General features: G+C 42.6%; 1 protein-coding gene across 2 annotated transcripts; it reads left to right on the top strand.

Annotated features, from left to right (window-relative positions):
• Positions 1 to 34,065: 34,065 nt before the first annotated feature.
• On the top strand, positions 34,066 to 140,899 carry KCNJ6 (potassium inwardly rectifying channel subfamily J member 6). Of its 2 annotated transcripts, XM_079974931.1 has the most exons (4): positions 34,066 to 35,277; positions 77,853 to 77,915; positions 120,386 to 121,303; positions 140,059 to 140,899. In XM_079974931.1, the coding sequence occupies exons 2-4, from the start codon at positions 77,891 to 77,893 to the stop codon at positions 140,382 to 140,384; spliced, it is 1,269 nt and encodes a 422-aa protein (XP_079831057.1). In that variant the 5' UTR covers positions 34,066 to 35,277; positions 77,853 to 77,890; the 3' UTR covers positions 140,385 to 140,899. The 2 variants fall into 2 exon arrangements, with proteins under 2 accessions (XP_079831057.1, XP_079831058.1); XM_079974932.1 differs by lacking the exon at positions 77,853 to 77,915.
• The last annotated feature ends 3,280 nt before the right edge of the window (positions 140,900 to 144,179 follow it).

The raw sequence follows: 144,179 nt of genomic DNA, 5'->3' as shown, positions 1-144,179 counted from the left end.
ACATGCGCCGCCTGGATTCCCTGCGTGACAGTTTCCGGCGGGGGGTGGGGGTCCTTAAAGGCTGTTCTGATACCTCCACACTGCTCTCACTGGAAGTATCCCAGAGCCTCCCCTCCGACTCCCTTTCCTTTGGAGCTCCCGCACTCCCCCTACTGGTTCCCTCTTCTGCTGAAGAAGGGTCTCTCCTATTCTCCTGAAGCCTTCTCACCACCTGTCTTTCCGATGGCAGTTCCCTGACATCCACCTCCCCCCCAGGGCCCCCTTCACCCCCCCCCGCCTCTTCTCTTACTGGCGGCGAGGACGGAAATCCCTGGAAGGAACTCCCCTCATCCTCCGAGGATTCAAACACTTCTAACCACGGCCTTCTGCCTCTTTCCCCCTCTCCTTCGTCGGAATCTGTTTCCACCTCCACTCCAGACTCTGGGAACCCTTCAAACTCCCCTTCCTCATCTGTAGTCCCGAAGTGTTCCCTCCTAAATCTTGCCACTGGTTGTGGTTTCCTTGGGAAACGCCGATGAAACGTTTCTATTAAAATCTCGTCTTTGACTTCCTCTGCCGGTACCCATGTGTTTTCTGACTCTTCCTCCCCCTCCCATTCTACCAAGTATTCCACCTGATTCCCCTTCCACCTGGAATCAATGATCCCTGCCACATCCATGTTGCGTTCTCTCTCTTCTATGACGGGTGTCCGGGTGACCTCCCTCTCATGTTCCCCCCACTCACATCCCTCTCTGTATGGCGACAGTAATGACCTGTGAAATACTGGGTGCAATTTCATGTGACTGGGCAATCGGAGTTTGAATGCTACTGGGTTGACCTGCTGTATGACCTCAAAGGGTCCCAACCGTTTGGGTCTCAATTTCTTACACCCTCCCTTGAACGGCAGTCCTTGGGTGGATAGCCACACCCGGTTACCCACCCTTATGGTTTCGCCTTCCCTCCTATTTCTGTCTGCTTGCTTCTTATATTCTTCTTTGGCCTTCTCTAAGTTGAGTTGGAGCTGACGGTGGATCGCTTCCATCTCTTCAACAAAATGTTCCGCTGCAGGTACACTCCACCTTCCCCCGCCCTCTCCTGGAAACGCCCGAGGATGACACCCATAATTGGCTAGAAAGGGACTCATCCCTGTGGACACGTTCTCCGCGTTGTTGTAGGCAAATTCTGCCAGAGGTAACCAGTCTACCCAATCAGTTTCTCTGTCCTTTACATAACACCTCAGATATTGTTGCAAAACCCCGTTTGCCCTTTCTGCTTGCCCATTTGTTTCTGGGTGCCTGGCGGTGGAAAAACTTACCTCCACATGCAACATGCTCATTAGTTTCCTCCAGAACCTAGAAGTAAATTGTTTTCCTCTGTCGCTCAAAACCCTCAAGGGGGCGCCATGCAACCTAAAAATGTGCTCCACAAACAACCTTGCGGTTTCTTCCGCTGTCACTGCATGTGAACAAGCTATAAAGTGGCACATCTTAGTTAGTAGATCTACCACCACCATGACCGCGGTTTTCCCTTTGGATCTCGGTAGATCGGTCATGAAGTCTATGGATACCATCTCCCATGGCCTTTCTGGGGTGGGTAAGGGTTCTAATAACCCTGCTGGCGCCAACCTCTCTCCCTTTGCTCTTTGGCACCTGTCGCATCCCCTGACATACTCCCGCACGTCTTCCCGCACCTTGGGCCACCAAAACTCCCTGGTAACCAACCACATGGTCTTGTGCTGCCCGAAGTGCCCCGCCGTGGGGCTGTCATGCAACTGTTTAAGCACCCGCCCTCTTAGTTCCCCACCTGGTATGTAGAGCGCCCCTTTGTAATATAGTTTTCCGTTCTTTTCCTCAAACCCCCCTGCGTTCTCACCTGTCTCCCTGAGTTCCCTAAGTTTCTCTTGGGCATATTCATCGTTTTCAATACCCTCTACCAGTTCTCTTTGCCCCACCAATGCCGCCCCACAAACCCAGTGGTCCTCTGAGATGATATGTCTTTCTTCCGCCCCTCCTTCCCCCTCCAAGTACTCAGGTTTTCTGGAGAGAGCGTCCGCCCTGACATTCTCAGCCCCTGGCACGTAGCGAATTTCAAAATTGAACTTGGAGAACTCTTGCGCCCATCTTACTTGTCTCTGGTTCAATACTCGGGCTGTTCTCCAGTATTCTAGATTTTTGTGGTCTGTCCGCACTTGAACCTTGTGTTGCGCCCCAATCAACAGGTGTCTCCATCTCTTGAACGCTTCGTGGACAGCGAGTAATTCTCTGTCGTACACTGTATAATTCCTCTCAGACTTGTTCAATTTCCTCGAGAAGAAAGCACACGGCCTCCATTCCGACGTATTCGCTCCTGGCTGCAGGAGCACGGCGCCCACCGCTCTGTCAGACGCGTCGGTCTCCACCCTCATCGGCTGCTGCAGATCCACGTGTAAGAGTTGTTCTTCCGAAGCAAACGCCCTCTTTAAACTTTCGAAAGCTCGCTGCGCTTCTTCCGTCCAGACAAATTTCTTCTTACTGCTGAGACAATCCGTGATGGGGGCTGTTAAATGGGCGAAGTTCTTGATGAACTTCCGATAGAAGTTTCCGAACCCCAAAAACCTCTGCACATCTTTCTTAGTTTTCGGTGGCCTCCATTCCAGCACCGCTTGCACCTTGCTAGGATCCATGGCCAGCCCCTTGTCCGACAACCGGTACCCAAGGAATTCCACCTCCCTGGTGTGAAACTGACACTTCTCCAGTTTCACCCACAGCTGGTTTTCTTGCAGTTTGCTCAGTACTTCTCGTACATCTCGCACATGCTGCTCTTCATCCTCTGAGTACACCAGTACATCGTCCAAGAACGCAGCGCAGTTCTTGTACAGCAATGGCCCTAGTACGTGATTCATGAATGATTGAAATACTGCGGAACCCGCCTGGAGGCCGAAAGGCATAACGCAGTACTCAAATGCCCCCAAGGGGGTGAACATAGTGGTTTTCCACTCATCTCCCTTTCTCATACGTATCAGGTTATACGCCCCCCTCAGGTCCAGCTTGGTAAAAATCTTCCCTTTTCTCACCCGGGTCAGAATGTCATCGATTCTGGGCATAGGGAAGGTCACGGGTTCGGACACTGCGTTTAGGGCCCTGAAATCCACAATTAATCTCGGTTTGTCTGAGTTTTTTTTGTCTACAAAGAACACTGGGCTACCCCCCACCGCTCGTGACTCCCTGATGAACCCACGCTTGAGGTTTTTGTCAATAAACTCCCTTAGCTCCTGCATCTCTCTGTCAGACATTGCATACACCTTGCCCACTGGCAATTGCGCTCCCGGAAGTAAGTTGATTTGGCAGTCAAAGGGTCTGTGCGGGGGTAGTTTATCTGCTTCCCTTTCGCTGAAGACGTCGGCAAAATCTGCATATTGTCGTGGTACCCTACCTTGATCCATTGCTTCTATCTTTGCTAACGTGGCCTGAGTGCCTACTTGGCCCCCTTTTTCTGTGCAGTGTCCCATACAATGTGCTGACCCAAAGGAAACCACTCTCTGATGCCATCCCACAAGCGGATCATGCAGCGCTAGCCAGCTCATCCCCAAAATGATGGGCGCTCCTCCCAACGTGGCTATATTAAACGCTATCCGTTCCGTGTGTCTTGCCACCCTCATTGTCATGGGGACAGTCTGCTGGTCTACTTCTCCCCCCAACAGCGCCCTCCCATCAATCGTGGTCACCTGCAGGGGATTTTTTAAAGGAATGGTCTGTATCTGATGGGCGGCTGCAAACTCCTTACTCATAAAGTTGCAGGAGCTGCCTGAGTCTAATAGCGCCTTCACTTTTAGTGGGTGTCCATTTGCCAGCTCCAGCAATACCTCTATTACAAGAGCTGGTCTTGGGGGTTCTGGCGTGGGCACATTTACTGTTCCTTGGCCTGGCTGCTGTGCCCCGTCGGTGGCAGCCAGGCGTTGGCTTTTACTTGCTCCTTAGCTCCTTCTCCCTCCTCCCCAACAGCTCCCGCCATTCCTTGCCATTCCTTTCTTTGCGGGCAAACTCTGGCAAAATGACCTGGCTGTTGGCAGAGAAAACATTTCTTGGCGCCTTTTCCCTCCTTCTTCCGCCCTTCACTGGGGTTTGAAATTGCGCGCGCGCGCGCTGTTCCGATTTCCATCGGCTCTGCTGGCAGAGAAGGCTGCTCTGGCATCTCTGGAATGCGGAAATCCCTCCAACGCTCCCCTTTCCCTTCCCGCTTCTCCAAGGCTCTGGCCTCCTGGCGTGATCCTATGGCCAGCGCTGATTTAGTCAGATGGTCCATAGACTCCGCCCTGGGCCCCCGGGAAAGTTCGTCTTTCACTGCCGAAGATAGTCCTTCTTCGAACAGCATTTGTATCGGTTCCGCTGACAAATCCCATCCTAATTTATGGATCAACATGGTGAACTCAGTCCAGTACTCACGGACAGATCGGTTCCCTTGTTTACACGCCATTAACTGCCTGCGCGCCACTCCCTGCTCAATCTCGCTGGAAAACATCAGATCCATGGCGCGAAAAAACTTCCTTGTGTCCCTTAGGGCTTCATTATTGGCTGCCATTAGTGGCCTCACCCAATCTTTGGCCCCGCCTTCGAGATGCCCAATCACATAAGCAACCCTCGAATCCTCATCAGGAAAATCATCAAACTGCAGATTGAGGGCATATTGCATCTCTGTCCTGAAGGCTTGATAATTCCTGGGATTACCCCCAAACTTCTGCACCAGTCCTGGCACTTTCCTCGAGAGCTGGGCGGCTTTCCCCTTTTCTGCATCATGAGCCCTCCTCTCCTCCAGCCTCGCCGTTTGCAGAGCTAACTGTACCTCCAACATCCTGTACCTTTCTTCCAGGCTAGGACCGGCTGCAGCTGCTCCCCCATCTCCGGCTCCGGCTGGGTTGCTCATGATGCCTCTCTTTGCACAAGCTGCTTTCAGGGACTGTCAGATTGCTGTGGTGGGATAATGAGCTGCTTGTGCGTTGAAGCTGGATCCCTCAGAGCTCACTCAGTGTAGTGAAACCCTGCCTTGAGCGGAGCCCTTTAGCATGGCTCCGTCAGTCGCTGGTAGAATCTGACAGTGGGCGTTTGCGGAAACGTTTCCAACATAAAAGCTGTTTCACGGACATGCGCCGCCTGGATTCCCTGCGTGACAGTTTCCGGCGGGGGGTGGGGGTCCTTAAAGGCTGTTCTGATACCTCCACACTGCTCTCACTGGAAGTATCCCAGAGCCTCCCCTCCGACTCCCTTTCCTTTGGAGCTCCCGCACTCCCCCTACTGGTTCCCTCTTCTGCTGAAGAAGGGTCTCTCCTATTCTCCTGAAGCCTTCTCACCACCTGTCTTTCCGATGGCAGTTCCCTGACACTGACAGTCAAACTCTACACTAGCATATACATTTTTGTAGACATTACTTGGCTGAAGAACTGCAAATTTCAAAGTATGGCTGTGTTTTGATGCACATCTTGTTTCTGAAAGTGTGAATTGTGTAAACTTGCCTCTAAATGTGAACTGAACTGCTCCCCCATCCCTCATGTGGGTCAGCTATGCCCACATTGGCCCTGCCCACCACTGGCAAGCAGCCTTCCTGGAGAGTTGGCCAAGAGAGAATCAGACCCTTAGACCAATAATATTTCCAACACCTCCTTTAAATGCTACAGCAGATGTTTACATTGTCCCTTTTTAGGATTAATAATTCTCTGATATGTTGTTCTCTTGAGCCAAAGCTTAAACATGAGTTTTGATTGATAGGGAGGAAGGAATCTATACAAGCCAAACCCTCTTAAGTTCCAAAATAAATTTTCCAGTTTTTATATTTTATAAAATAATAGAAACCTTGTGTAGGGTAAGCAGTGATCAATTATGGAGGAGAGACAACTAACAATCAATCAATCTTTAGAATCACGAATGCTTACACAATACTTCTTTATAACACTGGACTAAGGCAGTTAGCACAAACAATTAATTAACAGCTATAAATAATTAGAGAACAGAGAAACAGATGAACCTGACACCTTTTAATTACTTGACAAAAGTATTGTCAAGATTATTCATTACTAATTGGATAGCAGTCAGTCTCTATAGGAGAAAGTGTTTTAATAGATCCTTTTCGCCTGCTCCATGTCCATTGTTCTTATTTCTGACGTTCCGCCTCTCTTGCTCTGTTTTCTTCTCATCACCTTCTCTCACACATTGACAAGGGTCGACAAATTTGGGCTGCCCTTGGTCACCAGAGCTATCTCCCACCCTCAAGAGGCACACTCTTGTTCCCGAGTTCACAATGTCTCTCCCAACACAGTGTGAATTCAGAGATAGTCCCCTACTAAGCTTGAAGCTGAGGAGAGGGGGGCATAGAATTCCCCATAATGCAACACAAAATTCTCTTCTTCCCTATAGTGCAGGTGTGTGAAAGCTTTGGCCCTACATATGTTGCTGAACTACATTTCATGTCAGCCCCAGTAAGCCAACAGTCACACATGATGGAACTTGTAGTCCAGCAACATCCATAGGGGGGAAGGATTCCCCATACCTGCTATAGTGAATCAGATCTCATCTCTGCCATCACCTATGCTGGTTCGGCTTCAGCAAGGCTTATTCTTCTATATGCTTAGTTACTTTATCATTCTTCCACCCACACCTGGCTCTCCTTCCTAAGCCCCACGCCCTGACAGCCCCAGATCACTCTGGGCTTCACAACCCAACTTGACCAATACCTGGATTTCACTTGAATCAGCCCTACTAAAAAACTAGATTTAATGCTATCTGTTGAGAATGTATATATTGTAGAGCTCCACATGTGTGCTCTGAACATTGTAACTCTTCAGGATATATTTGTATGGCTCAGAATATTCAGTTGGAATGTGACTCATACTTATAATGACAGCTTTTCCTGTTCTGCTGCTCTGTAATATGAGTGTCAGATATCCATTCCAGACTAATAATTGTAGTCTTGCAGCAAGACATAAAAGAAGACAGTGACTTGTGTCTGTGTATCCAAACAAGATTGTGTAGTCAGCAAATCCCTATTCTGCAACCTAAGGCTTGAATCCCATGCACTAAGTAACTGTTGGGAATTTGATATAAGATACACATGCAATAGAAGTTGGATCTTGCTTGCAGTACCAGTCATCACACACAAGCAGAAGTTGTACAAGTAATAGGCTCAGCAAACTGTTGTTGTAGAAGTAATAGGCTCAGCAAACAGCTCTGGATGGAGCTTGTAGGCTTTTCAGATACAGATCTATACACATGTATGCAGATACAAAGTCTCCCTCCTTATTGCTCTAACAGACACCTGCTAACCAAGACACAACACTGAACAACTGAACTAGCTGACATATATTAATCACAAATATAGTCAGGGCTCTGAGCCATTACTACAGCAACTGGCTCCTTTGACCTTGTACCTGTGATTACCTTGTCCATGGGATGATTTATGCTTATGAAGGAAAACAACCCCTTCCTATGTCCAGCTACTCCAACAGTAACTCATTCCATTAGTGCAAGGATTGGTGCCTCAGCACCCCATGTGCCCCCTAAATCTGCACACACACACACACACACACACAGACACACACACACACACACACACACACCTCTCCATCATCCCGACCAGCAAGCCATTGTCCCAGCACAGGGACACATTCCAAGCCAATAACAACCTGTGAAGGGAAAGGGAGGAAGTGGCCTCAAGAGAAGGTGTGGCCTAGAGAGAGTCCTAAGACTTGGAGGAATGCATGGCCTGTGTCGGGCCTGATATTCCACACCCCTTCTTGCCCTTGAAGTTTCAGTCTAAGCTCTGGGTCCTCACAGTCATGGCCTGCAAAGTCTAACTTAATACACAGCAGTAGAAAAGAAACAGATGGCAGAACACTCAATAACTGTGGTGCACTGAGATGAACTGAGTAGTGGCATTATTGTGCCAAGATAAAAACTTTATAATATCCAGTTATACTTTGTTCTATTTAGATGCAAGGCCAATGTGAAATAAATCCACTTCTCATTAAGGATGACACTGGTGCATAATTTTCTGAATAATATACCCAGGAAAGAAGTACAACTTCATTTATTAAGATCATTGTTGTAATGTTGCCTGAGCCAAACCAGGTTAGTTTCCGCCAGAGAAAAGAATTTAGCAGCACATAAAGCCTGTTTAGTGGTAATTGAGAACCTTGATTTATTCTGAACTATGGCTCCTGTTCAAAATAAGAAGAAATGGCCAAAAGGCATTGTATGATTGCATGATTATTATTCTTACCATGATAAACATCCACCTTTCAATGCAGAAAAATTCTTATTCGTGTTCTTTGGCCTAAGAGAGGACTTCAAATGAATGCACAAACTTTTTGAAGATATACTGCTGACAGTTTCCTTAAGGTAACTATGGATCTATCCTTTGGCATTATTTCCTTATCACACAGCATATGGAGGCAATGTTAATTGCCTCCCCCATGTGAAAAAATTAATAATAATCCTATATATCACTGACAGGCTAGCTTTCTACAAGCCTGGAGTTTTGGACAAGGAGAAGCAGTCAAGCTTCCAGTGCTGTAGCTGCGATCAGAAGTAGTCTGGTGCTAGAAGTGACATACCACATAATAACCCTCTATTTGTATCTTGGATCTTATATTGTGTATTCTAAACTAGGCTTCTACCAGTACAAAATTATATATGCACACTGCCCATTGTATACTTCTTTTGTGCGTGTAACTTCAGATGTGTTGTAGTCATTGACAAGCACATTAGAAGATGTGTTTTAGTGAGAACAAGATCTTCTATCTCTTTCTACTACTCTCTTGTATCATTTATCACTAAAAGAGATAAAGAACCAGTATGGTTCCTCATCCCACCCAACCTAGACCTTTAGCAGGAAGAAGAGGAAGAGGAAGGAGAAGAATGCTAAAAGTTCCCTTTTTGGTACTCAAACTTAGCCAGAGGCTTACTTAGCATTAGATTAGTAGTTATAAGAAACTAGAAGCTTCAGTCTCAGAAGAGCAAACCATACATTGTTCACTGGCCGAAGACTGCCAGATAAATCATAAATCATAAGGCACATAAATGCTCATGTCACCCTGTTTGCTTATTTAAACCCATGTCACATTTACTGAATCAATAAATTATAATTAAACTATTGGCTATCAAGCACTAGTGCCTAGATTTTACGGTTATGTAGCATATCGGCAGCTACTGAATCCCTAAACTATATTCAGAGATGCTTCATACTTTGGGATGCCTTTAAATGATACGGTTCAGATGTCAGTTTGTCCATTGCTACTCTGGAGTTATGTAAACAAATGGTCCTTCTTGCACTGAGAGTTACCAGGATTGTCAAATGCAAGTGGTTGTTTATCCTGAAAGGCTATGGTCACGCTGTTCCCATTAAAATAACAACTTGTCGTAAGAAGACTACACACTTCCCAGGCAGTCGCTAACACCCTGTCAGCCATTCTATCTGCTGCTTCCAAAAATGGCTTATAACCAGGGAGAAAGAAATCAAATCTTAGTTATTAAGCCCCTTTTGGGAATGTATCCTGGTGACTTCTTTAATCAAAATATGCTCCACATCGGTGGAGAATAAAATCAAGAATGTGATCCACACTGGCAGGATGAAGTGTTGAGACACTGGTGAAAAAGCAGTTCCTTCCAAAGGATAGGCAGCATAAACCTTGCTACTCCTGAGTTGTGCAACTGAAATGAAAGCCTTCCGAGCGAGGTTTTTATCCTCATTCATGTCCCTGGTTATCACTTCATGCTTGAGATAATCTGTCCATGCAAAGTGTTTCCCCACATCTATGGATGATATTCAGAGTTTAGTTTAGTTTAGTTTAGTTTAGTTTAGTTTAGTTTAGTTTAGTTTAGTTTAGTTTAGTTTAGTTTAGTTTAGTTTAGTTTGGCAAGTGTATTCTGCCACATATAAGTCATGCAATAATAGTGGTGGATTTATACTGAACCATCCACACACCATTCCAGTTTATTAGCTGTCCTATGATGCTTCCACAACTTTATTGCATCCAGAGGTGCATTCTTGCACTCTGGTCAAACAAAAGCAGGACAAAAATAAATAAATAAACCAGGACATTGAAGGGATAATAGGTTACTATTATCTCATTACAAACTCATGCTGCTGCATGTGTCAGACAAACCAATGAATTGCACCCAGAATCTAGGAACTCCTGTTGAGTAAGATTGTGTTTCAGGTAACATGGAAGTTATGACTCTGATGTTGCATCTGTAGTTTCACACATTCAGGTCATCCCTTGAGGCTGTAATCATATATGTGTGAATTCACCCTCAGTACTTAAAGCACAACAGAGTGATGAGGGGAAAAGGTAGATCTTGCCAGATTTTGCAACTGAAAACAATTGACTCTTTGTCTTCCCACCCACCTATTCCCAGTCTCCAAAACGTGAATCAGGGACTTGTGTTCTTTGTACCATCAATCAACAATGCCAGCACTGATGTAACATTTTTTTTGTGATTTCATGTTTGTAGGAGTGGGAACAGAGTGTGGCATCTCCATTTTTAAGGTCTGCATCTGGGATTCAGGTTTCACTACCAACAGTTCTGAACCAACGGCAGGTTTATATAGTACCATAATGGGTACTAAACGAGAAGAAATATGCAAGCCAAGCCAGCGGTAATTAAATCAGGCATATAACATATACAACAGAACCTCACTAATCCCTTTTAATGGGTGGAGGATGAATTGCAAATGGCTTATCTTGTAAATTGCTGAATAAACGGTCAAGAAATAAGCAACTGTAATGCGACACATAATGTACTTTGCTCCTTTCTTGTGACAGCCGTTGTTTAGCTTTGCTATTTATGTCACTTATCTAGAAGACTATTCTAAAAAGCACAACATAGCACGTTTCCTTTTTAACTATGTTAAACGATAGACCTCTTGTTGCTATTATGTTTTGTTACATGTGGGAAAAAGTGGCCTGGAGGCCTCCTTAGGTGGTACCACAGGAGATGTTTGGCGCACGTGTGCGTCCCCACCCCACAAGCGTCCCATTAAAAGATGTGTAACAAGTTAGCCATGACTACATTGCCCCATTGTTTTCAATCCTAGCAATACTTATCCAGGTGTAATCCCAATTGAACACAGTGAGACTTACTTCCAAGTAAACACCACCAACCATAGGCATATTTCCTCAGAAGCAATCCCAGTATGTTAAGTGGTGATTGTACCCAAGCAAGTGATGCATAGAATTGCCACCTTAACCATAACTAACTTAAACTGGATTGGGGCTATCCAGTTCACTAGCTCTGAAAAGTTTCAAAACTAGAAAAACTGCTCTCTGCAGTTAATCTTATACTTACAGCACAGCAATAAGTATGAAGGTATTTAGCTGCCACTGTATTCATTTACCAACAGCTTTCATTACCTCACTTTAAGGTAAATGTGTTACAAATTGCTGTAATATTCTGCACCTCCCACACTGTAAACTGAGATACTCTGAAGACTTTGTTTGTTTTTCCACTTCCCACAGCCACATGTTGACCTCAATAAGTTAGCAAAGCAGTATAAAAGTTGGTAAATCATCACTGGCAAGAAAGCCATTATGTAATTAGTAATTTTTGACGGTTTGTGAGCAGCAGATGTTTAAACTCCTATGAATTTATCCATTGGCTAAGATTCTCACTTAAGTCTGGCTCTGAGCAAAGATCTTCATCTCAGCTATTTTACCACTTTGTGGGGATGTGGTGCAACATATCCTAAAGATCAAATTCAATTTCTAGGGAGAGAGGGGTTATTGCCTTTTAAATTCCAGGTAGCCAAGTATTTCCTCCATTTTTTTTAAAGGGCTTGACACTTCAGTTGGTGGGTTGGCAGGCCATAGCCATTTGCTGGTGTTCCCAGGACAGAATCCTCCTGGAAATTATACTAAGATATGATCCAGCATCATTATGATGTAAGGCATTATTAGAAGCAGGGAAGGGATGGCTTCTCCCACAGGACATATTAAGCTCAGGGCCATTTTGGGCCCCATATCATTCTCTCAAAAACCAGTTTGAGACACTCAGCTGAATTCAGAAAGCATGAACTGTGTAGGCACGGTGCAGACTGGCACTGCCTCCAATGTCATGCAGTTCTGCTTGAGCTTGGGGCTCGCAGGGGAGGGAGAAGCAAGGAAAGGTGGGGTATAAATGCAATAAAGAATAAGCAACAGGTCAGCTAGGTCAAGTCCAATCAGACAAACAGATCAGATCAGGCAAAACGTATCAAAGTAAGCCCATGCAAAAGGTCAAGGCAAGTATCTCTAAACAGATCAGGACCTTGGAGAGTTCCCTGTTGGCTAAGCATTGCTACATGTTGCCTCAGCCAAGAGCTAGGGCCACCTGAGGCCTTATGTAGGCTGGCAAGGCTTCTACTAAGGTTTTCTTGGGTCACCAATAGTTGCTGAGCTACAACCAGGCCTGTGCAGAGCTTGTCTGACACCAGGGATGGAAATCTCGTTCTTGGCATGACAGTGTAAATCCAGCAGGCCCCTGGCAGGGCCCCCCAGCTGGCTTAGCCCTCCAAGGCGTGGGGCAATTGTACCTGGGTGCGCCCCCACCCCGCACAGGCCTGACTACAACTCTCATCAATCCCAGCCAGTTTAGTCAATGGCCAGGGGTTACAGGAACTGTACTCCAGCAGCATCTGAAGAGCCAAGCTGAGTAACACTGGCCTATACTACCACATCAGCAAGGTCAAGAGGGAGGTCTTCTTCTCTGGGCAGCCCAGAACCTCTATAGACACTGCCCCAGTGAGAACACTTCAGTGCTACTATCACAGTGGTTTGACTTCATCCCCAGAGGCGCACTCCACCATCTCTCGAGACAGATGCCAACAACAATACTACAGTGGACTCCACTTCCTTGAAATGCCAACCGTGCTGACTTGAAAGGACCCTTCCCTGATTCCACAGGCACTGACTTCTGCAGTGGTAATTGATGGGGTTGATATTGAGGTTTGTGTATGAGGCAAGTGGCAGAGCTACATCTCCTGGCTAGGAGAGCCCAGGGGATAGTGCTAAGGAGCAGCCTGTATTTCCTTCTCATCTGTATCTTCCCCAGGGTAAGGTACAGTTGTGTGAGTTAGTGGTCACCACAAATGTCCCTGCCTGCTCCACCCCAGCTTTTCCCTGTTGATCTTTAATGGCTGAAGGGGATTTCTAAGTGTGATGACACAGGGTTGCTAATCGTAGTGAGGCTTTTAAGCTTCCAGCTGTATGCACTTAGAAGCCCCCTTCAGAGTTTCTTGTTCGGTGATGGAGGTGGCAGGCATGGGGGCAGTGGGGTCAGAGTGGCATGTGTGCCTCTTACACACTTTGTGCCCTCATGCATTTGACTGAATGAATGGGCAGGGCTTATTTCATCAGGAACAAGATGAGACCTGTCCTCAGTCCCCTTTCTAGCTGCCCCTTCTCCTGCTGGAATATAGGAACCTGCCTTATCTTGAGTCAGACCATTGGTCCATCTAGCTCAATAGTGCCTGCACTCGTTGGCAGTGGCTCTCCCAAGATTTCAGGGAAGGTTCTTCCCCAGCCCTACCTGAAGATGCTAAGAATTGAACATGGGACCCTTCTCCATACAAGGCAAGATGCTCTACCATTGAACTACAACTGCCACACACACACACACAATAATGGCTGCCTCCAGGATGCAAGCATGTTGCAAAGGGAGAGAGAAGCATGCCAGGATCCTGCCCTGGCTTGAGATGTATCTTTGCACTCTCCAGGCTCCACCTCCCACTCTGCTACCCGTGTCACCATGGCACCAGCATCTCTGCTCTGCTCCTCATGTTTCTGCTGGCTCTCAATTCCCACCCAAACATATGCTGTGACATTGAAAGATGTGGCAGACAGGACCAAAGAGCCAGCAGAAATGCAAGGAACAGGGGATGGGGAATAAAGAAAATATAAATATATATCACTGAAATGAGGAAAAAGCAACGTGCCTATTTAATCTAGTTTTAACCTTGTTAAAAGAGCAGAAAGATTTAACACTGAACACTGAGTCAGACAGCTGGGGGCAGCCAGTTTCTGCAGCTGCTGTTTTCCCTGTCTTGCTGCCTACACACAGATCTGAATTTTAGACATGTGAAACTTTCTGATTTTAATAGTCCAAGTAACAATACTTTGAAAGAAACAATAACCATTAAAAGAAAAACCCATCTTCCCACAGCAGGCTGCTCTTCCTGATTTGAACTTTGTTTACTTTTATTTGTTTGGGATCTCATTTTTGTTCTAGCTGACAAATGCGTAGCAGGGACAACCATATCTTTTGCTATGTCTTATGCATAAGCTTCATAAATGCTTACTAGAAAACACACAATTGTGTTGGTACCACTCCAGTCCCAGTTGGAGCTGGATGAGGGCTATGTTTTCAAGCTAATGAGGGTTGGCTTTCTAGAGATAAGCCATTATTTTTTCCAAATGTTTGGAACTCTGTTGTTTATTGCAGTGTGAAATTTTCAGCACTGGAAATCTAATTCATAAAACATCAGCTTTCCAGTAACTTTGTAAAATGTGCACAATATATGCTCAAAAAAGTACTCTGGTGTCATTTCATGAAAGTGGGGAGGTAAATGCTTCTGCATTGTGCAAGAAAACAAGTTTTTATGAGTTTCCTCTAGGATCTGCAGCCTTTACTTTCCTCACAAGTTTGTTGATAGCTCTTCTCAAATCTGTTTCTTGTATTACAAGGTCAGCCATCGTGCTGCTCTCCAACTACAACCGCCATCACCTCTGTCCATGGGCTAATGCTGCCTGAGGCTGATGGTAGTTGTAGTCAATGCCAACTGGCACACACCACATTGCTTAACTAGGGGCACCTCCAGACTGTCAATATTTTGCAAGAGCAATTCAAATATATGCTGGGAATTTTTGGTTTACACAATTAAAGTGGATTAAAGTGGTCTGTCATCCTAGCACAAGAAATCCACTTTAAAGTAGAAGCTTCTTGCCATTAGGAAAATGACGGGGAAATGCATTGAAAAGGTTGGAATGATTAATGGGAAGACACTGAAACACCTACAAGCAGATAAACGTAGGATGGGTGCTCATTGTCATATAACTGTCCTGCAAACAAATCAGAACAAGTCCTCAATAAAGAGCAAATATAATCTAACCTCCACAGAGTTGTGCAAGCAAACTGAGTGCTCAGCAAACAGGTCACCTGGAGGGGTCCTAAGTCAATCAAGCTTTCACACTATAGTCTCATTTTGGTTAATGTCACACCCTCCCCAAGAGGATGCTGGTTTCTCTTTGCAATGATAAGACAAGAGTGGTGGATTAACTGGAGAGCTTTCAGTTTCCTCCCAGCTTCACAGTGTGCAGATATCCACACCAAGCAAACATATGCTAAGTCATTTGTCAGTCTCATCCCACCCCCCATGGCTCATGCAGGCTGAACCTTTTTTTGCTTTTAAAAATACCACATGAACATTTAGGCATGTGTCCCTTCATACACCAGCAGAGTAATTTCAAGGTGGAAATGTTTTTAAAGTGCAAAACTGCTGCAGGGATTGGTGAGTTCACATCACAAGGACGTACCAACCAGTGTTGAATTGCCAAATTTTGCTTGAAACTTGCAGAGCTCATTGTGGCTGCATTGCTGAGATCCTGCACACATTACTCGTGTGAGTACTGGACTTCACTCCTAGCCCCACCCCAGACATTGGGCATTGACGCCTACGTTAGAGGCTACTTACTGGGACACCAGCACAATTAGGAAGCTGCTTTAAACTGAGTCAGGCTGTTGGTTCATCAAGCTCAGTATTGTCTACACTGGCAGCATCTCTCCTGGGTTTCAAGCAGAGCTCTCTCCCAGTTCTACCTGGAGATGTTGGGGATTGAAACTAGTACCTTCTGCTTGCAAGGCAGATGTTCTTCCACTGAGCTGTGGCCCTTCCCTATGGAGTTGCCTGCTTGTGTGCAGCCTACACTTGAACAGCTGTTTGCAGGTAGGACACAGGTGGCACTGTGAGTTAAACCACAGAGCCTAGGACTTGCCGATCAGAAGGTCGGCAGTTCGAATCCCCGTGATGGGGTGAGCGCCTGTTGCTCGGTCTCTGCTCCTGCCAACCTAGCAGTTCAAAAGCACGTCAAAGTGCAAGTAGTTAAATAGGTACCGCTCCGGTGGGAAGGTAAACAGCGTTTCCATGCACTGCTCTGGTTCGCCAGAAGCGGCTTAGTCATGCTGGCCACATGATCCGGAAGCTGTACACCGGCTCCCTCGGCCAATAAAGCGAGATAAGCGCTGCAACGCCAGAGTCGGTCATGACTGGACCTACAGGTCATGGGTCCCCTTTATCTTTATCTCAGAGAATTCTGATGGAAACAGGAGCAGAAATTGCCACTCTTAGTTTTTTAATCTGTGTCTGGAATGAAAATCAATCCAATGAATGCAATCAGTATTCACTGTTGATGTTGTTTACAGCCTGCAGACAATATGTACAGTGGTACCTCAGATTACATATGCTTCCGATTGACTCCGCTAACCCAGAAATAGTACCTCAGGTTTAGAACTTTGCTTCAGGATGAGAACAGAAATTGTGCTCCAGCGGCGCGGCAGCAGCAGGAGGCCCCATTAGCTAAAGTGGTGCTTCAGGTTAAGAACAGTTTCAGGTTAAGAACGGACCTCCGGAACGAATTAAGTACTTAACCTGAGGTACCACAGTAACTGATTACTCCCCACCACCACAATGCATTGTGTTTTCCTTTGAATGAATGGTGTGGGGTAGCATAATGATGAATGGCATCACCTTTGTCAGAAGCCAAACTGCAGCAGAATGGAAACAGCACTTCATGCAAAGAAACCGATTCCTTCTTACATCCCTTGCAGGAGTTTTATTTACAGGTGGCCACAGAAATGTGTGTATATCCAGAGGGGCCAGACAGTATGCTAAACACTAGGCGCAGCACCAGGAGTCTGGTCCTGCTAACCAGCACTAGCATGATGCCCCCTTATAACTTGTGAAGAGGGCTATTTCCCCCTTTTTTTGGGGGGGGAGATCCATGCTCTTGCCACTGTATGAGGAGAGAAGCCTTCCTTATATTGGGGCAGGGGAAGGGAAAGACTTGCATCTGGTTAGCCACTCCGTAAATCCTGTTATGGTTCTTAACCTTTAAAGCTGTTCTTATCTAATTTATTGTATTGGCTCTTTATCCCATTGACTTCTGTTACCGATATGTTATACACTCTCAAAGGGAGAGAGAGAGTGCCTTACTAGAAAAGAGGATGTTTTAAATGCTGGCTGAGGAATGAAAGTTAAATTTTTAATTCTGTGCTCTCTCGCTTTGGGTATTATTTTTATTGCTGCTGTAAAAAAAGTTCCCTTCTTTTTCCTGACTAGAGCATATGTCTAAACGTGCTTTACACTGTGCACATTTACAATCAGCAAAATGACATGTTTCCAAACAAGCATTTCTTTAATCACAGGCACATTTATGCTGAATATGGATTTCAAGACTTAGAAACCTTAGTGACCCCTTGCTCAAATGAATCCATGGTAGAGAGCCAGTGTGGTATAGTGGCCATGGTATTGGGAGACCAGGGGTTCAAATCCCCACTCCTCAATGAAGCTCAGTGGGTGACCTTGCACCAGTCCCTGCCTCTCAGTCTAACCTAGCACACAGGGTTGTGAGGATATGAATAGTGTTCTACTTCCACTGTTGAAGGCAGTAGGCCTCTGAATGCCATGTTCTGGGAATCACAAGTGAGGAGAGGGCTGGTGCACTCAGGTCCTGCTTGTGAGCTTCCCACAGGCATCTGGTTGGTCATAGTGAGAACAGGATGCTGGACTAGGTGGGCCATTGGCCTGATCCAGCAGGGCTCTTCTTATGTGGAGAGGGAAGCCCACAAAAACCACCTTGAGCTTCTTGGAGCAATGGTGGGATAGAAATGTATTAATTAATTAAGGGCAAATGAAAATTGTGGCCTTATTACAGTGGTACCTCGGGTTAAGTACTTAATTCGTTCCGGAGGTCTGTTCTTAAACTGAAACTGATCTTAACCTGAAGCACCACTTTAGCTAATGGGGCCTCCTGTTGCCGCCGCGCCACCGGAGCATGATTTCTGCTCTCATCCTGAAGCAAAGTTCTTAACCCGAGGTAATATTTCTGGGTTAGCGGAGTCTGTAACCTGAAGCGTATGTAACCTGGAGCGTATGTAACCCAAGGTACTACTGTATTGACATGTTTATAATGATGGTAGTCAGAACTCTACAGCTCTATAGGGAAAGGATGAAGCTTAAAAGCTAAAGGTCTTCAAGAAAATTCCCTTCTGCTGCTGGGGATCAATCTGAAACTGCCGGTCCTTTCTTGCAACAAGAAGAAAAACCAGCATATAGAGAAGTTTCTATTTCAAATAACCTTTTTTTTGTTTCAAATTACATTTCTAAAGCCAAAGTGGAATAAACTGTGTTACTGAAACGATCCATAAAGATCTTTGACAAAAGTGGAGCCAATAAACCCTCTATTTTTATGTAAACACACTCTGTGGTTCTGATTCTGCTGTCAATAATGCAGAAGACTTTCAGCGCAAGAGTAGCAGAGGGACCACTATAAATCTTTCCTTGTATGATAACAGGAATAAAGGATTAATATATGGGAGGAAAAGAAACAGCCTAATATCATTGTGTAATTTAATTGCTAGGGCTCTATTTACATGAAACACAGCCCTGGAAGCAATCAGATTTAATCAAGCTGAATCACGAGTGGCTCTCATTTTATATGCCAAAGGTAATTAACAGGGGAAATGATATATAGATTCATGCTTTCGGGGAATTCAAAATGTTCAAATATCAAGCTGAGCATTTAGCAGTTTAAATAGGTTTTCTAATCTTCTATTTCAGAACAGGGAATCACATATTTTCAGCCTAATTCAGTTGGAAACCTCATCCTTATGCAATACAATCAATAGCAATGAAATTCTGAGAACTACCTTACCTTCTTTGGACACATTTTGAGATATTATTTACATAAAAACAGAAATATAGATGAGATTTGTGGGATGGGTGCTTTGCAGAACCGCTTCATTTGAAAATATTCCCCATCAACCCTTTTTGTACATATTCACTGTGGTTGTTGTTTTTGTTTAAAAAAGAGAGTCAAAAAGAAATGAACTAAGAATAGCCTTCTCAGTGTTTTGTTCCCATTCTACAGTCTAATTAGTATAACCTTAGAAACAGAAGACCAACACTGATATGAATGCAAAACTCCTGTGGTAATCATTAGGATAAAATCTGGCACTGTCCCTAGCAGTCAGTCACAAACATTTAAAAACTGGTATATTGCTCTCCAATAGGGTGTGAAATGTCTCATACTCAAATCAAGTACAGCAAAATAAAGATGTCAAATAAATGACAATTTGTGTATGAAAGGCTGTGTCATTTGGGGTAATTGGAGCTGGCAAGCAATTCCCCTTGGTATATCCAGTTAACAAAAGGGAAAATAATTCAGTTTTCATTCACTATGTATATGACAGTAAATCCACAAAGACTGTGTGTTAACATTGCATATGAACATTTATTTATTTCCATCTACAATTTATTTCAAACGACCATTTCAGAAAATAAGAAATAGATTGCATACACATTCTAAGCAATTCAGCATTGTCATTGCGACTCAATATTTGTTATGTAACAATCTTGTATCTTCCATTTTAATGGAATCTAATAGCAGCAAGGGTAAAACAAATTTTTGCTGCAACTTGAAATTCATTATCTGATGGATATTGTCCCTGGGAGACTCTGCTGGGTGGGTTGTTGGTATCAACCAATCTTAGCAATGATGCAGTGTTGTGTGACCAGGAGTTTGCAGCCAAAGATCTCACTGATTATTCTCAGATAAATATGTGAATGCTAGCCTCCTTCCTTTAGCCCCTCGTGATGTGTACCTGTTCACTCAGGCCATTCTCTCTCCCTGTGATGGCCTCAGGCACTGACTCAAAGGACAAGCAAGCACCATATCCACTTCCCAGCCCATTTGTTGTTGTTTAGTCGTGTCCGACTCTTCATGACCCCATGGACCAGAGCACGCCAGGCACTCCTGTCTTCCACTGCCTCCCACAGTTTGGTCAAACTCATGCTGGTAGCTTCAAGATACCAGGGCTCTAATTTGGTAGGCTCCATGACTGCATTCATATGACAGCTTATTCCATTTCCCCAATGTTCCCCTGCCTGTTAATTTCTGCATTATATGTGAGTTTTCACATGACATAAAAGCCACTTCTGGAAATATAGTGCAAATTTAGAGCTCATTTCTGCGTTACTTGCTTCCAGAAACTTTCTGTTTGCAAATAACACAGAAATTAACACCCAATATGCTATATTCTGTTACATTTCTAGAAGAGATTTTTACATGACATGAAAGCTCATATATAATGGGAAATTAACTGTTAGGGAAACACTGGAGAAATGGAATAAACTGTCATGTGAATGCAGCCTGTCATTCTCGTCTACGTCCACAGTCACAAAAAGGCTTGCCGCTGGGCTGTAACATTTTACCTGTTCATTTGTTGAGTTATTTCCATTCATTAATTGCTTCCCATAAAATATCTCAAAGCAACTGCACAAAAAATGCATAAGCCCTAACAACAATTATACTATTTTATAAAAACAATTCTGACGATTTAAAGCACTAAAAATATTCATATGTAAAAACAATTAAAGGCAATTTTCTTTGTAAGAACAAATTCAAATCCAATATTGATATGCACTGGAATAAAGATCTCCACTTCAAAGGCTTGGTGAAGAAGAAAGGTCTTCAACAGACAACAAAAAAACCAACACAGACAAGTACCTTTCTGATAAGTATTTGGAGGGAGTTCCAAACGATGGATGCTATCAGGTTAAAGGCCAGATTCCTGTATGGTATTGAATTAACCTGTTGAGGAGATGGCATCTGCAGAACTTCTTCTGAAGAGCGCAGTGATCAGTTGGGTATTTAAGAGGTGAGACAATATTTTAGGTATTCTGTTCCCATTCAAAGAGGGCTGCCATTCAGTTATGGATGCTTAATGAAGCTTATTAGAGTTGTAGCCTTAATATTTTTGGTACCGTATGTTTGGGTTGTGCTGCTACATTCAACTCTCTACAAGCAGTTCCATTTTTAAAATGGAAGAGCCCAAGTCCATCCCAACAATTGCTTTCGTAATGGAGGCTGCCCCTCTGAATGAATTGCTTGCACATTGTTATCTGGGTAGCAATGAAGTTTGGAAACAGCTCAGGAAAAGATTGTTTCTGACTTGAAGCTCCCACCAAACCACAGATTGTAGGCACATTTGAAGTCTGTGAAGGAGGCCGAAGCCATAGCTGGAACAGACACAGCCTCTCCTTAAGAGATGGGGTGAAACGTCAGTGACTAAAAGTTCAACTGTACAGGAAAGGTCAAAGAAACAGATGAGAGCGAGTTAAGCAAAGCAATAAACCCAGCTAAAAAGGAAAGTTGCTTCCCAAATTACAGTTTGGAAGGCAAAGATACACTCTCAAGAGTTTTATGTGCCTAAAAACCATGGCAACCTCATGCCAGACCTGTGAAAGATCTGTCTATTATGTCTGTAAGACAAGACTCCAGAATTAACTCTACCTTTTCTCACAGGAGTAATTCTAGAGTGCATAGCAAAATCACTTATGCCAATTTTACACATGGGACACCAACACATACACATTTGCCCATTTGTTTCAATGCTCCTTTCAAAGAGCTTTGAAGGCACCACTGATCTACTGCTCAACGGTGCCAGAAACCTCCTTTTTGGCCCATGTATGATGTCATGGGCTGGGCAGGTGGGTGTGGCTTGTCCAAAATGGTCTAGAAGGTCAAATGGAGGATCCAGGTGGGCCTAATTCGGCCTGCCAGCTGGCGTTTCTCCAGCCCTGCCCTAGAAGATGAGGGAGATAGGACTGTATAGCTATGCAACCGTATTTACTCTGCTGCAGCAGAAACAGTAAGAGCCTTGTGGCACCTTAAAGACTAACAGACTTTATTATGGCATAAACCTTTCATGGCCTATAGCCTAGAGGCATGCATGAGCCCCAAGATTTGCCTTGTATTCATATCTGTATGGGGGCAGGAGGGCTTTAAATTCTCATCTGCTTCTGAGCTGCTCTTAGCAGTCTCCACTTCCATCTGTGTTCTATGTTCCAAGCCACTTTATGTTTAATGAAGTTCCGTGCTTCCCCATTCACTATAATGAGGAATCTTCAAACTACTATATATACAGTATTCTCCCTTTTGACCAAACTGGATAAACTTCTCAGGCACAGGAGTCCCTCCATAGTGGATGAAACCTGCCAGATTGCAGGCAAATAGGTCCTGGGGCTTTTTACAGGAAAAGAAAAAGGAATTCACTCTCCTACAATCCCTCATGGGGAGGGGGAGGGGAGGGGTTGTCTCTGTTATGTATTCAGTGGTCTGTGTTTGCATGAGCTTGAGTCTGGACTAAGGAATCTGAGCCTCTGTGTTCTGATTTGATACATGATATCCAATCACAGAATACTTCAGGCCCTTAAACTCTGAGTTATGATTCGCAGCTTGGAAGTTTAGACAGCCAATCACATTGACAGTGGGAGTGGCCCAGGTCTTCAGAAATGTATATAAGCAATTGCTTTGCCCCTGTTGTCCAGTTCTGTTAGTTCAGTAAAGGTTGTTGCTGTTATTACTGTGTCTTGTTTTGAAGGAACCCACCTACACTTCAGTCTCTTTCTTACCTTAGATAGATAATATTTAAGCCCTGGCTGGGTGTTGTGCAGCTCCCATCGGCCTTTCTTTCTGATGTTTGTTTGTTACAGGTCTCTTGCAGGCCTTACAACATGAGGCTGTCTAGAATGCTGCCCAATGACTTCTTAAGAGCTCTGGGCTTTGCTTTAATTTTGTTAAAGCAGAGCAATGTAGTCTTCTGAAAGCTTTTTAAGAAGCTTAAATGAAGCCTTTGACTTCATTTCAGTGCTTTAGCAAGAACGACAATGACAAATCCAGAGATCTTATGTGCATCACCAACATTTTGGACAGCCTCACTTCTTCCAAGGCCCACGGGCCTAAATAAACATAGATATATATGAGAAACAGAGTGGTGAGTTGCCCTGGGGCTTTGTGAAGCTCTGATCCATAGATGTTTATTGCCATCATATTTCAACTCGGAAAGGAGGGAGACTCCCTCCTCACCCAAATTCTCCTCTTTTAGTCCACATAGAGACCCAATGCACACATCTACTAAAGCCACTTCATTTGCTATATTTCGTGTGACCACAATCCATGAATATGATGAAAAGTCCATGGAAGCTTACTACAAGTCCTGTAATTTTCTGCTTCCCCCACCCAATGCTTAGCCTCATGCTGCACAGAAAAGCTCTGCAAAGCGCCCACTAAAGAACTGCAAATGAGAAAAACAACAAAAGCAGCTGCTCGCATCCTTCTGAGCGAATCGCATGATTGAAAAATCAATACGAGGATTGTCTTGGAGGTCTTCTTCATGATGTCTTGGAGGGCCACTCAGGTGCTTTTTGCAGGCCATCGCAAATGAATCAAGCAAACAGAAAACACAAACCTGAAAAGTTGAAAGCAAGCAAATGGGTTTTGAGAGAGATTGCATTCACCAGCAGCCTGTAGCAGACATATTGCAGCACTGTGTGGGCGGCTGCCTGGCTGGCTGCCTCTTTTGCTTTCCTGCCATCCCTCACACACAAGCTGTACAATTCAAAGTCCTTAATACAAGGTACTCATGCTGAGTGACAGAGATTGTTACAGACTTCAAGGAACCCGTACAGCTTCACTGGGCTGGTAGACAGTTTGTGTGTCTCTGTGCTGATTTGGCCTGCATTTTTATATAACCTCATTGATGAGGCTTCTGCTTTTTTTAATAATGGCTTTGCTCAAAGGAAGTAAAAATAGTACTTCATTTCCAGGAGAGAAAGGAACATTGCAATAAGGAAACATTATTTTTTGCAACACTATAGCTTTCTTATAGTTGGCAGTGGAAGACTAAAGTCTTCCCATTATTAGACATTTGCAGCATTACAGCTCCTCCTACTTAGGCTTTCACAGACACAGAAAGAATGGTATTATGACTAATTCAAAGGCAATGAACCGAAGAACGGCCCCTATTGGATCAGGCCAAGTTCTATCTAGTCTTCCATTCCATCTCTGATAGTGGCTGGCTCAGTGCTTCTGGACTCTTAGTGAAGTGTGTTTGGTGATGGTGGTCACTTCTTATTGTTTACTCTCAAGTATGTGATCAGGCAAATCTGCCCCATGAATACATTTGCCAAAAGCCCTGTGTTACCCTTTAAAGGAATGGGTGATAGAAAAGTCCAGTTCCTACCCTAACTTCTAACATGAAAAGCTATGAGATTTCAATTCATCCTTATTTTCCCATAGTAAAGCTGTCTTTGGATGTATCTCACATACAGTGAAATCTAATATTGTCCCTATGTGCGATGTTGGGCATAAGAAAGCCCACCTACAGGCTCAGCTCAGTTTACATTTAGCAGACTCTCATGCATGGCAAGGGAGGAAGTAGCAAAGGAGAAAGAAAATGCAGATTCCTCTCTCCAAGGTAGTACTTAACCCTTGTCTCACACAGTGGATTCTTCCCGCTCTCACCTGGGAGCTTTCCCAATCTCTCACCCTGGGAGGTCTTCCCTTCCCTGCCACTCACTCATGGTCCTTCACCAACCATCCACTACCTTCCTGTGTGTTTGTGTGTTGACCTACACACAGACTGCAGAGCCAGAGGACAGCTCTAGGAGTTCATGATTCTCAGGAGTGCCAGGGAAGGAGTCTAAAACACCAGAATGATCAGTTCTAATGCTTTATTTAAGAAGAGAAATAGACTTACAGCAGAAGCAGCCTGTTAGTTACCCTTGCCCTTACAGACATGGGATTTATGCTACAGCAAGTAGGCACCACAGCAAGGAGATGACTTGTCCCCACTCAGCTCAAAGTGCATACATTCTTTATAGAGTAAAGCAGTATACGTCACACTGCCTAACTAGATGGGGACACAGGTGGTCGATACCCCAAACATTACTGATGTTTCCGGCTTTCTGGGCTCAGAGTCCAGCATCTCAGATCCACAGATTAGGATATCAAAGCAAGGATAAACATAAACTAAAAGGTAAAGGTACCCCTGCCCGTACGGGCCAGTCTTGACAGACTCTGGGGTTGTGCGCCCATCTCACTTAAGAGGCCAGGGGCCAGCGCTGTCCGGAGACACTTCCGGGTCACGTGGCCAGCGTGACATCGCTGCTCTGGCCAGAGCCAGAGCCAGAGCCAGAGCCGCACACGGAAACGCCGTTTACCTTCCCGCTGGTAAGCGGTCCCTATTTATCTACTTGCACCCGTAGGTGCTTTCGAACTGCTAGGTTGGCAGGCAAAACATAAACTACTTCCACTTAATTGAAGGGCTATCTTGGGTGCCAATATGGCATATGCACAGTCACCAGAGCAGTTAACCTTGGGTTGCACACAGTGTGTAATCCTTGGACCCAAAAACAGTCCAAAGTAGGGGACACCGAAAGGAAATGAAAGGAAAGAAGAAAAATAAAAATAAAAAGGACTTCCAGTTTTCCACCTTTCCACTGTTATATAAAATAAATTACTTAAAATATTCACTCTAGAATGATATCCAACTGATCATTTTTGGCAGGATATATAGCAAGACAAGCCATACCTCATGTGGAGAGAGGCACCCAGAAGACAGCTTCAATACAATGGCGGTGGTGCATCAGAGGAGGAGGCAAGTAGCTCACCACCACCATTGGTGGGCCACTGTAGTTGCTTGACTGAACTGTACTTTTCACCTACAAATTAAAATGGGAAATTTAGCCTGCAATCCTAAGGGTACAACTTGAGAGCTGACTGCATCAAGATGTACAGGACTCACTTCAGAATGTGTGTGAGAGTGTGTGTGTGTTTCAGACTGGAATGTAGATCTATCAGGTGGGACTAAGCTTGCTCCCATGAATAATTTACGCCTCTTGAGTGGCTTTCACCATTATAATTATTTTTTTCGGGCACTCCCAGAAAAATGGTGTGGGATTCTTGTGCAAATAGGGTCTTGATCTACAAAAGCCTCTCTTCCGAAGTAGTGGAGAAGGGGGAGGAGAGATCCCCTTGAACTGAGGCTTACATTCTGAAGCACAATGAGCACACGAGTTATTTGGACAAGGAAGTGTGTGAACTGTTTGATGTGCTTCTTTTTCAGTAAGGCTAAATGAAAGCTTTCCATCACTGGAGCCATCAGTCTCTCCTCCTCTGGAACTCATCTGGAAGCAGAGAAGGCTGCTGATAGCTCTCGGTGATCTTTGACCATGCCCTTTGAGTCTGTGATACCTGTGGAAGGGAGAGTGAGATCATCCTATCCCTCTCAGCTATGGATGGGGAAGGAATTCGGTTCAGTTGACATTTTAAGGCAAATTTGCCCCAATGAATCCTTCCTGAAATGACACAAAATGCAGCCATCCTTCAAAAGGGGCACTTCTCCAAATTTGGAGTGCAGTTTGCTAGCCAAGTCGTGTGTACAAAAATTCATATGCTAGGAGAAAGCATGCATAAAAACACGTATCTTACTGAAAATAGCGTCCCAAAATGCATTATAGTAGGGGAAATTGCTGGCAAAAACATGCATATTATGCACAACTCAAGCTAAATTCAAGCTAAAATGGTGAATTTTCCTGAGGTGTTTATATGTGTGTGTGTGTGTGTGTCTGTGTGTGTGTGTGTGTGTAAATGTGGAGAACTGAACTTACTATTGTAAAAATGTGAAACAGGCTGCATAGGCAACCATACATTTAAAGCACATTGCTTTCCCTCTTCATTGTAGGAATTGTAGTTTATTAAGGGTGCTGGGAATTGTAGCTCTGTGAGGGGTAAGCTACAGTTCCCAGGGTTCTGTGGGGAAAGCAATGTGTTTTACGTGTGCTTTCAATGCCTCAAGTGGATGGAACCATGGAGAGAAACCCAAACTGACAGATTTGCCCACCCCTGCCCTCAAGACATATGCACGTTGTTAAAGGTTAGAGCAGATGAACCTGTTGTTTCTGAATTGATCTGGTGGCAAAAATAGATTAGGAAGAAGGAACTGGATAAAATTGCCATAAATCGTAAGGGGGATTTGGAGGTCTAAACTGAAACTCAGTTAGTGTAGTCGTGGCGGTATCCCTGCTATCGATTATCTTGCAATATACGGACAGTGTTTTTATTTGCAGCTGTTTGAGTTATATTTTAAGCCGATTGTATGGATTTGTCATGGCCTGTGGCAAGCACAATCCATTTATTGATGATGATTACCTGACTTTTGAATTAGCCCTCTCACCAGTCCCTTGGTGGTCTAACTGGGATGTTTAAACCCATTTTCCACTTGCCTGGAACATTTCATAAGGTTGGCTGGGAGCAAGCGCATCATGTGCCTTTTTACTGCATTGTGCATAGAAGAGAACTAATCAGCTCTGGCTGCCTCACAGCTGCTTTGGGATGCAGAACCTTTGGAGCTCACAGGCCAGTCTCATTCAGGAATGTTTCCAGGCTGGCTTTCCCTTTGCTTTGCTCAGGACTTATGGAGGGGAAAACAGCACAATGAAATTACTATAACAAGCAGCAGGAAGAGAGGACATGTAATGAAAGGGTCAGGAGTGAACATCCCCAGCTCCCTAGCTATGCCACCTGCACTGTGTGAGTGGCATGAAACAATGACTCCCCCCCCTTCCACCAGAGCAATTTGCCCATTAAAAAAAATTAAATCTAAATGCAATTCAGATTTTATGTGGGCTATTTGCTTTAATTGAAATGCCCACATGAAGCCTGAATGCCAAATGGCCCACATAAAACCTGAAAGGAACTGCTGCAAGTTTGCAGAGGGCTCCTCATTCAACACATGCCATACTTGTTGAGTTAGATCAGGAGGCAGCAAACTTTTTCAACAGGGGGCCGGTCCACTGTCCCTCAGACCTTGTGGGGGGCCGGACTATATGGGGAGGGGAATGAATGAATTCCTATGCCCCACAAATAACCCAGAGATTCACTTTAAATAAAAGCACACATTCTACTCATGTAAAAACACCAGGCAGGCCCAACAAATAAGCCAGAGATGTGTTTTAAATAAAAGGACACATTCTACCAATGTAAAAGCACGCTGATTCCCAGATCACCCACGGGCCAGATTTAGAAGGTGATTGGACCGAATCCGGCCCCCGGACCTTAGTTTGCCTACCCATGAGTTAAATGGTTGGGGTGTTTGCAAAGGGAACTGTAATGTGTTTTCTTAAGGTGCAATCACGTGCCTCTGTGTGCCTGTCCTGTTCATGAGTGTGTGGGCACATGGGTCTGTGAGGTGGCAACACCAACTGAGGTCATGTGGTCCCCAAATGGTTAGCCAAAGGTAAATGTGGCCCTAGGCCTGTGGAGTGGGAGGTTAGCCACCTCTGAGCTAGACAGTATATATAGCAGAAGTAATTTCAGGTTTTTTCATTTTTCCGGGGGGGGGGGTGGCGGTCATCCCTCACCCTAACCCCAAGGCTTCACCCTGTGTTCCTCCAATAAATTTAGAGGAAAAGGGGTGGCAGGAAAGGAACTAACTATAGGAGTCTCCAGCACCGCCCCCACCAAGAGTAGAATGCCCTACTCCAGGAGGGAGATAATTGGCACAGGAAGGAACAACTTTGTTGACTCAGCCCACATGATCTCCAATTCTAAGTTTACCAGGGAGTGGTAATATTGAGCTAAGGAGGCATTATCTAGCATGCTGGTCTGTGACATAATAACTAGCCCATAGTGACTAGTCAAGCCATTATGGGCTCTGGTGAAGTCTCTCCCTATAACAGAGAATACAGCAGGATGCAAGCTGATGGATTCCTTCTGGGTAAGTATTAGCTTATCCTACATAATGTTTCAGATATGTTTGTGCATGCTATTTCTTTTTGAATCAAAGTTGGGTTTTTTTTTTTAAATAAAACACTCAAAACATATCTTCTTACACCATCTATTATATACTTGGAGCCTCACCAAGAAAAGGAAATAAGTTTCCAAGTTTTATGTGGCAGCAGATTAGTGGAAGGGTGAAAGGTAGCTGCTTAAAAGCATAATTATCTGTTTTGACTGCTTTCTAATTGCTTAATTTGAGACACTGTTTATAATTCCTTTTATTATTGATTTCAGACCTCCTGGTGGTTAGAAAAAGAGGCTGTTTCGATAAGGTGTGCACTATCCGTCATTTCGCATGCATCTGATAACAATAAAAAAGTAGGTGGCAGCCCAATGGTCTGTGTGTTTATTTGCAAGCACATTGCAGTGAGTTTTACAGAGTTTACCACCGAGCTGGGGAAGTTGCCATTAAGACATGCAGTGCACCAAACAGCCATATTGAGGGCAAATCACCACCACCATCCGTGAGTATTAGTTGTTGTATTTTAATTGTATTCTTCTTTTCAATGTGGCAGGCAGGACCTAAGGCTTTGAGCCTCCGTGGTTAATATGCCACTGCATGATGAACCACAGAACAAGAAATGAAGTTGGGGGGTGTGAATGTCTGGGAGTCAATAAATTAAAGGTGAATAGATTTTAGGGGTCTAAATGGGAAATTGAATTGGGAAGGTTTGAGTGGAACCTGAATGTTGTGAGGGTTAAACTAGCAGAAAGTGGATAGCTATGGGAGATCTGGTGGGCTCTGAATGTTTTAGATAAAATTTATTGAAAAGAACTTTGTTGGTGGGTTGGGGAAAATATTTGGGAGCATCTAGATGGGCTTTGAATGGTCTGCTGTAAATTAATTGAAGGGGAATTGATTTTGGAGTTTGGAACTCAGATGCAGCATTAAACGTGCCCTCAGTTTATGATTTCGTTTCAAACAAGTAACCAGCAGATGCCTCTAGGACACTGACAATAATGGCATGAAGACACCTTGAATACCCCCCCCCCCCATTCAGTGATCTACTGCCCCTGATCATTGTTGGCAATATTTTGCTATCATGATGGTGAAGCCAGAGAGAGCCATAATGGGGATTTCAACTGAGAAGTTACAGTAAGAACGGGTAAGCTGAGAGAGAAACAATTAGATAGGGAGAGGCAGAATTAGTACTAAATAGTCTGTGACTTAGTGGACTTCAATATAGTTTATAGGGAGGGGGGATGCTGCAGTCAGGAATCCAGCTACAGAATAATGAACCAATGCAGCCTAAATGTGCACACTCTTTTGGCATTCACATCCTCTTTGTAACAATTGGACAAGATGAGATTTTTTATCATTCATTCTGGCTACAAATTATGATCGACAGGGTTATTTGCTCCCTCCCTCTCCCCCATATAGGTTAACGAGGTTGTAAATTAGGGAGACAACATAATCTGATTATCATATATCACAAAGCAGTCGCATGGCAGAGCAAAGCATAGTGGCAACATTTACAGCTGCCTTTCATGGGAGAGATGAGCCAAGCATCCAGAAAGCGGTGGAAATGGAGGCAGTAAAATCAAAGCAATTTGGCGTTTTCTGTTGAACGATGATAGCCATTGAACACTACAGCCCACAACCATCTCTTTACATATTGCCAATTCAAATTCATTATTGAACACAAGATCTAAGCCAAACACCTGCCATTTAAAATGAGATGACATGATGCAAGGAAAAGCAACACAAGGGCAGGGGGCTAATATAAAAGGAAAGTTTCATGGTGAAGTTCATATGTAAATATACGGGGAAAATATGAGGAAAGTTGTGTACTGGATTTAACAAAGGAGAGAGGGAAAACAAAGAAAGATTTATTCTAGACATCAGATAGATTTTTGCAGTTGAATTACAGCAATAACTACACAACCTTTGACACACAGAGAACCAGTGGGTTTCCCCTCTCCCCTATTATTCCATATATCCAAGTGTTGTTGTTGTTGTTGTTGTTTAGTCGTTTAGTCGTGTCCAACTCTTCGTGACCCCATGGACCAGAGAACGCCAGGCACTCCTGTCCTCCACTGCCCCCCGCAGCTTGGTCAGACTCATGCTGGTAACCTCAAAAACACTATCCAACCATCTCGTCCTCTGTCGCCCCCTTCTCCTTGTGCCCTCCATCTTTCCCAACATCAGGGTCTTCTCCAGGGAGTCTTCTCTTCTCATGAGGTGGCCAAAGTACTGGAGCCTCAGCTTCACAATCTGTCCTTCCAGTGAGCACTCAGGGCTGATTTCCTTCAGAATGGAGAGGTTTGATCTTCTTGCAGTCCATGGGACTCTCAAGAGTCTCCTCCAGCACCATAATTCAAAAGCATCAATTCTTCGGCGATCAGCCTTCTTTATGGTCCAGCTCTCACTTCCATACATCACTACTGGGAAAACCATATCTTTAACTATACGGACCTTTGTTGGCAAGGTGATGTCTCTACTATCTACAAGGTGATCTCTCCCCTTCATGGATCACTGCCTTGCCGTGGCGAAGGGGCTTGAAGAACTCAGAGAAGCTATGAACTATGCCGAGCAGGGCACCCAAGATGAACAGGTCATAGTGGAGAGTTTTGACCAAACGTGATCCACCTGGAGGAGGAACCGGCAAGCCACTCCAGTATCCCTGCCAAGAAAACTCCATGGACAAAGACAACAGGCATATCCAAGTGTAGCAGTCCTAAATGTAGATCCTGACAGCTGTTTAAAAATTGTGGATTTGTGATAGTTACATATCTTAATTAATGTCTGGAAGAATAAAGGCTGTAATGCAATTTATTGTTTGCTACATAAGTCATTCTGAGCAGCACCTCCATGGGATTCCTGACTTTAAACCTCTCAGCCTTGGAAGTCTAGCTGCCAAATACCACAGCAGCTGGAAAAGAAATACTGAAGAAAGGACAAGGGGAATTTCCCTCTGGTGTGACTCAAATAACAAAGCTTATTTAGCTAGTTTCCACCCACTGCTGTCTTTGTTCCCCTCCCGTTCTGGGTCTGCAGCATGCTCTGAAAATTTTCCAAACAGATGGTATCTCATCTCCATGAGGCATGAAATATTCTCCGCAATAGCAGAATTTGGCCCTTTAAATATCACATGTAAAAGTTGCTTGCCATTTTAATTCCTTGTCAATTCTGAAAGGGAACTAAACATGGCACTATTAGAGGTACTGATGAATGGCAGCATTAAAAAAACAACCAACTGTCACACTTTCTTTCAGTGCAGTGGAACACAAGTATTATTTGCAGTCAGAGAAGAATCTTCTTCAAAATCCCATGCTTTTCATCTGAGCAAAAATAAGGAACTTGTGGGTCAAGTCCCAAGGCTAATACAATGCTGTAAGATAATAAAGGCAGTGATCACTCTTCATTTATCATGAAAAGAGCAATTCAACATGTAATAGAGCATCTCAGCTAGTCTCTAAGGAGCGTCGGTGGAATATCAATCTTTGGTTGGATTATGTTCATGTTTTCCTATTAAAAAGTCCAGATTTGCTGTTGAAAATCTCCCCTTTGAATGCGCAAATCTCAGAGCCAGCTCACGCAGCCAAATAGTTGCTGCATGAAAATGTGGGAAGGTGGATCTGTACAGAGTTCAGTGCATGGTGAAATAAAGGTGTGAGCCACTTTGCAGCACACTTTTGTGAGTACGGCAGCCAATGGTGCAACAAATGTAAGTTGCGGCAAACAGTGTGTGTGTGTGTGTGTGTGTGTGTGTGTGTAACAAATTCACTGGACTCACATTTATGTTCTTAACATGCCAGTTGAGTCATGTGAATTGGCTGTTCATATTACTGATATCCAACTGAGATGCATTTTCCAAACACTCATTTTAACCATCCTTTCAATGTCAAATATTTTACCTAGGGACTGTGGTCATATAAACCAACATGCACCCTGACCTCCTGACTAACAGAAACTCTGCTTCACTATATTAGTAAAACCAGAGAAAAGCATCAGAAGCCTGCAGGCAACACTTTCCCAAGTGTCTTTTTTTTTTTTTTTTTTTTAGCCATTACTGTTTAGAAATTGCAGATCTGTTGTTCCCGAGCTGCGTGCCAGCACTACATGCTGGATGTAATGAAGGCCCAGAAACATCCCACATGGACTATAACATAGATCAAATCCAGGGTTCACTATACAGATTCATTCACATAAATACTAGACTAAGGCCAAGTTACTCAAATAGACTGCCATTCCTCCCCATTTTCCCACTAATAAAGTGCAGACCAAGACAGTGGTATTTGTCAGCTGCAAATATAATACACACTATCTTCAAGAAGCTTGGAGTTAATTACATGGAATCACAGGGCAGTTTCCCATCTAGAATTTGCCAGTATTAGAAATGTTCAGTTTTCACAAAAGGCTATTTTGGTCTTGTTTAAGCAATTGAGAACAATAAACAGGAATATGAAAGAGCAAGACTGGCAGTGGTCAAGTATGCAAACACACACACACACACACACACACAGAGAGAGAGAGAGAGAGAGAGAGAGAGAGATGCCTCCACGTTAAGAGCAAGATGCCAGCCTGCAATGGTCATCCATTGACCCCTGTAGAGCAACAGCTTTGGCTGAAGCAGTTGGCACACCATCAAGAATTGCCTTGCTGAATATAGTGAAGGTCTAGCTACGTCCAGAGTCAAGTGAAGCTTGCCCTATCAGTCTCAATGAGCATGAACCACCACTGGGCTTGCCTCTCTTCAACCAAGCTCAGACAGCCACCCTTTGGAAGCTGATGAGCATGATGGAGCTCACCAATCTTGTTTGTTGCTTGTCCCCACCCAGTATCTGGTGATCAGAAATGCACTGTCACCAGGGACATTGTGAGGGGGTGGCTCGGGGGTAGGCTGAGCCCCAGGTCTTTTGCACTGGCCCACAGATCTGCTGCCCCTTGCCCTAAACATTTCATCCTTTTTTAAAAAAATGCTTGCTGTGTAGTTAGGCCTACTGCAAAGTGCTGCACTAGTGAGACCCACCACCACCACCATATTAATTTGCCCAGAGGGAAATACATGTCATGGGCTTCCACTCCACATCTGTTAAGTTCCTACCAAGGTCACTAAACATGGGGCGGGCTCTATCTTCATCTGTACCACCCAGATTAGAATCCCAACAGCCGATATCATTAGGGAAAGGGCCATGGCCCAGGGGGTGGAGCACATGTCTTGCATGCCAAAGGCCGCAGGTTCAACACACAGCATCTTGAGGGAGATATCCCCTGTCTGAAACTCTGGAGAGCTGCTGGCAGCCAGAGGAAACAAAACTCAGCTAGAAGGACCGATAGTTTGACTCGGTATAAGGCAGCTTCCTGTGTTCCGGTATCATTTTTAAAATCTACACCACTTTGCCCTACAAAGTCTCATTACTATCTTCTCCCATTTATAGACAGAAGCTTTCTCTAAATACTTGCTTGTCGTTATTCAGTGTGGACCTTGTCAAGCAAAGCTTCACAATCCTACCACAGCGTGCAACTCGCCACAGCCACTGTGCTTAATGTCTCTCAATTTCTTTATCCTTGCCAAAAATGTTCCTATTTTCTTCGCCAAAAGGCATAATCCACAAAGCCTTTTTTAGAAAGAGAGAGAGGAAGGAAGGAAGGAAGGAAGGAAGGAAGGAAGGAAGGAAACACTATGAATTCCACATGTCCCCGCTCCTACTTCAAAGAATCTAGCGTCTGTTCTTCTTTGCCTCAGCTCAGGAAAAATAAAAACCTGTTCCAAGGAAACGGAACGGGTTGGTTGCACACGCAGTAAAGTTTCCATTTAGTCTCTTCCAAGCTGAAAAGGAAACAATCTCCCCTCTTTAAAAAAAAGTGGTCGTGGGGAGAACCTGCCATAGCTTGTACTTCGTCGGTTCTGCACTAGATGGCACTGCGCGAAGTTTTATCTGCTCTTGTTTTGTTCCAGCGACTGGAAACCCAGGCTGGGATCGAGCGGAATTCATTGAAGCTGCGGGCTTTCGTGACGTGTCCCTGAGCGCTCCATTACTTTGCTCGCTGCCAGCGCTTTATTGTTCTTGCTCCGCTCCGATCTTCTTCTTCCCCATCTTCCCTCGTGGTGCCCATCCGATGCCTTCGCCATCCCGCTGAACTCTGCCTGGGCGACCAGCGGGCGCCCGCTCAACTCCAGCCCTCTCGCCCGGCTGCGCTTGCGGAGGAAGCCCAAAGGGATCCAGAGGCAGGTGAGCAGCGCGCAGGATGGGCGCCGCGGAGAGCAGCGCGGGACCGCTGTAGACGCGGGACGCCTCGCCTGCCCTTCCCTTGGAGACGGGCATTGGCTCGAAATCGGCCTTCCATCCTCCAGTGAGCGACCAGCCGCCCCCAAAAAGCCACCCACCCGCGCCCACCCTGCTCGATCTCGGAGGGAGGAATCATGATCGAGTGAGCGAAGCTGTGCGCCGAACAGGTAGGGCAATGCAGCTTTCTTCCTTCTCGCCGTGCGCGAAGCCCTGGAGGGATCCAGCCCTCGCTCCTTCCCCCTCCGCCCTCGCCCACCCGAGCAGATCCCGTCCCAAAGTTGTGCTTTTGGGAGACGGAGGTGCCAACGGTACGGCGACAAAGCGACGGTCCGTTTCGCATCCTCTTCTTGGTTCGCCGGTGAAAACCTGGAAAGGCTTGGCGAGGTGATGGAGGGAGGCTTGAAACGCAGTCGGCCACTTCTTCCAGATCTGTTTCTCTCTCCCTTTGGGTCGGAACTCCGGATTTGTTGGTGGAGAAGGCTGTGGGGAAGGCGTGTGTGTGTTGAGTTGTTGAAGGAATCAATTGTTCTCCGATCCTGTTTACCAGAAAGAGAGGGAAGGGGCGGGTATCTTCGTTGGCTTGGTTTCTGTCCATGCAGCCAGATGTGCATCGGGAGGGGAGCAATAATTGGATAGTAAAAGTCACCCAGCCCCGAGATCCTTGAAAGTTGTGGCTCTCTTCTCCCTTCCCTGGCAAAAACCTCTTGGCTGAAATCAGACAAGTTACAAGGCTGTGGTGGATTTTTAAGAATAACCACATCTGGAGAACCTATTTGGACCTATTTGTTTGTTTACTAAGAACAAATGATTGCTAGTTTGTTTCATGAAGATAGGAAGACAAACCATGATCTAATTATGTAACTGAGCAGGGTACTTAATCCCACATTTCAAGCTCTGGGAGGCTGGTGTGGGAAACAGCAGAATGCTCCAAATAAAGACCTGCATGGCAACATTCAGGATATAAGGAGAGAATATTCCCACGAAGCTTGAACGGGAAAAGGCAGGGCTGAGAGTGCCAGCTGAAACCCGTGGCAGGATTCTGCCTGATTTCACTGGCGCTGGATGGCATCCTAAATTTGCATCATAGCAGAGCAATGGTTACAATAGAGTGGGGGGGTGTCATTAAAAGAACAAGGCATCTGTGGCACTGTGACGCAATGTCACACAGTCATGCAGTGGCACCCATTTCCCTCCTGGATCTTTTGAGGAGCAAGAGAGTTCTGTGATGTGCAAAGCAGCAAGCGAAAGAAGTCTTTAGGCTAATGAGGTGATGCCTAATTTGTCTTGCTCGAAGGAACAGAGCTCACTATCACCATGGCGACCCAGGGAATATTAACTTCAATTCCATAGAACATGTGGGGTGGGGGGTATCTTTCCCAGTTGTAAGTGGGGGGCGGGGTGGGATAATGAAAGGCTTGCCGCCACTGATTTAGTAGAGAAAGTTTGTGGCTTTGGGATGATGTCTTGCAGCAAGATCAAGTTGCCCTCTCTTAAGCATAGGATGCATAGACCATGCATCAGCACCATGGACAGTGCAACATGGAAAAGCCACTCCATTCAGCCCTATGAGCGTGGTGTTGCTTCTTGAAACTTTCCCAACTCTCTTTGGTCAGTTTAAAAGTTTGCATTCTAGTGAAAGGTGTGAAGTGGAGGAAGAGAGAGGCTTATTGTACATATTACAGCATGCAAGTCCCTTTTGCGGGGGTGGGGGTGGGAATTAATCTGCTTTGTGCATAGCAGTGGTGCAGCATCAGAAGAGTTCTTGGGAATGAAGATCAGCTCCAGTAGCTGGAAAGTGGAAACAATCAAGCAATTTTAAAAAGTGATAGGAAGAGAAATGGAGTTGTTTTTCCCATGCTGGTTTATCTCTTGAACTTTTCAGGGCCCAAGATAATAGTGAAGAAATAGTTTTGCGGCATGTACTGTGCAGACATAGCGCAGTCTGCATAAAAAGCACAGCTCTGCCCCAGCCTGGAAGATGAAAAGGGTATGTGCGCACCACTTAGTTAAGTTCATGAACGCCCAGAACTGCAAAACTTACATTTTGCTTTTATTTGGTAGTTGTATAGCAATGCCACTAATTGGATGGTGCTAAAATTACAGATCCACAGGGCTAGGAGGGACTCTAATATATTCTATTCTTAAATCATTGCATCTGGGATGGGACAGAAACTCTCTGTCCAATAGACCTCACATCAAAGTCTCTAGCATTTATATTACACTCTCCCACAGGTAGCAATCTTGAACCGTCAAAAGTGTGCTATAGATGAATTCCTAAAGAAAAAGGATCACACACACACACGCGCGCACACACACACACGCACACACACACACACATATATATATATATATATGAAGTGTGAAGCACTAATTAAGGCTTGCAAAGAGCCTATGTATGGTTTCCCAAGTGTGAAAATGGAACAGAATCATAGAATCTTAGAGTTGGAAGGGACCCAAGGGTCATCTAGTCCAGCCCCCTGCAATGCAGGAATCTCAGCTAAAACATACAGATGGCAATCCAACCTCTGCTTAAAAACCTCCAAGGAAGGAGAGTCCACCACCTCTCGTGGGAGTCTGTTCCACGGCTGAACAGCTCTTACTGGTTTTTCCAAATGCTTAGTCAGAATCTCCTTTCTTGTAACTTGAAGCCATTGCCTTGAGTCCTACCCTCCAGAGCAGGAGAAAACAAGCATGCTCCCTCCTCCATGTGACAGCCCTTAAGATCTTTGAAGATGGCTATCATAGCTCATCTTTTCCAGACTCACACACAGATCAGAGACACATTGGTGCTATGCTGGCAGATTGGCTTAATGGCACCAAGAATGCAGGCTCAGCCTGAGAGGGAAGATGGGAAAACACACAAGGAGAATTTTTTTTAAAAAACACATAAATGTTTCCAGGATCCTGTACCCACTGGTAAGGGACAGGGCTGGCAATGGAGCCCAACCTGCCACCCACATCCAGAGAAAGCGAATGACTCCTGCACACTTTTGCCTGTGACATAAGGGTGAAGTGAGTAAAACATGGGAGACTTCTGTAGCAGTTAGGCATGGCAGCCCGTGTTCCCCCTTCCCTTGCTTTTGCAGTTGTTGGAGTGGAATTTGGTATTATGTGTTTGTGTGTGGAGGAAGTCAAGAGCAAGGTACCTTTTAGAGATCTAGGCATAGATGTGTTAGCAACAGGCTCAAGTTACCATGCATCTAATGAGGCTAGCCTGCTTTGCGCAGAGTGCTCCCTTTGTGTGCAAGGTGCCCTTTCTCCATAGTTTCTTATCCCCAGAGTTCCCTTTGTGAACCCTTAAGCATGTGCAGCATTGGGCCAGAGAGAGATAATCCCAGACACAGCATCCTATCACCTCAGTTATTGTCTCCCTGTGTGGGGTTTATAGACTGATGGTAGTGTGATTGGGTTCTGAGTTACATCATAACCTGTGCTTTGTCACTGTGACATGTGTGGAGCCATCACTGATGTGGGGTTAGCTATATTCTCAAAGAAAAGAATCTCACCTCATTGAAATCAATGGGAGGAGTTGCACTGTCCATGAGTCAAAGAGGTAGAGAGGATGCAGCATAAATGTGCTCCTGCTGTGTGCTGCCACCCATGCACCACCCACAATGCTACCCTGTTTAGCCATTTGACCAGCATGACCTGTCATGGCAGTTGCATATCAGATGTTCCTCCAACATTGCTGTGTCCCTGTCAAATACTTTAGCCCCCTCATTCAAGGATTTGTCAGTACAGAATTGTGCCCTGAAGATATTCAAAATGAAACCATCATTTCAGTGGAATAGCCCTTGCTAAGTTGGTGTCCTCCAGACAGTGGCAGACCTTGGGGTCTCAAATTTCAGTGGTGCCCCCTGCCACTTGTGCCCTATTCTAAATCATAGTTGCCATGTCCCCTGCAGCACCCCAAGGCTCCTCACCCAGGGTGACCAAACCGGTCACGCTCTCCTTAATCCACCTCTGCTCCAGATTGGGGCTGATGGGCATTGTAGTCCCACAAATCTGGAGGGCAATAGATTGGCAAAAGCTGCAATAGTATTTTATAGAAATGGAGAAGGTGGGTGGAATGGTAGGCATGTTTGGGGGATTGCAGCTACAGTCTGCAAAGCAATCTCATTCCAGCACCACAGAAATCTAAAGAAATCTATGGCCACACCTACTCCAGACTTGGCATCTTACAGATAAACTAAAAGGCCTTCTGGCACAGATTAAAAACTGAACATCAAACAATTGTCAAATGACATATGCAATTGGATCAAAGATTACAGCCATAATCCTCCGTACACTGAATTTGGAGTAACTTCCAAGTAACTCTGCCCTGGGTCACTCAACAAAACTGTTTGGTTGGTGACTGCTCTCAAGTGGTTACAAGAAGCAGGAGATGGTAGGCAAATAAATGCTCTTCCTGTGTTTCCGAAGCTCTAGTGCGTAGTCTGTTCTGCATACTATTTGAGAGCCTCCCTAAAATACAGCCGTGTACATAAATATCATTTCACATTGACATTGCTAGTTCTATTTCTGTTTCTTGCTACCATTATTTCTCTCTATTGTTAGACATACAAGACAATCAAGAACAGAAAGGAAAACAAGAAAATAATAGTGTTCATTTAGGAAAGAAATCTTTCGATGAGTCATTTTGATTCTGTTCTCTGTGCAAATGCATGTGCGTGTTTTGTTTTGTTTTTTACATTTCACAAACACACTGTCTTTTAGTACTTTACGTAGTCTTCAACAGACAACAAGCAGTAAATACACATTTTTTGTGGAGGGGGAAATAAACGGAAGATTTATATACCTGGAGAAAAAATTTAAATATGTATTTGTAATCAAATGTCTTATTTTTATAGGTCATTAAGTTATCTCACCCTGTAACTCAGTGAAAATAATCTAAGGGGCAGGGAGGGAGAAAGAGATGGGGGGGGGAATCAACCAGGAACTACACATGTCCTTGTCACTCTGAAGTCTGTAGAAAATAATGAATTTTGTAGAATATTGCAAGTAGAAACTCCAGATTCTATGACTAGATTATAGTGTGTATATTAGTTACACATAATGCTGACAACAGAATATACATTTTTTCAGATATGGAATTTGGAAGAAATGGTGAGGATTAAGGTGATAGGAGGAAACCGGATTTAAAATGCATTTGGGCAGCAGAATCATAAGGAAGAATTACTGCATCTTCTCACTGTCCGCAAGTGCTTGTCTATCTGTGACTGCTGACCAGCTTTTCCCAATGAACTCTGGTTTTTCTGTGACACCTTATGCAATAGCAGAATGATCGAGCCCGGAGGGATGTTGCTTATGCCCCGTCAGTTCTTCATCCCACACTCTGCCGAGACCAAAGAATGCAAGTCAACGTTTTGATTTGACTAAAATCAGTGTCACACAACAGTCCTGATCATCCTCAGAAACAAGCACAATCAACTAGGTCGGTGGGGTGATGAAATGCTCACATCGCACACAAACAGCACATACCTCAATGCAGTGTAATGTCAGGATTCCTGGGGGGGGGGTCTCCATTTGTGCCCCACTCTTCCTCAAAAAGACCGAGTAGCTTGCACATGGTTCCCTGGTGGTCTCACATCCAGGCAGTTGCCAAGCCAGGTATGTTCATGCTGTCCAGCACACTTGTGTAAATCCAGTATTCAGTTCCTTACAGCAATATAAATTTCTGTTTCAGCATAGCAGGTATAACCAGTGCTTTTTTCTGGGGGGACGCAGGGATACGCATACCCCTAAACATTTTGTGGATCTAAGTCTCATTGAGGGGCAGTATTTCAATATGAATAGGAAAATGAGAATATCCCTAAACATACATATATATATATATATATATATGTATGTATGTATGTATGTATTGGGGGGGGGGGAAGCACTGGGTATAACAAGGGAAGGAGCAGAGGTCAGCAAAGCATTTAACCACACCAGATCCATACATTGCTTTGGAAGGGAAAATTGGCGAAAACTTAGTTTTGGGGGGTGAGGGGTTAAGGATTCATCTTCTAACACTGTCACGGGTACTAAATCTCTGCTGTCCCTCCACATAAACTAGGTTGTTCCCTGCAAGAAATAAAGAACCAACAGATAATAGCCCCTTAGGCAGATTCTGGGGCCTAAATCTCTCCCCAATCCAGTCCAACATATGGACCTATACCTGCCAACCAACAGGACTGGGCTGCCCCAAGTTTGAAATCGATATTGCTAGCACAGTTTGTTACTTCCTTTATAGAAAGCTAACAGTTTGCACCTCAAAGGTACTGGGAACATGAAACTGCTGTCTGTAAGCCTAATTATTTGGTACTGAACAGCGTGTCTTCTTGTGTATGAAAGGGGTGGGTGGGAAAGAGATAAGACATAGCAGCTAAAAATATTGGTCTAGAAGATATTGGTTCCCATGGTCTCCCTCTCCATAGAAGCTTGAAAAACGAGAATGAAAAAGAGCCATCATAAGCATTGATAACAAAACTGTTCAGCATACGTGAGAGTGTTTATTGTTACATAAGCTACCGGTAATAGCCTAATGACAAAATTATTCAAATACAGTTTAAATGCTATGGAAATGGAGGAAGGGAGGAAAGAAATTGCTACAGTCATCCAACCTCCAAACTAAATGAATTCACTGATACTTTTTTTTTAAAAAAAAGAATGTTTTCGATAAGTCCAGCATTTTAACTTGCCAAGATAGGAATCATATTTTGCCCTCCTACAGATGTTCAATTCTCTTGTCAAAACGAAATCTTTTTACACTGTTCATTCAGTGAGAAATTTGGATTCGTTTCTGGAGACAAATCACTCCAAAGACAAAAACAATTAAAATTATGTCTGAGAAATAGATTTCCTCTCGTCTACAACTCTTAACAATGCCCTCACATCGGATGCTTGGCCAGATGAGAACTAGATGAAAATTATACTCTGTTTCAGCTAACTATATTAAATATGTCTGTGTAAGGGTCAGATGGCAGAGTGCACCATTAAAACATCACACTTACGCAGGAATTATTTCCATGTTTTGAATGTTAACCATATGAAATGAGAGGTAAATGTTACTTCCTATTGAAAGTAATAATAATAAAGTAAGCTTTGCTTTGAACAATTTTAGTATCACAAGCATTTGATAGAAGATGCTTTAATTTTGGTTTTTATTATCAATTGCTTATGTTTTACATCTTTAATTAGCTTTTATTGTTTTATTGTTTGCGTGTATATTTATTTTTCAAAATATAATAATAATAATAATAATAATAATAATAATAAGAAGAAGAAGAAGAAGAAGAAGAAGGTTCTGTTGTTAGCCACCATGGAAATACTCAAAGGAGAAGTATAAGTAAAATAAGAATATGATAAATAAAATAAACAAACCAATTTATTACGATTGGTGAGTGGTAAGAAGAGCAGGCAAGTTGTGGCCCCTGTAGCAACTTTCTGGACAGTTTATAGACAGTTTCTACCATCTCTTATTATCTCCTGTGAAATTCCGGGGGGGGGGGGGGATATGCTCTGACCAAAGCTATATGAGCTTCTGTGACATTACATAGCCCATATGTTACTGTTGCTGTGGCCTGAATGAATTTGCCTACTGTGATGACAGGAGAAAATAAGTTTCTAGGGGAGCAAGAAGCTGTGTCTTGCACACAGGGATTGTTAGGTGTTATTGCAAAAGACTGCTCTGTAGTGAAGGGGCTAAGTGGGAGAGAAATTACCACCTCAGGGAGAAAATACCATACTCTTGTCTCACCACAAAATTGTGGGAGACAAGAGTAGGGTACTTTCCTACAAAATTCCCACAAAATAGGTGGGACTCTGTGCCACAGCCAGCAAATCAGCATAGCTTTTACTGGGATGGAAATTTATTTCTTACTTATTTAATGCATTCTCATTATGCAATTCAGGCAAAGAAAGGAGGAGGGGGCATCAGGCCACTTACAAATGTCAAGACAGCCCTCAGGCTCACATTCTAAAAATACCCGACACAAAAGGGAAATGGATTGGGAGGGAGGAGGAAAACAAAACAAAACTCTGGCACTATATTGCAATGATCAACTGGAATGAAAATATTTCAAGGTGGAGAGAAACCAAAAGTTGCTAGTATTTTGACAGAGCTGACAGACATGCCATACAATTCCATCTCTGCCCCTCTCCTATATGGAATGGATGCAGTAGATCAGGCATAGGCAAACTCCAGCTCTCCAGATGTTTGGGACTACAATTCCCATCATCCCTGACCACTGGTCCTGTTAGCTAGGGATGATGGGAATTGTAGTCCCAAACATCTGGAGGGCCGGAGTTTGCCTATGCCTGCAGTAGATGATAACTGAGGAAGGAGCCTGGTGGAGCCAGTGTTTCAGCAGAGCAGATGGAGAGGCCTTGCAATGGGTTTGGGGGGAAAGCAAGTACCAATGGCAGGTCATTCCAGAACAAAAGTGGAAGTAGGTGAATGAGGACATCCAAATCTCGTCCTAAGAGAAAAAACAGCCTGCAGATGCTCAGAACAGAGAATGCCTTTCCCTCACACCCATAGATGCTGAGTGCCTTCTTTCCTGCTGAATTTCCCATAAGTTTCTTCCTACAGAAACAATGATGTATAGATTGAAAGAAGAAAGCCGAAGGCTGGAAGGAAAAACAAAATGACAAGAAAACGAGCTCCTAATTCAATGGTGTAATCAACTGTGTTCTGCAGTATTTAATCAGAGGATCCCTCCATTCATTTACCCAGCTCAGGCTTCTGCTGCAGCATTGCAGGACACCTTCTGGTTCCGTCCCCCCCACTCCCCATGAGGAGGAGAATTTTTTCAGTCGCACAAGAAAAAAGGAAATTGTGAGGGCCATTTCACACATTACACAGAAGCATAGAATCATAGAATCATAGAGTTGGAAGAGACCACAAGGGCCATCGAGTCCAACCCCCTGCCAAGCAGGAAACACCATCAGAGCACTCCTGACATATGGTTGTCAAGCCTCTGCTTAAAGACCTCCATAGAAGGAGATTCCACCACACACCTTGGCAGCAAATTCCACTGTCGAACAGCTCTTACTGTCAGGAAGTTCTTCCTAATGTTTAGGTGGAATCCTTTTTCTTGTAGTTTGGAACCATTGCTCCGTGTCCGCTTCTCTGGAGCAGCAGAAAACAACCTTTCTCCCTCCTCTATGTGACATCCTTTTATATATTTGAACATGGCTATCATATCACCCCTTAACCTCCTCTTCTCCAGGCTAAACATGCCCAGCTCCCTTAGCCGTTCTTCATAAGGCATCGTTTCCAGGCCTTTGACCATTTTGGTTGCCCTCCTCTGGACACGTTCCAGTTTGTCAGTGTCCTTCTTGAACTGTGGTGCCCAGAACTGGACACAGTACTCCAGGTGAGGTCTGACCAGAGCAGAATACAGTGGCACTATTACTTCCCTTGATCTAGATGCAATACTCCTATTGATGCAGCCCAGAATTGCATTGGCTTTTTTAGCTGCCGCGTCACACTGTTGGCTCATGTCAAGTTTGTGGTCAACCAAGACTCCTAGATCCTTTTCACATGTACTGCTCTCAAGCCAGGTGTCACCCATCTTGTATTTGTGCCTCTCATTTTTTTTGCCCAAGTGCAATACTTTACATTTCTCCCTATTAAAATTCATCTTGTTTGTTTTGGCCCAGTTCTCTAATCTGTCAAGGTCGTTTTGAAGTGTGATCCTGTCCTCTGGGGTGTTAGCCACCCCTCCCAGTTTGGTATCATCTGCAAATTTGATCAGGATGCCCTTGAGTCCATCATCCAAGTCGTTGATAAAGATGTTGAATAAGACCGGGCCCAAGACAGAACCCTGTGGCACCCCACTAGTCACTCTTCTCCAGGATGAAGAGGAACCATTGATGAGCACCCTTTGGGTTCGGTCAGTCAGCCAGTTACAAATCCACTGAGTGGTAGCATAGTCAAGACCGCATTTTACCAGCTTCTTTACAAGAATATCATGGGGCACCTTGTCAAATGCCTTGCTGAAATCAAGGTAGGCTACATCCACTGCGTTCCCTTCATCTACCAGGCTTGTAATTCTGTCAAAAAACGAGATCAGGTTAGTCTGACACGACTTATTTTTCAGAAATCCATGCTGACTATTGGTGATCACAGTATTCCTTTCTAGGTGCTCACAGACTGTTTGCTTAATGATCTGCTCCAGAATCTTTCCTGGTATTGATGTCAGACTGACTGGGCGGTAATTATTTGGGTCCTCTCTTTTCCCCTTTTTGAAAATAGGGACAACATTTGCCCTCCTCCAGTCTGCCGGGACTTCGCCTGTTCTCCAGGAATTCTCAAAGATGACTGCCAGTGGTTCTGAGATCACATCTGCCAGTTCTTTTAATACTCTTGGATGCAGTTCATCTGGCCCTGGAGACTTGAATACATCTAAACTAGCCAAGTATTCTTGTACTATCTCCTTAGTTATTCTGGGCTGTGTTTCCTCTGCTGAATCATTTGCTCCAAATTCTTCAGGTCGGGCATTGTTTTCTTTATCGGAGAAGACTGAGGCAAAGAAGGCATTGAGGAGTTCAGCCCTTTCTGTGTCCCCTGTTTGCATTTCACCATCTTCTCCTCTGAGTGACCCCACTGTTTCTTTGTTCTTCCTTTTGCTACGAACATACCCATAAAAGCCTTTTTTGTTGCTTTTAACCTCTCTAGCAAGCCTGAGTTCATTCTGTGCTTTAGCTTTTCTGACTTTGTGTCTACATGTGCTGGCTATTTGTTTGAATTCCTCTTTGGTGGTTCCCCCCCCTTTTCCATTTTTTGTACACATCCTTTTTTAATCTTAACTCAGTTAAAAGTTCTTTAGATAGCCACCCTGGCTTCTTTAGGCACCTTCCATGTTTCCGTCTCATTGGTATTGCCTGAAGTTGTGCTTTTACTATCTCCCTCTTAACAAACTCCCAGCCATCATGAACTCCCTTTCCTTTTAGTATTACTGTCCATGGGATCTCACCCAGCACTTCCCTAAGTTTTATGAAGTCGGCTTTCTTAAAGTCAAGAAATTGAGTCCTAGTATGCTTGGCTGCTCCTTTCCGCTGTATAGTAAACTTCAGAAGAGCATGATCACTCGTGCCTAATGATCCTTCCACTTCTACCCCACTAACCAGGTCATCAACATTGGTTAGGACCAGATCTAAAATGGCTGTTCCTCTTGTTGCTTCTCCCACTTTCTGGACAACGAAGTTGTCTGCAAGGCCAGTGAGGAATCTGTTTGACCTTATGCTCTTGGCTGAGTTTGACATCCAGCAAATATCCGGGTAATTGAAGTCCCCCATTACTACTATCTCCCTTCCTTTTGCATGCTTGGCCATCTGTTCCAGGAAGGCATCATCTATGTCCTCCGTTTGGCTTGGGGATCTATAGTAAACTCCCACAATGAGGTCCCTGTTATTCATCTCTCCCTTAATTTTGACCCAAATGCTCTCACTTTGGCTTTGAGGTTCTAAATCTTGGATCTCTTCACAGGTATACACATCCCTGACATATAACGCCACTCCTCCTCCTTTCTTGTCTGGTCTGTTTCTCTGAAATAGATTGTAACCCTCCATTTTTACATTCCAGTCGTGGGACTTATCCCACCAGGTTTCAGTGATGCCTATTATGTCATATTTAGTTTGCTGTACCAAGAGCTCAAGCTCATCTTGTTTATTACCCATGCTTTGCGCATTAGTGTACAGACATTGAAGTCCATTAATCATTCCCCCGTGTCTCTTATTTAAGGATTTTTTCCTCCCAGCACTAGGTCTGCGTGCTGTTTGCTCCATTTGGTCTATGACATTTGGATGATCATCTTCATCAATTGATAGACTCCTACCTTCAGGAGCACTGTCTCCCTCCCCCACATTAGTCAGTTTAAAGCCCTCCTGATGAGGTTTCTGAGATTTTTGGCAAAAACATTCCTCCCAACCGTTGTGAGGTGCAGCCCATCGCTTGCCAGAAGTCCATCTTCAAGAAACTGCAGTCCGTGATCTAAGAATCCAAACCGTTCCTGTTTACACCATTTGCAAAGCCAGCTGTTCACTTCCACTATTTTTCTCTCTCTCCCTGGGCCACGTCGTTCAACTGGGAGGACAGATGAGATGACAATTTGTGCATTTAATTGCTTCAATTTCCTGCCCAGAGCCTCATAGTCTCTTTTGATCTTCTGGAGGCTATTCCTTGCAGTGTCATTGGTTCCCACATGAACCAAGAGGAAGGGGTATTTGTCAGTGGGTTTTATGATTCCTTGTAGTCGTTCAGTTACATCTTGGATCTTAGCCCCGGGGAGACAGCACACTTCCCGAGACATCTTGTCAGGCCCACAGATCACTGCTTCTGTTCCCCTCAGTAGGGAATCCCCTATCACCACTACACGCCTCCTCTTAGGTTTGGTCGGGGTTCTTCCGTGATCTATCCGTTCCAAGGTCGCCTGCACATTCTCTGAGGACTGACTTTGCTGCTCGTCTTCATATACCTGATTGACTGTAACGAGGGAGAGATCCTCAAATGGAGTCTGCTCTTCGTCTTCCATTCTAGGGGAGAGGACCTCAAAGCGATTGTGTATTTCTAAACAATCAGAGCGAACCCTGGGCCTCCTACTTCTTTGAGTCACGTTTCTCCATATATCTGGCTCCTGTGTTGGTGAACTAGCCTCCTTCTCAGGGGAGTCCCCTGTCTCCTCCTTGGTGGAGACGGTGTGCTGTGTTGCTTCCAAGAAGAGCTCCAGCTCTCTAATTCTTTGGAGCGTAGCCACACGTTCCTCCAGTTGCTGGACTTTGTCTTTTAAGAGGGCAATCAACATGCAATTGCTGCAGGTAAAGCTGCCTGCAACCTTTGGCAAGATGGCAAACATTGTGCAGGAACCGCAGGCGACTGCAGCTGTTCCCTCACTCTCCATCTTGAGAACGTGTCGTTGGGGCTGGCAACAGTGGTCCTCCATCATAAGAAGCGTGCAGACAGGACAAGTAACTCCCCCCCCAAAAAAAAACCCTAGGTCTCCCCCAACAAACGTTTGAGACTAGCTCCCCTAAATCTAAAGATAGATCAAATTGCTCCTCCCACAGCTAATCACCTACCTCAACAGAAACCCTGCCCCCTCTGACCTTTGCACAGGGAGAGCAGCTAATCAGCCACAAGAAACACACACAGGAGAAAACCCTTTTTGCTCCTTCTTCAGCCGCTGCCCTACAAGCCCTACATACCTGGGTTTGCTGCTGCAGATCCATGACACGGGAAGCAGCTGCCAATTATGGTTTAGACTTGCATTATAACACGCTTGCTGCTGTCACATTCCCACCTTACGTATTTACATCTACTGCACTAAAGCTGCTTGTGAAACAGAACTGTGTATCAACCCTCGGTATGTGGTTCTTCCTAGATTTAACCCTATTAAGGGCCCTTTCAGTTCGTTGAAATTTAAGGGCCAAAACAGATCTGACAGAGGATATAATTGGTTAGGATCTCCTGTGGTTCTTATGTTGCTTATGAGCTGCCCTCAGAAGGCCTGCTTTGAAGATCAAGGAGATGGTGCTCTGGGAGACGGTGAGTCACCTTTTCCTTCACTGCCCTTTTCCAGATATGACCTCTACTCCACCAGTACCCTAAGCATCTGTCAATGTGTTTTCTCCCTAAGCAGCTCTGGGGAAAGATTTCTATAGGCTCCTTGACTTCTCTGTGACCTAGCTGCTTGGGGGGAAGATCCATTGCTATGATATAATCATGTGTCCCTGTGAGCACCTTGGTTGGGGAGAGCCTGGCTGAAGGGGGACCATCTCAGTCAGAAATAGCAGGTTGCTCCCCTTCCTCATCCTCTGTGGAGGTGGCTGAGGCCAGATCCATACCATGCACCTCCAGCACATTCCCAGTATGACATTCCCCCAAAGAATTCTGGGAACTTCCCCCTCACAGAGCTGCAGTTCCCAAGGGTTCTTTTGTGGGGATTAATATGCTTTGGATGTGATTTAAATGTATGGTATTGATTGGCCCTAAGAGGGCTCTGGGGCATTTCCTGCCAGATCCTTTTGTTCCCAGTCTGCATGGGAGAATCCAGAAAAATGAGGATGGGGTCCAGATAACCTCCTCTGGTCTAGGGTCCTGTCTTCTGGTGAGCCACAATCTCGTAGCTGTGGCCAATGCCAATGCCTTGATCATTGCAGTTGAGGGTGTTGAATCCAAAGTTGTTCTTCTATTTGTGGAAGGAGTTTTTCCCGGAGTAAAAGGACCCAATAATCTAATTTGGATCCAGACCTGAACATTTTGTGATTATCCCTTGGTCTCCAGCCATCTGTGGAGGACAATGAAAATTCCAGCTTCTTTCTTGCAGGATTATGTTGGAGAGGTTGTAGTGAGCAAGCATTAAAAACAAGAAAAACCTCATTTAAAATATTATTTTCCTTTTAATCTTGTTGTATTTCAATATCTGAATATTAACTGTTATTCAAGGCTCATGTAGTAACTTTGTTCTCACTGGACAGAAACTTGGCCAAAAAAAAGTCAAAGCTTAAGTGAAAAGATTTGGGGGGCAGTATTTGTCTCTAGGTGTTTTACACTATATTTTGTGAATAGTTCTCTAATTTGGGCTTTTGCCTGACAGAGAGGAAACCTAGCCTAGCTTTCAGGTTTTACTATCTAGAGAAAAGGTACCTGCTTTTAAAAAGCCTTTTAGTTTATACGTTAGACAGATGGCAATTAAGATGCAGAAAGTCTTGTTTAGTCGCTACCAAACAGGGCAACTGAATTGCTGTGGAAATGGTCCCTTAATAAAGGCATGAGATCTCCCCTAACTTTAATTTACTAGTGGTCATTGCACGACAGCTTTCTAAAGAATGGAAATCAGTTCCATCAGCTGTCATCTAGTGTCATTTTGCTGCCGTGTTATAAAGCTTTTCATTGACTTGTACTGACATTGTAGTAGCTCTGCAGGAACTTCTGCTATGTCCAGTCAATCAAAGAGGAGCAGCAATGTCAGGAGCTCTACACAGCTCTTGCTAGTTGCCTTTGGCTTCTTCCTGTTCCCTTGCCACAGTAGCCTCTGTCTAGATCACTCTGAAGATGACACTGAGGACCAGCTCAAATTTATACACTTCCTTCTGGATTTCATTGTGCAATCTGTCCTGGATGTCTTTGTCTGCAGCAGAAATGTGGCACCTGTGGCTCTGTCAGTGTCACTAGACTACATTTCCCATCATCCCTGACTGTTAGCCATGTTGGCTGATGGGAACTGAAGGCCAATACAATCTGAGGGAGGGACAGGTTCCTCATTCTCGGGCTCATTATATTACTTTTGTGGCTTGGAAAAGGTGTTATGCTGGTAGTCTTGCATATTATTCAAGGGTGTGTGTGTGTTATTTTGTAAATTTTCTTGTGGTGCTGAATTATGGTGCATTGTGTTGTCTTTATTCTATAGTCCTCAGCTTCCTTGACCAGGAAATTAACATGGATCGTAGGTATTGATAGACCTACCCTCGATTAATTTGTCAAATCCCCTTTTTCTCCAACTCAGAAGTCTTCATCACATCCTGTGCCAGCAAACCACACAGTGTTTGATTGACTATTAAGTTAAGCATGCATTCTGTGAAGACATGATTTCTTTTGTCCATCAGTTTCATTAGATAATCCAGAATTCTAGTGTTATGAGAGAAGGAGGTTTTCCCCCCTCCCTCTACCCACTTTCTACACATCATCATTTTAGAAATATCTTTAGTTGTCTTTTTTCCTACATTAGAGATGCTTTATCCTCCTCCAATTTTGGCTGCCCCATTTCTGCATCTTTTCCAATTCTACCATATTTACTGAGATGGGGAAATTAGAGATGTAAAAAGCATAATGGCATTTTCCCACCCCTTTTTTCTGATTACCGAGCACCAGTTTTGCTTTTGTCACATTCACTGCACACTGAGTTCACCTTTTCATTGAGATCTCCACTGTGACCACAATATGGTTGACCCGGTTAGTCACAGTTCAGACACCATCAATTTATATGTTGTATATTCCCCAATTTGCATAGTTTTACACTGAAGTTACACTGGACCTAACTAGCCGTCTTGTTGCCTAGTCAGCCAGTGGAGAAATCCTGTTGCAATTCTTCACTCTCTGCTTGGAGTTTCACCAACCTATTGCCATATAATCTGCAAACCTGGGACCCTACGAGCCATACCATTTTCATCCTGACTGCAGTCCATTTTTACACAAAATACTTTGTTATTTAAAGTAATGTCATCCTGCTCTTCAGCTCAAAATTATTCTCAGAGCAGCTTACCAGGATCCATAATAATACAGTCCCTGATCACAGGTTGACAATGGAAAAGAAATGGCACAAAAGGAAATGGAATTGGGAGGGAAGAAGAAAAGGCAGCGCCAGGTGCTAGGTCTGGGTTACAAGGAGGAGGGAAGTGAGCTCCTTGAGCTGGATGGAGGGGGGCAGGTTGGCCTCCCCCTTGCCATTTTGATATTCCCTGGAGGCAAGGGAAGGAACCTAACAGTGATACTTCTTCTTCCAGCCAGTGGTAGAGGTCAGAGCGTGCTTCCCTTCAGCTTTGCAGTCCCTGGGACAAATTAAATAGCACCAGCCCCAACACAGGGCTTTGGGGCAAGGGGGTGTGTGGAATGCTTTTCTGCTTCTGCAAGAACTGTCCATTTAGTCCTGCCCATTCAACCAATATGTGACTCTCGTAAGAGGAGCTGTCACTTAAACCCATGGCTGTAAGCATTGCAGGTGAGGGATTTCATCGGAAGCTTTTTGGAATCCCAAGTATGTGATGTCTTTGGGTTGAGAACATGTTTGTTCCTTATATTACAGACCATCTGGACATGTTGTCCTAACAAGCAATCCAAGGCAGGTGACTGACTCAGGAGGACTCATTTTAATTGCCACACTCCCAAGCTGAATTTGTGTTTGTGAAATGGTGCGAATTGCTTTGGTTCTGCTACTGCCTCCCTCCTCCTCCTCCTCCTCCTCCTTTTCCTCTACATGCTGTGCTGCTGCACCATTATATAACCAGCCATGTGTGGAAGCTGCATGCAAAAGCTTAAGAGCCAAGATTAACTTGTTAGTTCAGTGCAACAGAAGCAGAGCAGGAAGCTTTTCTTTAAAATATAAGGAGGTGGAAGCCAGCAGCCACCCACTGACCTTCGCTCACTGTAATGATGTTGGCATTCTGTAGGATTGATATCCTGCTGCCTGACATCTTGTGCCAGTATTTACTAGAACCACAATATTATTAAATCAGAAGAGTATGCTCTGCATGAAATAGAAAAAGTGACAAGACCATGTTCTGACATAAACCCCCTGATTTTGATGGACGTATAAGTGGTCAACAAATCAGTCATAAGGATAAATTAATTTTCTGGCCAATTTAAATGTTTTCCTCAGTTCATTTAAAGTAGGATTTCAAACATCTATATTAACACTGTTGAGGATGGCATTTTCAGACCAGAAGGATGCTTGAGGGGCAGAATAATCACTCTGAAGAATCACTAAGTACACAAGAATGTTCAAAGTACAGAAATATGTTATTTTTCTGGGACATGGATATTGATCCCACAATAAAGAACTTCACTCTGATCTACCATGCATGCCCACTCAGAATTAAAGCCCAATGTCCAACAAGATTTGCTCCAATGTAAGTGTCTGTTGGACTGCTGCCTGCATTCTTTCAAAGCTTATGGGAGATGTTACCTTTTTAACATCAACCTCTTACTGATAATGATATATGTTTTCAGTGTGGTAAGCTCCTCCCCATTTCTCATTTTACTATTTTATTAGTTATCCATTTAAAGCATTTTTTTGCTTCATTTGTTGTCAAAGACACCCAAATTAATGCATGGTTAAAATGTCATACAAACCTAGTTTACTTTTTTCATACTCGTGACTTATTTTCAAACTTGGGTTGCTTGAAGCAAAATCACAGATCCTCCTCCACCCAACTCATATTTCTTTCCTCAGCTTTTCTTATTTTTGAAATGAATTGGCATTTAGAATACGAATGACATGCAGCACCATTCTACAGTGGCTTTCTTTCTGGTCCCACATTCTTTCTTGGCCACCCACTTTCCCCAGACCATTTCCTTCACTAGACCTGGCCCATGCCAGCTTTATATGCTTTTGTTTGGCTGGAATGATTCTGTGGACTGTGATCATTCCTCTAGCTTGCTTGGATGGAGAAATTTGTGTGCATGCCAAACCTTTGACTTTCATGTTGGGTGGGATGTAGCTTACCCTACAAAGGCGAGAGCACAGGCATTGCTCTGCTCACTTTGACTCTGATCTTGCCCACCATAGGCTTGCAAAGGGCCCTGGAAGGTTGCCCATGAGGGAATTCAGCCCTCAGGCTGAAAAATATTCCCCACCCTTGGTGAATAGGACTGCTGCCTTGCAGTGCAATTGTATGCATGTTATCTCAGAATTTAAGTCTGTATAAGATTCCTATGCTTCTAATGTTGCCTACTTCCTAGTAAGCATGTTCAGGATTGCAACTGCCATCGATTACAAATGAGGAAAAGGTTTTGTAGAATATATTGCATGTGCTCTTGATATCCTTCTCTGCTAGAGTCTGGCCTGAGGCTTGAGTTGAAAGCCCCACCAATGCATCCCTTCCCACCATCCTGGGATGTAAATAGACCAGACAGGCACTTGCTCATTAGGACAAGAATGATTTATTCTCTGTATATATTCATGCTTCGCCTCTCTACAGAGCCTTCCAACAAAGCAAGCTCTGCTAGGCTCAGAAGTAGGATGAGATAATTCAACACATTTAACTTAAAATCAATCTTAGGGGGGCTTTAGATATCACAGCCAAGGGAGATCATGTTCTGTAGATGCAGTTTGGTTAAATCTAAACTAAGTATCTAAAACCATAAATATGGAACTCCTGATTATTTCTGTACCATGCATACTACTGGAACTCAAAAGTCGCAATCTGATTTTCTCTCTACCAAGCTATATAATTTGCTGGCTCAAGTAACTTCATCTGCCCTGCAGGCCACATATTCACCTAATTTGGGAGAATGAACCATGTCTGCAGTGAATCAAAGCGTTCAAGTAAAGCTTTCCATCACTTCACACCTCTTATCCTTGCATAACAGCATCACCGATAAAACACACATGCAAACCCAAAGGCACTGTTGACCATATACTGGGAAACAAAGTCTGCTAGGGAGTGTTCTATTGGCAGTGTTCTTCAACCTTAGATTCTATTCAGAAATACTCAGAAATAAACCCCAGTAGGTTTAGTGGAACATACTCCAAGGTGAGAGAGTATATGGCTGCAGACTTAGGGGGGAAGGATTATGCACTGACGTTTAGTCAAGCATCAGTACTCCTTGCACAGAATCCTCATAAATGGCAGTGTGGTGTAGTGGTTAAGAGCGGTAGACTTGTAATCTGGGGAACCGGGTTCTCGTCTCCGCTCCTCCACATGGAGCTGCTGGGTGACCTTGGGCCAGTCACACTTCTTTGAAGTCTCTCAGCCCCACTCACCTCACAGAGTGTTTGTTGTGGGGGAGGAAGGGAAAGGAGAATGTTAGCCTCTTTGAGACTCCTGAAGGGGAGTGAAAGGCGGGATATCAAATCCAAACTCTTCTTCAGTCAGTGAGGGGTTCTATTCCAGTGGTCACATTGTCTCATCTGCCCCAGTGGCCCAAGAGAGTTGAGCATCATTCAGTGAAAACATGGTGTGGTCCAGGAAGTAAGATTTCCCCTCACACACTCTAAAATCTTATTCCCTTATGGTGTCCTTTCCCACCTTGCTCATTTGTTTCCTCTTGTATCATCAGCATTTCTTTTACAAATGCATTTATGAGAGAGTCCAAGCAGAGTCTGGGAAGGCAAGGGAAGTCATTTATGGTAAAGGAAAATAGAAATCTGGTGCCTGTGAATTAAAACTACAACAGTGATTGACAAGTGACAGTAGCGTGTGGTGTTATCTGCATCCACAAGCAATATAAAATCAGCAGCCAGTGCAATTTCCTGATTGCAGTGGCTCAGTGTTGTCACTCGTGATTGCTAGATCCTTATAGTTCCCCTTGAGGCAAATGGGAAACATGAAGGGTGTAATTGGATTCAATAGGGCCACAGCTTTATTTGGGTGGAATCTGATCTGTCGAAAGCTTCCATAACAACTTCCATGGCAGATCTGCCATTTCATAGCCTCTCGATCTAAAAGCTCTTGCACCTGCTTTTGACTTTCGTGTCTCGGGACCTTTCATTTATTAGTTGAAATATGCCACTTTTGAGTTATGCAAGGCTTAGGGAAGTATCCATGTATTTTTGCCTATTTTGCTAGATTTTTTTCCCCAGCTTAAAAAGGGAGCTCTTCAGGGATGCACCAAGAGTTATCAACTCCTTTCTGATAGGTTAATGAACATGAAAATCATATGTTCCACAAAAATCTACCATGAACTTAGCCTCTTCATAGAGCTCCCAAAGGGACTGTCAATTGGGCAATGTTCCAGAATGAGACAGGCATGTTCACTCCTTTTGAATATTAAAAAAAAAAAAGAGGAGAGGAGAATTTCCCCAGCAATCTTTGTAATGTAAAATCTACTTCACAGAAGCTTTATGCAGAGAGATCACAACTTGTTTTGGTAAAATGAATGTTCTAAGGGAAAATAAAAAAGTTTGGGGCATGTAACACACGCTGGGTATATTTTAAGGGTCTGTCTTTCTAAACACCCATGCTGAGCCATAATGGAGGCACAGCTAGTTAAGGGCCCTACCAAGAGCTTCTTGAAATCAATGGAAAAATCTCCCATTGATTTCAATGAGCTACTCATCTCTTTTTTTAATGCCTATAAAGGGCAATGCACCAGTGAATTAAGCACCACCAGGACTCAAAGAGTGATAGTCCAGGATTTAACAACTAAAGAAATTGTTGCATTGGAAAATAAGCAAAAAAGAACAGTCAGCAACAGAATATGTAGGAAGCTTATCAGCAAGAGGCAGGAATTACAGGTAAATAAAAATTAACATAACCATGGCCAGTAAATACTATGCATTTGGGAATAAACATCCTAATCCAATGCTATGAAATGAAAACCTTTTTAAAAATACTGTAAAGAAAAAAATGGTCTGTAGCCTCTACAAATGGAAAGAAAGTACCGTATACACTGTCCAAAACATCAATACAGAATTCTTCACCCAGTTCGTACTTCAGATGCATCTGATGGTAGGGATAGCCAAGCTTATTCACACAAGGCATGGGTACAGCCTTTAAAACCTAAGCACTGTACTTTCTTGTGCAAAAAATAACCCACCAAGAAAGTGAATGAATTCTTTCCAAACTTAAAAAAATCACAAATCACCAGCAGCTCTTTTAAAAAATACATGTGTATTAGTCTCACAGGCTGGAAAGTGGGTGAAACCCAGAAACTCAAGGCTGATGATAGTGCTGAAAGGTGGGCAAGATCCCAAAAATGTGTGGGTGTATAGGCCTATATAGCTGTTCAGCCAGTTTCATGGCACCCTTGCAACTAGGGGGTAGCCAACGTAATGTCCTCTAGATGTTGTTGGACTACAACACCCATCAGTCCAAGCTAGCATGACCAAAGGCCAGGGATGATGGGCATTGTAGTTCAACAGCATCTAGAGGACATTACGTTGGCAACCACTGAATGAGAGCAAGTCGTTTTATCTCACACTATGTGCAAGCTGAACAAAATGGCTTTATACCAGATAGAAAGATTGTGAATCCTCTTAGACAAATGTCCTGAATGCCAGTAATGCAGAAAAGGGGGGATATGCTAGTTTTTATCTTGAGATGCCCACAAAGTGATCACCTGGAATGGCATTTCTTACTGGCAATTTTAGACAAAAGGAAGAGGGTGGAAGCAAAGCTGTATGAGAAGAAGCACATCTATATTAGGGACCTGCAGCAGTGATCAAAATGAATACCATGAACGTCTTTTGTCACACAGGGGAATGAAAGAAGACAGCCTCTTGTCTCCGCTTTTGTGTGCACTCTCTCTGGAGCCCCTAGCAGACACACTTGGAATTAGACATTGTGCTGATAGTCGAGAGGTTAACGTCAACCAGAAAGGCTCTGCTCATCAGCATGTTTGCATGTGACACTGCACTCATCATAGCCTTGGGGCTATTTTCCAGGTGGGATTCATGCCAGGAAATCCAGGTTGTACAACTAAACTGGTTTTGGCGCTCTTGAGCAACAAGCTGCTTTCCTAAAAGATACCTGACTTTTTGAGGAAAGGAAAGTGATGGAGGGAAGCACTGGGTGCTATGACATCATATAACCTTGCCATGAACAAAACAGCTGTCATCGTATCACCTCCATGCAAACAAATGGGCATGAATGTATCTGGAAGAAGCCCAGCAGTCATACATTTAAATGATAACAAACCTGTAAGCATCAAAAGACTTAGTCAGAAAGCAGCAGGCAGTGCATATTAAAATATCTAGGGATGCATTTTCCCAAGAATCCCAGCCCCTGCATCCTTGCTGTGAGACATGTCTGCTTCCATCCCATTCAGGAAAGACATCACAAGTCTCTTGGTATGGGTTCAGCTTTATAAGCCATCCACACCACATCCCCTTTACCTAGCTTGGCACTCCACCCCTTTTTCAGAATGGGAATAGCCAGCTGCCATTAGGAGCTGAGTAGGAATTTTTGGGGTGGTCTCCAATTGGCCTTTCCCAACTACTCCATACAGCCAATCAAAAATGTCGTGGTAGGGAATTTAGTCAGCTTTCTGTCATAACAGGCATGTTGTGAAGTCAGGAATGGTGGGACTTGTAGTCTAATAACATCTGCAGCGCTGCAAGTTGCCCATCCCTGGCTTATACCAGAATTATTATTTTTAAATTTCTGTGTATGAATTGGTATACTACTTATATGCCAAAATGGCTTCTAATCAATGTGTTGGCTTTGTAAACTTTGTTGTTTTTGTTACAACAAACGAACATAGGCACCCCTTTGGAATTTGTGGCTTTATAGATTCATTTCGCTTGACCGGCAATTCTTCTTTGCTACTGTGCTGTTGTTCTGTTGTTTTAGCCTTCTTATCTCCTGCTCCAACATCCTGGAAATCTCAAGCTTGCTGCAGCATTCTGGCAGGAGAATGAATTGACTTCATCAAACCTAGGTATGTCATGCTAGTCGGAAAGCAGAGGCAAAAACAATGGCAAATGTATTCAGCATCTTAAATACAGACAGTGCAAATGACACACCGTACAGTATCCTTCCCAGTCATTATTAAAGTAGCTCTCTACAGGAATCGGCCATTAGGAAACAAGGCAGGTAAAGAAACAAAGGCCAGCAATTCAGAATTAGAAATATGCAGATTGCTGTACCTTGGCAAGGGAAAACACAACTCTTCGGTTGAGCAAGCATCAAAAAAGCAAAGCTGTTGTGCTGTTTATTCTCATAGCCCTCCTGCATGTCCTATCTGGATTCAGTGCATGCATTCATGTCTCTCTCTTAGCAACATAGGAAGCTGCCTTATACCGAGTCAGACTCCTGGCCCATCTAGAGCTTCATTGTCTACACTGAATGGCAGCAGCTCATGGGAGTTTTAGACATTTACAGCCCTATCTGGAGATGCTGCAGACTGAACTTAGGACTAGGCACAACCCTTCCCCTCATTGCTAACAAAGCAAATGTGAGCAAGTGCTGGATGGCTTTTCCTGATCTCAAAATAGGAAAGTTGGAGTTTATTTAAAACACAGTACAGAGGCAAAATCAACAATAGCTCTTTCCTTCAAATGCATCCAATTATTATCACCAAAAAGGGGAGCGGGTAGTCAGGTTACTAGGTCTTCAGGTTACTAGACAATGCATTCATGTTATATAGATGTAGAGTAGAGAAAAGGAGAGGAAATGTTTGTTTGATCTATGTTTAGCCAGTCATGTCTAATCTTTACAAGCCTGTCTATATTTGGCAACAAATGAACACATAGGGACATTGGCTCAAAAGCTTTATAGATTGTTTTGTGCGTTCACTAATTTAGAAGCTAGAAATAGACCCAAGGGAGATGGAGTCCGGGTTTGGTGTTTCTCCTATAGTCTGTAATATAAGCCACTGTGTTGCTTTTCAGCACCATTTACTAATGGTAAACCTACCATGGAGACTTAGGATGAAGGGTGGGCAATTAATAATAACAATAAATATTATCAAATCCCCTAAAGAGACTGGGTGCAGGGCGGCTCACGAATAAAACTCACAGGTCTAATTGTTCTGTCCCAACAGGTACTTCGTTGCTTTTTTAATGAAGTGTTTGTTGACTTTGGGTAAGCTCTTCATTGCTAGAGGCAGTCTATATGCACTAAAGCTGCAATCCCAACCATGTCTACTTAGAAGTAAGTTCCAGTGAATTCATTGGGCCTTACACTTTGGTAACTGGGGTTAGGATTGCACCCTTAATCCACTGTGAATCGTGAAAACCAATGGAATGCATTGTTGCCCCACTCCCAGCCAAATCCCCATTGCTTTCCTCCCACCACCACCGTACCCTGAAATTTTGTTAACTTATGTTGTTCTTTTCTAGAATAGAACACATTGTTCTTTTTCACACAAAAAGAATACACAGAAACAGAACTGAAAGCGTGCACAAACAGAACTGAAAACTGTCAAACACTAAATCATGTTTACTACAAACATTTAAACATAAATTAGCTTGAGCAAACATACACAGACGACCACTTTCTGAATAAAATAAATGTCTATGAAAGAAAATGTTGCCATGAAAAAAGGACTTTTATGTGCTTAAGTGGCATTACACTGAATGAAGGGGTAGTTCCTGCCATCCAGGACACAAAGAGCAAAATATCAACAGGGTGTCAAACTGTTCCTCCTTGATGCCTGAATGAAGGGTGACAAATTTCTACTGAAATCAACCTGCAAGCATAACCCCACTTACCTGGGACTTAGTCCTGCTGAGGCTTACTTCTGAGTAGACACAGTTAGAACTGCAGTCATAGATGGCTTTGTGATAATGGGGCATTAGTCACTTCATTAACTTTGAAGGAGAACATAAAGAGAAGATAATTGATCTGTAAATGTCTGTTGGTGGCTGAATAAAAAAAATATGTATATTTCAACATCAGCAGATGATGAAATGAAAAAAAGACTAGTGCAAAATAAACCCATTGCAGTGGGATGGAAAATACCAGATGAAAGAATGAATGAGTGTTGGAAAAGTTCTAGCTTTGACCTCTAAGCTGTCTGTGATATAGCCCATGGAAAGGAAGTCATGTGCAGTTAGGGTTTGGCTTTTGAAGTTTGTCAAAAACCAGGTTCTGGGTGAAAAGGCCAATGCCTATGATCTTCAACCAGTCTTTTCCCATGTGTAAACAGGTCAGTGTTCCGTCAAAGGGACTAAACCCAAAGCTTAAACCCAAATTTCAAATTAGACTGGGTTCTGGGCTGGATCTTAAGGTTGTACAACTGCCACCCTGGCCTACAGCAAGTTCTGAATGTGAGGGATATCAAGCCTTGAACAACCATCTAGAAGAAGCACGTCTATATTAGGGACCCTAAGACCTTCCAATCCATCTCTCGGTGGCATTCTAGGGAAGGGAATGACCGCTCCCCACTTAAAACGGGGGGCGCCCTTTGCGTGGACGCGTGCAGCCCTGGATCTGGAGTGGCCCCATCAGCATAGGCTTTGCCTTCCCTCAGGTGGGATACCTGGAGGTCCCCGCCTACCCCAGTGAGTTGTCCAATCCCACCTGGGGGAAGCGTTGCCAGGGAAACCAGGCCAGGTAGGGGGAGGGATTACCTGCCCACACAATAGAGGGTGGATCTCAAGCCTTGAACAACCATCTAAAAGAAGCACGTCTATATTAGGGACCCTAAGACCTCCCAGTCCATCTCTTGGTGGCATTCTAGGGAAGGGAAATATCATAACTGCTATTCACTGCAGGTCCTGGAGGTATGAAAGCTTCCTGGTCAGATTAGCTTAAAGTAACAAAAAGAGCCTACTCTGTGTTTTCCACATAGGAGATCACCCTTATCTCTGTCTCCTGCTAGCTGTGGCAGGAAGCAGGTCTGACAAACATAACCTGAAGCACGAACTCATCTAACGACCCGTGCTCCACTCATTAGATTCCAGATTCATCTAGTACACTTCTTGCTTCATTTACATACACCTCTGCTGGTAGGATGACTCAAAGGAATTACTTTAAAAGAACTTCAAAGTACTGCAAAAATTGACAATTTAGGGAAACAAATTGATACCATGGGATTATACTACAGGTGGAGTAGAGACAGTCTTGCTATCATTTCTCTGTCAGGCGTATCAAACAGTCGCAATCAATACTCAGCCTTTTACAGTAGCATCTTCATTAGCTGGTGCATTCAAATAGATCACTTTTGGCACCTCAACAGAGACGCTCACATCTACTGACTCCAAACTGTAACATTTTTGCAACTCTATTATTTTGTAGTGCCAAATTCTGGGTAAGGTATGCATATATTCTGGTCCTGAAGGGAGCCTTCGTACCCAGTTGAAGCTTGCTATAATCAGCTGCTACAGCACAGTTCACCTATTGGGAAGGGATAGAAATCTTTATTTTTTATTCACTGTTATTGTATGGCCACCCAACAGAATAAAACACAATATTAAAAATATGATACAAAACAATAAAAGCAGCACCAAAGCCTGATATTTTGGGCAGATATGTGTGAAGTCCAGATTTAAAACACTAAGTTGTTAGAAAGCTCTGGGTGAAGAAAAGGATCTTGAGCTGAGGTTGAGAATACCATAAAGAAGGTGCCATGCAATTCACTCTAAGTCTGCTGTTCAATAACTAGGGTGCCACCACCAAAAGGCCCTCTCCTGCCTGCCTCAATTCATTCGGCAGGTGCACTCAGCAGTGGTCCAATGAGGATCCAGCAGGTAGGCAATTTTTCATGTAACCTGTCTCAATTACCATATTTTTCGCTCCATAAGATGCTCCAGGCAATAAGGTACACCTAGTTTTTAGAGGGGGAAAGCAAGCAAAAAAAAATTCTGTGCAGAGCATGTAAGCGGCTCTCGCTTTTCTTGCTTTAAAGCAAGCAAGGCGAGAGCCGCTTACATGGCTTTTGTCCCGCTTTGCGCAGCTCTCACTTTGCTTGCCCATCCCTCCTCCTGCCTCGCTGTAAAAGAGGAGGAGACACCGGGACAGGTAATTTGCTTGCTTTACAGCAAGGTGGGAGGAGAGATGGGCAAGGAAAGTGAGAGCTGCGCAAAGCGGGACAAAAGCCATGTAAGTGGCTCTCGCTTTGCTTGCTCCCTTCCGTCCCTCCTCGCGCTTCGCTGAGAAGCCAGAAGAGCCACTGAGCAGCTCTCACTCTTTCTCGGCTGTCAGCAGAGCAGCACAGCGCCTCTTGCTCTTCTGGCTTCCCAGGGAAGCGGGAGGAGGGACAGAAGAGAGCCCTTACACAGAACCCCTTCCGTCCCTCATCCCACTTCACTGAGAAGCCAGCAGAGCTAGTCGAACCAGAGCCTATGCAACCACTCACCTTCTGTAATCAATAAAGTTGTGCCCTAAATTCTGCCAAAAACCAAAACTAAAATCTGAGTCAAGTGTGACTTTATTTAGGGGGGAGGTCTCTGGATCTGAACATGCAAAATACATTTTTGCAAAACATGCACAAATGCCGAATAACAAATTGTCCAAGCAAACATATTTCTGCTAGGGCTGTAAAAAACAGTGATTTAACCAAAAATGCACAAAACTGACCCACTAATAGAAGGGAGAGATGAATGAAATTGTCCTTGCAGCTTACTTTCACTGAATCATTTTGCTGATTTATAAGCATATTTATTTGGGAACAAGTCCTGTTTAACTCAGTAGTAGCTAGACTCTAATCCTAGCCCCATTTACCTGGGATTAATCCCCACTGAATTCAATAGGATTTATCTCAGAGTAGACATGGTTAGGATTGTGCTGCTACTTCTGATTAGACATTCACAGGGCTAACTGTTAATCTCTGCTTTCCCCTTCACACACACACCAAAAATAGCATGGGATGCATAATAAACCTTTGTGATTGCTTTTTGAATAAAGCATCTGGGGTTTTGCAAGACTTTTCTTATTTTTAAAATGTAAATATGAAAAATTGTAGCATTTCAGATTTAAAAATAGAATTGCATACAACGGCACACTGCTAGTTAATATTTTTTTAGAAGCCTGCTTCAGTCACTGGTCTTTCTTTGGACAAGTATTCAACACTGTACCTCTTGAGTATAATGAGCTATTTAAACTACAGTTCATCCATATAATGAGCTACTTGAGGTACAATTCTTCCATTCTGTAAAAGCACCATATGTATTCAATTGCTGTCCAATAAGATGGTAACCCATCACACACACCGCAGTAAGTGGCAAAGGAGGCAGATTTTTAAAAATGAATTTTCCAAAATTCCAAAAGTACCTAAGAGCTGGGCTTCCTGGCAAAAAGAAAAGGAAACATGGCAGGTGCTCTGATTCCATTTCCTACAAAAGGATACAGCCAAGATACAGCCTAAAACCAAACAACTGGTTTCCAGGTGAATGAAACAGTTGAGAAATGGTCATTCTCTGTTTATTATACTTGTAATTTCCACATATTAAGGCAACATATGGGAAAATATAACTCTGGTGTCTCCTAGCTCTCCACCTCCTCAAACCATACAATTTACCAAAGATCAAGGCAGGAAGCCTTTGGACCTCATAACACAGAGATCACATAGGATTCCATCTATGGTTATAGGAACCTGACAGCTCTGTCTCACTGAACTATGCCAGGGCTCAGTCTCAGAACACAGAAAGCAGGAAGAGATGAAACTGTCCCCTGAGCAGCTATCTGGTGGAGGACCGAAAAGAAAATGAACATAAAAGATATAGTTCTTCATGCAGTGCATCATTTAATGAAATCTGCTGCCACAACATGTGGTAATGGTCAACTTAAATGACTTTAAAAGTGGGTTGTACCAATTCACTGAGGAGAAGCCTGTCAGGGGCCTCTGAAGTTCAAAGGCCATATGTTACTGTGGCAACTAGAATGGTAGATTTGATAGGTTCTTCATCTGATCAAGCAGGGCTCTTCTTAGAGTGCACTTCACAGATAACTATAGTTACAGTCAAACCTTGGTTTTCAAACGTCCCAGCTGCTGAACGTTTAGGAAGCCAAATGCCCAAAACCCGGAAGTGAATGCTTCCATCTTTGGCTTCTGAGGTGTGTTTCTCCATTTTTTCAGTGGATTTTGCTGCCAGCCCTTTGATCCTCGTTTTCTGAATATTTCGGAAGTCAAACAGACTTCCAGAACAGATTATGTTTGAAAACCGGTACTATAATCTGCACATATAGGAGATTAATAAAAAATACTTCTAGATAGGTGACGTTTTCCTCAGGCAGCTGAACTCCAGCATTGTTTTTCTAGCAATTAAGCACACTGCTTACATTCCACAACTGAATTCCATATTTATTCAAGGGAAATTCAAGGGCATAATATTTTTAAAGGATAATGATACGCTACGTGGACTGCAGAGTATACATTACGCTTTTCTGAAGTGGTGCTTCGACATGATATATCCATTAGTTTTCTAACTCTACTAATTGTAGATTCTATCATGCTGAAGTGATTATGAGAGCCAATTTTAATAATATCTTCCCCCTTTTATGCATAATAAGCAATTTTAGAAGTCATTAATAACTTGTGAATAAAGTGAAATGAAGCCCATAAACATTAAAAAAGAGTCACTACTGGGCAAAGGACTAAAAATAGTTCCAAGCCACTGGATGTCACAAAGGATTGGTAATGAAATAGAAACCCACTTTTATAGGATCTGGCCAGCTGAACTAAAAGCAATTACAGCTTGACAGCTTGCTAGGTACATAATGAAATGCTGGATTTTTACGGGCAGGTGTCAGCATTAGAAAAACTGTCAGTTCGGCACTAATTGGTACCCTGGATGGCAGTCTCATTATCGAGAGATAGGAGAGCATGGCCAGGGTGCTGCTAGTGATGAAAACTGCTCACACATTCATTTTAACATGCAGGTTTGATTTTTCCCTTTAGGATCTCTAACAGGAGGTAGAGATGACCATGATGAGAGATCATTCCCTGTGAAGGAGAGGCTACTGTTGACTCAAGTTATCTTTGTATAGTTCTGCTCATGCACAGGCTGAAAGGGAATGACACAGCTGCTGCAGCCAGCTCAAGAGTATCTCATCCTTAAGCAGACAGAATCATAATGTGCACCCAGCACCCTTGTTCGCATGTGAAGCCAAGCCAAATCATAGATTCACACAACTGAGCAAATGTTTGGGCTTCTGGAGAACAGACTGCTGCTCCTTTGCTCCTCCCTGGCCATTTGGATGCAGTGCTCTGCTAGGCCATAGTTTGCCTTAGGGCAGCCATAGGCAAACTCAGCCCTCCCGATGTTTTGGGACTACAATTCCCATCATCCCTAGCTAATAGGACCAGTGGTCACGGATGATGTAGTCCCAAAACATCGGGCGGGCCGAGTTTGCCTATGCCTACCTGATTTGTCTCTCTCCCAGACAAACCACAAGCTGTAACAACAAGGGTTGTCCCTATGGTTTACAGGTCATGTGAATGGAGGGGATAACCCATCAACCCAGGTTTGGCCAACACACTAAGCCAATCCATAGCTTAGCAAGATGACCATGGAGGAGCATAGCAGCTTCTGTCTCCTCTCAGGAAGTCTGCATGATCATTAGCACTAAGCTGTGCTTTGGCTTAGCACTGCATGCAAACCAGATTAATATGCAGGTTACCTCTGGTTAAGAACGTAATTCGTTCTGGAGGTCCATTCTTAACCTGAAAATGTTCTTAACCTGAGGTACCACTTTAGCTAATGGGGCCTTCCGCTGCTGCCGCACCGCCACTGCATGATTTCTGTTCTCATCCTGAAGCAAACTTCTTAACCTGAGGTACTATTTCTGGGTTAGCAGAGTCTGTAACCTGAAGCGTCTGTAACCTGAGGTACCACTGTATGCTGGTATCAGTCCTAGACTTGCCCCCCACTGCTAGGACTCATTTGTCCTCCTAAATCTCTATTGTCTGCTCTGACTTGGAGTTCATCTCCAGAGTCTTAGGCACAGGCCTTTCCCATAACCTGCTTTCTTTGCTTAGGCATTTGTCGTTTGCTAGTTGTCAATACTATGTAAGATGACATAACGGTTCTGTAGTTTTAACCAGTTGGCTTAGTCATATATTTATCTGCTCTCATTTTTATATTATTACGCTTATGCTATTTTTAAACAGAGTTACTGTGCCATGCCCTGGAGTCACTTACAGTAAATTGTGGCCTAGCAATATTTTAAAGAAATAAAGAAATTACTTGCTACCTGTTCTGTTTAACAGGATATGACAGCGATTGAAGCTAGGACTTTTTGCAAACTATGCATTTGCTCTGCCCCTGAGCTATCTGTGATCCGTCTCCTAAGAAGTAAATGCCAAAAACACCAGCCAGGCCAAAACAAAAACAAAAGCATGAAAGGTACAGCATTTCTGATTCAGCTTCCACCTCTCCACACACTTTGGATGCATGCCAGGAGGCAGTAAGATGGTGGAAAGGGCTTTTGCGGGGCATTCCAACTTGGCACACCCCAGGGCCCCCTCAGCCTCTCTCCCCCACTTCTATAGTTCCAGCACTTTTCAAGCAGGGAAGGGGTGAGAGATTGAAGGGCATCTCTAAGATGGTCTTGACTCGTAAGCCACCAGCTGCCAAACACTATTCTAGGGTATTATGCAGACTAGATAGGACAATCACATGTTTCTCGATAGTCCTGTCTTAAAGCAGTCCAAACAACAACCCAGATGATTGAATAAATGAGCAGTGTGGTTTTCACATCAACGTGAGATGATTCAAACTGATGCTAATAATAATGGCCCCACGGTACAACCATCAGATGACTAACTACTGTTGCTAGTAAAAATCTGTTATGATATTTAGCATCTGTATCCTTAACCCATAGGAGAAATACTATTTACCAATACAGAGCAGACAAATTCCACCAAGAAGCAAAAGAAGAAGCCAGCAAATTAAAACTCCCTGAGGACAATAGGCACAGTTCTACATAACCAACCAACAACGAACATCAGTCTTTACTCTACGAGGCTCTACACTTTGTGCCACACACTCCCTTGTCAAGAGCCAGTCAGTTGCAGTGCAGCAATTTAAAAAAAAAAACCGTGTCAGTGAATTTAACTCTATTCAAAGAAACCAAAGCAGAGCAGGCCTAGTGATCCCAGCAACTTTTCCCAGTAGGTCTTGCCCGAATGAGGCAGTTGTGAGGACTGAAGGTCCCCAACTTCCCCCACCTGCTTAGTCCACTCCTTTCCCCACGTAGTCATAGACTGTGTCTGCACACAATCTCTCCTCTGTTCTTTTCATTTCTCTGTGTGTTCTAGGAGACCAGGGGGGAGGGGAGCTGGTCACAGCAGAAGGGGGAGACTCCCTGGATTCTTCAGCAGCCTGCCTCACCACTGCCTCTTGGCCTCCCTCCTTTCCAGCCTCCTCTTCTGCCTCTGGTTCTGGACTTCTTCTGCCACAGCCTCTTCCTGCTCACTAAATCCTGTTTCCCCTTCAGCTTCTGACACCTCCTCCCAGTCTTCTCCCTTTTCTCCCTCAGACCACTCATCACCAGTTCCCTAGCTCTGAGCCTTCTTCCCCTGGGGGTTCATGTGGAGGTTCCCAGCTGGTGCCTTCCATCACTCCTCTGCATCCAGCCAGTCCATGACAACCCTTTTTGTGCTGGCAAGTGGAGATGGAGTTCTACACACAATCACCATTCCAAGCAAGTTTCAGTTTGATTTATGCCTGTGACAATTTCCCATAGTAGCTGACTGTAGAACCTGAGATTGGCGCCTTTAGGGGGAACCAAGGAATGGTATTTGGGACTGCTTGAAAACAATAAATTTTCTCTCGTATTTTGTGGAGAATTGTGGACCATGCATGTCTGTTCTTGTAACTTGCATTTTCTAATTGTGTACATCTTGAAACAAGACCCGCCTGGCCAGTCCGATGACGACAAAGACGCAGAGGATGCCAGTGGCATTTGATGGGCTAGAGTTGGAATAAAATTCTCCATTTTCAGCTCAATTCCAGCATAATCCAAATTCTCTCTTTATGAACAAATAACTATCGGTGTTTTAGTGCCTTGGCAATTAATTGGATGAAATGTGACAGCAGAGACTTGCTTCATGTACTGACCATTTGCCTCTGACCACTAAGTATAGTATTTCAGAGTACTATCAATCTAATTAATTGAAAGGCTGAACAGCACCCAGTAGACACCTTTGGCCTTCTTTATGAAGTAGACAACCTGGAGCCCTTACTACAAAATGGCACATTTATTTTGTAGCAGCAGCAGCATGTATGCCTCCTGTTTTGATTCATGTTGGTTCCCACTCTTGAGCTCCCCTGGAAACTCCACTTTATTAATGCCATAAATCTCCATATACAGAGCAACCTATTTATTACCACAGAATGTAACTGTCTTACAACACCATGAAATGTTGATTTCCTCTAAGTTCAGAGTGAAGCTATAAATTCACCTCCATCATTATAAAGATCGGGCTACGTTTACTGTTATGTCTTCTAGGGTGTCCTCCTATATTGGTCCTCGAGTTATGAGGGATTCATATGATCTCCAGCAAACTAACACTGACAATAGGAATCCTGGAAGGCATCGTGAGCTTTAGATAGATTTCCTGAACCAGGGTTGTGGGGACCTCTAGATATCATTCCTCTTTGTCAGTGACGTTCTTTTCACCACCACTGGTGCTGAGGACCACACAGGTAGGCGAAAGGAAGGAAGCACAAGAATTTCAGGCTTGGCCTTAAGGGAAGTCATTGCATTAGAAGATTTATCTGTCTGATAGATTTGTATTCTGATACTTCAACTCTTTGTGTTCCCAGGTCAGCAAACAATAAAAACAACAACAGTAAAAATCTAAAAAATACAATAATTAATTACAATAAAAACAACAACAAAAAATCTCTACAACAAATATAAATCCTGCTGCTCTGTTTTTTGTTTTTGTTTAGGTTGTTTTTAACTGACAGAGATGATAAAAGTAGCAAATCCCAGAGAGAACGAAGACATTTTAACTGGGCATCTAAAAGACATCAGCATAAGTACCAGCAGGTTAGCTGGGGAAAGTATTCCAAAGGCAGAGGCTACCACTGAAAAGGCATTGTCTCTCTATTTTTCCTGTTTCTCTTTATCTCATAGCAATTGGTCACCTTAGGAGAGTTTCAGGGATCGAGCTAGATGTGATGTTAAATATGTATTTGCATTTAAAATCCATATTTTTAAATAAAAATGCAGTTAGAAACTGTGTGTAAAGGATAATTATTTAGATCACAGTAGGTAGGGAGTAGGTACAGCTTTCCTCCCCAGCTGTAATCCTGAAAAAGTTGGTGGGGGGGGGGGTTGAAGCTACAATTTGGATTGGGTACAAATCACCCAGTGGCACTGGTGGGATTTCCTCCTGAGGCAAGTAGCAGCTTTAGAGATGCAAATTTTGTCAGAACTGAAGCATTGAGAGGGATGTGTTAAACTCCCCTTCTTATCTGCTGCTGTCCTGGTATCAGCCCTTGCTGCCTACTCCAGCAGGTGCTGGTTGCCTTTTAAAGTATGTATGCTAAATGCAAGGACCCATTGAGGGGTCACGTCTCATTTGATCATCGGATGGAGATCTCAGTGACTGGGTGAATTGCAGAGTTCATCCCCATGATTCTTGAGCAATCAAAACACACATAAGACTGGATATTTTGATAGCAAAGTTGTTATTTTATGTATTTGACAAGAAACTGATTAATATATGCTATAAGGAAGCAAATTCAAATTGAACGTTTTAGAAACAGTTAAAACAAAAAACTTTTGTTAGCTTAAATGGTATCTTTATTACTAAAGAACGTACAAAACAGCAACTGTTGTTAGCTGTTGGATAATTTTGAAGCTCAGTGAGCTGTACAAATTCATGCTAATCGTCTTGCTTCAATCCAGACTTTTCCCTAGCCATCTAGCCTTCCATTAACAAGTGTAGCCTAAGGTGGGGAACTTATAACCATCCAAATGTTAATAGACTCCATCTCCCATTATCCCTTGGCAATGCTGGCTGAGACTGATGGGAGTTGGAGTCCCATAAAGGATTTTAAAATACTTGAAAGTTGAGGCAAAGGCATATTTTAAACTAAATTCTTTCAACGTCCATTGTTGTTTTTTGTAAGTTATCCTCATGGTCACATGACCAAAGAATCCATCATATTTTGCCTTTCCAGAATTTTTGAAATCCCTGTAGTAGGAAACCCTGCAAGAAATTACAAAAATGAGAGGCTTCATCCATCAAGGAGCAGAAGCATCTATACTCATCAACATGGCATTGTCTAGGGAAGAGTAAGATGTTTTCTATGTTTTGACAAGAGCAGATGTGTGAATAGGCACACAACATTACAAGGGCCTTGGGGCTTCAGACTGTGTGCGTCTTATGGAGCGAGTGCAGGCTGCGCAGCTATCCCAGAAGCCAGAACAGCAAGAGGGATTGCTGCTTTCACTGTGCAGCGATCCCTCTTGCTGTTCTGGCTTCTGAGATTCAGAATATATTTTTTTCTTGTTTTCCTCCTCCAAAAACTAGGTGCCTCTTGTGGTGCGTCTTATAGAGCGAAAAATATGGTAAGTTCTTTTAAATTTGTTGGCTTCAGAATCATGCAGGCTTGTATGTTTACTCAGAAGTCAGTCCCGTTCAATGCGGCTTACTCACTAGTAAATGCATTTAGGAATGCATTCTGCTTTTACCATGCCAAATCTCTAATTTTTTGTCCATGAAGGGCATCCCAGTCACCATTCATATACAGCATCCAGTGTGTTGGCTGGGGCTGATGGGCGTTATAGTTCAAAGCATATGGAAGGCATCAGGTTAGAAAGGGCTTATAAACACACATCCAGAGAAACTTTCTTCCACTATTATTTCCTGTGATATTTCTGTGAAAAGTGGGCCGTTTTCAGGGTCATAAAAAACATTTGCTTTGTACTTTCGCTAGCATACAGGACAGGGAGAACAATATGTACTGAAAATAATAATTACAAACTTTGGTTCAATAAAAGCACACTCAAATCCACCCTCTATGTTGCAGGATCAGAAAATGCTACTGGCAGTAGAAAATGAGTATATTCAAAGGTATCTAGCAATGAAAGAGGATCTATTTCTAAATTATATTTTGTCACTTTCTGGACAGGGCACTTGGTTCCCCTCTTTAATTTAAAGATAAGAGAAAATCTTCAGGTTTGATTTTTTTAAAAGGGTTTGCAGCTTACTGTAATCGGATCTTGTTTGGAATTATTGCCGATGTCAAGACTTCCAACTTTGTAAATAAATACAGTGGTTTAATCCATATATACAAGATAGGACTATTGCCTCTTATTTGTTTTTTGAGCAGTGCAGTGGTGTCTTCATCATTATCATCTGAAGCCTTGAATGCAATGGACATATCAAGCTGTGTGCACTTCCACTGGCTCTATGCACCAGGGGTGTCTGGTGCCAACTGAGTCTAGTGGGGTGGAAGGCAGATAAGCCAACAGTAGGTGGAGTGTTAGGGGAGGGTTAGTACCTCTGCTGGGGGACATGTTGTGCTGCTTCTGGGGTAGTTTGTCCATCTTTGGTCCTCACGCTGTACTCAGCTCTCACCGTGTGCTCCCAGAAGCTGTCAGTATGTGACAATGGCCACACCCCAGGAAATAGTTTTGACTGGCTGGCTAAACCAGGTGAGGAGAGCTGATGGGTCTCAAACCCTTGGTGAGTTAAGGACTTCCCCTGCATGCAAAGACAGGACCCAGCAGATTGAGCGGACTAGACCAATAGTGGATCCAGTGGTCAAGAAGGCAGTTTCTGCACATGTTGTAGAGGGACGTGAGGGGCAGATGAGGCTCATCAACCTGGGAAGGTAGCCTATCTAGGAGAAGGAAAACTCTAATCCTAAATCTCCTCTGCCTTGTGGGATATTTTAGGGAGAATAAAAGGTTAAGGAATAACCCTACACAAATCTGGGGTAGAATCCCTAAGATGGTTGGCTGGTGCCTTGTACACCTCCTTCTGGCAACTCCTGCAGCCAAGCTGGTGCCAAACATATTGTTCTGCTTTCCTTTAGTCCAAGAGTGGGGTCTGGTTGTGTGGGGAGCCCAGGACCTCCACACACACTGCCCAGGCTTGCGGCACAAGGAGATCTCTTTGGTGCTGCTAATGCAGCGGTTTGACTTCACCCCCAGAGGCGCACTCCATTGTCTCTGGTCATATCCAACAAGCCTCTTCTTATAAATGCCCATGGTATTTGGTTTTTCTTTTGCAGTATTCACAGCCATCTAAAAAATGCAATGTTCTCCTGTCCTTCCCCACCCCAATGTCCAAATTGGAAAGGAGATATTCTTTGGCAGTATATTAGAAATCATAACTATAGCACCATATGAGGGGGCGGGGAACCTAGTAGCCTAGCCAAAATCTTCTCCTACTCAAATAGGGCTTTACTTTCTACAGCTGTGTGTAGGCTATTGCTGAGTAAGACATAATGATGACCATTGCATTTGCCTACACACCATCACTGAGCATTCTCTATCAAATTTGTTGTAAGTAAAGTATTTAAGGATATCTTGAGCTTGAATGCTGCTATATAACGTGAAACTCTATTATTCTCTCCTGATAGCATATCAAGCATAACACCATTTCCATGCAGTTTAAGAAGCAATTTAAAAATCCCGACAGTGTTCTGTGCACTAAGATTTCACAGGCGTCTCTCTTCCTGCTACAAACCACATCAAATTAGAAGCTAGTGGTTGAATTCATATTGCCAAAGAGAACATCCATGGAATGACAGGGCATTTGCATTAAAATTGCTTTGGAAAGTAACTAAACTACATACTGATTGGAAAACATATATTCATTCCCACACCTTGAAATTCCCGAACAGTAGTCAGCTGAGGGAATATCGTTCAGAAGCTTTAGCACTGCATGTTTACAAGGCAACTTCCAGCTGTTTAGAGCATCTCTAGATGCTGGATAAATCCTATCATGACAGATGTATCATTTTATCCATTATCTAACCAATCCTTCTACAAAACCTGCATGGCAGTAAATCTCACTGAAATCTACAGGATTGCATGGTGTGGATTGTAGTCACAGTGTTCTAAAATGCTCATTCTGAAGTAAGAAGAAAGCTTTATATTCTTGCAAATAATGTTATCATTTTACATACTTCTGCTTTACATTGCCGTCACGATGGTAAAGTGGGCTTATGTCATCTTTGCCAGTATAAACAGTGGAGTAATGAGTAGGTGTTAGGAAAAAAATTATTTTATCTCTGCATGGCACTAGTTAAATTGTTGCTGGAATAATACATTCTGTATTAGCAAGCACAGTTTGAAAAAGAATGTTGGAATATGGGGCTGAGAAAAGAAAACAGTTGCATGAATAAAATGTTGAAGGGGGGAGAAGGCTTGTGCTGAGAGAATGAAGGAGCTTGGTATTTTTAAATGCTGTTAAATATTGTTAAGTGAGCTTACTGGGTAATGCCTTTTACTGTTAGTGCATCTTGCACAGTCTTTTTCACACTGACTGGAAGTGGTTTTTCAGCGTTCCAGAAAGTGGCCTTTGCCAGCACTCCCTGGAAATGCTAGGTATTAAAGTTGGAATTTTCTGTGTGCGAACCATGTGCTTGTCTACTGCAAATACTGTGTGTGAACCATGTACTTGTCCAGCAAATACTGGACTGGGAATGTTATGCTTGCTGTTAAAGAAGGAATTCACCTTAAGAGCTCTGTAGTGGGAAGAAACACCTGCTTCCTATAATCCAATATCAACTGCAATGTGCTTCATTTAGAATGCTACAGTCACATGGATGTAGTCATGCCCAGACAAGCATTCTGTAAGTGGTTAAGAGCCTGAGCTACAAACCAGGAAATCCCTGGTTAATTCTCACCTCAGCTATAAACTCACTTGGTGAGAGATCCAGCATGCACATGAAGCTCCTGAGCTTGTGCAATCTAGGGAAAGCACTGCCATCAATGTGAGGTCAGTGGTTCACTGAGAGATCTCGGGGTACACTGGACCCAGCCTTTGATCAAACTGACAAAAACTTTATTTCAAGCTTACATAGGGAGCAGTGTTTTATTTCTTTTCATTGATAAGTTGTTGAAATGAAAATATTGAGCGTCTCCAAATCAGAATCTTCATAAATGATTGTTCAGTTTAAATTTCCAACAGCTGAATGAAATTAAAGATCAGATAGCCAAACAACTTTTATCTGACATTCATTTACTATGCTGGAAAGCTCAATCGCTGCTGTGCTCAAGGATTTATGAAGGAAATCTTAATTATTGTCTGTAAATGTAAGAAACAAGCTTACCACATAAAACATTCCTGAGGAGTGATGAAATTGATATAAATTCCACAATAATGTCAGTGTCTCGTGAGTAATGCCCCCTATTCCAGGCAACTCTTTGTAACATTATAATGAAGCTACCCACAATATCGTTGCAGCAAAGCATACTTTTTATCTTCATAAAAACAGTCCACCTTCTAAATCTGTCTGAACATGATCAGGCCCATCGCCAGGAGTCAGCACCATAGGGCTCCCAGGAGGACCCACTGCTTGAACCACACAAGCCCTGTGGTCCTTTCAGTACTCGACAAAAGAAAACTAGCAGCCAGCCATCAGAGCAAAGAAGAGCGTGCTGAATCAGGCCAAAGTCTCGTCTAGTCCAGCTTCCTGTTTTTTCACTGTGGCAACCAGATGCCTATGGGAAGCCTGACAGCAAGACCTGACAGCAACAGCACTGGAGCCCAGGAGGTCATGGGCGCTGCCTGTCACTTGAATTCCCCCATTATGACTCTGGGAATTAATGTAGCATTGTTACACCATGGCACTGTTTTGGTGCCCCAGAGGCATTGTGGGGGAATTAAAATGGCAGGGGCTATCAGCAGCACTTGCTAGCTACACCACCTTTTCACTACTGTGCCTTCTGTTGCCTGCCTTGAGGGATGTTTACCATCATGAAGGGGCCCATCAAGTCTCCAGTTAGAAATATCTATGCCTTTATTTATCACTATTGATGCAGCATTTGAACAAGAATTACAACATAACCATGCCCTTCTGTATTTTCAATACAGAAAATGCCATTTAAACAAAAAACAAAAAACCAAACACTTTAATAGTTTACATTACCATTTACTCTGTGTTCTGGACTTTAGCCAAAGCAAATAAGGTCACCCCATTGTACTGAATCTGAGTCTAGGAATGATAATCCCACGGTATCCACCCACTGCCCCCCGTGGGAAAACTACCATGGAAAAAGAATCGCACTGAAGTGCAAAAACCACACTGATGGAAGCAGAAGACTTTTCCTGCTTGGGCAGCAGAGCAAAGAACACTTTTAAAATGTTTCAGACACAGCGCAAATACTTCTTCTGCTCTGTATCCACAGGTCAGACAATCAATACATCCAGCAGTTACTTGATGCTTATAACATGACAGGAAAAGGTGTGTGCAGTGTATTTCATGCATCATAATGTACATAATTCTTCCTCTCTCTGTAAGAGGCCCTATGTTTCTTTTCCAGTTCTCCTTACATGCATATCTTTCTCAGATCCCTGAAGGTTTTTCCATTCTGAGGCAGCATTTTTCAGGGTCATTCCTCCTCCAGTATTCCCACACAGTGAGAAAACAATACGTCACAACCAAGACTTTGTTTTGTAACAGAGCAAAGGTTTTTTATAATCTCTTAATAATGTACAAACATGACTCCCAGAATTCTGACAAGGAAAGGGGGTACAAGGAAGGTTTCTGTCTTTGGTGGATATTGCTGAGCTGGTTTTGTTTCCATTCTTTGCTTACAGTGAAACATTTTGCTCCTAAAGGGCCAGGCTTCTCTTCAGCAAACTTTCTGGGGGCATGTGGACAGATGTGTAATGTTGTCTTTCTTTTGAATTGTGATTTTGCATTGAAAGGAAACTTCCCCCTCCCCACAGTGAGGGTGCTGGGGGGGGTTGGGGGGGACTGTGTACCCACTGCCAAACATCTCCTTACATAGTGAAAAGGGAACTCCACAAAAATTCAACACAGCCTATTATACTTCATTTCCACTTTTCTTGGGAATTCATTCCTACTCAATTTAGAGATCTTTAAATTTGGAGAATTTGAGACTCCCTGTTTAGTTTTGTAATTTTTTCAGTTAAAGGAGCCCATGTCCTTATAAACCAAGCACACATTGTCCCGGAAATACTGTCGGCAAATTGCATTTGTTGCTCTGTCCCACCAACAGGGATCTATATGAGAACAATAAAACATGAAAACAATAAACCCAGGTTCCAGGTGTGCATACTTCTTTTTTGTTTCCCAGTTCAAGAGCATTTTAATGCAGCAAACAAATGAGCGAAAGAGAAGAAAGGTTGGGTGCAGTGAATGTTCTATTGTGTACCACATTTTATTTTTAAAAAAATGATTCGTCACTTTCAGTACTTTGGTTATGTTTTCAGATAATAAGCCACCCACGCAAGCTGCCATATTAATTGAATTGCCCTTATAAACAAAGCACTGTCATGGGGAGTGCCTTTCAAGAGGAGAAAGGCTTTTTCCCCCAACATAAACCTGACAGAACAGTATAATTACTGAAGCTAAACTAATATCCATATCTGCTCGGCTTCTGTGTTAAAAGATAAGAGCAAACCAGAGATTAGGGAATGAGATCCCAAAAGGAAAGCTGGTTAACAGGAAGGAAAAAAACCCTAGACCCTTCTGAAAAGGTTTTGCTGTTTTTAAAGATGCAGGCAATGCCAGTTGTTTCTCCTGACTCAGAAAATGGTCTGGAGACACCTGGTGTAATTCAAAGTGGATCTGGCCCTGCAAGCTGCCTGCATAGGAAACATGATGTTAGTGGGGGGGGGGGTTAAAAATCAGTATCCGTATCATACATTTATATCCCTTTTATTCCACTTTTAACTGTCATGACTTTCAGGCCAACAAATCCTGGGAACTGTATTTATCACAGAGGTACTGCTCCAAACACCCCCAAAAAATTAAAGTTCCCATGGTTCTTGAAAGGGGTAGGAGGAGCCATGACTGTGAAAGTGATATAAAAGTAATTTAAATATATGGAATGGATGTGGAAATAGAGCATGGTACAAGTGTAATAAATAAATGTAAAAAGGTAGATGACAGAGTAAAATACACCACTGCCTTAGACCACAATCACACCATATATTTAAAGCACACTTCAAAAACGATTTGCTATCCCCCAAGAATTCTGGGAGCTGTCGTTTCTTAACAGTGCTGAGACCTGTTAAGAGACCCCTATTCCCCTCCCAGAGCTACAAATCCCAGAGAATTTGACCATCAATTCCTCTTCACAGGGAACTCTAGAAACTGTAGCTCTCGGAGGAGAATAGGAGTCTCCTAACAACTCTCAGCACCCTTTAGAAACTGCAGCTTCCAGGATTTGGGGGGTGAGAGCCAGAAGTGCTCACAAAGGAGTCCTGGTGCTTTAAATATATGGTGTGAATGTGGCCTTACTTCCATTCACTGTGACAAAGATTATTTAGGAAAGGGCATAGTTCTTTTTTAGCATGTAAAAAGCCCAAATTCAATCCTTGGCATCTCCAGGCAGGGCAATGCATGCCCCCTGTCTGTAGTCCTGGAGAGTTATGTTGCCGGTTAGTGCAGATGATACTGAGGTAGAGGGACCAAGGGTCTGACTCAGTATAAGGCAGCTTCCGGTATGCATATATTATTTTTTATTATTTTGTTTCTTTCTCTAGGAGAAGCTCGAGAGAGAGAGGGAGAGAGAGACAGAGAGATGGCCAAATTGACAGAGTCAATGAGTGAGTACAAATAGGAAGTTCAACTTCTTGGCTTTTTCTGCCTATTATTATTATTATTATTATTATTATTATTATTTAGAAAAGACTGCAGGCAGTCTTCATCCAGGTTCTACTTCACTCTCACTTCCATTAAATGAATCAAGCCTGCCCTCACCAAGGCTGGCGTCCTGCTCTCAGTTATATGTGTGCTGCGACTAAATTATAAAATGATAAAAAGTTCTGGAGTTCAAAGATATGGGGGAGTCACATCTCCTCATCCAAAATGGAAGCAGACCGGCTGTAGCTACAAAATAGTTAGCAGTGAAGTCACTCTGACACATTCACAGAATACCTACCAGTATCTGTACTGGGGATGCAACATTGTGCAATCAAATATGATGGGATTCCCCTTCCTCTCCTCACCAAGCAGTCTCTGTGCACCCCATATCTTCTCAGGAGGGGGTGCACAGGGATTTCAGGGGGAGTCCTGCTTCTTCAAGTGGAAGTCCATTGTGCAATTGGGACACCACAATTAGATATCATCACTGTAATGAATCTGCAATACCAGAGCAAAAGAGTCACAATACATGTTCTGGGGCTTCTTCTTTTTTCTGGGACCTGGTTCAAATTCACTATAAATGACTTTGGTTTATGTAATTTTTTATTACTTTAATGCATGTGTCATTCTAAGGATGGGGGAGAAATTCCATTCAAGTCTCATTTGAAAGCAAACCTATCAAATTCACACTTGCTGAAGCAGTATGTGAACTGAAACACATCTAACTTTCAAGATTCACACCTACCTGAATTTTGTTGTTCAGTTCTCCAACCAAACAGTATTTACAAAAATGCATAATTAGGGAGAGAAGTGCATAAAAGTGATTATATTGGTGTAAATAACACAAAAATGCATTATATTAGGGGAGGGTGCTTGCAAAAATGTGTACTTTAGTTAAAACGGCATATTAAAATGTGTTTGAGAAATTCACACTAAAGGATGCTGATTATTTTCATAAGGATTTTTCGCAAATTGCTGCAAAATGTAGAGAACTGAGAAACAAAGAGAGCTGAAATTGACAGATTATTCCAACCCTTTTCACCACACTGCAGTGAAACACAGAGCTGTTAGCGTCACAGACAAAAAAAAAGATGTTTCACAGTTGCTGGATGCCTTAGTGAGAACTTCTTTTTTGTCTTCATTCCATCCTGAAAATTTCAGGATGACTGATAGAACTCACAGAGCTGTGTGTCTCTATTGTATGAAACAAGAAGAGCAAAATCTCAAATGAGGAGTGTTTTGAATTAAGTTAAAGCCAATTTGCAATGACAGGGGATGTGTGAGAGAACTATGGAATGACTGAAGCTAGACAAGCATTCATATCATTCATATCAACAAGGTGCTGCTTGAAAGATAGCAACACAGGCAAAAAGAGGGAAACAGATCCCAAAGACAGGACTTAACAAAGGTTTTTTTGTTTTTCTTTGCAAGGCAAGAGCAGTCCTAAAACCACTTAAGCCATTGAAGCTGCACAGAAGTTAATGCAGCTCCACTGATGCACACAGTCTCAGAATCACTCTCTAAATTGTGGCATTTAGAAGGTAATTCAGTTGAAACATTAGCTTTTGCCTGAACACGTTGAGCTCTTGCTTTCAGCATGTTATGTTCAAGCTGTTAACTTCTCTTTGGAACTGAGCTAGAACACAGAGTGATTTTTAACAATCATTTTTACTCCTTACAAAAAGCACCCTCCCCCTCTTGAAGATCCCCCCCCCCCCGAAAGGCTGTAAAGAGTGGGGAGGAAAGTAGTCGCAGCATGGCAGCCCTTCCCCACAATCACCATTCAGAGTGAAGCAAAGCTGTTCCTTTATTCTGAATTGACTTTGCAATGTCACCATGCAACCAAATCTGACAAGCTAAGTCTATGTGGTGCCACAGCAAACTTTCATGCAATATTCTGAATGTATTACAATTTTGCCGACTTTATTACTTTTACAGGGACATCAAAAATATTGGATTTTGGTCACAGAAGATAAATGAAGCAAGACAAATTATATGGTACCTTGGTGAAAGTTTCAGGGAGGAATGATTTTGAAAGAAGCCTTTTTGATATGCAGAACAGCTGCTCACTGTGGATTAGTGCAGAAGTATAATCATTATGCAAGCTCTGACTCGGAGATAATATGAGCTGAAAGATACTCGTGAATCGATAGCAGCAAAAATTTTCCTCATAAGAACTGGTGACTAAAGAGCAGTTTTCCCACTGAACTTTAAATACATATAGAAAACTTGTCTGCATGATTTAATACTTCTGGCAAGAACAAACAAGCATCACTGCAATTTATTACAGATTTTATAAAAATGATAAACCATATTCACTTTAATAACCTGAATTGGAATAACACTTTTCCCCATCACAAGATTCTAACTTGCTATGTTGCTTCTGTCATGCCAGTTCAAGTTAGGAGTATATTCGGCTGGTTGGCATGTTTCAGTGCTAAGAGTGATATTGAAAGCATATCAAGATGATTAAAACGGCAGCTGATGAGTTGGCTGCAGAGCTAGTTGTGCTTAGATTCATTTATTGCCATGGTCTAAGCATGATTAAGTCTAGATCCAACCCAATGTGTATATTTGAATTCTATCCGAATAACATTTTCGTGTCATGTGACCAGAGGAGAACTTCTCACTGAAAGGGACGGAGTATGAAGTCATTCACATTTTCTAACGTAACTCATGCCTAGATAATGCCCATGACTAATTGAGAAAAATCAAGGGTTGGATCCAGTGCTGCTCAAATGGTGTTCCATTCCCATGATGCAATTTCCCCTTCCTCTCCTCTGCCCACATTCCCCCAAAATCTTCTCCAGTCCCCTAACTCTCTGAAATACATCTTGAGGGGACACAGGGGAGAGCAGAGGAAAAGGAAATTCTGTTGTAAAAGTGAGAATCTGTTGTGTCAGCAGGATGGCAGTGTTGGATACAACCCCAACTTTATACATAGAATCAAATATAAGAGTTGATGGAAAGCAAATTAAAATCAGGAGTCTTATCTTGAATTTTATCACAAGCAGATACCAATATGGACAACATTGTGCCTCCAGGTGTTATTGGTACAACTGCCATAATTCCTGACCATTGGCCATGCTAGCTGGGCCAACACAAAACTAGATGTGATTCAGCCAGCCTAATTATCTCTGTCTGGCTGTTGTTGTTGTTGTTGTTGTTGTTGTTGTTGTTTGCTTGGATATATAGATAGACAGATATTGATATATTTAAGATATTTTAAAAATCTCTTTAACTGGTGACAATTTACTGTTTCCTGGTTATGAAATAATAACAGCAAAAACAACAACAATTTAAATCTCACCCTTCCTCCCAAAAAGCCCAAATAAGTGTGATAATTTAAATTATTGGTTTGATAATTCAAGCAGAAGAAAATGACTTTGCTAGCAAGTGATATATGCAGAATTTATGCAACCCAAGTTTCAAATTCAAAGGAAGCAGCTATTAAAATAGCTGATGTGATGGAAGCACAAGTCTCAATTAAGCACAGTTTAATTCTCCCCCCTCCCTGCCCCCTTGAATTATTGTATTATTTATTGGATTTTTTTGGATGGTCAGAATGTCATTCTAATGGGGTAAAGTTTTGCAATGTGGTCAAATCTTTATATATATATATATATATATATATATATATATATATATATATATATATAAAGGTAAAGGTACCTCTGCCCGTACGGGCCAGTCTTGACAGACTCTGGGGTTGTGCGCCCATCTCACTTAAGAGGCCAGGGGCCAGCGCTGTCCGGAGACACTTCCGGGTCACGTGGCCAGCGTGACATCGCTGCTCTGGCAAGCCAGAGCCGCACACGGAAACGCCGTTTACCTTCCCGCTGGTAAGCGGTCCCTATTTATCTACTTGCACCCGGAGATAAATAGGGACCGCTTATATATATATATAAATCACATTTTGGTGGCTAAAAACCTTGTGTAAAGATTACAGTTTTAAATTAAGCCAGTATCCCGTGTTACTATAGAAACCCCCATTTATGACATGTTTGCAGGCAAAAAGTCAAACGATGCATTTTAATGAGGGAATCGGGAGAACATTCCTTCTATGGAGAAATTTATTTTTAAAAAAACAACACAGAATTTCTTAATGATCTGGGAAAGGCAACCTAATTAATAGTCCTGTAAAACTGACATTAAATCCTGAAATGACATGTGCCATGTTAATTTTAAACAGTAGTCTCCACCTTGCAGATTATGTCTTAGGTACTGCAGGAGGTTGATGGATTGAGAAACATGTTTCCATGGAGATATATGCTGCTTTGCTGGTATTCCCTACAGAAAGTAAAGGGTTTCTTTGCCCCCTTCTCAGTTAGACAAATTAGCTATATATAGCAAGAGATGTTAGAAAACTGAAAACAGCAGTCTGCTGGGGGGGGGGGAGTGGAAAACTAGCATTTATGAGTCAAAAGAAGCACCACGTAACAGACTTGTTCAGGAGGATGGAGCAAGGAAAGAAGTATATATCATTTATTTATAAGCCATTTCTTCCTTCTTGAATGAAGAACAGCAGCAGAGGAAAGGCAGCTTTGCCTAAGAGAGCATTGCAGCTGCCAGCGGTTTATTCTGCATGAGCTGGTTTATAGCTGGAAGCAACGCTAACAGCTAAAAACTTCTCAAGTGGGTAAAGAAACAATGGAATGGCCTGGGGAGCAGAATTATCCATGTAAATCACAGCTTAAGTTCGAAATGCAAGCACGGCCTCCGCCCCACCCCGCCCCCCTCATCCTGGAAATTTTGTTTCCAGCATTCTATGAACAATGGGTTGCAATCCTAAACCAACTTACTAGGAAATCTCTTCATGAACACAGTGGGGCTTATTCCTGAGCATTTGTTGGTTTTACTTGTTTATTACATTTATACCCCCCCCCCTTTTTTTTTTGTCCAAGAAGCTCGAGGTGGCATACATATTTCTCTTCCTCTCCATCTTATCCTCACATCAACCCTGTGAGGTAGCTCAGGCTGAGAGGCAGTGCCTGGCCCAAGGTCACCCAGTGAGTTTCATGGCTAAGTGGGGATTTGAACTCGGATCTCTCCTAGTCTGACATTCTAACCACTACGCCACACTGGCTGCTAGTTGCAACTAAGTCCCATGACTAATTCATGGCTAAGATGCCCCAATGATTTCAAAGGGACCTGACTTAGACTGAATTCAACGTAGCACCACCACCACCCCAGCATCCTTTTTAGTGTGCACTAGCAGGGAATGCCTAGCACTGCCTGGGAATTAAAAGAAAACCCCTATAATTGTGTTTTTAAATGGATAATGCAATGTGTGCACACCATTCCCAAGACTTTGTGTTGTGGGGGGAGATGGGCTTTAAATGTATGGTGTGTACACAGTCTTAGAAACATGAGAAAGAAATGGCCTTATACCAGATCAGACTGTCAATCTCTTGAGCTCAGTATTCTCTGGATTGGACTGGCAGCACCTCTCAGGTCAGTTGGTTAGAGCATGGTGCTGATAATGCCAAGGTTGCAGGTTCGATTCCTGTCTTTGTACAGACGCATATTCCTCCATTGCAGGCGGTTGGTATAGATGACCCTTGTGGGCCCTTCCAACACTACAATTCTCTGTTTCTATGATTCTGCAGGGTCTCAGACAAAGGCCTTTCCTAGTGCTGTCTGGAGATGTCAGCAGTTGAACCACAGACCTTATGCACAAAAAGCATGTGCTGTACAACTGAGCGAAAAGAGTGAGGGAGAAACTGTGAGGCTGCCTCCTTAGTGAGTATTTCAGGTCAGCAATAGTCACTGTAGGAGAAGCAATGGAGATTAGTAGGAGGGATAAAGGTACCATGAGTCTCCATTGCTCACTCTCAACCAAAGGAAAGAATGCAAATAACAATGGCACAGATTTTTTGTCTAGACTTTTCTTATGTCCAGGTGCAACAGGTAACATACATTCAAAATGTCCTGTTGTTTTATATAGTCTCTTGTTGTTTCAAACATTAAAAAATATTCCTACATTTCCTTGTATAAAGTAATGTTCTGCTCAGAGGGAAGATCACAAAATGAAGTTACCACACACACACACACACACACACACACACTTTTCAGTAAGGCACTTTTGAAGAAACCCTTAAATTTGGCTGTTTCCAAAGAGAAATCCAAATGTACACAATAAGGGGAAAAGCACTGCATCTGCATAAAAATAGCAGCAGTTTGCATAATGTGACATGTTGGCATCATCTTGGCACAGAATTTAAGCTTTCTCGAGGCAGAGAACTACCAGCCCTTGTGTCGGGTTGTGGAAGTGGGAATTATGAGGTCTGCCAGTTGAACAAATACTTGATCAGGGAAATCATCATCAATTATTTGATCAGGAGCTGTTCCAGAGGAGTAAATTGGCTGAAAGCAAAGGTTTTACAGCAATAGCAGTAGATCGGGGGGGGGGGGGGGAGAGAGAGAGAGAGAGAGAGAGAGAGAGAGAGAGAGAGAGAGAGAGAACTGAGGGATTTAAGGTTGGGCTTTTTTCTGATAAGAAAATGTTTGAGTACGTATTTAACTGTGCCATGAACCCATCTGGGACCCAGCACTTTAAAAACAGGCACACAAAATTGCAAGACACCACTGAGAAAAATCACAGCATTTCCATTCCCAGATTCAGCTGTTAGGCAACGTGCTATATTAGGTTCTGTCCGTTTGGTAAAGGAGACATATCAGTATGTCCCCACAGTGTCACCTCCCAGGAAAGAGTCAAAAGAAAATAAAAATATCACCAGCTCGAATCTGGATGTGATGTGTGATGCCCCCCCCCAAACCAATGAGCATCCTCCCCAAATGATCAGCAGGTGGTAGGAAATATTGCTTTTCTTTAAAGCAAAGGAGTTCTAAAACCAGCTGAGATGTTTTGGTGCATATGGATTCTTGCAATGCCACTTGGGAGCTGTAGTGCCGGGGCTGGTGAGCTGGCAGTGGCACCTTGCCTAAACATCTGTGCAACAGTCCTGTGTGTCATGAATCCTGGCAGCCCAGCTTGTGACTGCCTGGTGGAACCTGGAGGAAGAGATGCCCGCAACTCCAGCAGCATTGGCAGAAGCAGCCATCTCACCCACCAGGCATCAGATGGCAGCTTCCTACACTCACCCCAGATAAAATGTGCGTGCGCCACTCATTCCCCCAGTTACGAACCAAGTAAGAGTGACAAAATTTGTTTGCAAATTTCACCAGCCTCTCCAGTTAATTCATGGCTCAAGAAGCGCTCATGCAGCAGGCATCCACAGTGTAGAAACGAAAGAAGGACCGCCATCCCGATGTCTTTTCCCCGCTACAAGCCCAGAGAAAGTTATTAGAAGGGTGACCTTTATTGAACTCTCATAATTAGGAATCAATTTTGAGTTCTTGCCTATTTGGGATCATTAGAATTTGTAATCTGTCATGTAGATTGTTCTTTGGATGTGAAGTATTGACTGGCTAGATAAAGAGAATAGACAGAAGTGTGGGCAGTTCCCGCTTCAAAAGCATTGTTCGTGGGCAGTAGCCACTTTCCAATTGTTTCAAGGTTTAATTTATCTTCCTTATAAAATCCAGAAAGCTAATCTTTGGCAGAGGCGATAAAATGCGTGAACCATTTATTTTCTGTGTAAAAGTATCTGGAAACAAAGGGAGGGAGATGCATGTATTTGTGTTTGGTGTGTTCCTAAGATTTCTTGTGCTGGTTATAGGTTTTAGTAGGGAAATAACAGTGAGCGAAATGGGCAGTTTCTTGGGCAGAGAAGAAATAAACTGGCTGGGCACAATAAACCTGTTTGTAAATAGTCTGTTAAGAACCCATACATTTAAGAGTTCCTGTTGTATCCTTCCAGTAGGGATTGTATTATGCTTCCTATCCTAGGAAGTGAGTTTAGGATGGGGCACACCACAACACCACAACACCACAAACCATATTAGTTTAGTGTTGATTTTCAATAATCTTTTTGAGCTACCATCATACTTGGTGCTATGTATGCCATGCTGAGCTGCATGCATTGAGAAAATAAAAAAATAGGCCTTAGTTACAGCCTGGGGGCCAACCAGCGAACTACAGTGTGCAGAGCAGTTTCCCCAAAGCTTGTTGTCTAGAACCCCTCTAGGTATATGCTTGCTGACACTCTCAAAGGACACAAAAGAATGTTGCAAGCCTTAGTGATCAGGTTTTACATAATTCCTATCCAGATATATATCTACTAGTTCCTGCCTACACTGTGTTTTCAATTCTGAGCTTTTGGGCAAGAGCAGTATTGCACAAAACCTCAATATTTATTTTTTTAAAAAAAACTTTTAAGAATGAAAAGGCTGATATACGTACAGCAAATATGCCTCCAGCATGCAGGAGTTAGTGGAAACTGACACACCGTCATCATTTGGCCCACCAAAAACAAAATGTCCAGGTTGTGCTCAGGCAAAGAGCAAACAGGAGGGTATGTGGCAATAGAGAACACTGATTGAGAACATATATACCACTTAAAATATGTTAAAATCTCTCAGCAGTTTACATTAAAATAATAAGAAATAGAATAACATTTAATCAGTGCTTTTTTCTGGGGGGATGCAGGGGTATGCATACCAACATTTTGTGAATCTAAGTTTAGTCTCATTGAGGGGCAGTATTTCATTATGAGTAGGAGAATGAGAGTAACCCTAAACTTTTTTTGGGGGGGGGAGGACTGCATTTAAAATACTTTCCTAAATATTTGATAAAAATGAAGAAGAAATGATTATCACAAATAAAATGGACAAAAAAGGAAGAGTTGGCATCCAGAACAGCTTGGGTAAACATAGAAGTGTTAAAGAGGTGGAATTACTGTTTCCATGTCCTGATTTACCCGAGGGAGGACATTCCAGAGCCTGGGTGCTATAACTGAGAAGGCCCACCTCTGTGTTGTCACCAAGTGACAGTGAAGAACCACCCACCAAAACATTGTGTGACACTGTGCCCACACTTGCACGGCCTGCAATTTGAAATTGGGTTTATTTTCCTTATTGGATTAGAACATGAACTTCTGGATTAAATGGGGGGTGGGGGGTTTGGACTGGCATTTTGATGAGGTAGATAATATGTGGACACAACAAAAAGCATAAACACAGAGAATCCACAATAGAGAATCCACAATAAAGCTCAGCATGGACAAGCCCTAAATGTTTCAAATAAAGCCCTCACTGTGATGCATCCTTCCATTGCCTAGAAGTAGACACCAGTGCCAGAGCTGACAGATCTCACCTAGCCAAAGCACTAAAGGAACACCCATTAACTTGCCCAGTCCAGGGACTCCAGCCATTTGCCATGCTAAATGTGGTGCCTGCCCTGCTCTTCAAAAGGAAGTTGGTTCATCATCCTGGCTTGTACTTACCGACGGCTTTTGCCTCTCATGCATCCACTGATTCCTGTGACCCCTGACTTGCCTTATGTACCAATCTGATCTAAAAATAAAAGTTTTGGGGGGAACCGAAATTGGGGGTTCCAGTTCATCATTTGCTGGGGGGAGCCAGGGCAGGAGAGGAAAAACTGGATCTACCGATATTTTTACATAATCTTCCATGTCACACTTAAAAGGAATAAGACTAGTTCTAATCACTTCTGGGCTTTTTTTAATTAAAAAAAAAGACAAGAAAAAAGAATTCAGGGACAACATGTTTAATATGACATTTTGGGACTTCAATAGCACTGATATTCTAGAAAGACTAAAGTGATACAACTTTCATCTAGAGAAAAGCAATTCAAAGCCTATAATGCATATTTGATTTTCTTTTTAACTCTGCAGCATTTTTGACAATATTGAATATCCACCCAAACTATCTATGGGGCCTAGTAGGATAATTTCAGCTGTAACGTGGCATGTTATTTGATGCTGCTGTGGTGAGCATTTGATCTGTCCAATCTAGTAACTGTTGGTGGGGTGGGGTGGAGCTAAAGAGCTGCTGTCCCAACACTGGTGTTTCTGCAGCTTCCCTGAATGGGGCTGGAGTGGCACAGGGTGCTGGCAAGGTCAGGTCTGCATGAACACATCGGTGGAAGTGCCAGATTGGCTCCACCCGTGTGCTCACACAGTCCCAATTTCACCATTGCCCTAACCCCAGCCACATGTTCACTTGCAAAACTGCTTGCAGGTTGCAACCAAATGACCAAATCCTGTGTGCATTTGCTTAAAAGCTAATTTAGGAACCTTGCTTCCAAAAAATGTGCTTTGGATCAAGGGATTTCTGCCTTCGGATCGGTTTACGCTGTTGTCCCATGCTGAATCTAATTTTGAATTTTCTCTTTATTCTTCCCGTGATGCTCTTTGTTCTAGTGTGACACACACAAAACAGTACAGGAGTAATTAAGGGGAAAGAGTTATAAGAATTGGAGGGGGGGAGAGTAGGCTGGAATGCCATTTTTCACATGTAAATTTCCCCTGGATCAAGGCTCCAGCCTGATTCTTGAAATGGGAGTCTAAGGTCCTTATTCATGAGCTTGCGTCCTAGCAAATGCCCTCATGCTGCTATTTCAAGTGGACAAGACAGCAGAGGCCACGATGTGTCTGACAATGCCTGTGTAGGTGACACAAGTAATATTGCTGCAAAATTAATGTGTCGTTGATATGATATTGACCTAGAACTTGGAGATAGAACATTCACCATAGGACCAGGTGCAGATTGTACTAGCATGTCAGTGAATCCTAAACCTAGCTGTATTTACAGTGCAATCCTGCGCACGTTTACTCACAAGAAATGGGGTCAACAGAGCCTGCTCCCAAGCCAGCGTGCACAGGATTGTAGCTTTGACTTTGTGCCCTTCTGTTTAAACAAGAGTCCTCTTGTGGTGGCTAACTGAATCGATTTCAAAATGTAATATTTGACTGATGCCACATCAATATAAGAAGCTACTCAGAGAGAACATGGCATTAGTGACACCAAACACAGACAAGTTTGCCTCCAAGGTCATGCCATGCGCATTTCTTTCTGTATACTCTTTTTAAAGAGCAGCTAAATTACTTCTTGAGAGTTTTTCTAGTGTTCTGCCTTGGTCTATCATTAGCCATTAGGCTTGGCTGCCTACTTTAAACAAAGTATTTGTCATAGAAGCTTAGTGGGTCTAGCCTCTCAAGAAAAAGAATGTAACATGACATTCCTTGCTAACTTTTATACTACCAAGACATTGCTGTCATGGCGCATATAACAGAGGACAGGTTTTTCATAAGGAGAGGTTATCTGTGGTGCAGTGGAGAGGGAATGTGGGGAAGAAACTCTTGAGAAAGCAGGAATGATGATGTGATCTGTTGACACAACTGGGTAATTGATGGACTTTTATTGCTCCGGCTAGTCAATGAGGTACTCATCTTTTTCCATTCTTTGCAATAGATGGGCATAGAGAATAAGGGGAATGAGCAGAGGTTGGATACATCTTTCCTTTTCTTTGATTGCATTCCAATCTCAGATTAGCTGTTTAAACTGTAACTTTTTTGCAAGGTTTTTTTTTCCATTTTGTTTTGTTTTTGCATTCCCAATGAGAAACTAAAGAGGTTGCATTTTAACTGGCGAGAAACCTTTTGTTAAAAGTTGCACCTATGCAATCAGAAGAACGTAGCAACAAGTTCAAAGGACCTTATTCCCAAGAAATATGGATAGCACTGCAGTCATACAATCCTAGTCAACTATGCATAGATAGTTGGTCTATGCATAAACTAGTCATTCTGCTATGTGCCGCTTCTATTTGTGGTGTGTGTTTCGGAGGGGCAGGGGGAAGGGGAGGTGTCGATACAGCTGCTTGCATTTTTGGACTCCTCTTAGAGTGTAGCTATAGGGCTGTCATGATAAGCTACTGGGAACTTTAAAACACACGCACACACCTCTACAACACTGTAAGTTATATAACAAGCGGAAAAGGAGATCACAGTTCAGTGAGAATCTTTGAGAGGTACGTCAAGTAAAGCACCATACATTCTGACGGGATATATTTTGCAATCAGACATGTTTGTTATATACCCATGGCACCTTCAACTTGGGTAATTTTGACAAAGTAACTGCTTTTGGTTTGCTGGGAAATCTGGTTCATCCTGTGGGGGAGGGTGAAATATTTCAATAAAGTCAAATATTCCAGATGACAGGAAGTTAAAATTCTGGCAGTGTGAGCACATGAACTAATCTGGGCTCCATGTGAGCCGCTGTGTTCCCTTTGGCAGCACAAGGGCCTAAGAGCATTAAAGGTAATACATTGTTGCAACTGACGTCCAAGCCTGCAGGAGCATTTGTTTAATTAGGCAGGAGAATGAGCAAAGCCAGAGAGATAGAGGCTGCTCTCTTAGATGGCTTGCCTGCTGGGTTTTGATATTTAGAATTGATTTTTCTCCTTTAATGAAAAGTTAAGCATTTTGTGAAAGGGGGAGAGCAGGGAGGGGAGGAAATTATATCCCCTCTCCCCTTGATTCCACAGCAGGCCATCAGTGGGCAGAGTGCTTATTCATATGCTTAGGAGGAAGCATTCATAGGCTGGTTCCTTCAGGAATTGCCTGCTTCTACATGCATCTCGTTGAATAATCTGAATGTAGATATGTGCCTTACAAAACTTAATAGCGGAACTAGGTCCATTGTGGTGCTGAATATTCTACATAACATGTGGTAGCTGGTTAAGCAGAGTTATTCAAGATCATATCTACCTAGAGAAAAGTCCCTCTGCGGGAGACTTCCGGGTTAGCGCCTCTGGCAATGGTGGAATTCCTCTGATCGGGAGGAATTTACTCTGTGGAAACAGGGTCTGGCCGCCACGGTGAAGGCGGAGACCCACTAAAAATCACAGGTGGGAGAAGCCTGTGAACCTGGGATTCGGCTGGCACCTTTTGTGCCTCCCCTACTCGTGGGGAGACCCAGTTTCGGGGATCCGGAGCGACGTGGGGTGAGCGGCGCGATGCTTCGAATTGATTGCTTCTTTCACGGAGTGAAGCCGCATTGCTGTTGCCGGAGAGCGCTGACTTTTTCCTGTGGACAATTCGATTTTAAACAACTACCCGTGAGTTGAACGGAAAATTGGATCTATAAATGTCTTAATTTGGCACCAAAACGGGAAGGTTTCAAACAGGAAGTCCGCCTTCCCCTTTTGTAAATAGATTGAAGCAAAGACGCTGCAAGCTAAGGTCTTGGAAAGTCTTCCGCAAAGCATTAAACTTCCATCGATTAAAACTATTAAACCCCCCTTGGAAGCAGGAGAAGAGGGGGAAAATTTTGGATCGTGCAAGCCTGCAAGAGAGAGTGATGCAAATTAAATCACCACCGCTCTGAACCTGGAAAGGGACTGCCAGTAAGATTGACGTTTTGAAGTTCATTGGCTGTGAATAGAACGTATCTTGACAGTTAGCTAAATAAGAGAAATATATTGTTTCCATTGTCCTCTTCTGCGTTTACAAAGGAGGAAAAGTAACTGAAAATTGAAACTATATTTACTGTCTGAACTGTGCTTAAAAGGATTGACACAAATAGAAACTGTTTCCCTCTAGAGGGAGCCTTTGAAACTGTTATAAGAGCTGAGCTGGGGGAACCAGCTGCAAGATAAGAGACTGTGAGAATCAGGGATTGACCTTGGACTATTTGAGAATGTCGACAGAAGAAGCTTTAGTGATTGCATTATGCAAGATAAGTCACTCGTTGGAACAACTCCACAAGAAGACAGATGTTACGACTACTAAAATTGATAACTTGGGACAAAAAGTGACTAACTTGGGACAAAAAGTGAACATCAATACAGAAATTATTCAGGATCTGATACAGGAATCTACTTTGACAGGGCAAATTGTCAAGAAGGCGAAGGAGAAAGTTGCTGTTGTTGAGTAATACAAGTAATACAAGTGGGAGCCCCAGCCTTACAGAGGCAAATTGAGGACTATAAGTTGAGGCCTTTTATGATTGAATTTAGAAAAAGTCAGATTTTGAGGATCGGAGCCCTGCCTGAACTGGAGAAGGAAAGTTGGATAGATCCCTTCATGCAAGGATTTACTGACTTTTGGGATTTGGACTTGGGTCGTGAGGAGATTGGAGCTGTGGGGGCCTTTAGATTTGGAGGAATTTTGAAACATGTCCTGAAATACCTTATGGATTTTAGATTTAACCATGGAGATTTGGTTGACCTGTTGAGAAGGAATAAAAGCATTGCTAGGTTGGAGCTTCCCTGAGATCTGCTCTTCAGTATCAAAGGAAGGAAAATAGGAACAAGATCAGTAGAAGACAAAGTAAAGTGCATGTATAAATATGAAGAAGACCTGCAGAAGGGACTTGGAAAAGAGTTAAGAGCCTCGGACAGAAGATCACCAGGTTGATGGACTATTTGGAATTGATGAATGACTGGCAGTATCCGAGACCAGGGAGAAGAGATGTTGGAAGAAGATTAGAAAAAGTTTAAAGTTTATTTTTAGAAATAGAAATATTGTAAAATTATTGAGTGTTAGAAAAATGTTGGAATGAAATCTTATGGCTTTAGTAGAAATGTTATAAGGAGTTAAGCATAAATAAGCATTATAGTATTAATGGAAAATAAGGGTAAAAATAAGTTAAGATATTTATATGACAGAAAATAGAGAAAGATGGAAAGGAATTGCTGAAACAATTAATAGGGAGGTGAGAGGAGGTCGATGAAACAAGGCTATGAAAGATAGAGTACTGAAATGGTATGATGTATGTTTTTAAATTGTTTTTGTTTTGTTTTGTTTAGGTCAATGTGTCAATGTTGTGTTTTGTATTGTTTATATATTGTATTGTATTGTTTTTTCCCTTTCTTGTTTTTTTTTCTTTTTTTCTTTTTGTCTTTTTTCTTCTTTTTCTTTTTTGTAAGTTTTAAAAGTAATAAATATTATTTTTTTTAAAAAAAGAGAGAGAGAAAAGTCCCTCTGCGACTGCCTCTGTAGGGTTGGGTGCAGACCAAGGAATGTACAAATTCCAGAGGTGAAGAACGTGGTTCTGCATACAATGTAGCATTGCTTCTGTGTTTTTTATATCCAGGTGTTTTATAGTCTAATAAGACTTATTAATTGATTGTCCAAATTATCTTCTGTGGAGAGGACACAGGGAACCTATGGAGAGATAGGCAGTCATACACACCTGCCAAATTCCATTTCAACTACAGGAAAAGCAACTGATGTATTTGACTGTGCTGAGATCAGTTCATGCCAAAACGTTTTTCTAAATATACTCACACCCTTATTCCCCTTTGCTGGGGTGAAAATTACTATAGGGAATGTTGTTCTAAGGTTCAACAATGCATATAAGCCAGTGGTTCCCAATTAGCTAAGTACTGTGGACCCCTTTGTTTTTCAAAAGCCAACCCACAGACCCCCTACTTCAGAAATTCTAATAGTTTCTATGGTTGTTTTTGGTTATGCGAATGGTGTTGCAGACCCCCTGGGTGGGTTATGTGGACCACCTGGGGTCCACTGTCCACCAGTTGGGAACTGCTGAATTGTAATCAAACACAATTGTCCCTCCTTATAAGAAAAGGCAGCTTCAGAGTGGGAGAATTGGAACAGAGAAATGGTGGGAGAAAACAGGTCCTTTCATCCTATCCCTGTCTACCAATTTCCTGCTGCAGTTCCCTTCCCTTGTGGAACCCAGCAGTGAGGGGACCAGCTTGAAACATGCAGCACAGAGTGGAGGGTTGGGAAAGGGTCAAGCATCTCTCTGCTTTCCACTGCCCCCTCCCACTGCTGTAGTCTATATAACATGTAGTTCAGACTCGCCCTTCAACAAGCACATATTGCAGCACAGGCTTAACCCTGGAAAGATGCATCTGGAAAGAAAACGAATCACCCTCCCTCTGGTGGAGTCTTCTTTCTGCGTAGCCTTTGAAATTAAACATATACATCATGTTGTGTTAGTGGTTCTGAAACACAAGGCATTAGTAGAACGGCTTTATTTGAATAAATTGCTACCTTGCCTTCCTTCCTCACTCCCCTCATTATGCTCTTCCCTGAGACCAATGACTCTCTAATTTCATTGGTCATGGATGATGAAGTAGGGCAACCGTTCTGCTAATTTTCCAAGTGTAAGAATACTACTTGCATTCCTTTTAAGTTTCAGAACTTCGCTATGTGGCTGCTTCTGTGCAGTTCCAGACACATAATGGATTGATAAATAAATTGGCTTTAGCTTATTTGCCATAGTGTTAAATTAGGCCAAATATGCTTTGCAAAAGTACCCATGAAAATAGACTCGCAGGATGTTCAAGGTTTGCTTTCTAATTGGAGGCTCAGTAATCCACATGACTGGCCACCACAGGAGACCCTCTCGCTCCAGGCTGATACCTTCCCACCTTGCAATTAATATTTACACAGACACATGTAGAGAAATCAAGAGGCTATGGGATGGAACACTTATTTAATTTCCATAGTTTGAGAGGCTATGGAAAATGAGTCTTGTATTCTGTTCATACAATTCAAAATTACTCTGTTCGTTTATACACCATACATATACACAAATTACTATTCTGAATTCTATGGCTGAAACTAATCATGAAATTGTAGTTCAGTTTATTATGTTAAATGCATCTACTTTGAAAACCATTATATAGCCTATTATTTTACAGAGCAACAGACGTAGCCTCCGGATATTACACTATGTATTTATTTTGCTACCACAAAACATCTTATAAAAAAAGGGTTTGGAATGTGCTCTCACATCTCAGATGCCTTCTGGTGTTTTCAGTTTTTAGATGGAGTGTTTCGTTAAAATCTCATTTCTCACATACTTTTATGGCTGCTGTACTATGAGTGTAAAAAGAAAAAAGTCTGATTTGGTATAAAATTAAGGGTCCAATACAACAGCGTTTTTAAACATGTAAAAAGGCGACTATTTTTTATCCTTCTTCTCATGTCAAGAATATGTAAAGTTCTAGATGCTTTAATAGAAACAAAGAGCAAATGAATCAGAACTTGACTACACATTGCACTCATTCTGAGAACTGGCATCTTTGCAGTAAATTCTCAGAAACTATCGAAGCATCTCTTTACTGGCTGCAGCCAGCAAAAATTTTGCAAGGATCTTAGCAAACAGTCTCCTAACTATATCCGAGGCTACCCTTCTTGAATCTCAAAATGGTTTTCGACCTTCTAGGGGGACAGTGGACATGATTTTCACTGCTTGACAGCTTCAAGAAAAATGCAAAGAGCAAAACCAATCCCTGTAAATGGCGTTTATTGACCTGCCTAAGGCCTTTGACACTGTAAATTGTAATGCCCTGTGGACTGTCCTTCTGAAAATTGACTGCCCAGATAAAGTTGTCAACATCTTTCAGCTCCTCCATGATATTATGTCAACAACAATTGCAGATAACAATGGCTCTCAAAGTGAACCATTCACAGTGGGATCAGGTGTTAAACAAGGTTGTGTTATCTCCCCAACTCTTTTTATTATCTTCATTGCCATGATCCTACACATTGTCAAAGGGAAACTCCCCACTGGAGTAGCAATCACATATTGAACAGATGGAAAGCTCTTTAATCTGAGTAGGCTGAAAGCAATGATAAGGGTTACCACAAATTCCACCATAGAGCTTCAGTATGCTGATGACAATGTAATGTGTGCACGCTCAGAGGATGTCCTCCAAACCATCCTAAATATCTTCTCAGAAGCTTATGAAAAGCTTGGCCTATCGCTCAACATCAAAAACAACAACAAAGTGCTGCATCAACAAGTACAAAATAACCCCTCTACAGCGCCACAATTCAACACAGTGGTGTAATGTTAGAAAGTGTCAATAATTTCTCCTACCTAGGCAGTTATCTTTCCACAAGAGCCAACATTGATGCTGAAATCCATCATCGCCTGAGATTTGCGAGTGCAGCTTTCTCCCGATTGAAGTGCAGAGTATTTGAGAACTGGGACGTTTGCAGGGAAACCAAAATGCTTGTTTACAAAGCTATTGTACTACCAACCTTACTTGTGAAACATGGACCATTTATAAATGCCATCTCCAACTGCTCGAAAGATTCCATCAACAGTGTCTCCAAAAAAATTTACATATCACTTGGGAAGAGAGGCAAAGTAATACAAGTGTACTGGAAGAAGCAAAAATCACCAGTGTTGAAGCAATGATTCTTCAACATCAACTTTGTTGGATTGGTCATGCTGTTTGGATGCCTGATTATCATCTTCCAAAGCAGCTACTCTATTCCGAACTGAAAAATGGAAAACGTAATGCTGGTGGTCAACAAAAGAGGTTTAAAGACTCTCTCAAGGCAAATGTTTAAAAATGTAGTATAAACGCCGACAATTGGGAAACACTGGCCTGCAAGCACTCCAATTGGTGTCATGGACTTTGAAAGCACTCAAACTCAGGACGAATGGGAGAAACATGCTGTGATCAGTTCCCACCCAGAAATCTATGTCCCCACTGTGGAAGAACATGTGGATCCAGAATTGGCCTCCACAGTCACCTATCAACACACCGTTAAGACCGTGTTCATGGAAGACAATCTTAATCAGCTACGATTAGCCCCCAAAGAAGAAGAGTAAGTTCTCTGCCACCCTGCTGCATCATTATTGCAAAAGGTCACCATGGAAATCCTGCCCATCATATACCACGTTTCCACATTGCAGACAGTATTAATAGTAGCCACTGACAGGGAAAATCACTATGTGATGGGCAGGAGTCATGCGGTGAAATTAGCCACAAGGATGCCGATTCCTGCTGAACATGAAACATCTAGACAGCTATTATTTTCATTAATACATTAGAAATTCTCCAGAGCTACACATTCTCTCTCTCATACAATATCATGACATTTTTTATAGAGGACAGCATCATTAGTTCATACGTTTGCCTGTTATTACAGTCATAAATAATGTGGTCTGCCAAACACAGAGGAAACAATGAATTGAATTATATTTTGATTATCACACTACTGAGCAGTTATATAAAATAATGACAAGAAAGGTCAGCACAAAAGGGATAAAATACAATGCATATTTTATTATTTAACTCACTTGTTCATCTCTTGATGAACAACTTTTCAATTGGCCAACCATCCAGCTAGTCTACAAAATCTGATACAAATTTTATCTTCATGGTCTCTTGCTACCTACCAAGCAAAATTGCCCCCTTTCTTGCAGTTCCCTTATTGCACTGACTTTTTATTAGTGACTACATGTTTCAGAGAATGGATTCTTGATTGTGGGCTGGTGTTTAGTGATTTGATAAATGGCATTAACTTATTATGAAGAAGGGTCTACAGCTGTGGTGAGAAACCTGTGGCCCTCAAGATGTTCTTGGACTCTGATGCCCATCAGCACTGCCCAGGATGGCCAGTGGTCAGGAATGATAGGAGTTGTAGTCCAAAAAACATCAGGAAGGCAGTGGCGGAGGAAGGGGGTGCAAGGATGCAGTCCGACCCAGGTGCCACCACTGAGGGGGGTGACAAAATGACAAAAATAAGAGTTTTAAAAAATATTTAAAAATGGGCTCACGAAATGTTTTAGTTCAGTCAACAAACATAACGAAAGGCGGCTGGTATTGGGCACCACACCACAGGGGCTGGCACTTACCACAGGGCCTGCAGCATGCCTGAGCCACACATCTCTCCTGGGAGTGATGTGGTGGCTTGGGTGCCTGCAGGCTCGGCGCTGCCTGAAACAGCAGTGTGGGACTTGTGTCTGCCTGCCGCCTCTCCCTCAGCCACCCTACAGCTGAGGGGGAGGCGGCGGAGAGGCTCTACGCAGTGCACCCCGCCCCCATGGGCAGCTCACCCTGCCCCTGGCTGCAGGACGCACACACCGCACCTGGCACCCGAGCGGCTAGCTGCAGGAAGCTCACAGGTTCCTCATCCCTAGCCTACAGAAAGTGTCTTTATAGAATCATCCTCAATAGGATGGCCCAAGATTTATGGAGACCTCTTATCCCAGCTACAATGTAATTAGGTATATGAATTAAATATTTGTTAAGATTTTTATGTTACATTTTAATTTGATCCTTAATTTGATCTTTGCACTTAGTCCAGCAGTCAGTGCACAAAGAGCACAAAGAGTTCTGGTGAGACCTGGATCCCAGTGTTACTCTGACACAAAATCTCCTAGTAAAATAAAAATTAAAGAACACTACGGTGCTTGTCTGAGAACATATGCTATATAGCATTTGGCACATTAAATGCCACACAAAACAACATTTTGCATCCAGTGACACAGGGCTTCATTATTATATCACTGAGATAGAGGTTACTTTGAAAGGGAATGCTGCAAAGCTCATATTCACTTTAACAGCCAAGTATGTCAACTAAATGTAGCTCATTTCTTTGTGTCATTTGGAATTGTTTGCTCCAGAGGCACATATCCAAGATTCATGTGCTCTCTCAATGTGGCACATGGCAATCTATACTGGGCAGGTCACTCCTTAAGGGAATATTGAATTAATTGTTCTGCCTCGAAGTGCCTTTAGTTTAGGGGGCACATGATTCTGCCCCAGCTGCAGTCCTCTGAGCTGTCTTCAAGGACAGCCTACCAGGGGTATGGGAGTGGGGCAGAGAGATGACTCCCTTCATCAACACATGGGGGCAGCCATCTTTTTTCTGCAGAACTACCCAGAGAGGGACTGAATGTCATGACATATCTCTGCTTCCAGGGACATTTTCAGATGCATTTTTCAAAGTGGGAGGTGGATGCAATACTTTATAACTTCTCCAAGTGGCTAAAAGGAAAAGAAGGGCAGAGGGAATTAAAGGCAGTACTTGGACCACCTCATAAGGTATAAGAATTGAAATTTGTGGCAAAACAAAATCCATAAACTGTGGGCTAATTCACATAGCTATAGTCTGTGCACTGCTCCAGAAAGTATGGATCAGATACATCTGATCTAAAATTAGGAATGAACAAAATCAGCAAGTGTCCATTTTGTCAGGTGTGCCTACCTTGTGCCCTGCAGATGTTTCTGGACCACAACTCCCATCCTTCTAGGCCACTGGCTATGCTTGCTGGGGCTGATGGGAGTTGTGATTCAGCAACATCTACAGGGACACAGGTTAGCCCATACAGACTTATGCCTTGAACCAAAACAGGTCGCAGATACTTTAAATGATTCCTACAGAGCTATTCACAAGCTGGTGGCTTTTTAATATCTGTCTGATCAACATGATGTCTTACCTGTATCTATAAATCTTTATTACACAAGCCTTAAAAAGGAACAGAGTCAGACTCTCACAACATATAAAACAAATTTCAGGCATTTATCTTTTTCTATTAAAAATCCCCAGTCTCCAAATGGGAAATGCTTTTCTTAAAAAAAGTCAGACATAGGCTTGAAACTGATGAGGACTTAAGGAACACAGAAATTCTGGCCACTTTCCTACTCCATCCTCCTTTAGATGGGTATTGATTACACTCTTATGATTTATTGATTTGTACTGGAATGTTTTCATTAGGACAAACTGCAGGTCACTCAGAATTCAGAAATTGTGTTACTGATCCTGTCTTAAAACTAGGAATGAGTTTTCCCAATCTTAAGTTCAGCTCTCCACATTTCCACATGAACATTCATCAGCATTTTAGTGCAAATTTCTCCTGCAGTAAACATTTTTGTATAGCATTCTTTTTCTGATATACTAATTTTTGAAAGACAATTTCCCTAATGTAACACATTAGTGTATGTTATTTTCACTATATGCATTTTAATGCACACTTCACCCCAGTACATGCAATTTTCTACACATTACATGGCTGGAGAACTGCATTGCAAAATTCAGAGAAGTGTGAATTTTGAAGGCTGTCTGTATTTCAGTTCGAGTATTGCTTTGGATAGTGCAAACCAGGAAGGTTCACCTTTAAATGTGATCTGTATCAAATTTCCATAGCTGTCAACTTTTCCCTTTTCGTGCGAGGAATCCTATTCGGAATAAGGGAATTTCCCTTTAAAAGGGGGAAAAGTTGACAGCTATGTAAATTTCTCCCCTATCCCCACTGAAAACTTGCCCGTTCACCCAGTAATTTGCTGGCTGCTAAAGCATAGCTTTGTTATAATGTTTTATTAGCTGCACAATTGTTGTGTTTGAAATCTTTAATACGTGGATTCTTCTCTAGTATATTTATACAGTGTGAAATACTCTGGTGTTATTCAAACAAAAGGTATCATAAAAAATATTCTAGATAAATAAGCAAATACTAACACAGTGAACCTTGTCCTGACTCTGTATAACTATTCATTCTAGCTTTGCCTCTCATCTATGTTGTTATTTTTACAGTGGTACCTTGTTTTGTGACCGGGATCTGTTCCGGAGCCCCGGTCACTGGCTGAAAAGGATGCTGGACAAAGCGCCACATCTGCGCATGCACAAGGAGCATTTTGTGCTTATGCACATGCGCTTCTGCACACTTTAGTACTTCTGCGCATGCACAAGTGGCGAACCCAGAAGTAACCCCTTCCGGTACTTCCAGGTTTGTCACAGACATTCGACGGAATGGGCGTTCGACGAGGCAGATGCTAAACGAGGTACCACTGTACAGATCAGCTTCACTATATGGTTGTTTTCTTTCCTTTTTTTATTTCACATGATTTCATGAGTTGGGGGGAGCACTATTGCATAGACACTTGGCTGCCACCAAATTTGCTGCCTGTTTGGCACCAAAGGAGGACAGTTTTAGTCTCCTGAGCTTTTAAGTGGATAATTTAATTTCTGCAGTTTCTGGTTTTATTGCTGGTTCTACTTCTGATTTTAGCTGTTGTTTGTACTGTTGCATGAATTTCAATGAGCTTGACACTGATTTGCTGGATTTTTAAAAAAATGTATTGCTTGATACCCAGAAGTGTTAGCTGAAAAGCAGCCCAGATACCTTTTTAATGAATATGAAATAAATAATATAATGTAAAACCATGCACACCTGAAAAGCAGACACAGCCATCTTTAAAAACTTTGCTTTACATACACTCAATTGCAAACCCATCAAATAGATCAGGGGAAAGGGAACATTTTTTAGGAAGAGGAACACATTTCCTGTTCAGCAAGCTTTCCAAGGAGAAGTAACACTGGGCAAAGCAACTAATGTGAATTTTACCTTTGTACAGTAGGCTAGTTTCTGCACATACCCTGTCTATCCAGGCAAGCAAGAAGCATTACCTGAATTCAAGGACACATTTCAACCAGTCAAAAATACTCAAAGTGGGAGCAGGACCAGTAAAGAGCAAGGCCTGGCAAGACGGGTCATGGCTGTGAAGTGTGTAATCTCAGGAGTGTCCCACAGGTCAGATTTAAAAAGTCCGGAGGGCTGCATTTGACACTCGCCCCCCAGGCCTGCACCCTGCTTTCCCTGAAATAGAAGTTATTGGGAAACATAGTCATTTGTTGCTGATAGGACTGAGATAATACAAAGTGCTTGTTTTACAATCAAGAACATGGAATTTACTCTTAAAAAAAGAAATCTGGCCAGGATCCAGGTTAATATCCATAAATTGATCTGCATTAGCAAACCTACCTAAGGGAATACTTGTATTCACTCATTTTTGTAATCGTACAAGAGGCTCATCTGGAATGCTAATGTAATGCAAATATTCCTTTGAGAGCTCAACAATCTTGCCTGGTATTAAATATATGGGGAAGGGGGGAGATCACTTTGGAAGCCAATTTGGACAGAATTGCAGGAAATATTTATAAAGTCTAGGTGAATTCTACTTTTTGACATTCAGCAGGAACACTGTCTGGGAGATTCTCCCCTTCATCTATAGCAGCATTTAGAATAAATGCAACGGACGGCAGGAGAGGGGGAGTGTTACAAAGAACCATACATCTGAAAATACGCAGATCACTCTATTTATGTCTCCATCCATGTACTAAGGGTAAAAAAAAAAAAAATGTGTCCATTATGCCCCTAACAGATCAACCCATATAATGCAGTCTATTACTGAACCAAGTTATATTCTGCTGAAGTGTTGGGGTATTTTTAAGGATCAAAATGTATTGATGCCTGTGGGCATAGTTGCAAACATTCAAAACTGCAGAAGAATGAATACTCTTAATGGAGCCTGACAAAGCCATAGTCACCAAACCATAAAGAGATTGTCTGGCATATTTTGTGGCCTTTAAGGGGCTTGACAAAGCACCTGGCTTCCTTTGTTTTGAACACCTTAGTTCAGCTTTTCACTCCTTTGGGCCAGAAAATGTTTGCTTAAGTGTGGAGAGAATATGAGATTGCGTTCTTCCTGAACTTGTCTCAATAGGAAGCATAGAATCATTGTTGGCTGCCATAAATTAATTCACCTGCAGAGTGTTACATTATAATCGTTTTTCTCCTGAAATGAGTGAAAAATCTCTTTTGGCTTTACTGCAATATGTCTGCACAAGGTATTAATCTCTGTAAGATGAAAATCAATGTTGTGACCAAACTGTCCATTCCATTTATTATTTTAAACTGCAGTTTGCTTTTATAATGTACCCTGAATCACAAGTAGTACAAGCAATAAAGTATTGTCATTTAATTTCAGGAGTTAAACCAGCTTATAGTTTTTTTTAGTTTCTACAAAGAGAAAGATGCCCAGACTGAAGGAACATGTCCAGCAGCAAATGGAGGGCTGGAGTTGTGCCACTCACCTCACCTCCATCTTGCTGAATCACTGCACTGCTGGAATAGAGAGGGGAAAGAGCATGGCAGTCAGGTCAGCAAGGTGCAAACACACCAGCAGAGCCAATCCCGTGTCCTGCCAGCACATTTACAACATGCTAACCTCGCCTCCACCACAACCCTCCTGGCATCCTGCAGCTACTCAGTCATATACAGGTCAGGTGAGCAGAGCAACCCCACCCCACCCCCATCCATTCTTGAATGGGCCATAACTTTATTTAAAGCAACACTTCAGTAGAAAACACTTAGACACACAGGACCAAATATGCAAAAATACACTGTGAAAGCAGGAGATTCCAGATTGACAGCTGACCAGCAGTGTTAATTTGAAACCATTATATTTCATAAGTAGAGTGCAACCTTGGTTCCTGAACTTTTCCATTCCAGGAGTCTGTTCGATTCCCGAAACAGTTTGGGAACCAAGGCACAGCTTCTGATTGGCTGCAGCAGCCAATCAGAAGCCACGGAAGCTGCGCCAGGCGTTCGGCTTCCAAAGAACGTTAGAAAACTGGAACAATTACTTCCGGTTTCCATTCATTTGGTAGCCAGAACGTTCGACTCCCAAGGCATTCAGGAACTGAGGTTCCACTGTAAAAAGAAGGCACTTGCTAGACAGGAACACTTATTTAAGCTTTTCCACATGATCAAACAAAGCATTCCCTGATTACATTTTATTCACCCACATGCCCTTATTATCAATAATAATAATTTGTTACTTGCCCTACAGCATGAGGTACCATATTATAGAGGCCTGACTGCACAGGTTAAGAAGGAGGTGACATAACCTTGATGTTGGGAGATCGACATTTTTGTCCACTTCTCCATCTAATGATGCTGAACCGTGGAAGGTTCAGAGCAGACAAAAGCTAGTACTTCACATGCTGTAGGTTTCTTATGTTCTTATAAAACTTGCTAGATATGCAGCTTAGCGGGGGGGGGGGAGGGAAAATCTCCAAAGAGCTTTTTTTGAAAAGAAAAGATCCATAAAATGACAGGGAACAGGGTGATGTGTAACCTTGCTACTCTTTTCTAAAAACAAATTTTCCTGGATGAACACTCTAGCCCGGGAGTTGCACAGTAGGGGAATACAAACCACAGAAGTTGGGGGAGGGAGTATTTTGTTTTTATGCTTTCAAAGTGATGCTTGCAGAAAAGAGGGTTCCATTGCTCATCACTTTATGCATCAGTGACATTCACCTTGCTTGCCATATTGTGTTGATTACACTGTAAACTGACCACACAAAGCATTTCTAGCTCCACCTCTATGACCTAAGAGAACTGAGAGTAGAAAGAAACTGCCCAGGTTTCTTTGCAATTTTATGGCACACGTCAGAGCAGGTGAAGAGTAACACCTGACAAATGCTCAGGATAAAGCATGAAATCCCCATAAGACCTGGAAAGATATTAAATTCTGATTTAATACCCAATATCTCAAGTCCTTGGTGCACACAAGTCAATGGGAAGGTTTGCAGATTAAAGTGCTTAGCAAAAGCCACTTTTTAGTAGTTCAGTTCCCCCACCCTGCCACATCAGTAGGCATGAGATGTGCAGTTATAAGATTAATAATACCACAGTTATGATCAGGAAATGTTTATAGAGAAGAACAATAATGGAGAAGAGCAGAGAAGGCTAGATAATATTGTTTGGGGAAGTCAAAGTTTTCCTTATAAGGCTACATCGCCGGAGCTCAAGTTTTTAACAGCATCAATAATATTGCATTACCAACCTCCACAGACTGAATGTATCACACCCAGTCCCTAAACTAATTTTCCATTGAGGCATATTCAAAAGGCACAGCAAGATCATCTGCCTATAAATATGCCCCAATTCTGGTTCTTTTCTGTCCTTGCAATCTCTTGATTTTCTGCATTTTTTAAATATACAGCTTCTGAAGCAAGTGGCCTTACTCTTATAGTGGTATGTGCTCCCCAGTTGCCCAAAGACATGTTTTCAATATCTGGTTCACTTACAGATAAACAACTACACAGTGGCACCAACTCCAGGGGTCTCTGGGAGCCCGGGCACCCACAAATTATTTTTTTGCTATGGGTGCCCGGCCCCTACCCCCACCACTGCTGCCACTGGAGCGTGCACCCCGCATTGCACCGCCATTACGTCACGTCACAACATCATGACAGTGTGGTGTGGCGTGCATGCGCTAGACACCCACAGTCTGGGGCCAAAGTCAGCACCACTGCAACTGGAGCATAAGTGAGCATAAGTAGAGGCAAGCAGCATTCACACTCCTACCAGGCAGCCAATCTGCTGCATTGCATCAGATCCCCAGAGGGATGCACTCTAGAATATCTCCAGCCTTCAGCTAGTTCTTAGCCTGCTCACTCTGCCTTTGCTCCCACAGTATAAACCACAGTATTGTTGCACATCACCCCAATCTCCAAGCAGTGTGATATTCCAGAGGTTCCAGATGCTCACCCAGGGTTTGTGTTTCCTTTGCAAATAGGCACAGCAAAGACTGTAGTGTCTTTATGATCTATGGTTTATTTACACATAGATACAACCTGAGCCTATGGTGGAGGGGTTCACAGCCTTAACATCCCCAAAGAGTCTTGTTTCTCCCATAGTCGCAGCCTTGGATTTAAACAGACATTGAACATTATTCTCGAAGTATTGGTGGGTGTCCACAAGACAAGACACAGTGATAACAGCAAGAACCTTTATTGAATTAACAGAACTAGACAACAGGGGCAAAGTAACTGCTTATATACATTTCTAAAGGCCTGGGCCACTCCCACTCTCAACATGATTGGCTGTCTAAACTTCCAAGCTGCGAATCATAACTCAGAGTTTAAGGGCCAATGGCAGAGGCCCAAATCCTGAAATATTCTGTGATTGGATATCATGTATCTAATCAGAACACAGTGGCTCAGAATCCTTAGTTCAGACTCAAGCTCAGGCAAACACAGGCCACTGAATACATAACGGTTCTGTCTCTCTGTCTTCTCCCAGCTTGCTGCTTTACATCTGGCCCACATCACAGCAAACTCTGCTCTCCACCCTGGCTTTGTTTATTGAGGGAAGGGACCACAGCCATTTGCCACCTCTCACCAAATCCCTAACACCCCTTCACTTCACCAGGAAGCTATGTTGGCTATTCCAGGAATTAGGGCTTGATTAGCTTTTAACACTTGCTGGATCGAGGCGAGTGTTAAAATGTTTCTGGCATACAACTTAACACACATACCCCAAACTCACAACAGTATTAACCACACCAGCATGTAAGCAGCAGTGCCTTAGCTGCTGGGAGGTAAGATGAGTGGTACCCCACCATCAGCTACTGTCAGTTTCATGGATAGTTCCCAGAGTTCCATGCTGATTTTCAGAAATCATTTGTGAACTCTAAGTTTATCTGCTGCCCCCTAAATCTTACTGGGATTCTTGTTGTTCCCTTTCACTCATGCAATTATTCCTCTTCAAACTGTGCTCTGCTCTTTGAATAAATCTGCCTTATACTCTGCTTTCAGTAGAATGTTTTGTTTTAGTTTATTTTTCTGCAGCGAAGTACCTTTAACTGTGTAACAGAAGAAGCACGGTAGATAATAATATGACATAAAAATGCACTGACCGGAAAAGCAGGCACTGATATCCTTCACTGAATGAAAACCTTTCATTTGTCCAGTTATGATTGGCCTGAAGCCCATCAAAAGAGGGACAGAAATCATTTGTTTCACCTCTCTAAATATTATAATCAAAGTGGCTTGCAACCAGTTAAAACAGCATGAATATTAAAATCAATACAAATCATCCTTTAAAAAACAAAACTTTGTAGCAACAGCATTCAGATTGTACCATTCATACAGCACAGCAAACAGAAATCGCGAACCTGCTGAAACAAATAAATATATGTCCAAATGCAAGTAGAAAATGCCAGGCAGATTTGCCAGGGAGGATGTTCCATAATCTTTGTGCCATCATGGAGGAGGCCATGCCTCTCATATCCACCAGACATGTATTTAATGGCAACAGGGCAATAGATCAAAGCTTCTGAAGCTGACCTTAACACTCAGAGCAGGTTCACACAAGAGAGAGCAGTTCTTAATGTGTCCTTGTCCTAGCTATAGAAGAAAAGCCATTGGGTTTTGCCACTAGGGGGAAAGGGGGGGCATGCTACAAGGTAAAATGGATACAGTAGGTATTGGTTCTCTCCAAGAGCCCATGCAAGATGGCCTCTTCTCAGTCGGTCACATTGCTGCAATTTCTAGGACTCTTTGGGGGAAACCATGACAACTATACTTCTATTCAACCAATGTAGGTTTGTAGTGTAGAGCTGTCTCAGTTCAAAAGCACTGAATAATTCTTTACCAGAGGGCTTTTAGCACAGCCACCCTTTTAAAAAGTTAATTTAATAATTTCATTTTGAAGAACCGTTTCATCTTGATTTTAACCCTTTCTTTTTGCAAATCTTTCATCTTTGTTGCTATAGAACCCTGTTAATGTTCTCTACTCTGGAATGTTCATGTTTATTTTAGGCATGATGAAATCATTTCACTGCTGACTGTTCATCTCAGTCCATGAAGCTGCTAAATATCTGATCTGAAAGGAAGGCTGACAGAATTCATACAGCATACAAAAATAAAATTGCGAACCTAACAATTCTAAGTCCTAATTCCAGACAAGACTTTATGGCACACTTGGAGAAACAAAAACAAAATAGAATCCCAGGTTTCACCTCAGTTGAATCTCCCCTTAAGTTATTGCTCATTTTCTCCTGCAAGCTGTTCTCTGCCTGTGATTAAAAGTGTGTATAACAGAGATTTAAGAACCTTTCACAGTTTTGCTTATCTATTAAGGCACAAAGGTGCCTTACCAATAGTTGCTCAGGTTTTGTTTGTTGTTTTTAAGCATTTGAGCAGAACAGTTTAACTCCTTAGCAGCCAAAAAGGTATATCAGGGAACAGAAACCAAATGAATGGTATTTTTTGTAGAAAAGCTTTCTGAAGCATGGAAGTAACGTTTAGACCTTGATTAATGAGATTACCAAAGGAAAGAGAGCGAGAGAGGGCATGTGTGTCACATTTATTCTGTCTCTTTTTATATCAAGCATGCTGTAAAGACCAAAAGTAGGTACAAACATATAAAGAGAAATGTTCAGTTTTAGTCCATTATTCAAAGGACAGTAAAGAAACCAGTAGGGTATAAAAATGAATTATGATTTCTTTCACTACAAAGTTACTGAATGTTCAAATCTAGTAAAAAGCATTTTTTTAAAAAAAAAATCATTTAATAAAATGGTGTGGGTGATCCAGTCTTTTTCTGCTTTGGATTTTCCTATACTGTCTGGTTCATGAATACATTAAAAACCAGGATGGCAGGTGCAAAAGCAGACAAGGCTTTCACACATTTGCCATTTCAGTAGAAGAGGGGATTCTTGCCAATTTGTCATGCAAAGAGGTGAAAAGCTGCTCCAGTTGATTTGCCCTCTTCTATCATAATATTAAAGGTACAGAACACCTGTCCAGTCTGCATCTGGTCATTTTACTAAAATATCATTATGTTGCTTGGGAAAGGAAGTCAGTTACTTCATTACCAAAATGATATCTTTTCTGAACAGAAAGTTTCCCAGTTTAATTCTTGTCTAAACGGATAGTCTCAAGCATACTGGTTGGATTTATGTTAGCAGTTGCCAGGTTACTTGTAGCAAAAGGGTGTGAACAACTGTTCACTGTAAGCATGGCATCAAAAATTATGATGCTTAGAAGTGACAGAAAAGCTTGCCTCATTATCATATGAGACTAATCAGGAAAACCAGAACCAGACACATTTTTCCCTTTACTATTTGGCATGGTTTTGGGCAACTAAAAAGGAGGGAGTTTGCCACCATTGTATCTCCACAGTACATTTACCTTACAAAGGGTACATATGTTCAAGAACCTTTGGCACAACCTTCCCCAACCTGGAGCCCTCCAGATGGACTACAATGATGGCTGGGGCTGATGGAAGTTGTAGTCCAAAGTATATGAAGGGCATCTGGGTGGGGGAGGTTGTGCTTGAACAGGTCTACTCTTTGTAAGGTAAATTGGCTGTGCTTTCCAATAAAAGCAATAAGATGTCTGCTGATTTTGATTGTGTATTTGTGTTCTGTGAAAACAATGATCTGAAGTATTTTTCATCTATGTTTATAATACTGTTTATGAAATGAGTGTTCCTTGCATAAACCATGGCCTTACTAGGGGAACCTACACAAGCCCCACCATCAATCTCAGCCCTTACAGAAATGCTGAGTATTTATTATGAGGTTCAGAACTTCTCAAGTTCATTTTGTGTGTGTCTTATTTAAACATGATGTCAGGTTCTGCAGTGTACAATTCACAAGTGTAGCCTCTGCCATGACTAATCTACAGTTAAAGGCTTGCTGTTCCAAAATCTCGTTGCTGTAGATTGAAATGGACTAGCATTTTGTGTAAGTATTTTCCATAGATCCTTCAGCACTTTATTAACTGACACTGAAAAAAATGAAAGGAAATTTTTGCTGGAGAGTTTCCAGAGAATCATTTATAGTCAAGTCAACAAGAAGTCAGTAAATGCCATAAGATTAGAGTTTATGCATTTTGCACATAGCAGGATTAATACTGGACCCATGGCAAACACTTTAAAAGTACTATGAACTTATCATGGAAGCTGTAATACAATGTAAGGATATAGGTGGTATCTCAGGTGTAGGATAGACTGCCAAGGTGCAACCTAGAGATTCACTCTGTCCCTTTAAGCTATCTTAGGCCCAATATTTCGCTGGTCCTTTTTGTCTGTTTTCTATCTCTGTCTTTCTCATTAGTTGTACAGACAGGATGAAAGTCATCTCCTGCATAATTGTTAATTTTAAAGGGACAGAGTAAATCTCCAGGTTGCTTCTGGCAAACCTATCAACAGGACCCAAAAGAGATCACACTGGGTTTGGTATTTTCCATACACAGACATACGCCTCTCTGGGGAAATGAAACTTCAACTCAGGAGCTGAGTCTCTAAACATTAGCTGACCTTAAGGAACAGTGGACCATGGAGCCCATATCAAAACCTGCTGGGCAGGAGAGGATTCCAGGGCAGGGAGAGGTGGCCCTGTCCACTCACTTTCTTTGGAGGCAGGAACAGGCTGGCGAAAGGTAAAGTAGTCTCATGATGGCCAAGAACAGCTCCTGATCATCATGAACCTTTGGGGAAAAGATATTGGGATGGTTCAGGCTGCTCTCAGCCATCATGATTTTGAAATGCCTGGCTATTTATTTATTGTATGCCTTAGTCATCCAACAATTAATGTTCTCTGGACAACGTACAGCACAATAAAAAGGATTAAACTATAAAATACAATTCTAAAAAAAACAGCAATAAAGAAATCAATATGAAACAGAAAGAAAACTCAAATAATACTAGCATTGAACAACCATTGTATCAAAGGGTCAGCTTTAAAAGGCCTATAATAATTTTTTTTTTAACTGGCATCAGAAGGACTATCATAAGACTTGGCTAGATGTTGGGTTATACCAGGCTTCTCTCCCCTTAAAGGACCAGGAAGGTATGTGTTTTCTTTCATGCTGTCTAGAGATCAAGATTTCCTCCCCCAACACTGATCCCACATGATCATTTAATGATTGTAAATAAGAAGGTTATGACCAAATTTAACCTCAGGCTCAGTGACCCAATCTTTCTTGCTAGCTGCAAGAACTCTGTTGCCACAAACCTTATTCAAATGAACAAGATACAGCCTTGTGGTTTGTCATGATGTTTTGAAGAACCCACATATCTTTTGCTTAAAATAATGAGAGCCAGTCTGAAAAAGTTCAGGCTGTATGAATTGCCATGTTAGATCATCAGACCAAATGTCCAGATCATCCAGCACATTCACAAACAAGCAGGGTAGTTTGGAAATCAGTCATCCCCACCCCTTGTTTCTTTCCAATGTTTGGTCATCAGAGATAGCCTACCTGTGAATGTGGAAGTTCTAGTCTAAGCTAATGCCACTGAGAGACCTCTCAAAACCCATTATTAAAGCCACATATGTTCCCATCAGATACATCCTAGCCAGATTAAATGTATAAAAAATACCCCCCCCTTTTTAAAGAAATTCAGAAGGAAAGCAATCAAGCATAGCAATATTGTTACAACTGATCGCATAGATTAAAAACAAAAGGTTGCTCATTTAACTACAGTGCTACTTCAACCTGAACTTGTCTGAAATTTCCATGTGAATGAGATTGAGAGTTTGATTGCCCAATATCAGGTCAACCATGTAATGCTAAAGTCAGTTGCAGCTAATAGAAATTTATCACAGTCAGCTGTTCTATTAATGGCTTGCCAGATGTTGTTTGCAGAGCTCTCTCTCTCTCTCACTCACTCTCTCTCTCACACACACACACTGCAACCAAGGTGTGCCAAATGACATTTTGCTGAGAACACCATCTGCTCTATCTTCCTGCCCTCTCTCTTTGTCTTTCAGAACGCAAAGACTGGTGGCAGATTGCATTTTCTTGGGATTGTAGCACCAGATTACCAGCCTGAAAGGCCACCATAACTTCAGCTAAGAATAAATTAGCTGAACATGTAGATTGATACTTAATATCTGGAGAATCGGTGGGGCAAAGGTGAAAAGAAATGCAACAAAAACATAAATAGGTACTATTTTCTGAACCTCACTGCAAACACTAGGTTCTACATTTATACACCTTCAGTTGGGGATGGGAATCTGAACACATTGTTCCTTCAAATTTAAACAGCACATATATTTTTTGCAAGTCCCTTGACCCCAAGCAAAGTACTGAGAAACTTTTAAAAAGTAATACTAGTATTTCCTATCTAGAATTCATAAAGCTGTGGAAGCTTTGAATTATTTGTGCCCCTGCTGAGCTGCACTAGATATCTCTTAAGATGTATTGGCTAAGCAGGTTTTTAAAAAACCATGCATCAATATGAAATGAAGATGATTCCCAAATATATCAGTTCACCCAGTTCTCCTGTGTGTGAAAAGTTGATTCGCTCCCAGGGAAAGGGGACTATTTTTAGAAAAACCAAGAGATGGGCCCTTTTAGTTTGGGCACATATTATAACTGCTTGGCTCCTTTTGTCTCCCTGGGCTATTTTTACGCTAAGCCTGCTAGTGTGGTGAAGTGGTTAGACAGGGGTTGCCATCTTTTTAGGACCAGGGGGCACATTTTGACTTCTGAGGGGGGATTCTAGCCACAAAATGGGTGCCATGGGGTGTAGCATAACACAAAATGGCTGCCATCAGGGGCATGGTGTAAAACCAGAGCTTTTTTTCAGTTGGAACTCACCAGAACTCAGTCCCAGCACCTCTCATGTGCTCTGCCTGCACCTCTTTTTTTCTAGAAAAAACACTGCATAACACATTATAGAAAATACCATCTTGGTAAACTTCCCCCCTCACCATAACTGTTTTTCTTTATGAGAAAAGATAACCTGTCGAAGTTGTTGTTGTTTTGTTGTTTACACCCCACCCACCTGTCTGGGTTTCCCAAGTCACTCTGGGCTGCTTACAGCATATGTAAAACTTAGTAAAACACCAAACATTAAAAAATAGAGCAGGAAAGGTGCTTTGAAAGGGGCAGGAAAAACAGCAGCAATTGAAACCCTATCACTTGGTGTCAAAACAACTCATTTATCCATCACAGCTCTGACTTCAATAATCTCTGGCTAAAAACTCTGACAGACAGAAGTAGCCAGGCTGGTTCATTTCACAGAAATTACTTAGAAAGCTACCTACACATTTTGCTTTGTAACTTTATTTGTAGGAGGGATAACAACTTACCGGTACTTTTAAAAAAATGTACACTCAGAGTCTGGGGCTCCTGCCTGCGGGTATCAACAAAGGCCTTTGCAGGTGTCATGATGCTGACAGGCACTGAGTTGGTGACCTCTGGAAAGTTGGACTAGGGCTTACAGACCAGAATGCAGATCCCTACTCAGCCATGAAGCTCATTAGATGGGCTTGGGCCAGTCACAGTCTCTCAGCTTAACCTACTTCAGAGAGTAGTTGTGACAATAAAAGGGAGAAGGGAAGGACTGATATTTACTTTTCCTTATTAAGAGAGGATAAGTAAGTGCAAATTCAGAAAATCCCCATGGAACAGTTCTCTTGAGATTAAAAGGTAAAGGTAAAGGTACCCCTGCCCGTACGGGCCAGTCTTGACAGACTCTAGGGTTGTGCGCCCATCTCACTTAAGAGGCCGAGGGCCAGCGCTGTCCGGAGACACTTCCGGGTCACGTGGCCAGCGTGACACAGCTGCATCTGGCGAGCCAGCGCAGCACACGGAAACGCCGTTTACCTTCCCGCCAGTAAGCGGTCCCTATTTATCTACTTGCACCCGGGGGTGCTTTCGAACTGCTAGGTTGGCAGGCGCTGGTACTGAGCAACGGGAGCGCACCCCGCCGCAGGGATTCGAACCGCCGACCTTTCGATTGGCAAGCCCTAGGCGCTGAGGCTTTTACCCACAGCGCCACCTGCGTCCCCTCTTGAGATTACATCAGTTCAAAATGCTGATAGGAAGCTGTATCCCTTGAGTTACTCTTCCATGGCCAAAATGTCATGCCAATGTCCTGCTGGCATGTCAAGAAGATGAATTCTAACCTAGCTTTCTTCCTAATGAGCTCCTTTTCTATGTGGAGGATTTTCCTGAACAAGTATTCAGAGCTGAGGTCCCACCTGCATATAAATGGTACAATCCAAGTAGAAGCATGGGGTTGCTGAACACGTAGCTTGGCTGTTGCATTACTGCTTATGCATTCATAGCGGATCATAATACTGTAAATTATATTTTATTTCTCTACTGATTTTCATAGCAAGAAACAAACAAACACAACAGCATCCTTCCAAAGATAAATGTATTTCAGACTTGAAAAAAAAGAGTTTGCTTTCCCCACATCTTTAGAACGCTGGGGAAATAATAAATGCACACCACTTTCTCTTCTCATTGTACACAGAAAGCAGATAAGCTCCTGTAGACATATGCAATATGCATTAGCAACCTTTACACACTGAGAGATAATTGGTATTGTTCTTATTAAACAAATCCAGTTGGTAGGCATGGTTCTCCACTCAGCCCAGCAACTTCCTAGACTGACTTTAAAGAAGCACAAGGCATATCTGCCTTCTTCTCATATCCAGCTGAGACCAATGAGCATTTTGCTGTGCTCCTGAGAATGAGATTCATTAGCAGCGAATAGTCGCTTCCCCCCAAACTGGATGTAAATGCTGATGCTGAATCACAAAGCAATTGTTGTCAGAATAAACTTGTGGGTAAGGATTCTGTGACTTGATTGTGGGGTTTTGTGGTTGTTGTTTTTCATTTGTTAAGATTGGATCCCAGCTGAGCTTCCTCTGGAGCAACAGAAAACAAATTTCTGTCACATTTCAGATACCTGAAGATGGTTATTATATTGCCTCTTTGTCATCTCTTCTTCTCCAGGATAAACATACCTAGTTCCTCAAAGGACTTGATCTCCAAGCTTTTTGATGCCTTTGACACCCTTCTCTGGAGATGTTCCAGTTTGTTAACAACCTTCTTAAAGTGCAGTACCTAGTACTGGACCCTCTTATGAGTTTTCTGGGGACATCTAGCTGGTCACTGCAGGGACAGAACAGAGAACTAGATAAGCATTTGTTGTTTGATCCAAGAGGACAGTTTTTATGTTCACCCGTGTCTAGTTCATTTTACATATTTTTTGTGAAAATATGGATTCCTATATATTGTTGATCCAAAGCTTTGTGGCTAAGCTGGATAACATTTCCCATGCAGTACAGAAGATTATTAAAGTTCAGATAATCTTATCTATGGATAATTTCACCACTTTGATATGTTGTTGATTCCTATTTTCTTTTTCTGCACAAGTCCACAAGACTAGGTTAGCAAATCATTGCTATGATAAAATAGGACTAAATCCCTAATAGACATATTTTGTGTTTATCCATTTTTATAACTCAAATGAGTGAAAAATGAGAACATCTCTTCAGCCTGCTAGTGATTAAAAGTGATATAATTCATTGGCGCACGATTCATTAAACAGAATACATCTAGGAGTCTTGGATTTAGGTGTGCTTTGATCTGGTACAAATCACACCTGGTGATCTGGTACAAATCAAGACTGAAAATAATTGGAAGGTTAAATATTTAAGCACTGTTATCAGGTGTTTTTTTAAAGGGAGTAAAACTGGCTTCCACATGAGACAGTAGGCATTAAACTCCTATATCCATAAAATGTACAATATTCATTACAGGAACATAAGAAGCTGCTTTATACTATCCAGCTCAGTAATGTTTATACAGACTGGCAGAGACTGGCTACCCAAACTGCCTTCAGACTTCAAAGTCTTTCCCAGCTCCATCAAGAGATGCCAGAGACCAAACCTGGCATCTTTTGCAAGCAAAGCAGAGACTCTGCCACGAGCCTCACCTTCCCCATTTCTCAAAGCTGAAGCAGCTGAAATGAGATGGAACATCATAAGCCAATCCGTTTGCTAAATGGTGAGTTAACAAGCCAGTAATTAAAACTTTAAAATAAATACATACTGTATTTGGTGCTTTATGCCAAAATGTAGGATAAGAGTAGGTTATAAATAAATAAAAACTTAATTGGCGGGTCCTCAGCTATCACGAGATTGAAAGAGAGGGCCATGTAAGATTATTACCTTGAAACTTTAATTTTTGTAATTATTTTGCTGGCAAACTACAGATATAGAGCTCATGGGTCGCTCATTTATGGATTTGGCCCAAGTTAATTTTGAAGGAGAGACCCAGAGGAGAAAGAGATCTTCTTAACTGGCTGTGCTGATTGTCTGGAGCGCAGACAACGTGAAGCTGCTTAACTGGTTTGGTTCAACTGCTGTCCAGGAGACATCAACCCCAAACAAGTGACCTTTAAAAGCTTGAGGCAGGTTATCCTATGGCATTCAATCGCTTTGTAGCAGGTGGCCTAGTGGGGTGGTATCACTCACCTGGCCTCCAGTCAGTTGTGCCACTGCTGGTTAAAAAGGTAAAGGTACCCCTGCCCGTATGGGCCAGTCTTGACAGACTCTGGGGTTGTGCGCCCATCTCACTTAAGAGGCCAGGGGCCAGCGCTGTCCGGAGACACTTCCGGGTCACGTGGCCAGCGTGACATCGCTGCTCTGGCCAGAGCCAGAGCCGCACACGGAAACGCCGTTTACCTTCCCAGGCAGTAAAGGGGGAGGTGTGAGGCAGTAGCGAGGTGGGTGTGGTGAAAACTCACTGGCAGAGTCAATGTGCCACTTCTGCTAGTGCTTTTGTAGCTCCGCAACAGGCTCACCCCTCCCTTCTACCTCCTGGGAAGCAGCATCAACCTGAGCAACCAGAGGATCAAGTGAGCAACAGAGCACCACCACGTCCTCAGCATTAGTACTAGAAGTGGTAGTATTACAATAATCTTTTGTATGTTTTTAACTATGTGTGTTTTATTTGTATTTGTTTTAATTTTTGTGAGCCACCTTGAAAAGGTGGGATTTAAAGAAATCATGGTATCATCATGTGGCTTGGACCACGTGCTAAAAATCACCCGGAGCTATTGTTCTACAAAAACACCTGTCTCTGCTTATGACCTATTGTGATGGGGATTTCTCAGGTTGACGTGGGGACAAAGTTAATGTGTCGATTGCTTTGCTGCAAAGTGAGGACTTTGGTTGCAAATCCACCTAGGAATTACTATTATTCATCATTCTCTCTTTCTCCCATTCATTTCCAGTCCTGCTTCGGTGGATGAGGGGCAAAGCCAACTGAAAAATCATACACTTTGCACATTCACTCGTTATGGAGTTTCATATAATTAATGGCCACTTATAAAAACACTCCCACTCTCTCTCTCTCACACACACACACACTGCTTTTCACACAGTGTGGCAAGGATTCATATTTGAGATTCCCAAATTAAATCTACCATACTAATGCTGCAAATTAGCCTTGGAAATACCAGTTCTAAAGCAAACATTACATCTTACAAAGTAGGCTTCAGCAATACCCTAATTTTGCCTCTGGAGCATTCAGTTCAAAAATTCAAAGGTAATTCCCTAGCAAAACTGCAGTCTACAGATTTAGACCCCCTGTAGATCCTCGTCCCCCTTAATTATTTGTCTTATTTCTAGTCATCCTCAGTCTCATCAGAGAGATTGGGCTGAAATAGACTGATAAGGATATCTTGAATCAAAAATGTCTCTTTACATATCACTAAGGCCTGACTAGGAGGGGTGTGCTAGTGGTGGGTGGAACTGTGAAGGAATTTCAGCATAATCATCCTCACTAAACTAACCACAAAGAGCAAAATTAAAAGCTATGTAGTCAGAGGTGTCAAAGCCCAAATGTTTCAGAAGATTGTTATATCTGCTTCTGCTTCTTTTTAAAAACTCCTTTCTGCATTCACTAAAGCTGACAAGTTTGGACTTGTGCATAGCTCTAAACCCACCTATAACAGGTTCACCACCCTAATACAGCTGAGGAACTCCTGCCAAGCTAGCGTGTGCCTTTGGGATCTGAGACTGCCCTGGGGAACTGTCAAGAGGCACCACATTGCTAATAGCTCGTGCATCTGGAAGCCCATCTTACTGCATCAGAGTAACCACTGATTGGTGATGGAGGAAATACTCCTGGACTATGTTGTTAGAAGGAGCGCAGAAGAGATTTTCTTTTTAAGGAGCTTTTCTCAAGGGGGATGCCAGGAAACAGCTCAATTTTGTCTGTCTCAAGATACCTTTGTTTCCTGATTTTAGCTCCTCATAATTGGGGGGGGGGCAAATGTGGCCCACTAGGTGCCTCAGACATCTGGCCTCCTGCACTCTCCCAAAGCCCCTTCCCTCTCCATCCCTGCTCTGGGCATCAGGCTGATAGAGCAGAGTGAACCATCCCTGCTCTGCATGCCCCATTGGCTTCCATACTGGCCACATAGGAAGTGAATATACAGTACTACCTTAGGGCACACTATGCCCGCTGACTGCGCTAGTAAGGCAGTGGAAGAGCTTTCCGTTTCACCAGACTCTGACTTCTGAAGAAAGGCCGTCTTTTGGGGTTTGTTTCTCCCCCCCCCCCCAAAAAAAAGGTGTGAATTTGGTTAAATGCAAAAAAAGAATTGAATTTTGCTCCCATCACTTACCAGAGAGATAGCTAGAAGGATTTTATTTTTTATTTTTTTAGGGCAAAAACTAAGAGAGGGAGAGAAAGCTTTGAGTTAGTGAAGCATCTTGGGGAATTGCTCTCTTCGGGAATCTAATACAGGATTAGTAGTTCTGCTTCAGAAGCTAGTCGTTCTTGTGTTCTTAGTATGCAGTACCTATTCTGATAATCTTCGTACAATTTTATATAGAAATTATGTAGCAGGAAATGTAATTGGGAGACCTGCAACAGGAGGTGGTAGAGACATAACAGATAAATTTCTGAGTTATTTCAGAGCCATTATAGCTCCACATTTTAATCCCCATGCCCTGCTATTTTGTTATATTGGGGAAAGACAGAGAAGTGCATCCGTTATTCCATTTCAATATCCAATGTGGAGTAATCCAGGGAGGCAGCTTTGTTACCTCACTGTAAGGGCACTTCTGTTTGTCCCGTGATTTATCTTGCTTCCCCCTGATTTCTAGGCATGGATCTGATAGTTATTTGTTTTTTGTTTTTGTCCCACTCCTTTCCACAGGAAAACCCAATGCTTACTGCTGAATTGGAACAAGCATCAGTCTGCCAAAAAAAATACCCAATTTACATTTGTTCCACTTCAGCAGTAAACATTAGCGGCAGGATGAAAAAAGGGACAGGAGGAAGTGTGGGTGAACCCTCAGAGCTGCTTTGCCAATCCTAATAGCCCCTCATGAAATAGGCAGATTTTTTTGAAAGTGTCCTATAAGTTGATAGACCCAAACACAGAAATATTACTGCATTCTGAGGTGTTAGACCTTACTTTGAAATAAACAACTGATTGGGAAAGGAAGTACATGCTTGATAGCTAGAAAAGTTCTGAGACAATGGAAAGCCGAGAGTGTGTTCTTTTGGAAGTAGTTTGCCTCCATCTAGACATTTTAACAATTCTACTACAAAGAAACAAAAGTCTCAAAAGAAAAACAACATTCAGACATCTGTCCGCTTAGTATCCAACATGGTGTAGAGAACAGAGTACTGATATTTCATATGTTTACTACAGAACAAACACACCTTTTATGTTTTTTCTGTCCTTTCAAACCTATATGATTCATCCATGTTTTAGATATTTTAAAAGAGAGATTTTTAAAAGGCTGCTGTTGAAATCTGAAGCAGCAGCACTTTTAGAGCCAGACTACTAGCACACAGGACCTGGCCCTACAGTCCAAAAGGACCCAACATGACTGGGCCACACCAGCAGTTGCCGGAACATCTTTTCTTTATTTTTTAAAATCTTCGTACAGAGCTGATGCACTCCAGACAGCTCTGCCTCCCATCTTCATTTTCCCAGAGTGCCCCATATGCAGCATTCCTACTTAGTTTTAACTTAGGTTGGGGGGTTTTCGACATTGTGGAGGTTGTCACCACCAGTACCAGGTGACGAGGTGAAAGGCTGGACCAGGGAGCTGGAAAGGAATGAATGGCTTCCTCTTTTCCCTTTCCCAAATGTTTTTGCAGAGGTTGCCATACACACTTGAGCCAGCGTGCCTGGCAACCTTCATAAAACATTTTGGGAAGATTTTTAAAAAAGATATCCAACTATTCCTTTCTCACTGTCTAGTAAGTCAGAGAGGGGGGAGAAACAGTAAGTGACCAGGCATCACATACCATGATGAGAAGGGAAAGGGTTCCTTTTTTTATCTCCCACACACCAACGAATTTTTTCACAGAAGTTGGAGGAGAAAAAGAAACCTATTTGTTCCCTATCCAATACCAATGCCCGTTGAACAGTGAGAAGTGTCCAGAGTAATCTGGGAGGAAAAAGGAACATTAGTGGGCTCAAGTCTCAAGGGCTGTGTTCCTAGGAGCTTGGCATTGTGGAGCTCAATCATGGCAGCAGAAAAGGCTTGGCTGCACAACCGCAAAATTCTTTATTGGCCGTAAAAGTGGTACCCTAACTACCAGACCTCCATGCCTATTTCAGTAATTAGTGTTTGTGAGCTTTTCACCTCTACCCTGGAGTGGTACATTTCAGGTTTACCAACCCACGTGGAATTTATGAGGACTAGGTATGTTTATATATACAGTGCTACATCGGTTTAAGAACAGTCCTGTTTAAGAACGATTCAGTTTATGAACTCCACAAAACCTGAAGTAGTGTCCCGGTTTGCGAACTTTACCTCAGACTTAGAACAGAATCCAAACGGTGGAAGGGCACCGGCGGTGGGAGGCCTCATTAGGGAAAGCATGCCTCAGTTTAAGAATGGTTTCGGTTTAAGAACAGACTTCCGGAATGGATTAAGTTCGTAAACCAAGGTACCACTGTACATAGGATGCATTCATGAAGAAACTGACAACATATATATGATTGAGTATAGAAAACAGAATAAGGAAATGGGAGAAAGAAGCGATTCCCATGTATGTAGGTGGTAAGCATGTTTATTATTATTTTTGACCGTCTGTGATGCAGGTGCAATAAAAAAAAGGGCTAACGCAATTTCAGACAGGATTTCAGCAGGAAGTCACTGACTGAAAACAAAGTAATAAGGCCACCTCATAACTTTTGCAGGTGCAAACAGTATGGAAAGTGGGTTCAAGTATAACCGCCCTGATGCTATAATGAGCACAAATCATCTTGAATGCACAATTAAATGGATGCATGGAAGGATCCTTAGTTATCAATGACAAAAGCATTGGTTGTTTCATGCATGGGGTATTGTGAATATCAAGATGCTGATTAATCAAGTTTATGTATGCACATCAGTATTTATGCTTTCTTTTTTCTTTCCTGTCAGCTAATGTGCTGGAAGGAGACTCAATGGAGCAGGACGTGGAGAGCCCTGTTACAATCCACCCACCTAAGTTGCCCAAACAAGCCAGGGAAGATCTGCCGAAGCACTTAAAAGAATGTACCAAGAGGAAAATCCAGAGGTATGTTAGGAAGGATGGAAAATGCAACGTCCACCACGGAAATGTGAGAGAGACTTATCGTTACCTGACTGACATCTTCACAACCTTGGTTGACCTCAAATGGAGATTCAATCTTTTTATTTTTGTCATGGTTTATACTGTGACGTGGCTTTTCTTTGGATTCATCTGGTGGCTAATTGCTTACATACGAGGAGATTTGGAGCATATAGGGGACAAGAAATGGACCCCATGTGTCAGTAACCTCAATGGGTTTGTTTCCGCCTTTTTATTCTCCATAGAGACAGAAACCACCATTGGGTATGGTTTTCGGGTCATCACAGACAAATGTCCTGAAGGAATTATCCTGCTTTTAGTTCAGTCTGTTTTAGGATCTATAGTCAATGCTTTCATGGTTGGCTGCATGTTTGTGAAAATATCCCAGCCCAAGAAGAGGGCAGAAACCTTGGTGTTTTCTACCAATGCCGTAATTTCCATGCGAGACGGAAAGCTGTGTCTGATGTTCCGTGTTGGGGACCTTAGAAATTCACACATTGTGGAAGCGTCAATACGAGCCAAGTTGATCAAGTCAAAACAGACAAAGGAGGGGGAATTTATACCACTCAACCAGACAGATATTAATGTAGGTTATTATACAGGGGATGATCGTCTGTTTTTGGTTTCACCGCTGATCATCAGCCATGAAATAAATCAACAGAGTCCATTCTGGGAGATTTCCAAAGCTCAACTGCCCAAAGAGGAATTAGAAATTGTGGTCATCCTAGAAGGAATGGTGGAAGCAACAGGTAATGTTTTCTCAGGTTCAACTTTTTCATAACATGTTATTTTGAAAAGGTGCATAAGCATTATGAAAGAGGTAAGATATAATCAGAGAGAAAATACAAGATGCTAATCTTCTCCAGTTTTGTCCCAGTGAGTGTCTTCAGGCCTCCAAAAAAATGTAAGTTGAGCAAAAGGTTCAGTTTGGAATATTCATTCTTGAAAGGAGATGATGCAAGCAGGAAAAACAAGAACTCGGAGTAGGGTTTAGAGGGCACTGGATCTTTTTGAAGTTCTAAAGTAAATGGAGTGGGGGGGGGAGAGAAAAAAGTTGCTTCTTTCTTCCCCAAGACCTGCAATCCACCCATCACTGTTTGACGCTTTGATTCATTGCCCGGTGAGGACAAATTCTAGGAGAGATTCAGGGCAGCAAATTAGCTTTCTTTGAGAACTGTTGTGCTAAATTATTTGCTGATGCCCACCTGGTGGTTCATTCTGCCAGGAAAAGAAAAGCATTGCTTCATCACAGGAATCAGATACTCTTTTGCTACAGTCTCTGCATTATTAAGTTTAGAATCCAAAGCATGCTCTGGTTAATTGCAAGCTCAGGTCAGTTCAATATTCACATTTGGTTTAATCTTGGTTCAAAGAGAGAATCACATTTTCAGACATTTCCACATTTAGCTAGCCCCCCAAACACATATGGAAATCCCTAAACATCCCAAAATAATAATAATAATAATAATAATAATAATAATAATAATAGATAAAAACATCAAACATTAAAAACTTCCCTAAACAGAGCTGCCTTCAGTTGTCTTCTAAAAGTCAGATAGTTGTTTATTTCCTTGAAATCTGATGGGAGGACATTCCACAGGGCGGGCGCCTCAAAATGAAGCCTCAGATAGCTGCTACCACTCAGAGTAGCAAATGGTTCTGGGCTAGATGGAAAATTAATATATTCATATTCTTCTGTAAGACAGTCTTCCATGTACATGCCCTCAAACTGTGGCACCCTGTGCTTTGGATTCCATAGGCTGATCCTTGGAGATGGGCCAGCAGGTAGATGGACTGTATGGCCTGATGGCTCCTTTTGAGTCTTGGCCCCGTAGGAGCAGAAACCACAGTTGCAGTGGGGGATGCTGACTGAAAATCCAGAGCAGATTTCTAAGCCATAGCCCTTCTCTTGCTCCCCAGACAGCCACCACATGTAGTTCATGCCATGCTTCCATTTCATGGCATTAAGAAAACACACGGGTGCCATAGCAATGAGAATGCTTCTTCCGTTTTTATTATTACTATTGTTGTTGTTACAGAATCACAACTGCCATCTTCGGGAAGAACTAGGCTAACTTTACCCCCTAGGGAAACTCCCCTAACTTTACCCCCTAGGGAAACTCCATTTGATGAGCCATAGAGCCTACTGATTATGTCAGAGAAACAGGCGCATTCGCAAACAAGAAAGAAAACCAAGTGACCAAAGTCATAAAGGGAGAGGCTGGTCTGGATAGACTGATGGATCTGACACTGCAAAAACAGGAGGCACAGCCAGGGCCACTGCAAACTGTTCTCTCCAAATAAAAGACATTAATAGGCATTGGGAACCCAGAAGTGCATTTCATCAAAAATTCATCAAGGCAGTGTGCAGGAGAATAATGGCACAAACCAGGTGTGTGCACAGTAAAAGGAAAGGCAGCTACAAACAAACCCTGCTAAATGTCAAGGCAAAGGCACAGGTGACCAGTCAAGATAGGCACATTGCAAATCCATGTTGCTTTGAGAACATTGGCACCAAGAAGTAAAATACAATCCTAAATCTGTAGCTCAGAAATGTTAATGGTGATTACCATGAACTATAATGATGAACTGGAAATAATTCTTTGATGGCTTACATAACATAAGACCTATAATAAAACTGGGAAGGCGTGAATAATAATCAAGTTTACAGCAAGATGTCTTATCCATTTAAATCATGCACAATTAGAGCAGATTAAGCAGACTAACAACCCAACCCCAACACCTTCACAAGTTATCCTGTGAAGTGGAATATTACTACAGTTGTCCACTTGTCTGTCAGTCTGTCTGTCTGTCTGTCTGTCGAAGGAAGGCAGTCTTCCAGGCTCTGCTGGTACTACTTACAAATAGTCCCATTTTTCAAAAAAAATAAAAATGCAAACTTTAAAAGAACACATTTATCTTTTGGACTGGCAACCCCACAGAGAAGTTCAGCTGGAAGGAGCTGGGTCTATCCTCCAAACTGTCTGGTTCAGTAAGGTTTGGCAGACTTTATTAGAGAGTAGTCTACCTTGAATATAATTGGAAGCCAAACTTTGGCTTAGCATGAATGAGTGAGCATGCACTGCTGGTGCACAGTGGGACAATCCTGGCCACTTCGTTCCTTTCCCACTCCTGTTGTTGCCATGCTACCAGGAGCTCAGTCATAGTTTGGGGTTCATGGTTTGTCTCATTCCAAACAAGCCACAAGCTGTAACCAAGGCTTTACAGCTCATGGTTTGGTTAGAATGAGACAAACCATGGGTTCAGACATAATGCTAAGTCAGACCATGGCTTAGCTCCCTGGCACACATGGCTTCAGTGAGAGGACTGCTTAGCATGTTCACATTTGTGTGTTGCTTGTAACCAAATCAGCCCAATCGAGTTCATAGTTGTGTGTTGCTTGTAACCAAATCAGCCCAATCAAGTAATCCAAGAGTGCAAAGTTTTTATCATCAACAACCGAACAGGAAGCTGATGTGTGTGCCTGCCATCCACCAACTAAAGCAATCAAGTTTTGTTTCGATTCCACATGTGAGAATTTGAACCATGTGTAGCCACAGGGGGTTATGGACACTCTTTCCACCCTGCTTTCCGTACTATGTCAAAAACATTTTTGTTTGCTTAAAAATAAGATAATTACATGTGAGATTTTTTTTTTTAAGGCTCAAATTACTCTTTTAAAAAAACTGTATAAAAGTAATTTCTTTATAGCTAATCATCTAAATCTGTTTGAAATTTCATTTATGTTTCTGACAGATGAACAGCTCGAGCGTAATGTTTGTAGAAGGGTTTGCGGTTACATAAAAAGCATGCTCACCAGCTGTGGAAAATGTGTTTGGAAAGCAGTAAACTGTGCACACAGACCGTTATTTAGATACCAAATGAGGCCATCAAATAGATTGCCACCTTACAAAGTTGGCTCGACTCTTAACTATCACCCTGTTGACTGATGGATTATTGTCCCTTTAACAGTGTGCTAATGAATGACTTCGGTTGTTCTCTACCATCAGAGCTATGTGTCCTCTGTGCTTTAAAAAGCCATAAGTTTCACATCAAGGTAACTCAAATTCTATAATCTGTATGCAGTTAAGCACAATTTCACATTTACATAACGACCCCCCGAGGGTCATCTAGTTCAACCCCCTGCAATGCAAGAACTCTTAGCTAGATCATAGAATTATAGAGTGGGGAGCAAGAAGCTATGTAGAGCACTGAAACCCTTCCCAATGGATACTGAAATTCCCACAAATTTGGGAGGTTCCCCATACTGTGCCTATTTTCCTGCCAATAAAAACGAGAAACCTGCTCTTTTTAAAAAGGAAAAGTAGAGTCTCACAGTATACAAAAATTCTGTAACAGGAGTATGTTCACCTTTTTTCTGCACAGAAATGTAATGTATACAAATCTTATGATACCTCTCCCCCACTAATAATTGCCCATCCTGGCACCCAACTTTTCAATCAGATCTATTCTAACTAAACTATAAAATCTTTGGCAGACCTGACTTATCACATTATTATTTTTCATGGAATTAGATATAAAGAACACCATCATTATGACTGGGTACAATGAATAGCAGACAGTCTTAAAAACATAAAGTGTGGATGAAAAAACCTGTGGCTTGGCAGAGACGGTTGGACTACAACTCCCATCATCCCCTGACTATTAGCCTTGCTTGCTGGGGCTGATGGGAGCTGGAGTCCAACAACATCTGGAGGGGCACTAGCTTCTCATCCCTGAATTCTAAATCAGTACTTAGGCTTGCAGCCCTCATATTTCAAATCTGATTCTGTATTATCACTGTGTGAGGTATGTCTTTTTGTGGATCCTGTTACTTCAACATTCAGCGTTCTTGCAACATTCTTTAGAATTTGAAGAACTGGCAGTGTTTATTTCAACTTTGTGACATGCCAAATAGCATAGCTATTGATTCCTAATACTGTGATATAAATGGCTTAACAACAGTGGCAGCAAGAAAAGCAGCAACTTATCTTTCTCTTCCACCAAGGAACTTAAAGACAAGTTAATTTTGCTACCAAATATGAAGGTCATAAATACAGATATTCTGGTGAAAGCATCTGAATTAGAAATAGAAAGAAGAAAAGCTTCTACAATATATCCAGAGCAGCAGAATTTTCCACTGATTTAAGTATCAGGGTATTTTAACACTGCATATCTGAAACCCAAACAGTGCAAGTGGAGTGAATTAATGTCAAAAGATTCAGGTCACTTTTTCAGAGGAACATTTTAAAGAAAGAAAATAAACTGTCATTTCAGAAGTGTGTGTTGATTATAACTCCCCAAAAAAATTGACCTTAGCAAAAAATTGCTAAGCAGAACACTGCTTCCCATCTGCTAAGATCTGGTCAGGTGGCTTGAATGCAGCCATCTGCACCTACAAATGAGCTTGCTCAGGTATACCAAGCATCTGGAAGGGTGGACATCTATTAATACGAACACTCCCCTACAGTAGCTGAAGAGAGCTGGTAGCATCCAGAACAGAATGTTTGGTGAGCTGAAGTGGACCTCCCTGGGAAAGGCAAGAGACCCACCATTTTGCCTATTACCAGCAGAGGAAAACAAAGCCCTGGAAGGAGAGGCAGAAGCAGACTCCTAGCTCTGAAAACTGGAAAGACATTCTTACAATCTGACAGGGCATGGTCTTTCCTGTAATGGAACAAGGTCTTTCCTGTAATGGAACAAGGGGGCTCATCTCTCCCCCCAGCACCCATGAGATCAATCTCCCACTGCTATTTTGCCTGAAAGACCAGCCCCGCTGGGTAGCACCCAACTCTGTGCCTGAGAGTATTTCCAAGGACATGGGGGCAGTTAATGTCGCTGTCCCACCATTGTTGTATTTTCTTCCTATCTATCTTCCCTTCCCCAGCTAAGCTGATTTAGGATTCTGCAGCCATTCCACCAGCATAACAGCAGCAATGCCAGGCACCATCAACAACATCTTTCTGGCACAAAGTTAAAACGTATCTTTTCTCCCAGGCATTTGACAGATCATGACAAGTTGGTTGTTGGCCCACTGGATGAAATGTTCTTGCTGCTGAGGTCTTAGTTGTTTTTCTGCTGGGTTTGTTTGTGGCTCTTTGGAAAAGCTTTATTGAAATGTGTTGCTTTTTAGCTTTTAACGTTTTTGCAAATCACTTAAAGGCCTTTTTGATGTAAGCAACAAATAAGTCGAATAAATCATCATCATCATGTCCAGACCTAGTATACATTAAGCATAGGATTGCTTGGCCCAAGCAGAATACCTCAAAACACACACAAATTGTAGGTAGCCATGAAATAAAACAAAAAAGTAACAATGTGATAAAACCTCATTGAAATGTACTAGAATTTTATTCTGACTTAATGCCATCAGGAATTGTTTTCCCCCTCCACAAAACAAGGGGGGTGCACTCTGTGTTTCAAACATATTTTGTTTCAGAGGTGAGCAGAACCCACTTTGTTTGACAATTTCTTTCAAAAAGCTTTTACTGCAGGTAAAAGATAATTGAGGTGTTTAAGAGCTAGAGCAAGACAGTAAGTTCTGATTGATTGTGACAGAGATTTGGCTCTGAGCTTTTCCTGATAGGCAGTGATGGATGCCAAAGTCCCATTAAGTTTATAGAAAGGAAAAACTTTATGTTTATATTTTATTTTATTTTGCGTAATCTCATTTAAATCTTATGGTCCATTTATATCCTGTAGATTTCCTTGGATTTGAAATGTGAATAATCAAATCAAATAACAAATCTGCCACTTATGTCAATGATAACATTTTCAATACCATTGCAGCATAGCTATGGGTCCCCCTCCAAATTAAAAATAAAATTCTGGGATTTCAGATTTCTGCTACTTGCAAACTATTATATTGTTGCACACTACCCCAATCTCTCAGTAGTACAAAATTCCAGAGGTTCCAGGCGCTTACCCAGGGTTTGTGTTTCCTTTGGAATGAGGGATAGCAGAGACTGGGGCGTCTTTATGCTATGTGGTTTATTTACACATATATACAACTTGAGCCTACGATGGAGAGGTTCACAGCATTAATACCCCGAGAGGATCTTGCTTCTCCCAAAGCCACAGCCTTTGATTCCAGCAGAAATCAAGCATAGCTCTTATCTCACCTCTGCCCAGCCTGCAGCCTTGCTTCTATCTTCTAGTTCACATAACTCAAACTCTCAACTCTGGCCTTTGTCTTTCTAACTACCAGCAAATTGAAGGAGGGAGACTCATCCATTTGCTGTCATTTCCTTTGTTACTTAATGCTCCATAGTTAGAGGACCATTACCTCACCAGAAAGCTAGCCTGGCTATTCTAGGAATTGAATCCATTAAAAGGGGGCTCAATCATACAACCTATCCCTCCCCAAAACTCACAGCAGTGTGTGTGTGTGTGTGTGTGTGTGTGTGTGTCTTCGTCTTCCTGACTTGTGTGGAAGGCGGCTAGAATTTAAGTAAATCACAATCTAAGGAAGAGGAAGAAGAAACTTTTTCAGTGGATTATTGTCCCGCTGACTTAAGACATCTCAACTGCCTCATGGTCATGCTAGATAGTGGAGTGTGTGTGTGTGTGTGTGTGTGAGAGAGAGAGAGAGAGAGAGAGAGAGAGAGAGAGAGAGAGAGACGTATTCATTCTTCATTCTCATTTTATAGCTTCTGGGCACCATTTTTATTTAGCCTAGCTGTAACTAGGCTCCCAGACTGTAGTGTGACAATGAATTAAGGCCTAGATTCATAGTTGGCAATACCTTCATAATAAGAACTCCAGACATTCTGGAAGAGAATATTAAATGTGTTAGAAGCACAATCTTAAAAAAAATAAAAATTATAGTATTCCTTTTCCACCTACACAACATCCACCTTAATCATCTTACACCCACATAACTGGCTCGACTTCAATGACACTGTCTCTTCTGCTAGCTTAAGAAACTGTTATATATTTCCATGATAGCTGAAAATGAACAATTTTCAAGTCAAGTTGTTAAATTCTACATGCTTGGAACAGTGTGTGGGTGTTGTATGGATTGGCATAGAGGACTGAAGAAATCACCCCCCTCCTGGGTGCACACACACACACACACACACTTCTGATGACAAACTGCTTGTTTACTTATAGGCTTGAATAAAGGCTTTTACTGCATAGCAGTCTTCAGCTAAGAAAATTGTATGTAACATCAAGATCAATAGTTTCAAATGCAATTTAAAAGTTTAGTGGGATCAATAGGATGCCCCTGTCCCTGTAGATCCCTAGACAAAGATAAGCAAATGTGCCAAAGTTGGAACTCAGGCTCAGTAGTCCTGTTAACTTATGCCAGCTATGTTTGAAACGTAGAAGCAATCAGATGTGTTGGGCCAACAAAATGGTGACTTCCATTGACAGTGTTTCTTTCCAGGCCACTTCCATGTAATCTCTTTTGAACATTATCAGCACTGGGGTGGGAGTAACCACACTATGGTTACCAGAGTGTGAGGGGTATTTTAATGACTACCAATCTGTTAACTTTAGTGGCTTGGATGCTGGGTTGCCCATCCATGAAGAGCGCCTTCTGTTTACAGAAGGGTTCTAATCCACCGGAGGCTCCTACCTGTGGCATGGGAAAAGTGGTTTTTGCTAATTTCTCCTCCGTAGCACCACCATCCATGCTGTTCTGGGGGGTTCCCTGGCCCTCTGGAGCAGATCTGCAGAAGAGAAAGGGGAAATTGGTAAATAGCACCTCCCCTCATTTGAACCAGAGCATAATTCCAGTCATAGAAACCTGGATTCCAGGTCATTGTCTTAATACCACCTGTCGCTGTTCTAATTGTATTTGTTTTTATTACACTGCTTATAGTCTATTGTTAGCTAACTTGAAACATTCATCAAAAGGGAGAATATAAACCCTTAAATAAATAAATAAATAAATAGCCATTGAAGGTACAGTGGTACCTTGGTTCCTGAACGGCTTGGCTCCGAAACAAATCAGCTCCTGAATGCCACAAACCCGGAAGTAAGTGTTCCAGTTTGCAAACGTTTTTCAGAAGCCAAATGTCCGACTTGGCTTCCGTGGCTTCTGATTGAGTGCAGGAAGCTCCTGCAGCCAATCAGAAACCGTGCCTTGGTTTTCAAACTGTTTCGGGAGTCGTACAGACTCCCGGAATGGATTAAGTTCGAGAACCAAGGTTCCACTGTTGGTGAGAGCCAATTGGTACCCGCTTGCTTGCAGAGTAAACCCAATAGTGTATTACTAAACAGTATGAAATGAAACTGATGTTCTGATTATTTCTGCATCAGAACTCATGACACAACTGACTAGAGTGATGTGTAAAAGTAAAGGTAAAGGGACCCCTGACCATTAGGTCCAGTCGTGGCCAACTCTGGGGTTGCGGCGCTCATCTCGCTTTACAGGCTGGGGGAGCCAGCATACAGCTTCCGGGTGATGTGGCCAGCATGACTAAGCCGCTTCTGGCGAACCAGAGCAGTGCACTTGCACTTTAATGTGCTTTTGAACTGCTAGGTTGGCAGGAGCAGGGACCGAGCAACGGGAGCTCACCCCGTCGCAGGGATTCGAACCGCCGACCTTCTGATCGGCAAGTCCTACGCTTTGTGGTTTAACCCACAGCACCACCCACGTCCCAGAGTGATGTGTAGTATGGAACAAATCAATAGCACACTATCATGTTGGAGTTTTTGTCCCTGATTTCCCACTGATATGCTTTGTAAGTGGCATTAAAGCAACACATGAAACATTGCTACAATACTCAAAATTCACACAATTTGCTAATAAATGTTGAGCACACAACAATAACTGGAACATATGCAAAAAAAATTCTTTGCAATCAAAAGTATGGATAACTGTATCCATCATCTCAAGGAGGAGATCTTATAAGGCTGGTATTAAACCTTTCTCACTGCTTTGTTCACATAATCTCAGCAGACAGCACATCAGCATCTCATGGTAATTTGTTGTTCAGTTTCACCGTATGCTTATTGTAGCTTGATCTGATCTATCCATCATTTCCTACTTATTCTCTTGCAACCACGTCTTAACTGTCCCACTGCTTCTCTGAAGTCTGCTAATTGTCTCCTCCCTGCTGACAGTTAAATTTCCTTTACCACCCCTCAGATGACAAAGGTAATTTTCACGTTATGATAATCAGTCCATGTCAATAACTACAGGGAAATACCAAATAAATTCTATGGTATAGTTCAGATTATATTTTTGTTGTTGATTAGTTGTTTAGTTGTGTCCGACTCTTTGTGACCCCATGGACCAGAGCACACCAGGCACTCCTGTCTTCCACTGCCTCCCGCAGTTTGGTCAAACTCATGCTGGTAGCTTTGAGAACACTATCCAACCATCTCGTCCTCTGTCGTCCCCTTCTCCTTGTGTCCTCAATCTTTCCCAACATCAGGGTCTTTTCCAGGGAGTCTTCTCTTCTCATGAGGTGGCCAAAGTATTGGAGTCACAGCTTCAGGATCTGTCCTTCCAGTGAGCACTCAGGGCTGATTTCCTTCAGAATGGATGCGTTTGATCTTCTTGCAGTCCATGGGACTCTCAAGATTCTCCTCCAGCACCCTAATTCAAAAGCATCATTTCTTCAGCAATCAGCCTTCTTTATGGTCCAGCTCTCACTTCCATACATCACTACTGGGAAAACTATAGCTTTAACTATATGGACCTTTGTTGGCAAGGTGATGTCTCTGCTTTAGGAAGTCATTATTTTAGCTAAACTGAAGTTCCAAAAATTCTAGGTCTTTTTGTCCACTGAGGATTCCTGAAGTCCTGAAAGCACAATATCAGTAACAATGGAATCCAGTGCCAAAGTTCAATGAAATTACATGGGCCACAGAAAACTCTTCTATCTGTCTACATGCATCCATTAGCTATTTACTGTGACAACAGAAAATGTCTGTAATTATTCTAACTGCTAAGAGAGGAAACAGTTGACAATAGGATCATCCTGTGAAATTGATTGGCAGTTTCCTCTCATAAAGTGCAGATCCTCCTCCTCCTCCTCATCTTCTTCTTCTTCTTAAATCACACTGAGGAATTTTTAATCAAAGAACAACACTTTAATCAATTAACCACACCAATCAATTCATTAAATCTTGCAGCCCTTTTATTTTCACATAGTACTGACAGTGTAATGTCAGGATAATGAAAAATAGACAAGTTCAGCCATGGGTTCAGAATGCCAACCCCTATATCAACACTTCCCAAATTAGCATTGCTTTGGCAACGATAATAAAAGCACAGAGAAAGATACTATGCAATTGCTTGACTTCTGTTGTCATTAAGAACAATGCTGTCTGGAGTTGGGTTGCGATGCGCTCTCTTTCTTCAGAAAACAGAGGAATAGCATGAAAAGCACAATAAATACTAGCTAGCACCAAAAAAGGGGACAATGTTTTCTCTTATGCCTTCTCCGTTAAGTGCCACTAATAACCGTCAAGTTCACTCTCCCAAGCCCTGCTCAGTTTGAGTGAGTGTTGCAGGTGGAAGTGCTGTCTAGTATACTCACCATTACATACATACATACATCATGTTATTTGTATGCAGCCTTTCCATAGGTACAACCAGAGTTTTTTTCTTGGGGGCGGTGCAGGATACGCATACCCCTAAACATTTTGTGAATCTTCGTACTTTTGTCCATTTACTGTATTTATTTTTCCCAATTTTAACTATAAAATGGTTATTTTCTTGAGTCAAAATGAGAGTACCCCTAAACATTTTTTTTAGGAAAAAAAAGCACTGGGTACAACCATGCACAAGGCGGCTTACAGCATGAAAAGATTTGCATTACAAATATAATAAAAGTAGTCATAACAATAAGCACATCAAAAAGCACACAACCAAACGGAACCATTTCCACATAAATCATAAGATCTAAAATAAAGATGCCAAAGATTATTTTAGTAACATCAACAACCCCGTCTCACCCACTCCGCCCCCCAACAATTAAAAAAAAACCTAACCAACACCTCAGCCCAATAGTCTGTTCTGCAGCCTCATCTTTTGTAGCTGGAGTCAGTCAGGGCCCTCCTCTCCCAGGCCAGGTGGCCAAAAGGCCTGCAGGGCAGGAAGCAGGTCCTCCAGGACTCACAGCCAAGATGAGATTGCCGATTGAACTCAAGGGGTCTTATGTTAAAGTAGGCATATCTAGGACTGTGCTGATAGTAATTTTCACTGTCTACAACACCTATGTAGACAAGGTGGCTATGGCAACAATCTCAGTGTTCCTTAGGTCATGGGTCGGCAAACTAAGGTCCGCGGGCTGGATCAGGCCCAATTGCCTTCTGGATCCAGCCCACGGAGAGTCCGGGAATCGCCATGTGGATCAACAGCACGCATGTTCTTTCCCTCTCCCTCACATGGCGGCAGTGGCAGTGTCTCCTCCCTCCCTCCCTCCTGGCTTCTCCCTGCCCTGCCTAAAGGAGGAAGGTTGCTGGGCTTTGTTGGTGCCAGCAGCAGCAGCAGTGCTCGAGCGACCACCATTTTAAGCAGCCCCTCTCCGGAGCCCTTTCACCTGCCACTCATCGTCCCGCCGCCTCCACCAGCCCCTGCCGCTTGCAAGACACAGGTAAGCAGCCACCGGGGCTCGTGGTGCTCTTGCATCATTTTCCCCAAAAAATATAGTCTGGCCCCCCACAAGGTATGAGGGACAATGGACCAGCCCCCTGCTGAAAAAGTTTGCTGACCCCTCCCATAGGGAGCGATAATCTGAAGGTGCTTCCATATGTTTTGTAGACTGCTTTTCAGCTTCCCCTAAAATTTCTTCCAAATTATTTGGAATGGTTGCACTGAAGCCAAAGTGAGAGGAACAGGGGCCTGAATCAGGGCCAAAGGGTGGAATAAGCTTTTATGAAAAGAGCCTTGTGCTATCTGGATTCCCGCCAGAGAGTTGGAGAGAAGATGAGACAGAATTCATACAGAAAAATAAGGCAGGCAAGAGGCCCCCTCAATCCATGTTTCACTGATGGTAGAGGAAATTAAGACCCTCTTCCCACCTTGCCACATTACCCCTACACACATACAGAAGCAGGAGCACTTGTGTCGATCTAGCTGCTTTCATGATATTATGCTGCATTCTTCCCAAAGAAAGTCACTTGGTGCAATCCTAGGCATGGCTGCTCAGAATTAAGTTCCACCAAGTTCAGTGGGATTTACTCCCAGGTATATGTGTACAGTGGTACCTCGGGTTACATACACTTCAGGTTACTGACTCCGCTAACCCAGAAATAGTACCTCGGGTTAAGAACTTTGCTTCAGGATGAGAACAGAAATCATGCTCCGGCGACGCGGCAGCAGCAGGAGGCCCCATTAGCTAAAGTGGTGCTTCAGGTTAAGAACAGTTTCAGGTTAAGAACGCACCTCCGGAACGAATTAAGTACTTAACCTGAGGTACCACTGTATGGGGTTGGAGCCTCAGTGGCAGCACCAGAGAAAAAAAATATGGAGGGGTTCACAGACTGGGCAAAGTACAACTGGAATAAGAGAACAGATTTCTTCCACATGTTAGTTTTCTGAAACAGAAATAATGATACATTTCACATTAATGCTCCCACCCCAACATACCTTCATTATAGTAAGTCCCATTGTTGCTTTTTCATGGTGTTATCTTTCAACTTAGCACATTTCAGATTACAACCTTATTTTATTTTTTCACTTTGTGGTTCAGTTATAACTTGTATGTGAAAAGTTTTTGCTGTTGTTGTTGTTATTGTTGTTTTAATTGTACCCCGCCAATAGGACTGGTCACCAAGGATTCAAGTAATCAAAGCGATGGGGTGGGGGGAGTTAATGTCAAAAAGGTTGGTTGCTCCTCCCTTCACTCTTCTCTAGAACCATTTATTAAGTGACTAGGAAAGCTTGTGACAGACTCAGCCGGTCAACCCCCTAGAAATATGTAAGGTGGCCAATCAAGCATTGCCAGGTGTCAGAACCCTTATGCTGTCATTATTGGCCCTGAGAACATAGTGCTGATTTGGTCTGATTCATCATTCTGAAGATATTGCCTTGCATTTAGAAGCGCCAAGTCCTTAAGACTGTGAAGACTGGCTTGAAAGTGTGCGAGCAACTGATGATGAAATCTCAGGAAGGCAGGGGAAGTGGGAAAAGGCAAGCAAGACTGGCAGTATCATTTTCCCCTGCTGCATCCTACCTGCTTCTATTCATTTTTGGTGCCAAAACTGAAGCTAGTGATAGGATGAAGTTTCTCAAATCGCTTTTGACTCGTTTTTTTTTTTTGGGGGGGTGGAGTTTGGGTCCCCAAAGGTAAGGTGGTGAGGAAAGCAAATTTCTTAAAGGATTCATAAAGGGCAGCTTTACCATTGCCAACAATGCAAGGGTGAGTTCTTCCTCTCCCCACTCCATCACACAACACTCTCTAGCACCTTCAGGTTGTAGGGGCAGTTGTCTTTCAGAGAAGCTTTCCTTCCATTACTGCTCTGCTCAGTGAGCAGAGCCTAGTAATCCTCAAGCTTCTGAGGATTCCGCTAGCCACTTTTTGAAAACCAGATAGTTCCCTTTCCTTCATTCTCTTCCTTTGCTTATGCCTCTCCTTGCTCCGCCTCCCTGGGGAACGCCAGCTTCCCACACTGCGATCATTTCTGAGCACACACCTCTTTGTCATTCATTTCCCTCACTTTAAAGCCGCAGTGTTGCCTCTGCGCTGCCTGACTGACCCTACTAAATGGCAAATTTCACCGCTTGCCATGTATCCAAACGATCTAGGGCGGAAGAGCACGTCTTTGCTTTATGCTACATTTCCAGACATCATGTCTCATTAACATCTGTCTGGTTGAACAAAGCACTTCGCTCCACGGAATTGATGAAAGCCAGGCAGGGGCTCCAGTAACGTCCTGAACCACAAACAGAAGAGGAAGCAGCCATGATGTGACACTGAGCTGAGGGCGCGTCTCTGGCTATTGATCTACAGTGGCCTCTTTAAACTAAGCACTCCCAGTTCCTGCATACAGATTTATACATGATGTGGAATCCACCTGTATGATATAATGAATGTGACATCTTGTCAACCCTCTCAGTTACCAAGTGTACCACAAATGTAAAAATGTTATTTAAAATAAAGGCAGCTGCAGCTACATACCATTTATTTATTTAGTTAGGGTTTTTTTAAATAGTAATAAAAAAACACCCTACACCTTTCATAGGTGTCAGTACAAAACATATTATATATCTCATCATTTCCCCCTAACAAAATATTCAACCATTTTCCCAGACCTTTTTTGTAAACTCATGCTGATCTGTTTTATAGAGTTGCTGGTTTTAGTTCTATTTTTTTAAAAGTATTCATTACTTAGTTGTGTTTTTAAGTTTATTGCCAGCAGTTCTGATAATGTTTTATTTGAATTATGAAGTAGGAATCTAAATAATAAATAAATAACTGTGCCAAGATTACATCAAATAGCTTTAAAATGCTATTTAAAGTTCCTCCTTCTCCAAGGTATATTAACTCAGTTGGTTGTTTTTTTTAAAAAAATAGTTTAATTTAATCTAGAAATAACAGGGCAATATGACAATCTCTAAAGAGTCACAAAAGTTACAGCTGAGTTGAAACAACTCATCCATGTTTGTATCCAGTCTTACCAAGTGCAACCATTGTAGCAGAGCTCACCATGTGTCCTACTTTACAAAGGGCAGGCCTCCATTTCAGAGGGCTGCATCAGAGGACAATCCTCTCTTTGTAGGAGTCCTCTGGTTAGGGTTGTCCAGTCCAAGGCCAGTTTAAAGAATCAGAAGAAGGGAGACAAGGGACTTGAATCTGCCTGTCAACAAACTGAAGAGAGAACATGGCACCTAGTCACAGTCTTCTCCACTCAGGGGAGAGGTAATCTACAGCCATCATTTCTAAATGTGCATCTTTATATATAAGTCACCTAATGCAGAACTGGTCCATTTTTATTGGTGGTGGATAAGTAGCCACCCCAATTGTAGATCCTATTTTGGACACATCTCAAAATGTCCATCTGTTTATGGTGGTGAAATCCAGTGACATTAAATGTGATTACATGATCACACAGAGATCTCTGTATTCTCTGATTCATTGTCTTGGACCACTTGACTTTCTTCACTCCACAACAATGATAGGAACATAGGAAGCTGCTTTATAACGAGTCCGACTATTGGTCCATCTACCTTGGTATTGTCTACAGTAGCTGGTGGTGGCTCCTCCAAGGTTGCAGGGAAGGGACATTCCTAGCCCTGCCCAGAGATGCTGGGAGCTGACTGCCTGCAAATAAGTTGCTCTACCGCTGAGGTACGGCCCTTCCCCATGTAACTATGATAGTTGTCATCAGGTCACATCACAGCACATTCAGCATGGAGTATTGTTGGCTGCATACCCTCACAGGAAATTGTTTAGAGAAGTCATTGTCAGTCATGGAGTTCAGAGGTGATGGCAGCAGCCGTTCTTTGACACCAATTTGGCATTAGCTCCTCCGTGACCTCATCACCAACCATAGACAGATGCAGCCATGTTAGACGCGAAGGTGGATTTTAAGGGAACACTGGACATTTACCCTCTCCCCCCTTAAAAAAAATAGAATCTTTGATTTGAAAGAGGAGACATAAAAAATACCATAGTACTAATAGAAATACATCATTTAGTAAGATTATTCTTCCTGGCATCTCTAGCTGAATATTTCCTCTTCTGCATCTGGGGTTTTAAAAGGACAGTTAACTCACCACATTTTGCCTTTTGTATTCTCTTCTTCTTTGGAGTTCTTAAAAATGACTCCAGATCTCCTCCTGAATACATGAACCTGAAGTCCCGTTTGTTTGTTTCTCCCCACTGCTTTTCATTCCAAATGAGTTGGTTCAAAGGAAAAGACATCTTTGTTTATTCTCCAGGCCTTTTCCTTGCAAGGCAACATTTTTTTCTTCCACGGGATCACGTTAGGAGGAATACACACAAAGGGATGATGTGTCAGACTCAAAATCCACATGGATTTTTCGGGGGGGGGGGGCAGATGCAACTTACCTGAGAAACGTTCCACTTCGCAGGTGACAATGTATCTGAGATCTTATCTTGATCTCTGTTCCTTATATCATGCTCCTTTAGATTTTAGAAATAGCAAGACAGGAGTAATATGCTGCTGATCACACCCATTAAAACATTGAACATTATACATATAATGTGAGGAGCAATCTATTTATATATGCCACAAAGGCAACACCCTCCCCACTGCTACCTGTAGCCTATTGGTTTCAATAGTCTTTCTCAGACACTTGTCAGGCTGCGTACCCACCATATCATGCACTGAAAGCACATTTCCTCCCCAAATAATCCTGGGAACTGTAGTTTGCCCCTCACAGAGCTACAATTCCCAGAGTTTTCTGCAGGCATATCCAGGCATACTCAGTTCCAGGATACATTCCATTCAGGCAAAACCACTCAAGGGTGCACAGTGGAGCCAGCTAGGGACATGATTTAATGATTTAGGAAGGAGCATGGTTTGAGGAGAAGCCAAAGGCTGGCTAGACAGGCCTGGGCCTGGCTCCTGCCAAAGAACAATGACAGATGTCCTGTCTTGTCAGTAAGGAAGCCAAGTTTTAGTCTAGCAAAGTGACAGCGTATAATCAGCAAAGGGAGAAGAGCAGAAATTAGTCCAGTTACCCAAGGAGCCCATAATGAAGGAAGAATCAAACCAACTCCAGAGAGGGGCTTCAGGTTCCTGAAATGTTTATCGGGGAGAAGGCCTGGGCTCAGGGTTCTGGGATCAGGAGCAGCAATCTAAAACTGCACATGAGCTGCACCTGCCTGCCTGCCTGCCAGCGTTTCACTTCTATGATAATTCTTTTGAAGACATTACTTGAGAGTCCTTTTCAGGACAAAGACCAAGACACCAGAATGGTTGTTTTGGGAACCATTAGGAATCCTGTGTTAAACTTTTGGATGCAAATGTGTTACGCAGGGGCGTAGCATGGGTTGTCAGCCCCCAGGGCAAGGCAAGTAATTTGCGCCCCCTAACCCGTGGATTTGCGCCCCCTAACCCTAACCCCCAGATGTTGCGCCCGGTGCGGCCGGCCCCCCCTGCATCCCCCACGCTACGCCACTGGTGTTACGTCCTTGAGATTTTCTGGAGCAACCTTCAAAGTTGTCTGATTCTGTAACTTTGAGGTTGCCTTTCCATTGACAGGCCTTTTGAAACAATGACTGGTACAACAGGTGAGAGGAAATGATGTATGCTATAAGAATAAAAGTATTAATTTTCATACTTTTTAAGAAGTACGGTATTTTACGCTGCCAGGCTTATGCAGAAATTGAGAAAGAATGTTATGTGATAGTTTGCTGATATCTCCTTTTTATTTTTTACATGGTTTCTATTATAAATATGTATAGTTGAAAAATGCTTTGCATTTTTTAATGAAATTGTGGTATTTTTATAAATGCATAAATATTTGTCCAGAGACCTCAGGATGGGGTAAAAACTAGATCCATGCCTTAAAAAATGAAGCATTGTGGATAAATTTCTCATCTTTAGTTGAAAGTGATGGTAGATAATGAAGACTCAGGGAGTTAAACACTGTGAGTAGAAGCCAAGTGTTGTCTTGGTGCTCACAGAAGGGTTTTGATGGAGCAGAATCTTCCACTAAGTGGGGCAGGGCATGGGCCCTACCTGGAAAAAATTGCTCCAGAAAATTCAGGGATCCTCTAAGCCACTGTAGATGCAGGAGCAGGGCAAGGGGGAATAGATGAATCTTATGGTTCAGGGACGTCCAACTCCCAAGAGACTGCAATCTGCTCCCAGAATTAAAAAACTAGCAGTGATCTACCCATGGGGGGGAGGACCCAAAGTTGTTGAGCTTTTTTAGGGGGCCAGGGCAAAGCTAATGAGCTAATTTTAGGGGGGGCACCAAAGTTCTTGAGCTTCTTTGGGGGGGCATAAATCGCTCACCAAACAATAAACTGGGCAGCAATACCACCATCTTCCATTTTTGCGCAAATGAAGGACAGAGCGAGGGGGCAGGGCAGATATCACCCAGGGATCCACCTGTCAATCATGGTCAAGCGGTTGGACATCCCTGTTATAGCTCAATTCTTTTAGCAAAGGCATCCACTAAAACCATTAGCCTGGAGGCACCAAGTATATTCCACTTCTTCTTCATTTGGGAATTGGTAAATTACCATAATGATAAATAAGGTGTTTGGGGTTTTTTGTTTTTTAAAGGTCTCAAACGTTTTGCTAGCCATTTTCCAATGGGAAAATATTTGTTGAGTTCAACTGGGGAAGGGGAAGAGAACTGCACTGAAGAGAGAATTTTGAACTGATATCATAATACAGTAATGGAAAAAAGGGGAAAGGGATACAATAAAATTGGCCAGCTAAACTCACTATTATATCATTATTTTCACATACTAATAGGTTGTCAGTGCAGCAAATTTAGTGTTGCATATCTAGCATGACGTTCCTGTCCATCATAGCTATGTGTGCACCATAGCTTTAACATACAACAGACCTGCTAGGAGCCATGTTGCTTCTGATTTCTCTTTCCTTTCTTCCCCAGGGATGACGTGTCAAGCCCGAAGTTCTTATGTTACCAGTGAGATCCTGTGGGGTTACCGTTTTACACCTGTTCTCACGCTAGAGGACGGATTTTATGAAGTTGATTACAATAGCTTTCATGATACATATGAGACCAATACACCATCTTACAGTGCCAAAGAACTGGCAGAGATGGCCAGCCGTGCAGAATTACCCCTCACTTGGTCTGTGTCCAGCCAATTAGACCAGCGTGCCGAAATGGATACTGAAGAGGAGACCAAGAACCACGAAGAACAAACTGAAAGGAATGGTGATGTGGCCAACTTAGAGAATGAGTCCAAAGTTTAGAACTTCACAGTGGGGACAGAGAACCACTAATCTTCCTTTAAAAGGGGAAAGAGGGAGGACCGATTAAGGTGTGACAAGCCTCCCTGCCCGTAAGGCAAGCAAAGATTTGGGTTAAAGCTGCAATATCCCTGCAATGTTGCCATGTAATCTCTTATCCTTGTTCTATTTTTTCAGCTGGAGAGCTCAGTGTTCACACATGCAGGTGTGTGGTTTGGGGCTGGTTTCTAAGATAAAGGGCAGAAGTTTGTTAACCTGGGCCAAAAGCAAAACACAGTGACTGTAAGTGAAGTCCATTCACGTCCTGAGCTTTAACTCCAGTTTTTATATACTGTATTCTAAGACAGTTTTGAATGAGATGCCTGCATTGCAGCTTTTAGGCCCAAGGAGGTGAAGAGAAAGGTCTGAAATTCAATGAGATACTGTACATATGCCTTATGTATTTTCTTTCTCTTTCAGTTTAGTAATAAACCCAGCATGTACAAAAGTACTGTAGTAAAGAACCTCTAAATAATGTACATACGTGTGTAATTAATGTAGGTTTAGAGATATAATTTAGAAAATAATGGGATGCAAAAAACAAAACAAAAACCCAACCACCTATCATGAGGAAGGCAGTTCTCTTCTAACACCAGATGTTTATTAGAGTTTGGCACCCATTTATAACTGCCCCATGAATGCATGTCTATTTCCTCATTGTACCAGACTGGCAGCTGTTTAGAGTACCTCACTGTTTTCTTAAGCGATGATTTAGCTGACTCTAAAAAGCCATAGGTCTGGGGTGGGGGGATAAGGGCAGAAAAATTACAACACGATTCCTGATAAACTGTGAAACTGTTTACAAAACAATCGTTTTCTTTGTAATGTTATATGGTTAAAAAAAAAAACCACTTCTGGTTACTTGGGCAGGACAGGTAGAATTTAACTGTGGCAGATTCTTGTCCGAGGCAAGGATTCCTTTTGTATGACATTTGTCTATCAGAGATTTTGTGTCGGGCTATTAACCCTTTAAGTGCAATACTTTGGGAAACTTTGGTTTTCAAAACCATTCAGCTAAAAAAAACAAAAAACACCTGTGTAATTTGCTATATCTATAGCTATATAACTTATATAAGCCATGAAAAGTTTTGAATGTTATACCATAGTTCAGCAGAGAACATTTCCAGCTGATGTTCTATCTGAAAAAAACAACTGGACTTCAGCTGGATTTCGTTATCGTAATAGGTACTTCATATGTCTTGAATACTCCCTGCAAAGATCTGCCAGCATGTCAGCCTTGCACATGTGTCGTTTCTGTGATGTCAATGAGCACAATCTGTAGGCCTCATTCTGCCATCTTTACTTATAATGAGTAGTGCCTTAAGTGCTTTCCAGTGTTACATTCTCCTAGTGGTTGACAACTGCAAATGAGTAGATACAACAGCTGCACAGCATTCCTGACCCAACTGCCACCAGTTCATGCATTCAAAGCTGAATTATCTCCTGAGGAAATAGGTTTGGGATTGTTTTGGTCCTCATCACTTACTTACTTACTTACTTACTTACTTACTTACTTACTTACTTGCTGCCCATCTGACTGGGTTGCCCCAGCCACACTGGGCAGTTGCCAACAAAAAAATGAGTAAAAACACCAGTGTAAGGCATAGCAAGCAGTATCATACAGTACTGTGTTCATCCTCATGGCTCAGATCAGCATTTTAGCCATGACAAAATCAAAACAACAAAACAGAAGAGGTCTTTATTCTGTTCCCATATGATTTTCTTGAAGAAGAAAAATTTGCAAAGATTTTCCACCAAAAAGCTTTCAGGCTGTCATCTAGGGAATAGACCTAATAAAATGTTTAGCTACTTATCCATGGATTCATGGCTAAGAGAGCAATCTGCTGTGGCAAGCCATTAATATACTACCAGATAAGAACATTGTAATACATACATAGACATTGATTTAATCATTGAGCAGCCCAACCCCCAAAGTTCTTTATTATTGTTTGGTCATTAAAAAAACTTACCAAGTACTATCTTGGCACCCAAATCCCAATTAAATATGGATAGCCATAGCATCACACACTGACATTATCAGAACGGCATGTTCAGGAAACTACTTCAAACATTTACATGGCAAGTGTGTTACATCAGTCCATATGTATGTCAGGTGGAATTAGCCTTTTACATTTATTATGCATTAATGCATTAATACTAATCCTATTCTAACCATTTATGCCTTGCCCTCACCATAAGTAGACCTTGAGTACTGCAGGGTTGCTGAGCATTTTTCCATGAAAACTTAACGGCCACGTCCACGCATCACAGTAAACCATAGTCTGAACCAAACAACAACTTACCATGAATAAGTATTTTGGCGGTGTGTGCCAAGTAAATCACACCTCTCTGTTCCTCACTTTGCCAAGCCAGGATGAGGCCAACCCTAGTGCTGGCTTAGTACCGCATGAGAACCATCACTAGTGGTTTGCTTCTCTTCAAACCAATCAAGAAGGTGAAATTTGTTCTTGGGCAGTTCTTTGCTCACTGCTTGTGATTTGTTTGGAGAGAAACAATGGACCAGTCCTGCTTTAAGTATAATGCTAAACTAGACATATAGTTCGTTCCCCTCCCAGCTCGGTGGGGTGGGCACAGGATAGCAGCAATGTCAACACGCTGCTCATTCACGGTAAGCCATGGTTTGTTTCAGACCATGGTGTACCATGATCTATGAATGGGGCTAAAGCAGCATTTGCTAATGGTCATGTCTGCTGGTGGCATAATGGTACATTGACATAACTTGCTGCATGGTACACATTTAGTTGCTAAGGCAGTGAGACTAGGATAGATTTTTGTCAAGGATAGATTACAGCTCCCAAAGGAACCCACATTGTGTAATTTGTGCATGTGGAAATCTCTCTGTAGAACTAAAGTAGTGCAATTCAAATCAAAACCATTTATCCTGAACTGACTCTGCTGAATTTGATAGCATCCAGAGTATATTACTGCTCAGTCAGAGTAAGGTTGGCAGAAGGTTGGCAGTGTGAATAGAGGACAATGGTTGTAACTCCGTAGTAAGCCCTTTCAAACGAAACAAACAAACTGCAGCCTTAATTTTGTGTTTATGCCTGCCTAATCTGAAAACTAAAAGTGAATTGAGAAGAAGTTCAATTATTTTTTGTATGAAAATATATATTATCATGTTGTAAAATACATGACTCAGGAGAAATCTAGTAGGCAGGTAGAAATTTTGCACTGTGATAGATTTTTCACATTTAGTTTGCATCAATGTGCTGATTTTCTCTTAATGCCATTCCAGTTATTTAAGTTTTATAGAGTTATGACAAATATGTCATTTGCACTTCCCAGGAGCTGTGTTCACTTCTAGCTGAAGATGTTGTGCCACTGAGCTGGATTGATAAAACCAGATGCACTTGTGCGTATTGGAATTGGAAAAATATTTCCTGGTCACTTGCACAAAAGAAGTGACCTCCATATGGTTTTCACTGCCCTGGCCATTCCCCAAAAGGTGTTTTGTGTGTGTGTCAGGTTGACAAGTTTCACCAGGAAGATATAGAATTCTTACTTCCTTTCATTTCCACTTTTGGAAGCTAGTTTCATTGTAGATAATTTTAATATGTAGTCATAAGTCCTTTGTATGCCGTCACCATGTTGGAATGTGCCAGTTATTTATGTTTATATAGCTCACCCAGATCCCAACACAACTCTAGTAGTACTTTGCTATGTGCAACCTGGAAACCCAGGTGCAGGTATATATCCCAGGTGATGCATCCATGTTGGGTTCAATGGAATAGATGA

Source organism: Podarcis cretensis, assembly GCF_951804945.1.
Source record: "Podarcis cretensis genome assembly, chromosome: 4".
In the NCBI taxonomy this organism is placed as follows: domain Eukaryota; kingdom Metazoa; phylum Chordata; class Lepidosauria; order Squamata; family Lacertidae; genus Podarcis; species Podarcis cretensis.
Note: the sequence above shows the minus strand (reverse complement) of the source record. Positions and strands in the feature narration are given on the sequence as shown.

Excerpts from the sequence above, each read along its gene's own strand:
- KCNJ6 (XM_079974931.1), top strand. The coding sequence starts at position 77,891 with ATGGCCAAATTGACAGAGTCAATGA. Across the intron at positions 77,916-120,385 it reads CAAATTGACAGAGTCAATGA|CTAATGTGCTGGAAGGAGAC; the intron begins GTGAGTACAAAT and ends CTTTCCTGTCAG. Across the intron at positions 121,304-140,058 it reads AGGAATGGTGGAAGCAACAG|GGATGACGTGTCAAGCCCGA; the intron begins GTAATGTTTTCT and ends TTTCTTCCCCAG.